The 144179-nt window shown below is 41.9% G+C and overlaps 1 protein-coding gene, 1 long non-coding RNA gene and 2 pseudogenes across 2 annotated transcripts; 1 reads left to right on the top strand and 3 right to left on the bottom strand.

Moving 5' to 3' along the window:
* Window positions 1-9687: 9687 nt before the first annotated feature.
* LOC115831946 lies at window positions 9688-10174 on the bottom strand (annotated as a pseudogene).
* A 21426-nt stretch (window positions 10175-31600) lies between these two features.
* LOC115831811 lies at window positions 31601-32856 on the bottom strand. The gene is made up of 2 exons (XR_004027303.1): window positions 32149-32856; window positions 31601-32102 (listed from the first exon to the last, which is right to left on the bottom strand). It is a non-coding gene; the product is annotated as an uncharacterized LOC115831811 (long non-coding RNA).
* Window positions 32857-34562: 1706 nt separating this feature from the next.
* Window positions 34563-142220, bottom strand: UGGT1 (UDP-glucose glycoprotein glucosyltransferase 1). Its single transcript, XM_003278148.4, has 41 exons — window positions 141991-142220; window positions 135873-136008; window positions 129430-129512; window positions 125363-125493; window positions 123684-123796; window positions 119846-120020; window positions 118197-118293; window positions 117076-117154; window positions 112487-112587; window positions 111661-111760; window positions 109707-109767; window positions 105214-105305; window positions 103615-103765; window positions 97992-98111; window positions 96300-96385; window positions 91788-91923; window positions 88248-88379; window positions 82759-82923; window positions 74388-74508; window positions 71719-71817; window positions 70889-70912; window positions 69960-70054; window positions 67594-67800; window positions 66699-66830; window positions 65948-66078; window positions 62386-62481; window positions 56863-56965; window positions 55962-56041; window positions 54490-54679; window positions 53314-53472; window positions 52398-52483; window positions 50351-50435; window positions 49327-49415; window positions 48668-48772; window positions 47374-47458; window positions 46171-46353; window positions 44961-45121; window positions 43470-43584; window positions 40498-40614; window positions 39696-39861; window positions 34563-37608 (listed from the first exon to the last, which is right to left on the bottom strand). Exons 1-41 carry the CDS (start codon window positions 142046-142048, stop codon window positions 37583-37585), a joined length of 4671 nt encoding a protein of 1556 aa, XP_003278196.1. The 5' UTR covers window positions 142049-142220; the 3' UTR covers window positions 34563-37582.
* On the top strand, window positions 90060-90924 carry LOC105737941 (annotated as a pseudogene).
* Window positions 142221-144179: the final 1959 nt, after the last annotated feature.

The following is a 144179-nucleotide window of genomic DNA, read 5'->3' as shown; positions in this document are numbered from 1 at the left end:
TCACTGCAAGCTCTGCCTCCTGGGTTCACACCATTCTCCTGCCTCAGCCTCCCAAGTAGCTGGGACTACAGGTGCCTGCCATCATGCCCAGCTAATTTTTTCTTTTTTTTGTATTTCTAGTAGAGACGGGGTTTCACCGTGTTTGCCAGGATGGTCTCGATCTCCTGACCTTGTGATCCACCCACCTCAGCCTCCCAAAGTGCTGGGATTACAGGTTTGAGCCATTGCACCCAGCCCCCTCTCTCTTTTTCCTTTCTCATTCTTTCTCTCTCTCTTGCCTATTGAACCTCCCCTCCCAAACTCCTAAAAAAAAAAAAAATACTATAGAGAAATTGTAATGTAGACCACTCCTCTAAGTAACCCAGAGGAGAGCAAGAAAAGGAAACAGGAAAAGACACACACAAAAAAAACTACAAAAATATTGGAAATATTGAAATATTAGAATTACAGATGATCCCTAACTCTCTTATCCGAATATGCACATAATAATAACCTCTTTTGGACCAAGCTTCTTGACCACTAAACTTTATTTATTTATTTATTTTTATTATTTATTTATTTATTTATTTTGAGACTGAGTCTGGCTCTGTTGCTTAGGCTGGAGTGCAGTGGCATGATCTCGGCTCATTGCAACCTCCATATCCTGGGTTCAAGCAATTCTCGTGCCTCAGCCTCCAACGTAGATGGAATTTCAGCACTTTGGGAGGCCGAGGCAGGTGGATCACCTGAAGTCAGGAGTTCAAGACCACCCTGGCCAACATGGTGAAACCCCATCTGTACTAAAAATACAAAAATTAACTGGGCGTGGTGGTGCATGCCTGTAGTCCCAGCTATTCAGGAGGCTGAGGCAGGAGAATTGCTTGAACCTGAGAGGCAGAGGTTGCAGTGAGCCAAGATTGCGCCACTGCCCTTCAACCTGGGTGACAGAGCAAGACTCTGTCTCAAAAAAAAAAACAACAACAAAAAGTCATATTAGTAATTAAAGTGTAAATAGTTTAAATACACCAATTAAGACAAAGATTGCAAAGGGGATTTTTAAAACACAACCCAACTATGTGCTACCTACTGACTTCAAACATAACAACATAGGTAGGTTGAAAAAGGAGGAAAAAAGATATATGCATTTTGGTCCATTTTCTGTTGCTTATAATGGGATATCTGAAACTGACTAATTTATAATAAATAAAACTTATTTCTTATAGCTCTGGAGGCTGGGAAGCCCAAGGTCAAGAGGACACATCTGGTGAGAGCGTTCTGGCTGGTGGGGACTCTCTACAGAGAGCCCCAAGGCAATGCAGTGTATCACACGATGAGGGGCTGAGGTGCTCATGTGCTCGCTCAGGTTTCTCTTCCTCTTCCTGTAAAGCCACCAGTTTCCCTCCCATGATAAACCATTAATCCATTAACCCATTAATCCATTCAGTAAGGCAGAGGCCTCATGATCCAGTCACCTCTTAAAGGTCCCACCACTCAATACTGCCACATTGGGAATTACATTTCAACATTAGTTTTGAAGGAGACATTCAAATCATAACAGCATACAAACATTAATTTTTTAAAAATCAGGAGTCACTATATTAATATCACATAAAATAGACTTCAGAGAAAAAATTACTAGAAACAAAGAGGGATATTGTATAATGATAAAAGAATCAATCCACCAGGAAGATAACAATCCCAAATATATATATGCACCAAACAACAGAGCCCCAAAATACATGAAGCAAAAACTGAACTGAAAGGAGTAGACAAATCCACAGTTACAGTTGGAAATACATAGAAATTAGATAGAAAATCAGTAAGGACATTGTATTAGGCCATTTTTGTATTGTAATAAGGAAATAGCTGAGACTATGTAATTTATTTTAAAAAATGTTTAATTGACTCAGTTCTGTAGGCTGTACAGGAAACATGGTGGCAGCATCTGCTTGTGGTAAGGGCCTCAGGAGTCTTCCAATCATGGCAGAAGTCAAAGGAGGAGCCAGTGTATCACACAGCAAGGGCAGGAGAAAGAAAGAGAGGAGGGAGATGCCACACACTTTTTTTTCTTTTTTTTTTTTTTTGCTTGAGACAGGGTCTCACTCTGTTGCCCAGGCTGGAGTGCAGTGGCAGGATCACAGCTCACTGCAGCCTCTACCTCCTGGGCTCAAGTAATTCTCCCACCTCAGCCTCCCGAGTGGCTGGGACTATAAGCACACACCACCATGCCCAGCTAGTGTTTTTGATTTCTATTAGAGACGAGGTCTCGGTATGTTGCCCAGGCTGGTCTCAAACTCCTGAGCTCAGGTGACCCTCCTGCCTTAGCCTCCCAAAGCGCTGGGATTACAGGCATGAGCCACCATGTCCAGCCAATGCCACAAACTTTTAAATAACTAGATCTCATGTGAACTAATTGAGAACTCACTCATCACCAAGGGGATGGTGCTAAACCATTCATGAGGGATCTGCTTCCATGATCCAATTCGCCTCCCACCAGATCCCACTTCCAACATTGGAAATTACGTTTCAACCTGAGATTTTGAGGGGACAAACATCCAAACAATATGAGACATGGAAAAACTGAGCAACACTATCAAACAGGATTTAATTGACGTTTATAAGACAGCCTAGCCAATAACAGCAGAAGACAGTCTTTTTAAGTGCCTATGTAATATTAATCAAGATAGACCATATCTTGGGTCATAAAGCAAACTTTAACAAACTTAAAATAATTAAAATCATGTAGAGTATATTCCCTGACCATAATAGACTTAAACGAGAAATCAATAACAGAAAGAAAACAGGAAAAATCTCCAAATGCTTGGGAATTAACCAACACACTTCTAAATAGTTTGTGAGTAAAAAAGAAAGCCTCAAATAAAATAAAACATACATAGCCGGGCACGGTGGCTCACGCCTATAATCCCAACACTTTGGGAGGCCAAGGCGGGTGGATCACCTGAGGTCAGGAGTTCGAGACCAGCCTGGCCAACGTGGTGAAACCCCGTCTCTACTAAAAATACAAAAATTAGCTGGGCGTGGTGACAGCCCCTGTAATCCCAGCTACTCAGGAGGCTGAGGCAGAAGAATCACTTCAACACGGGAGGCGGAGGTTGCAGTGAGCCAAGATTGTGCCATTGCACTCCAGCCTGGGCAACAGAGTGAGACTGTCTCAGAAAAAAAAAAAAAAAGCATAAAACTAAATGCAAATGAAAACACAACATATCAAAATTGGTGGGATACCTTTAAAGCACTGCTGAGACGAAATTTTTATTTTGTTTTTTTAGACGGAGTCTCACTCTGTCGCCCAGGCTGGAGTGCAGTGGTGTGATCTCGGCTCACTACAACCCCCACCTGCTGGGTTCAAGTGATTCTCCTGCCTCAGCCTCCTGAGTACCTGGGACTACAGGTGCCCATCACCACGCCCAGCTAAGTTTTTGTATTTTTAGTAGAGATGGGGTTTCACCATGTTGCCCATTCTGGTTTCGATCTCCTGAGCTCAGGCAATCCGCCTGCCTCGGCCTCCCAAAGTGCTGGGATTACAGGCATGAACCACTGCGCCTGGCTGAGAAGAAAAGGTATAGCATTAAATGCTTACATTAGAAAGCATGATAGGATTTATATTAATAATCTAGGCTCTGACCTCAAGAAACCAGGAGAAGAAGAGCAAAATAATCTCAAAGCAAGAAGAAAGAAGGAAATAAAAATAAGAGCACAGGCTGGGCGTGGTGGCTCACGCCTGTAATCCCAGCACTTTGGGAGGCCAAGGCAGAGCCAAGATCACACCCATTGCACTCCAGCCTCAGTGACAGAGAAAGACTCTGTCTCAAAAAAAAAAAAAAAAGCAGAATTCAATGAAATTGAAAAGGGAGCCAGGCACAATAGCTCATGCTCGTAATCCCAGCACTTTGGGAGGCCAAGGCAGGTGGATCACTTGAGCCCAAGAGTCCAAGACCAGCCTAGGCAACATGGCAAAACCCCATCTCTACAAAAATACAAAAATTAGCTGGACATGGTGGCATGTGTCTGTAGTCCCAACTACTCAGGAGGCTGAGGAGGGAGGATCACTTGAACCCAGGAGGTCAAGGCTGCAGTGAGCCAAGATCATTCCACAGCACTCAAGCCTGGGTGACAGAGCAAAATCTTGTCTCATAAAAAAAAAAAAAGTCTCCATGCCCAGTAGTTTCACTGGAGCATTCTCCAAAACATTTAAAGAATTAACACCAATTTTATACAATTTCTTCCAGAAAACAGAAGAGTTGGGAACGCTTCCAATCTCATTTTATGAGACCCTGAAATCACAAACAGACAAAGACAGTACTAAGACATAAATAAATAAAAATAAAACTATAGGCCAATATCTTATAAACTTAGACACAAAATTCCCCCACCAGCCAGAAGGCTCCCACCGAATGCAGCCCCTCAAACTTGGACTTCTCAGTCTCTATAAATGTAAGATACAAGTTTCTTTTCTTCATAAATTACCCAGTTTCAGGGATTCTTGAGAAGGAAATCAAAATATTTTACCCCAGATATATTTGTTTGCCGTATTTTGAAATGGCTGCCTCAGGGCCAACAGACTGAGGTGGCCTTGCAAAACTGTCTTTTGGGGGCAACTCTTACATCTGTAGAAAATCTCCCTAAGGCCGGGTGCGGTGGCTCATGCCTGTAATCCCAGCACTTTGGGAGGCCGAGGTGGGCGGATCACCTGAGGTCAGGAGTTCGAGACCAGCCTGACCAATATGATAAAATCCCATCTATACTAAAAATACAAAAATTAGCCAGGCGTGGTGGCATGCACCTGTAATCCCAGCTACTCAGGAGGCTGAGATAGGAGAATCACTTAAACCTGAGAGGCAGAGGTTGCAGTGAGCCAAGTTTGCGCCATTGCACTCCAGCCTGGGCAACAAGAGCGAAACTCCACCTCAAAAAAAAAAAGAAAGAAAAGAAAAGAAAATCTTCCTAAATGCCAGGACTTCCCTCTCTAGCCCTTTCCTGGATTGAGGAGAGATTAACTCACTCTGACGCCTTTAAAGGTCTGAACAGAGCCATTTACCATCTATTCTCTCTGAGTTCTGCTACCTGTAAGGCTTCATCGGCATAATAAGGCCACCTCTGCCAGCCAGGCCTCTTCCTTTCTCCCTCCCAGGACCTGTTTTTGCCAAGATCCAAGCTCCCATTCTTATTGATGGTATGGAAGCTTCTATACCTTATTGGGAGGTTGAGTCTTCGTTCTGAAGGCTCCCATGGATACACGTTGATTAAATGTGGGTGCCTTTTCTCCTATTAATCTGCCTCATGTCAGTGATCGTTCAGCAAACCTTCAGAGGGCAAAGGGGATGTTTCCCCTTGGCTCCCCTATACTGTTAAAGCAACAGAAAATGGACTAGTCTGGGAGATAGAGATGGAAAATAGGCACATGAAAAGATGTTCAACACCATCAGCCATTAGAAAAATGCAAACAGGCTGAGCACGGTGGCTCACACCTGTAATCCCAGCACTTTGGGAGGCAGAGGCGGGCAGATCACCTGAGGTCAGCAGTTTGAGGCCAGCCTGGCCAACATGATGAAACCCTCATCTCTACTAAAAAATACAAAAGTTAGCCAGGCATGGTGGTGCACACCTGTAATCCCAGCTACCTGGAAGGCTGAGGTAGGAGAATCGCTTGAACCCGGGAGACAGAGGTTGCGGTGAGCCGAGATCACACCACTGCACTCCAGCCTCGGTGATAGAGTGAAATTCTTCTCAAAAAACAAAGAAAGAAAGAAAAATGCAAATGGAGACCAGAATAAAATGTCACTATACATTTATTAGAATAGTTCAAATAAAAAATAGAGATAATACCAAATGCTGGTACAGAAGCAAATAAACTGGAATGGAAAATGGTACAGCCAGTCTGCAAAACAATTCGATGGTTTCTTATTGTCAACAAGGAGTCAAACTCTGTAAAATGTTTGAAGAGATTTATTCTGAGCCAAATATGAGTGACCATGGCCCATGACACGGCCCTCAGGAGGTCCTGAACATGCCTAAGGGAGTCGGGATGTAGGTTGGTTTTATACATTTTAGGGAGACATGAAACTTCAATCAATTACATTTAGGAAATAACATCGGTTCGGTCCAGAAAGGCAGGACAACTTGAAGTGTGGGAGTGGAATTCCAGGTTATAGGTAAATTTAAATTTTTTCTAATTAGCAATTGGTTGAAAGAGTTATCAGTAGAAAGGAATGTCTGGGTTAAGATCAGGAGTTGTGGAGATCAAGGTTTTATCACACAGATGAAGTCTCCAGGTAACAGGCTTCAGAGAGAATAGATTGTAAATGTTTCTTATCAGACTTAAGGTCTGTGTTGATGTGAATGCCAGAGAGGTATAATGACGCATGTCTGACTCCCACTTCCTATCATGACCAGTCTCTCAGATTAAATTTTAGAGTGCTGTGGCTGAGAAGGAAGTCCCTTTGATGGTTGGGGGCCTTAGAATTTTATTTTTGGTTTACATTATAAACTAAACATGTACCTATAAAACAACCAGCACTCACACTCTTGGACATTTATCCCAAAGAAATGAAAACTCATGCTCACACAAAAACCTGTGCACAGGGCCAGGTGTGCTGGCTCACACCTATAATCCCAGCACTTTGGGAGGCTGAGGCAGGCAGATCACTTTGAGCTCAGGAGTTTCAGACCAGCCTGCTCAACATGGTGAAACCCCATCTCTACTAAAAATACAAAAAAAAAAAAAAAAAAAAAAATTAGCCACACGTGGTGGCACACACCTGTAGTCCCAGCTACTTAGGAGGCTGAGGTGGGAGGACTGCTTGAGCCTGGGAGGCAGAGCTTGCAGTGAGCTGTGATCATGCCGTTGCACTCCATCCTGGGCCACAGAGCCAGAACCTGTCTCAAAAAAAAAACCCGTGCACGAATGTTCTTCCAACCTTATTCATAATGTAAACCAAAAATAAAATTCTAAGCCCCTTAACCAACTGAATGGATCCCTCCTATCGGCCAAGGGCTTTCTAAAGTAAACCTGAAACACTAGTTCAGGCCATGATGGGAGTGCAGTGGTCACTCCCTTCTACTGATTCCAAGGCTTTAGATAAACTCTCAACCAATTGCCAATCAGAAAATCCTTCAATCGGCCTATGACCCAGAACCCCACCCCATCCCACCCACCTCCACTTCCAGTTGTCCCATCTTTCCCAACCAATGCACATCTTACATGTATTAATTGACGTCTTAAGTCTCCCTAAAACGTATAAAACCAACCTGTAGCCTGACCACATTCTCAGGATCTCCTGCGGCTGTGTTGCAGACCATGGTCACTCACATTTGGCTCAGAATAAAAGTCTTCAAATACTTTATGGAGTTCAACTTTCTTTGTCAACAATAATATTCAGAAACTGAAAAAACAACCAAAATTTCCTTCAGTAGGTGAATGGTTTAAAAATCTCTGGATAAGGCTGGGCACAGTAGCTCATGCCTGTAATCCAGCATTTTGGGAGGCCGAGGCGAGAGGATCGCTTGAGCTCAGGTATTCGAGACAAGCCTGGGCAACATGGCAAAACCCCATCTCTACAAAAAATACCAAAAATTAGCCAGCTGTGGTGGTGTTACCGGTGGCCGGTATCTGAGTTACCAACGGCGAATTCTGACGGGTCTGCAGCAACCTCAATTCTTGCCTCCTCAGAAGAAAGAATTCGACTGAGAGGCATAAGGCAGAAAAAGAGACGGAGGCAAGTTTCAGATTAGGAGTGGAAGTTTATTGAAAAGGCTTTAGAACAGGAAAGAAAGGAAGGTATGCTTGGAAGAGACCCAGACAGGCAGCCTGAAGAAGAAGTGCAGTGCTGAACCGTGCAGCTGGGACTTTATAGGCTGGCCCACCTCCAGCATCCTGCGCGCCTTTCCCATGATTCTTCCCTCAGGGTGGGCTGCCCGCATGCAGCGCCCTCCTCACCCGTGGGAGGCGAGCACCCACAGTAGGTTTAGTAGCAAGTTGTATGCGTGTCCATCTGAGGCTTTCTTCCCTTTTCTGCAGACGGCCCTGGAAAGTTATACTCTGCCATCTTGTCTCTTAATGCGCATGCCCAGGCTCACTCGCCCAATCCGAGATTTTATTGGAAGCCCTTTTTGCTTCTCCCTAGCACCTGCATTCAATTAACACTGTAAGGTTAACAGCTGTGGATCAGCAGGAGATTGTCTCTTTTTGATGCTGGCTGCCGAATTATTTTTAGAGAGTCATTGTGAATATTGTCAAACCATCACCTGACATTTCTAGTGGGTGGGGGAAAAGGGTCCTCTCCTGCCCCACCCATGCCTGTCTAACTACCTGTAACAGTGGCATGCACCTGTGGTCTCAGCTACTCAGGAGGCTGAAGTGGGAGGATCGCTTGAGGCTGAAGGTAGAGGCTGCAGTGAGCCTACCTAAAGATCGTACCACTGCACTCTAGCCTGAGCAACAGAGTGACACCCTATCTCAAAAAAAAAAAAAAAAATCTCTGGATACACACTCTGGATGGAGTGTACATCCATACAGTGGAATACTACTCAGCAATACAAAGTAGCAACCCTTGATCCATTCAACCACTTAGACGGATCTCAAGGCAACCATGTTTACTGGAAGAAAGTCAGTAACAAAAGGTTACATACTGTAGTACCAGTCCATATTCTGTATAACGTCTTGAAATGATCAAACTATAGAAATAAAGTGCAGATTAATAGTTGCTGAGAGACAGGGGCGAGGTGCAGGAGGTGAGTGCAACTATAAAGGGTAGCCCAGGGAATGTCTTCATGGTGATGAACTACTTCCATATTGATTGTGGTGGTGATCCCGTCATCCTATACACGAGATTAAATCACAGAGAACCACACACACAAATGAGTACATACCAAAACTGATGAAAGCTGAATGAGGTCTGTAGTCTAATTACCAGGATGGTACCATGTCAGTTTCCTGAGTTAGCTGTTGTACTGCAGTTACGTAAGTAGCAACGCTTGAGGGAAGGTGAGGAAGGGTAATGGCACTCTAGGTACTGATTTTGCAACTCCATGTGAGTCTATAGTTATTTTATTTTTTAAAATTATTTTATTTCTTCCGTGATGGAACCCATGAGGGAATATCTTCAAACCAGTAAAAATATTTCATAAATAATATCAATAATATCTGGCCTTTTTCTTTTCTTTTCTTTTCTTTTCTTTTTTTTTTTTTTTTTTTGAAATGGAGTCTTGCTCTGTCGCCCAGGCTGGAGTGCAATGGCGTGATCTTAGCTCACTGCAACCTCCGTCTCCCGGGCTCAAGTGATTCTCCTGCCTCATCCAAGCAGCTGGGATTACAGGCGCCCACCACCACACCCAGCTAATTTTTGTATTTTTAGTAGGGATGGGGTTTCACCATGTTGGCAAGGCTGGTCTCTAACTGCTGACCTTGTGATCCACCCACCTTGGGCTCCCGAAGTGCTGGGACTACAGGCGTGAGCCGCCACACCTGGTATCTGGCCATTTTCTAACCAATCGAGTAATATGTTGCACAATAAGCTACCTCACATCTTTCAGCAATAAATACATTAAATTTGAAAAGTAAAGACATTACAGAATGAATTAGGACCCAGTTAAAATTTGCTTTAAGTATTTCTTTGGGGGAGAGGACACCACACTCTTACTCAATGAAGAGAAACATTTTCACAGTCCAGAAGTCTTTTATTTTGTTAACACCTATGATGCCATGAATCCATAGGGAATAGGTTCCAGCAGCTCAGGCTCCTTCCCATTGGTTCTCACACACTGTGCTTCTCTCGGTGGAACAGGCTGGCGCTTCAGTTGAACCCAGGCTCCCTTCTCTTTGGCTTTCTTTTTCTGATCATTTTCCTTCACGTGTTTCAGGAAGCTATCTCGGCTCTTAGAGTGCTTGCTTACTCTGCTCAATATGCACACTAATTCTCTTGGCAAGAATCTTGCCAAGATTCTTGTTTGTTTACAACAATGCCAGCAGCATGCCGGGTAACATTGTAGACTCTTCCAGTTTTGCCATGGTAACACTTGTGGGCATTCCTTTTTGAGCAGTACCCATTCCCTTGATGTCTACAATATCACCTTTCTTATAGATTCGCATATACGTGACCAAAGGAACAACTGCATGTTTTCCAAAAGGCCTAGACAACACACATTGGGTGCCTCTCCTCTTTCCCTCTGTGTTCGTCATTTTGGCGAATTACTGGAAGATGGTGCCAGCCGAAAAAGTTATAGTTACTTTATTTTTTTGAGACAGAGTTTCGCTCTTGTTGCCCAGGCTGGAGTGCAACGGCACTATCTCAGCTCACTGCAACCTCCATGGTTCAAGCGATTCCCTTGCCTCAGCCTCTCTAGTAGCTGGGATTACAGGCATGCACCACCACGCCCAGCTAATTTTTGTAGGTTTAGTAGAGACAGGGTTTCACCATGTTGATCAGGCTGGTCTCGAACTCCGGACGTAAGGTGATTCATTCTCCTCAGCCTCCCAAAGTGCTGGGATTACAGACTTGAGCCACCATGCCTGGCCTGCAGTTATTTTAAAATAAAAATTTTTAAAAGAAAAAAATTACAAAAATGGAAAAGCAAGCCACAAATGGAAATTATTTCCAAAACATATACTTGTATCTAGAATACATATATACAGCTATTATAACATAGTAAGACAAACAGTTCATTTTTTATTTTTTTTAGATGGAGTTTCCCTCTGTTACCCAGGCTGGAGTGCAGTGGTGCCATCTCGGCTCACTGCAACCTCTTCGCCTCCTGGGTTCAAGCGATTCTCCTGTCTCAGCCTCCCAACTAGCTGGGATTACAGGTACGTGTCACCACACCTGGCGGATTTTTGTATTTTTAGTAGAGACGGGGTTTCATCATGTGGGCCAGGGTGGTCTTGAACTCTTGACCTCAGGTGAACCACCCTCCTCGGCCTCCCAAAGTGCTGGGATTACAAACGTGAGCCACTGAGCCCGGCCAGTTCAATTTTTTTAAAAGGGCAAAATTTTGAACAGAGATTTCACCAGAGATGATCTACAGGTGGCAAATTAAGGACATCAAAAAATAATCTCACTATCATTAGGGAAATGCAGATTAAAACTTCAGTGAAAACAAAAGCTTCTATAAGATACCACTATATCTCCGCTAGAAAGGCTAATTTTCATTTTGAGAGACAGGGTCTCACTGTGTGGCCCAGGCTAGAGTGCAGTGACAGAAGCTTGCTGTAACCTGCAACTTCTGGTCTCAAGTGATCCTCCTGCCTCAGCTTCCAGAGTAGCTAGTGTGTCCGGAGTTTGGTTCCTGCTGGTGGGGGTTCATGGTCTTGCTGACTTCAAGAATGAAGTCACAGATCTTCGCGGTATTTGCAGTGTTACAGCACAGCTCTTAAAACTGGCATGGACCCAAAGAGTGAGCAGCAACAAGATTTATTGTGAAGAACAAAAGAACAAATCCTCAACAGCATGGAAGGGCACCTGAGCAAGTTGCCACTGCTGGCTCCGGGGGTGGCCAGCTTTTTTTTTTTTTTTTTTTTGAGACGGAGTCTCGCTCTGTTGCCCAGGCTGGAGTGCAGTGGCGCGATCTCGGCTCACTGCAAGCTCCGCCTTCCGGGTTCACGCCGTTCTCCTGCCTCAGCCTCTCCGAGTAGCTGGGACTACAGGCACCCGCCACCACGCCCAGCTAATTTTTTTTTGTATTTTTAGTAGAGATGGGGTTTCACCGTGGTATGGATCTCCTGACCTCGTGATCCGCCCACCTCGGCCTCCCAAAGTGCTGGGATTACAAGCGTGAGCCATGGCGCCCGGCCCGGGGGTGGCCAGCTTTTGTTCCCTTATTTGTCCCCACCCATGTTCCATTTCTGTCCTATCAGAATGCCCTTTTTTCAATCTTCCCTGCGATTGGCCACTTTTAGGATCCTGCTGATTGAGGTGTTTTACAGAGTGCTGATTGGTGCATTTTACAGAGTGCTGATTGGTGCATTTTACAATCCTCTTGCTAGCTACAGAGCACTGATTGGTGCGTTTTATGATCCTAGCTACAGAGTGCTGATTGGTGCCTTTTACAATCCTCTTTTAAGACAGAAAAGTTCTCCAAGTCCCCACTTGACCCAGGAAATCCAGCTGGCTTCACCTCTTACTAGGACTACAGTTGTGTGGCCTAATTTTTGATTTTATTTTATTTTATTTATTTTTGTTTTCTAGTGACAGGGTGTCGCTATGTTGCCCAGGTTGTTCTCCAACTCCTGGCCTCAAGGATTCTCCCGCCTTGGCCTCCCAGGCACTGAGATTACAGGCATGAGCCATTATGCCCAGCCCCAGAGTGGCTAAAATTGTAAAACACTGGCCATACCAAGTGTGGGCAAAAGTGCAGCAAAACAGCAAGTCTTATACCCTGCTGGTGGAAATGAAAAATGGTAAAATTTTTTTGGAAATCAGCTAGGCAGTCTCTTAAAAAGTTAAACATTTACCTTTCATATAATCCCAACTTCCCATTCCTAAATATGTACCCAGGAGGAATGAAAACCCACGTCCATGCAAAGGCTTGTACGTGAATGTCTGAGACAGCTTTATTTGTAATAGCCGGCTGCCACCATGACTTATTCAGGGTTCCATGGCCAGGGCGGGGTGGGGTACATTTTCACCCTGGAATTCCCTCTCAGGTCATGTGTAGAGCTTAGGTTTACTCCCATCTTCATGTTCGTATGTATACTTGCACAGAGGGATAACAAGAAGCAGAGCGTGCCGGGGACACCTGGGAGAGGCTGCCTCCAGCGCTTGTCCTGCCCCGTCCTGCCAGCAGCCCTGGGAGCACAGCAGAGATGGCAAGGATGGTGGGAGCAGGCCCAGGTCCTGCCTCACACCTCCTGGTACCTCTTACCCTGCTAGAGCCAGCTCTCTAAACATCATTTTCCTCATCAGACTGGCAAACAACTTTTTAAAGTGTTGATATCCAGAGCTGATGAAAATACAAAAACAGCACAAAACAAAGGCACTCAAATAGGGTGGTGCTGGAAGGCATTGTGCAACATGTATTTTTTAAACCTTTAAAAATGTGTCGACCTTTGACCCATTTAGGACTTTATCCTAGAGAACTGGTTTAGCTGTTTAAAAAAAAAAAGCACTGGGCTGGGCATTGTGGTGTGCACCTGTAGTCCCCGTGCTTTGGGAAGCCAAGGCAGGAGGATCACTTGAGCTCCAGCCTGGGCTACAGAGCCAGACCTTGTCTCTTACAATAAAAAATAAAATAAAATAGCACCTAACACAGTCTTTATAATATGAAAAAATAGAAATAACCGAAAATAACAATAATGTAGGAAAATAACTCCCAGCCTCAAATTTCAATTTCAGCCAAGTGTCAGGGAGACTTAAAACATCTTCAGGCATGCAAGGACTCCAAGATACCTACCATGCATTCTTGTTCACAAAGGATGTCCTTTGGGAAAACAAGGTGGGAAGCCGAAAGAGAGGAAGCCGTGGAACCCAGAACACAGGCTCCACCAGGGGAGAGGCAAATGGAAGGGCGGGCTGGGGAGGGGCAGTAGAACCCTGGCCTCAAGCCCACCGGCCAGGACAGAGCCCACCCAAGGATGGAGGGTGGCAGGCACAAACCACCGATTTGAGGTATGGGGTCGGGAAGAAGATAGAAAGGCATTTTTTGCTGGACCACTTGGGGGGAAAACTGATGTATAGAAAACTGGACAGGAGGCCCAGTGTGGTGGCTCATGCCTGCAATCCCAGCACTTTGGGAGGCCAAGGTGGGCGGATCACTTGAGGTCAGGAGTTCAAGACCAGCCTGACCAACATGGTGAAACCCCATCTCTACTAAAAATATATAAATTAGCTGGGCATGATGGCATGCACCTGTAATCCCAGCTCCTCGGGAGGCTGAGGCAGGAGAATTGCTTGAACTGGGGAGGCAGAGGTTGCAGTGAGCTGAGATTGTGCCACTGCACTCCAGTCTGGGCAACAGAGTGAGACTCCATCTCAAAAAAAAAAAAAAAGAAAAGAAAACTAGACACAAAAGAGACAGAGACAAAGACAGAGAGATTTTACCCTCCGGTTAAAACAAAATAAGTCATTCCAGAAAGGAAAAAAGTTATAGTACACAGCTTGTTTCAGCAGCAAACAACATTTGCATAATTACAATTATAAAATCACTATTGATTTAGCCAAATTGTTACTGTATTTGTCTACTAATTACTAATGATTAACACTGTATTAGTCTCCTAGGACTGCCGTAACAAAATACCACAGACGGGGAGGCTTAAACAGCAGACGTTGATTTGCTCACAGTTCTGGAGGCTGGAGGCCCACGATCGACGTGCTGGCAGGGTTGTTCTCCCCTGGGGCTGCTATCCTTGAGTTGCAGCCGGCCGTCTTCTGTCTTCTCCCTGTATCCTAACATGGCCGTTCTCTGTGTACACCCATGCCCGGTGTCTCTTCCTTTCATACGGTCCCTTATGACTTTATTTAAGCGTAATTACCTCTTTAAAAGCCCTACTCCCAAATACAGTCACATGGGGGCTTGGAGCTTCAACATATGTAGGGGAACACAATTCCAGTCATAATAGCTCCTAAGCTTGATGCCGTAGGAGGGGAAGTGGGGAGGCGGGAGATGCAGCTGTAGGGGAGCGGAGGGAGTCCTCGGTCTCCACACTAGGTATCAAGCAACGGTAGTGCAGGAGGATAGGAGGATATGCTTGAGAAACTTGGAGGGGAATCTGGCAAAAATAGCATAAAGAATTGAAAAATATTTGTCTCTAGATGAAACAGAGTGAGTCAGCAACTTACTGGTGTGTGTGTGTGTGTGTCTGTGTGTGTGTGTGTGTGTGAGACAGACTTTTAAAAAATAGAGACAGGGTCTCGCTATGTTGCCCAGGTTGGTCTCAAACTTCCAGGCTTTAGTGATCTGCTCTTCCTGGCCTCCCAAAATGCTGGGACTGCAGGTGTGAGCCACAGCGCCCAGACTCATTGATATATACGTATTTTTTTCTTTTTCTTTTTTTTTTTTTTTTTTTTTTTTGACATGGAGTTTCGCTCTTGTTGCCCAGGCTGGAGTGCAAAGGTGTGATCTCGGCTCACTGCAACCTCCACCTCCCGGGTTCAAGTAATTCTCCTGCCTCAGCATACCAAGTAGCTGAGACTATAGGCGCATGCCAGCAAGCCCAGCTAAGTTTTGTATTTTTAGTAGAGATGAGCTTTCACCATGTTGGCCACGCTGGTCTGGAACTCCTGACCTCAGGTGATCCACCCACCTCGGCCTCCCAAAGTGCTGGGATTACAGGCATGAGCCACCGCGCCTGGCCGACTCATAGATATTTTTAAGTACTACTTGACTTTTTTAACTTTCGTGGTGCACACTGTGAAGGACGTGCTAAAGCCGCACCCCTCTCCCAGCCCACACGAAATAGCAGTAATGAGGCTGAGTAATTAGCCTCAGCTCAGGGGACAGGCTTGGCTGGTGCCCAGTGGCTGGCTCTGGAACAGGAGAGGCTTGCCCAGTCTTTGGGAAAGGTCTCTCCTGACACTAAATCCAGGAGGATCACTGCAGGAAGCCAGGTACTGCCACCGTGCAGACAAGGGAGCATGTAGCGCCGCACGCTGCGGGCAGCCATCCTAACACAGAGCTGATGCTATGGATGACGGGGCAGGGAGGCAGGAAGAACCTGAGACCTAAGGACATCTTGGAACACCTGAACCTTTCAGACAGAAGACCGCCCTCGCTCTGGCTTCTGATGTGTAAGCATTAGAATATTTTGTGAGTAGGTGTGCCAGCCTGAGGAGGGCTTCCTCTTACACGCAGCTTAAAGCGCCCAAAGAGACACACAACTGCATTCATATACAAAATTGCTAAGTAAAACTGTCTTTTAAAAAGTAGTAGATACAAGGCTAGACGCAGTGGCTCACGTCTGTAATCCCAGCCCTTTGGGAGGCTGAGGCAGGGGGATCATTTGAGATCAGGAGTTCGAGACCAGCCTGGCCAACATGGTGAAACCCTGTCTCTACTAAAAATACAAAAATTAGGCAGGCGTGGTGGCATGCGCCTGTAGTCCCAGCTACTCGGGAGGCTGAAGCAGGAGAATCGCTTGAGCCAGGGAGGCAGAGGGTACAGTGAGCTGAGATCGTGCCACCGCACTCCAGCCTGGGCAACAGGGCAAGACTCTGTCTCAAAAATAAATAAATATAAATGAAAAGTAGTAGATACAATATGTCCTACTTTTAATATATATGTATATGTGGATATAGATGCAAATATGTGAAAATGTTAATAGTAGTAATTGCTGATAGCAGTTTTTTCTTTTTACTTTTCTCTGTTCATTAAGTTTTCAACATAACAAGTATTACTTGTGTGATCAGATAATTTTGTCACATTTTCCCCTTGCTTTGCTGATTGTTAACCTTTTTTTTATAAAAATATATTTTATATTATTCGGTAAAGGCATTATAAATATGGATTTATTTTCTCAAAATAAATACTGCTAACTCCCATTCAATATGAGGTCAAAACCAAACAAACTCAAACAGAAACATTACAACACAAAACTACAGAGAAATATTTCTTATGTGTCGAGACAAAAGAAATCCTCAACAAAATACAAAAACGTGTTCAAAAAAATACAAAAATTAGCCAGGCATGCTGGCACACGTGTGGTCCCAACTACTGGGGAGGCTAACATGAGATGATCACTCAGGCCCAGGATGTTGAGGCTGCAGCGAGCCATGACTGAGCCACGGCACTCCAGCCTCGGCGACACATCAAGATATATGTATATAGATACGTACATGTCTGATAAGAGCTTTGTATCTAGACTATATATAGAACTCTCTCCATTCAATAATGAAAAAATAGCCCATTTTTTGAAATGGGCAAAAGATCTGAGTAATTTTTCCAAGGAAGATATACACATGGTAAAAAGGCAAATGAAAAGATGTTTGGCCAGGTGTGGTGGCTCACGCCTGTAATCCTAGCACTTTGGGAGGCCAAGGTGGGCAGATCACTTGAGCCCAGGAGTTTCAGACCAGCCTGGGCAACATGGTGAAACCCTGTCTCAACAAAAATACAAAGATTAGTGGGTGTGGTGGTGTGTGCCTGTGGTCCCAGCTACTCCAGAGGCTGCAGTGGGAGGATCACTTGAGCCAGAAAAGGTCGAGGCTGAGGTGAGCTGTGATCGCATCATTGCACTCCAACCTGGGTGACACAGCAAGACCCTGTCTCAAAAAAAAAAAAAAAAAAACACAGTAAGATACCACTTCACACCCAGTAGCATGGTTGTAGGAAGGAGAGAAGGAAAAAGAAAAAAAAATTACCACTGTTAATGAAAATGTGGAGAAATTAGAACACTTGAGTGTTGTTGGTTGGAATGTAAAATGGTGCAGCTGCTGTGGAAAATAGTATGGTGGTTTCTTAAAAAGTTGAACATAGAGGGCCGGGTGCAGTGGCTCACACCAGTAATCTCAGCACTGTGGGAGGCCGAGGCGGGTGGATCACAGCCTGTAATCCCAGCTACTCAGGAGGCTGAGGCAGGAGAATTGCTTGAACCCGGGAGACAGAGGTTGCAGTGAGCCAAGATTGCGCCACTGCACTCAAGCCTGGCAACAGAGCAAGACTCCGTCTCAAAAAAAAAAAAAAGTTGAACATATAATTATTATATGATCCAGAAATTCCACTCCTAGGTATTTACCCAAAATAATGGAAAGCTGAGACTCAGATACTGTACGCCAGTGTTCATAGCAGTATTATTCACAATAGCCAAAAGGTGGCAACCATGCAAAAGTCCATCAGCATATGAATGGATAAGCACAATGCAGCATGTCACATGCGATAGAATATTACTCAGCTTGAAAAAGGAATGAAATGCTGATACATGCTATGGACTTAACTGTGCCCCCTCAAAATGTGTATGGAAGGCCTAACCCCCAATATGATGGCACTGGAGATGGGGCCTTTGGAAGAAAATTAGGTTTAGATGAGGTGATGGGGGCAGGACCCCATGATGGGATGAGTGCCCCATAAGAAGTGGAAGAGCCATGAGTACTCTCCCCTGTGGGGACAGGTGGGGACACAGGTGGGGACACAGCAGGAAGGCGACTTCTGCAAGCCTAAAAGAAAGCCCTCAGCAAACCCAATCATGCTGGCATTCTGATCTCAGCCTTCCAGCCTTTAGAACTGAGAGAAATACATTTTTTTAATTTTTATTTTTATTTTATATTCTCCAATTTAAAACTTTTAACTAAAAAGTAAACTTTAATGTCGAAAATGCAAACTTAGGGAAGCCAGAAAAGATCACACACAAGGCTGTCACTTCACACTTGGAAAGTTGCACAGCAGCTGGACAGATGCGCCCCTCACTTCCCAGACGGTTGGCGGCCGGGCAGAGGCGCTCCTCACTTCCTGGACGGTGGAGAAATACATTTATGCTGTTTAAGCCAGGGTCTCCAAGCCCCGGGCTGTGGCCCAGTAGGGGTCTCTGGCCTGTTAGGAAGCAGGCCGCACAGCAGGAGTGGGGAGGCGGGTGAGCAAGCATCACCGCCGGAGCTCCGCCTCCTCTCAGATCAGCTGCTCTGCTAGATTCTCATAGGAGCGCAAATCCTATCGTGAACTGCGCATGCGAGGGGTCTAGGTTGCGCACTCCTTATCAGAATCTAACTAATGCCTGATGATCTGAGGTGGAACAGTTTCATCCTGAAACCATACCCTCACCAACACCCCGTGGAAAAATTGTCTTCCACCAAACCAGTCCCTGCTGCCAAAAAGGTTGGGGACCGCTGGTTGAAGCCACCCAGTCTGTGACATTTTGTTATGGCAGCAGAGCCGACTAAGGCATGCTACAAAGTGGATGAACTTTGAGGGCACTATGCTAAGTGAAATTAAGCCAGACATAAAAGGGCAAATATTGTGATCCCACCTGCATGAGGTACCCAGAATAAGCAAATTCATATAGACAGGAATTACTAGCAGCTGGGCCGGCGCGGTGGCTCACACCTGCAATCCCAGCACTTTGGGAGGCCGAGGCGGGTGGAACACCTAGGGTCAGGAGTTCAAGACCAGTCTGGCCAACATGGTGAAACCCCATCTCTACTAAAAATACAAAAATTAGACGGTTGTAGTGGCACGCACCTGTAATCTCAGCTACTTGGGAAGCTGAGGCACGAGGGGACATGTCTCCTTGAACCCGGGAGATGGAGGTTGCAATGAGCAGAGATGTCGCCACTGCACTCCAGCCTGGGCGATCGAGTAAGACTCTGTCTCAAAAAAAGAGAGAAGAAGGAGAAGGAGAAGAAGTTTCTAGGGACTTGGAGAGAGAAGAGAAGGGGGAATGATTCTTTAAAGGGCACAGAGTTTCTGTATAGGATGATGAAAAAGTGCTGGGAATGAGTAGTGGTGATGGTTGCACAACACTGTGAATGTACTTAAGATCACTAAACTGTACATGTAAAAATGGTTAAAATGGTAAATTTTATGTTACATGAATTGCGCCACAATAAAAATTGCAACCAAAAAAAATACATAGAGCAAGCTTGGCATGCTGGTGGGCACCTGTACTACCAGCTACTCAGGAGGCTAAGGTGGGGGGATCATTTGAGCTCAGGAGTTCAAGTCCATCCTCAGCAACATAACGAGACCTCATCTCTAAAAATAATAAAAACATGGAGCAATAATTGACAGCTAAAAGGGGAAATATACATGTTACCGCATAATTATAGTTGGAGTTTTTAAATTGAGATTTTGATTTGCAATTTTTTAATGACTAATGATATTGAAGATCTTTTCACGGGCTTATTGTTCATTTGTATCTCTTCTTTGGGAAATGTCTATTCAAGTCCTTCACCCGGTTTTTCATTGGGTGGGTCTTTTGTTTGCTTTTTTTTTTTTCTGCTCAGTTGTAGGAGTTTCCTATATGATCTGGTATTAATCTGTCATCAGATGTATGAGGTACAAATATTATTCTTATTCCCTAGGTTGTCTTTTCACTCTCATGATGTCCTTTGGTGCACACAAGCTTTTTATTTTAATGAATTCCAATTTATCTGTTTTTTTCTTCTGTTACCTGTGCTTTTGGTGGTATACTGAAGAAACCATTGCCAACTTAGGAGAATTAAACTTCATCCTCTTGCATGTGGCTATTCAGTTGTCTCAGCACTATTTTGAAAAGACTGTTCTTACTTTTTTTTTTTTTTATCTGAGATGGAGTCTCGCTGTCACCCAGGCTGGAGTACAGTGGCACGATCTCGGCTCACTGCAGTCTCTGCCTCCCAGGTTCAAGCAACTCTCTGCCTCAGCCTCCCACGTAGCTGGGATTACAAAAGATGAGAAAGGCTATACATTAAACTACACAACATTAGTGAAAGAAACTAAAGTTCTAAATAAATGTAAAGACATACTGTGTTCATGAATTGGAAGATGTAATGTTGTTAAAATGACAATACTCTGCAAATTGATCTAAAGATTCAATGTATTTTTGTCAAAATCCCACTGTTGTTTTCTGCAAAATTATAAAAATTCATCTTAAAATACATATAGAATTTCAGCAGACCCTGAATATTCAAGGCATTCTTGATAAAACAGAACAATGTTGGAGGACACATACTTCCCAGTTTGAAAACTTACTACAAAGCTACAGTATTCAAAACGGTATGGTACAAGCATAAGGATAAACATGTAGACAGATGGAATTGAAAGAAATACCCTTATATAGGTGGTCAATTGACTTTTCATGTGGGTGCCAAAACAATTAAATAAAGTAAGAACAGGCTGGGCACGGTGGCTTACACCTGTAATTCCAGCACTTTGGAAGGCCAAGATGGGCCTTCCATGCCCGGCTCATTTTTTTGTATTTTTAGTAGAGACAGGGTTTCATCATCTTGGCCAGTCTGGTCTTGAACTCCTGACCTCATGATCCACCCATCTTGGCCTTCCAAAGTGCTGGAATTACAGGCGTAAGCCTCCGTGCCCAGCCTGTTCTTACTTTATTTAATTGTTTTGGCACCCACATGAAAAGTCAATTGACCACCTATATAAGGGTTTTTCTTTCAATTCCATCTGTCTACATGTTTATCCTTATGCTTGTACCATACCGTTTTGAATACTGTAGCTTTGTAGTAAGTTTTCAAATTGGGAAGTATGTGTCCTCCAACATTGTTCTGTTTTATCAAGAATGCCTTGAATATTCAGGGTCTGCTGAAATTCTATATGTATTTTAAGATGAATTTTTATAATTTTGCAGAAAACAACAGTGGGATTTTGACAAAAATACATTGAATCTTTAGATCAATTTGCAGAGTATTGTCATTTTAACAACATTACATCTTCCAATTCATGAACACAGTATGTCTTTACATTTATTTAGAACTTTAATTTCTTTCACTAATGTTGTGTAGTTTAATGTATAGCCTTTCTCATCTTTTGTTTTACTCCTAAGCATTTTATTCTTTTTTGATGATATGTAAGTGGAATTCCTTTTTGGATTATTCGTTGCTAGTGTTTAGAACTACTAATATTCGTGTGTTGATTTTGTATCCTACAACATTGCTGAATTCATTATTTAGTGCAAACAGTTTTTGTGGATTCCTTAGGGTTTTCTGTAAATAAGGTCATATGATCTGTGAACAGAGATAACTTCTTTTCCAATTTGGGTATATTCAGGCACAATGGTTCGTGCCTGTAGCCCCAGCACTTTGGGAGGCTGAGGTGGGAGGATTGTTTGAGCCCAGGAGTTCGAGACCAGCCTGGGCAACATGGCAAAACCCTATCTCAATAAAAAATACAAAAATTAGCCAGGCGTGGTGGCATGTGCTTGTAGTCTCAGCTACTCGGGAGGCTGAGGTGGGAGAATCACCTGAGCCTAGGAGGATCACCCCACGGTGGGCTGTGATCATGTCACTACACCCCAGCCTGGGTGACAGAGTGAGACCCTGTCTCACACACAAAAAAAGTTGGGTGTCTTTTGTTTCTTTTTCTTGCCTAATTTCTCCAGCCACAACTTCCAGTACTATGTTGAATAGAGGTGGCAAAAGTGGGCATCATTGTCTTTTTCCTGATCTTAGGGGGAAAGCTTTTAGTTTTACACCACTGAGTATGATGTGGATTTTTCACATACAGTCTTTATCATGCAGGGAATACTCCCTTCTATACCTAGTTTGTTGAGTGTTTTTATCATGAAAGGGTATTGAATTTAATCAATTTTAAAAAATCAACTGAGATAATCTTTTTTTTTTTTTTTTTTTTTTAGATGAAGTCTCACTCTGTCACTCAGGCTGGAGTGCAGTGGCACAATCTTGGCTCACTGCAACCTCCACCTCCTGAGTTCAAGTGATTCTCCTGCCTCAGCTCCTGAGTAGCTGGGATTACAGGCGCCTGCCACCACACCTGGCTAATTTTTGTATTTTTACTAGAGACGGGGTTTCACCATGTTGGCCAAACTGGTCCTGAACTCTGGGCCTCAAGTGATCCACCAACCTCAGCCTCCCAAATTGCTGGGATTACAGGCATGAAACACCGCGCCTGGCTGAATCTAGTATTTTTCCTTCATTCTATTAATATGGCATGGTACAGTGAAAGATTTTTCTATGTTAAACTACCCTTGCTCTGGGGATAAATTCCACTTGCTCATGGTGTATAATCAATTTAATGTACTGCTGGATTTGGTTCGGTAGTATTTTGTTGAGAATTTTTGCTTCTTCATAAGGAAGGTTAGCCTCCACTTTTCTTATAGGATCTTTGTACCCTACAAGATACAAAGCTTTGGTATCAGGGTAATGCTGGCCTCATAGAATGAGTTCGGAAGTGTTCTTCCCTCTTCGATTTTCTGGATGAGTGGTACATTAATCTCTAAATATTCAGTAGAGTTCACCAGTAAAGCTATCTGGTCCTGGGATTTTCTTTATTGGGAGGTTTTTGATTATTGGTTCACTCTCCTTACTTGTTATAGGTTTGGCCTGATTATCTAGTTCTTTTTGTCCCAGTTTTGTTAGTTTGTGTGTTTATAGAAATTTGTCCTTGGCTGGGTCCAGTGGCTCATGCCTATAATTCCAGCACTTTGGGAGGCAGAGACCAGCAGATCACTTGAGGTCAGGAGTTTGAGACCAGCCTGGCCAACATAGCTAAATCCCGTCTCTACCAAAAATACAAAAAAATCTAGCCAGGCATGGTGGCAAGTGCCTGTAGTCCCAGCTACTCGGGAGGCTGAGGTGGGAGGATTGCTTGAACCTGGGAGGCAGAGGTTGCAGTGATCCAAGATCATGCCACTGGCACTCCAGCCTGGGCAACAGGTGCTATATGGGGAGAAGCTTTCAGGACAGCAGCCTTTTGAAGCTTCTTAATTTCATTCTTGATCATTCTGTTCCTCATTTTCTTTGCCTTTCATGACTAAAATGATCAAAATCTATCATTTTGGCTTCCCCTTCTCTGGCTTCACTCTTCTTGGCCCACTGTGTGGCTGTCCATTTTGTATTGATGGTTGCCTTCTGCCAGGCTTGTTGGCCATGCCTCTGGGGTGGGCACTGTGTGCGAACTTGAGGATAAAGTCAGTGAGCTGTATGCATTTAAACGGCATGGCCTGTCTCCTTACCCGAGTGCAAGCTCCACCAACCAAAGCCCTGTTCTCATCAACATCTATAATCGCAACCAGCTTTCCGGCGTGAGGTCCAGAGATGTAAGCCACTTGACCAACCTCCGCAAAGTGCCTGAACACCATGTTGGTGGCGCCCATCGAGAAGCTAAATCTTCTGATAGAAGTGTAAGCAGCTGCCACCACTGCCAAGAGGGCCAAAACTAAAGCAGGTGCCTGTGCTGCTTCCTCAGGGTACACCAGACCAGCCAAAATTTACAGATCCAATTTTTTTGGAGGAGGAGGTCACCACTGCCTACCCTGGCACCAGTGAGATGTTCCAAGAGTGCAGGCAGCCATCCCTGCAGCTGAGGTGGCACTGAGGAAGGAGGATGGTGGTGGGTCACATATGCCACTCACTCACAAATCAGCAGTCTCTTCCTTCAGGAAGTGCTTCCCTGGTGGTTGTGTTTGAACAGGGTCCAGAGCTCCAGAATAGTTGCTTCCAGTTGATCTTGCCAGATCAACGACTCAGTGCAGTGACCACCCCCTAGATCTCTTTCACCCTATCTACTTTCATTTAACATGCAATTCTGGTAAATTTCTTTTTAAAGTCCAATGTGAAAATCTTAGCCTTTTATTTAGAGTGTTTAAGAAAATTAACTTATAATGTAATTACTGATATTTTTTAGTTTTGAGTTTGATGGCTACCATTTAGTCATTTGTCTCCTCTGTACTGATTCTTTTGTCCTTCCATTCCTGTCTTCTATTGGGTTGATCAAGTTTTATGTTTCAGGGGAATTTTTTAATTAAAAAAACTTTTTTTTCATTTTTAACTTTTTTTATAGTGATGGAGTCTCACTATGTTGCCCAGGCTGGTCTCGAACTCCTGGGCTCAAGTGATCCTCCCACCTTGGCCTCTCAAAGTGCTGGAATTACAGGCAAGAGCCAGTGTGCCCGGCCTTAATTTTTTTTGAGGCAGAGTCTCACTGGAGTGCAGTGGTATGATCTTGGCTCGCTGCAACCTCTGCCTCCCGGGTTCAAGTGATTCTCCTGCCTCAGCCTCCCAAATAGCTGGGAGTACAGGTGCCCGTCACCACACCTGGCTAGCTTTTGTATTTTTAGTAGAGACAGGGTTTCACCATGTTGGCCAGGCTGGTCTCGAACTCCTGACCTCAGGTGATCTGCCTGCCTTGGATCCCAAAGTGCTGGGATTACAGGCGTAAGCCACCGCGCCCACTGGCCCTAATTTTTAAAAAGTTTTAAGCATTCCATTGTACCTCTTCTTTTGCTTTTTGGCTATAACACTTTGCGTTTTTCAGATGGCTGCGCTAGAGAAAGTGATATGCTGCCTTAACTTATCAGCTTCTCCTGCCCTGTCCTCATAACAAATCACAGTAGATTTAAGAACCTTACAACTCCCACCCTTTGTGTGATTGTCATATGTTTTACTCTACATGCTATACACCCCGCAATATACCAATGTTATTTCTGTTTTAAGCAATCAATGGTCTTGTAAAGAACTCAAGTAAAGAAAAAAATAGTGTATTTACCCACATATTTACTATTTCCAGTGCTCCCTTCCTCCCTGGAGGTTTGAATTTATATTTGGCATCATTTCCCTTTTTTTCTTTTTTGAGACAAAGTCTCACTCTTGTCTCCCAGGCTGGAGTGCAGTGGCACGATCTCGGCTCACTGCAAGCTCCGCTTCCCGGGTTCACGCCATTCTCCTGCCTCAGCCTCCAGCTGGGACTACAGGCACCTGTCACCACGCCCACGCCCGGCTAATTTTTTTTTTTTTTTTTTTTTTTTTTTTTAGTAGAGAAGGGGTTTCACCGTGTTAGCCAGGATGGTCTCGATCTCCTGACCTTGTGATCCGCCCACCTCGGCCTCCCAAAGTGCTGGGATTACAGGCATGAGCCACCGCGCCCGGCAATTTTTGTACTTTTTTTTAGTAGAGATGGAGTTTCACCGTGTTGGCCAGGGTGGTCTGTAACTCCTGACCTCAGGGGACCTGACTGCCTCGGCCTCCCAAAGTGCTGGCATTACAGGAGTGAGCCACTGTGCCTGGCCCTTTTTTTTTTCAGCACAGGAAGATAATATTTATTATATTTTAATTAGAAACACAGCAGATAGCAAGTTCACGAGGTATGAATTTTTTTTTCTTAAACCAGGCTTCAACAACAATAAAAAATAAGTCTGCATAGATATTTTGGTCACTATTATAATCTTCAAGGGCACAAAAGCCAGCAGCATAAAGAAACATGAATAATGACTGAGAATTTCTGATGTGCCAAAAACAAAGATCACTGCATTAAACTCATTTATTTTGTTAATATTATTATTTTATTTATTTATTTTGAGACTGAGTCTCACTCTGTTGCCCAGGCTGGAGTACAGTGGCACGATCTCAGTTCATTGCAACCTCCACCTCCTGGATTCAAGCGATTCTCCTGCCTCAGCCTCCTGAGTAGCTGGGACTACAGGCACGTGCCACCACGCCTGATTAATTTTTTGTATTTTTTAGTAGAGATGGGGTTTCACTGTGTTAGCCAGGATGGTCTCAATCTCCTGACTTTGTGATCCACCCACCTCAGCCTCCTAAAGTGCTGGGATTACAGGTGTGAGCCACCACGCCCAGTCAATTGTATACTTTTAATCTGTACTTTATTCCACTCAATTTGAACCCCACGTAATAAGTCTTTAAAATTATTTACAGATGGTTGTAACTAAAGCAATGACAAAATTTACTACTTGTATAGATAAGACTGATAATAAAGCCTTTAACTAAGAGTTGCATATTTTATATGCACTTTTAACTTGCTAGGAGCAACTCTTAAAATTACATCTATAATGCTGTCAGAAAGCACTAAGTGCTTTTCATTTTGCTTACTTTTTTTTTTTTTTGAGATGGAGTCTTGCTCTGTGGCCCAGGCTGGAGTGCAGTGGCGTGATCTCGGCTCACTGCAACCTCCACCTCCCGGGTTCAAGTGATTCTCCTGCCTCAGCCTCCCAAGTAGCTAGGACTACAGGCACCCGCCACCAGGCTCAGTTAATTTTTTTGTATTTTTTAGTACAGAGGGGGTTTCACCGTGTTAGCCAGGATGGTCTCGATCTCCTGACCTCTTGATCTGCCCGTCTCGGCCTCCCAAAGTGCTGGGATTATAGCATTTTGCTTACATATTGCACGCTTGTCATCTAGCACACTAATAAATAACTATTACTCTTTTTTTGAAAGGATACACTGTCAAGTTCTTAAGTTAATGGCTTTAGCCCAACATTTTTAGTCAGTTAAAGAACAATAGCAATGGCAAAAACGTTGACAATACAGTTCATGGTCCGGTTCTCCCATCTTATGGTACAGGTTCCATCAGATGTGGTATTCCAAAAACAGGAGCTGGCTGTATGAAAGCCGTATGCGCTCTTCTGGACCACTGCACAGATCACAATATATGTATAAGCTTTTCCCAACATAACCAGATGTGTTAAGGATTGTTCCACTATGCTTGGTTGATGTTGTGATTCTAATCTTCACCAGCTGAAACCCCATCTACACACTCTTTGACAGTATTGTGGGCTTCCTTAGCATTGAAGCCAACCTCAGGGTCAGGAGAACGGGTCAGGTGGGGCAGATCCCAGGCCCATTGGAGAGGACCAGGGCTTGGAGGACACTGAACCCCAACTCTTGGGGCCACCCCCCCCAGGAGCTTTTTTTTTAAGAAATTTTGTCATACTTGCCTCCTACAATGAACTCTGTCAGCATTCAGTTACCCTAAAATGTTTTTATTCCAACTTTTTTATTTTTTTTGAGACGGAGTCTCCCTCAGTCACCCAGGCTGCAGTGCAATGGCATGATCTCGGCTAGTTGCAACCTCTGCCTCTCGGGTTCAAGCGCTTGTCCTGCCTCAGCCTCCCGAGTAGCTGGGATTACAGGTTCCTGCCACCACACCCGGTTAATTTTTGTATTTTTAGTAGAGATGGGGGTTTCACAATGTTGGCCAGGCTGGTCTCAAACTCCTGACCTCATGTGATCCACCCGCCTCAGCCTCGCAAAGTGCTGGGATTACAGGTGTGAGCCACCGCACCCGGCCCCAAGTTCATTTTTGAGGAATATTTTCCCTGCATGTACGATGTTAGCTCTTCTTTCAGCATCTATGACGTCACTCCCGCGTTCCTGATGGAAAGTCAGCTGTCATTTGCATTGCTGTTCCCCCACACATCAGGTGTTTTTGTTTTCCTGGCTACTACTTTTTCATGATATTATCTTTAATTTTCAGCATTTGACTATGATGTGCCTAGGTGTGGCCTTCTTTATATTCATCCTGCTTTGAAGGGGAGGGAGTGGTGATTCTGGTGAGGCCAGATGCAGATCAAGAGAGAAACGGTAAATTTGACATGTCGCACTCAGTTCCCTGGGGAGAAACAGCACTCCACGCAGGGCCGCTCAGTGGAAGCAACCACCGGTTATGGGGCACAGGGAGCAGGGGAATGTGGGCAAGACCCCTTATTGTGGTTTTCCAGGAAGGAACAGGTGAGGCGGGGGCAGCAGACTGAGACTGCCTGGAATAATCTCAGCAGGTGCTGGGCCACAGGGGCTGTTGCAGGTTGTCTGGTACCGCCCTGGGGTGTCAGGGTGCTGGCCTGGAGCTTGAGCTGAAGAAGGGAGGTAGTTGAGGGCGTAAACTTGATTGCCTGCTCTAGAGGACTGACTGGCCTCCAGACAGGACCTCAAAGCTAGGGCCTCAAAACTGGGTCAAGACCGCATTTTTAAAAAACAAACAATGTTGGCCAGTATTTCTCCGTATTTTTTTTTTCTGCCACATTTTCTCTCCTCTCCTGGGATTCTAGTTATGCATTTGTTATACTGTCTCACGGTTTACTGAGTCTCTGCTCATTTATTCTTTTTCAATCTCTTCTTCCACTTTTTTTTTTTTTTTTTTTTTTTTTTTTTTTAGACGGAGTCTTGCTCTGTCGCCAGCTGGAGTGCAGTGCCAATCTGCTCACTGAGCTCCGCTCCGGTTCACGCATTCTCTGCTCAGCTCTCCAGTAGCTGGACTACACGCCCACCCCGCTAATTTTTGTATTTTAGTAGAGACGGGTTCACCTGTCTCGATCTCCTGACCTCGTAATCCCCCCTCGGCCTCCCAAGTCTGGATTCAACGTAGCCACCGCCCGCTTGTTTTTCAATTTACATAATTTCTATTAACCTGTCTTCAAGTTCACTGACTTTTCTTCTGCAAATCAGGAAATGAGGAGATGCATATCAAAGAGTATAAACTCTCAGTTTAAAGATAAGTTCTGTGGGGCTGGGCGTGGTGGTTCATGCCTGTAATTCCAGCACTTTGGGAGGCCAAGGTGTGCAGATTGCCTGAGGTCAGGAGTTTGAGACCAGCCTGACCAACATGGTGAAACTCCATCTCTTCTAAAAATACAAAAATTAGCCAGGTGCAGTGGCAGTTGCCTGTAATCCCAGCTACTCGGGAGGCTGGGGCAGGAGAATTGCTTGAACCCAGGAAGCAGAGGTTGCAGTGAGGCCAGAGTGCAACATTGCACTTAAGCCTGCGTGATAGGCCAGGCGTGGGGCCTCACGCCTCTAACCCTAACACTTTGGGAGGCCCAGGCAGGCGGATCACGAGGTCAGGAATTTGAGACCAGCCTGAACAACATGGTGAAACCCCGTCTCTACTAAAAATACAAAAATTAGCCAGGCATGGTGGCGCATGCCTATAATCCCAGCTACTCAGGAGGCTGAGGCAGGAGAATTGCTTGAATCCGGGAGGCGGAGGTTGCAGTGAGCTAAGATCATACCACTGCACTTCAGCCTGGGCGACAGAGCAAGGCTCCGTCTCAAAAAAAAAAAAAAAAAGATAAGTTCTGTGGATCTAATGTGCAGCACAGGTGGGGATGGGTGTCCTAATTCAGTGGTGATAATCACACAATGCACATGTGTAGCAAATCATCACACTGGACACCTTGAATATACACAATCTGTCAATTAAATTAATAAATATATATATACACACATATACATACACACACACACAAACTCAGGACATATCAAAAGGCAATAAAAAAGCATCCACTTATGTCTAAGAAAAACATTTATAATTATTTTAACATTTTTACTGAATGATTTCAACACCTTGGTTTACAGGTTGTTTTGATTTTTTTGTTTTTTTGAGACAGGGTCTCACTCTGTCAACCCAGGCTGGAGTGCAATGGCACTATCACAGCTCACCGTAGCCTCAACCTCCCAGGCTCAAATTATCTTCCCACCTCAGCCTTCTGAGTAGCTGGGACTACAGGCACATACCACCATGCCTGGCTAATTTTTTGTATTTTTTGTAGAGATGGGGTTTCACCATGTTGCTCAGGCTGGTCTCGAACTCGTGGGCTCCAACAATCCAACCGCCTCGGCTTCCCAAAGTCCTGGGGTCACAGGTGTGCACCACCGCACCCAGCCTGATTTTTTTTCTTGATCACATGTCATATATTCCCACTTCCTTTCATGCCTACTAATGTGGTTACATACTGGACATTCTGAGTAATATACTATAGACACTCTGGATTCAGTTTTTTCCACAAAAACTTATGTTTTAGCAGAGTTTGGTTACCAGCGATCACCTTGATTCTGTGAAGCCTTCATTTTAGGCTTTATGAGGGTAGGTCTTAGTTTTACCCTCAGTCCTAGACCCTAGATTTGAGTTCTGTGATGTGGTCCTAATCCTAAGGCCTACCACCCTGGGTTTTCAATGCAAAGTCTGAAATAGTTACCAAATCCCTCTAATTTGATGGAAAATGAATTCTAAACTTCTTCTCCCCAGCACATCTTCAGAAATCCCTACTCAGCTTTTCCAGCCTTCCAAGTGTTGCTTTCCATTTGGAATTCTGCCCTGTTTATGTATCATACAGGAACCCGCCAAGAACTTGACGGGACTATACAAGGCAAAGTTGGGGGCTTCTGTGGTTTCCTCCTTTCTGGCATGTGCCCCCACACCAGTGTGCAGCTGCCAAGAACGTCCTGAAGTGACTTGGCTCCTGGGCCTAGTAAGACTGCCACCTTCTGTTTTATTCCCCGTGAGCCACATGAGGTTTCACTTCTTCTGATGGTTCGTGCTCTCCCTCTCTTGCCGGTATCTCAGCAGGCTCCAGTGCTTTTCAAATAGTGTGTGTAATGATCAGGCGTAGGCTGGTCTGACACATGCTGCTCTCCCCTTCCTGGAAGCGACTGGGATCAGATGTTGAAGTGTTAAAATAAACTCCAACTTCCTTTTCTTTATCTGGATGATGGATATGCTAGTGCTTTCACTTTGTGAAAACCTATCAAGGTGTGTGTTTATGTACTTTTCAATATGTGCCACAGACCTCAACGCAAAGTTTATTACAAGAAAAAACCCATTTAGTGCCAGCACCCAGTTTAAACCCCTCAAGGGCCTTCTTGTGCCCTCAGGATCAAACCCATTCCCCCTCTCCTGGCCACGTGCAGGCTTCCATGCAGCTCCCTCAACGACACTAGCTCAAGCTCCTCCCCTCTGCCCACCCCGCACCCCTACTTAGTCCTCAGGCTTCAACCTAAGCACCACCTCCTTGTAGCAGCTTAGTCCTGGTCCTGCACCTTAGGGCCCTCTCTTGTGCCTTCACAGGTACCAGGTGCCCCTCCCCGCCCTCCCCATCATCACACAGAGACTACATCCTCAATGCATATCCACCCCAGAGTAGGAGCTCAGAGAACTGGCAAAATGTAAAGTCCATGCCACCCTCCTAAGGAACTCTGCCAGCCCAGGGGTCTCATGACACCTTCTTGCCTTGAGGTTCCCCCTCCCACCCCACCTGTTATGCCTGCCTGCCGAGTTCTGCCTGGGGCAGCTCCCAGAGGTTGAGGACCTGGAGGAGACCTGGGTGCTGTCCTCAGAATCCAAAGAACTGGATGTAACCTGAAGCCAGCCCCAGCCGCAGACAAGACTCAGGTAAAGCCCTCGTTCCTCTGTCCGGGTTTGCAGCTTCCGCTAGATGAAGGGGTTGGACTTTGCGCTCTATCAATCTGCCCTTCCTAAACACAAAAGCCAAATGACTGCGCAGTTTTAAAGAACAGAGGAAAAGTTTATTATGTTGAGCAGACCTTATTTTCATTACAGTACCAAGAAGTTCATTCTCAATTCCCTTTGAATGCAGAGATTCTGCAGACATTTAAAAGCCCAATGCTGTTCCCAAGCAAGGGGCAGCACCTGACAACAAGGCTGCATTTAATGGAGCAGGATTACAGTAACATTGGATATTCATAAAGAAGATTTTTAAAGTACACAGTTTCCTTAAAAATTATAACATTTTCCCACCTTTATTTTGTTATTACCACAAATAACTGGTTGGTTGGAAAACATGGTACTTGATAATCTTTTGTTGTCAACCTTAAGTTAATGTATTTTGCTTTTTGCTGTTGCTGTTAAGAGGCGTTATGCCCATTTCTCTGGAAATCTCAATGGTGACAAGTAAGGCAAGGCATACAGTACACTCCTGTCCCACTGCAACCTTCCACAGCTAGCCTCTGCACTGCTGGGTATCTGGGAAAGACTCAGGAGAGGACCTATCGCTTCTCGGCCTTTTGGCTAAGATCAAGTGCAGGAGAGGACCTTTTGCTTGCAAATCCTCAAACTCCTGACCTCGGGTGATCCACCCGCCTTGGCCTCCCAAGGTGCTAGGATTACAGGTGTGAGCCACCACGCCCGGTGCTTGCGAACACTGACCATGGAGTTTAACCTTCATGGGCTCCTTCTAGGAAGCAGGCGGCCGCTTGCCGCAGACTTTGCAGTTTGTTTTTATAAATTGTCACTGATCAATGATAGCCTGAGGGAACGGGACCCTCTACTCAATTCATTGACTTCCTGCTACTACCGCCTCCCAGAAGTGTCATTTCTGTATATAGAGAAATGAAAGACCAAAGAATGAAATGAGAAATCTGTATCCTCTAGGCATTTCAGGTATATACCCTGAAATATCAATAACCACTGAAGTTCATGATGTCTTATTTGCTTGAATTCAATCAGGTAATTACCAAAATCCTGATTAAGATCTTTCCCTCACTACCTCAAGGCAGAGAAAACATGAATTTAAAAAAGTTATCTTACCAAACTACACACATGACAAGCTATATTTGATTAACTCCAATCATCCCACAAAAATGTGCCCATAAAATCAAGTACTTAAAAAACTAATTATTAAAATTACACAACGGGACAGGCGCAGTGGTTCACACCTATAAGCCCAGCACTTTGGGAGGCCGATGCGGTTGGATCACTTGAGGTCAGGAGTTCGAGACCACCCTGGCCAACATGGCAAAACCCCGTCTCTACTAAAAATACAAAAATTAGCCAGGCATAGTGGCAGGCACCTGTAATCCCAGCTACTCAGGAGGCTGAGTCAGGAGAATCTCTTGAACCCGGGAGGCAGAGGCTGCAGTGAGCTGAGATCATGCCACTGCACTCCACTCCAGCCTGGGCAACAGAGTGAGATTCCGTCTCAAAAAAAAAAAAAAAAGCAAAAATTAGCCAGGTGTGGTGGTGCACACCTGTAATCCCAGCTACTCGGGAGGCTGAGGCAAGAGAATCACCTGAACCCAGGAGGCAGAGGTTGCAGTGAGCCGAGATCACACCATTGTACTCCAGCCTGGGCAACAAGAGCAAATCTCTGTCTTGCGGGGAAAAAAAAACACACAACAATGGAATACATATATTTAAATAACTGCATATAATACACCCTCCATTTTTGTTACCAAGAGAAAGCTTCCATCAGGTAGCTTTACCAATACATTTATTTCCATTCCCATGAAATGCAACACCACAGTACTAATATTCTATTCAGAAAAATAGACTACAATTCCCTTGTAACTCTTTTTCTTTTTCCCTTGTAACTCTTGAGTTATTTCTTTTAATCATTCAGGCCAAATTAGGTAAGGCAATTTTAGAAAAGGATTGCTTTCAAGTATCTAAATATACTTCTGGAGGGCGGGGGAGGAAGGGAGTCATTTTACATTTGTCACTCTCAGAGTGATGTCTGACTGCCTAAGTCACGGGGTCAGTAGAGTAGGTTTCCTGGCTAAAGGAAACTCTGGGAGTTCTTTCCTCCCTACCACCTGGGCCAGTCTCTTCCCCCTGTCCCTAGCTCTTGGCCCTCTACTCAGGGACTTGGTCCCCACAATCAGATGAAAACTCATTCAGGCAGAGCCTTGACAAGGTTCAGAACACGAGGGCTTGACCGGATATAGTGGCTCACGCCTGTAATCCCAGCACTTTGGGAGGCCGAGGTGGGCGGATCACCTGAGGTCAGGAGTTTGAGACCAGCCTGACCAACCAACATGGTAAAACCGCGTCTCTACTAAAAATACAAAAATTAACCAGGCATGGTGACAGGTGCCTGTAATCCCAGCTACTCGGGAGGCTGAGGCAGGAGAATTGTTTGAACTTGGGAGGCAGAGGTTGCAGTGAGCCAAGATCACACCACTGCACTCCAGCCTTGGTGACAGAATGAGACTCTCTTTAAAAAAAAACAACAACAAAAAAAACCCACGAAGGCTTAAGGACAGCAGAGCAAATTAAGCTCCATTTATGGAAACCGTTGTTTTTTTTTTTTTTTGAGATGGAGTCTTGCTCTATTGCCAGGCTGGAGTGCAGTGGCGTGATCTCGGCTCACTGCAACCTCCACTTCCCGGGTTCAAGTGATTCTCCTGCCTCAGCCTCCCAAGCAGCTAGGACTACAGGCACCTGCCACCATGCCCAGCTAATTTTTGTATTTTTAGTAGAGACGGGGTTTCACCGTGTTGGCCAGGATGGTCTCAATCTCTTGACCTCGTAATCCGCCCGCCTCGGCTTCCCAAAGTGCTGGGATTACGAGTGTAAGCCACCATGCCTGGCCAGAAACTGTTTCTTAACATACGTCATGCATGTAATCTTTGCTCTCCCAAGAGGCATTCACCCAAGTAGACAGGCAGGCATCTATGTGTTCAATTTGAAATGCAACAATGACAGATGTACAACTTTACCACTCTTACAGAAACTAACATGCCATCCATTATTCTCCATGTGGGAAACATTCAGTAAACTTCTAAAACCAAACATAGGACTCTGGCACATCCCCACACCCCCAGCAGCAGGCTGTGACAGGCTTTGATCTCAATCAAATGCCACTGTACACAGAACATAAAAACAGGCTCATGATGCTGCATGTCACTTTGACATATTACATTATTTCATATTACTCTGTCACTTATTCAGAAACAAAAGTCTCCACTATGGCATGACTGAGAGAGAAAATAATTCACTATATATAAATAATAGCTAAGAACAGCATACTGTGAACAGTTTCCAGAGTTTGAACATTCAGCACAATCAATTCTTACTTCTTGGGAAAAAAATATCTTACCTATCTTTTCCATTACAGTATGCCTTCTTGGAGAAAATATTTTAGTGGTAACATCATTTTCTGGGGCATTCAGTTAATTTTGAAAGATGATTATGCCACATGAACCAAAAAAAAAAAAAAAAAAAAAAAAAAAAAAAAACTGGCAGGAGGAGGAGGGTCCTAGGCCATTCTGGAAGCAAGCTGGGTCTTGCACTATTCAGAGTCAACTATTAAGCTGACTTATGTTTGAATGGCGACAGATAAGAGGCAATGAGTGACACCAGGACATGCACAGCACACAGAGAACATGGTCTACTCTTCGTCTTCCCTGCACAGAATAAACATAAGAGGCTTGGTAGAAAGACATGGGGAAAGGTGCTGTGGGGGCCAGCATTTGGAAAGCATATATCCCAGTGACTTGAGTATTTCCTCTTCAACCTCCTGGACGAGAAAGTGGGAAAAGGCACACTTCCGCCCACAGTTGTGGCCAGCAGCAGTCACTCTGAATGCTTCATTCAATGCGAAGATGCAGCTTGAACAAAAGTTGTTTGTTTGTTTTCTGAGATGGAGTCTTGCTCTGTCATCCAGGCTGGAGTGCAGTGGCTCGATCTCAGCTCACTGCAACCTCTGCCTTCTGGGTTCAGGCAATTCTCCTGTCTCTGCCTCCCAAGTAGCTGGGAATAGAGGCGTGAGCCACCACACCCGGCTAATTTTTGTATTTTTAGTAGAGACGGGGTTTCACCATATTGGGCAGGCTGGTCTTGAACTCCTGACCTCATGATCTTCCCGCCTCAGCCTCCCAAAGTGCTGGGATTACAGGTGTGAGCCACCGTGCCTGGCCGAACAAAAGTTTTTTAATCTTACTGATCCCATCTCTCCAGCTGCTCTGACCAGAGGGGCAGGATGGGGAAAGTCATGCCACAGACTCTGCCCACAGCAGCCATTCTGAGGTGCCTTTTCAGTCTCTTACCCTCTTTCGAGCTTTCCTCTCCTTAATTTTTTGTTTTGTTTTGTTTTCATTGTACTCATTAATCCCCTCCTCAATTTTTAACGGAATTATAAAAGCAAAGTCAAAGGTCCTTCGGGATGACTGGGAGGCTTCTTAGGCTAACTTTTGCATTTGAAAATGGAAAAAATAAATTACTTGATATTTGTGATAAGACTAAAATTACTTAAAAAGTCTGCACATCAATATATCACCTGGCTTAGGAGGGTGAGGGCACAGCTATCCATCTGCACCCTCTCCTCATATTTTTTAAAAACAGGCAAAATATGTAAGAAAAGGCTGGTGCACGTTGGAAGACAGAGCGTGACTGTCTATGCCAGTGCTGCTGTGCCCTGCAGCCTGGCAGATGGAGTCGGATGCTGGGGCCTCATGTCCACTTAGGCCAATAACATACTCAAGACTCTACAACCTGTTGACCAGCAAAGTATGCCCTGAGGGGCAACACTGGCTGTGGAAGTGAAGATACACAAAGCAGGGACTAAAGGCAAATGGGGCTTCACGATACAGCGACATGAAGACAGAACTGGTGTGGGCGCCAAAGGCAACCTGCAGGGTTTTCAGATAAAAGCAAAATAGGACAGAAAGCCACGAGTTCCACAAGCAGAATCATTTCTGGTCTTAGATCTGAGGGCATTTGTAGAGAAAAGTCCAAGGCAATGTCCCCTGGGTGTGAGAGAAAATCCTACGCAAGAGAGGGCAGACAACGCGGTGCTCGTCTTGAGGGAGCCTGACCCTGACCCTGACAGGCTGGATACGAGAGGGGCTGAGTATGGCTGTATCCAGTAAGGAAACTGGTAGCACTTTTCTAGAAGGTGGAAAGAAAAAGCAAAGACTTTCACAGATACAAAAATTCTTTTCAAAACAATTACCTAGAAAGTTCACTGCAGTTGGGTGGGGAATAAGAGTAATATTTTCATTTCAAATGAGCCATGGTGCTACTAATGGATTATAAAAGAGGATGGCCAGTTCTGGTCTTCTTTCCCTTCCTATAACCCCTGAACCTTCCTACTCCTGACATTTTCCCTACCCTCACTGCAACCCACCCCCATCCTGGCCCAAAATTAATTTGCCCAGCCACTGCACCAAACCAGCCTTGACACACAATTGTTGGTTGGATTTCAATTAAACAATGCACCTAATGCGTTCGAAGAGAAGGTGGGGAGGGCACAAGGATGTTGGCGTAAACCTGGAGGTGTGTGGACCTTGGACAGAGCTTCTGCCGGCCAGACCCAGGGCAGGGTGGGCATCTGCAGTGCAGCGCAGGCTGCAGGTAAACTGAGGTAAGGAAGAACATGGCGGCTCTAGCTGGCCCTGCTTTCCGAGACAGTGCAGCATGTGTGTGCTCTTGGGTGTGGGCACCAAAAAACTCATTTTCTTCCAGTTGCTGCTGCCATTCCACCCTCTGGCTAGAAGAATGCTCTTTACAGAGTCCAAAGGATCAGCCACTTGGTCTTCCTCTGAGGTACAAATCCAACAGAGCTTTAATCCCAAAGATCCAGCGGCCACCAGAGTGCAGAAATCAGAATCAAATGCTCAGAATCAAAAGGTGTGGCACTCCTGCCCAGCCAGTTTATCAGCAGTTGTATAGACAGATCAGAAAAAAACTAGCATTTAGTATAAAAACTGTTTTTCAAATGGGGTGATTTCCTGTCCTTCTCCAGAGATCATAATTCTTCACGTTTCTGAGGACCTAAGGAAAAGGAGAACCACAGAAAAGAAAACAGATGATCTTCAAATTACAAACACCACCGAGTGGGCATTTTTCATCACTGGAACCTATTCTTTGTACCTCCACCTTCATCTTATCTCACTTACTAAATCTTTGGGATTTGTGTTTTTGTACTTTATTTTGAAAGCAAAAACTAAATTAAAGATTTTTTTAAAATGGAAACTATCTGTAAACCCCACTCCAACTGAATTGTTTTCACAAATACAATATTTCCTTTCAGTAAACGTTGCATGCATTTTTTTAGTCGAAATTTTTCTTTTATCATTTAATAGCATCTAAACATTTTCTATGTATCAGTGTAGCTCATTCTTGGATGTTTAAACTGTTTTTAATGCTTTTGGCTTATAAGTAATAGTAAAATAAATTTTTTCATGTATACAACTTTGTTTTTTCTATTGAATTATTTCTTTAAGATATATTCTCAAGACAGTAATTACTGAGGGTATATAAATGTGTTAAAGGTTTCTAATGGCAGATGTACTGTTTTTTAACAAGGGCTATTCTAATATACAAAGCTTCATCAAGGTACATCCACAACAGTTTCGTCACCGTCTCCCAAACAAATGGCATTATCACTATGTCTGTTTTCTTCCATGTGGCAGATACTAGTGATAGACTGCTTTGATTACTGTTTCATCAAATTCATTTATTATGTGTGTTTCCTCTTAACTTGAACAGTGTGCCCACATTCTTTGCCCATTTATCTATGGAAGTCCTCAGGGTTTTACTGATGAATCTGAATTAATTATTTTTATGGTTACTATATAACCTTCCAGCTGTGATATTTAATATCATAGTACAGTCTGAGGGGTGTACAGGCAAATCATCCAAGATCCATGTTCTGGATTTGTTTATTTTGAGACAGGGTCTTGCTTGGTCACGGGTTCTCTCTGTTACCTAGGCTGGAGTGCAGTCGCTCACTGCAACCTTGACCTCCCAGGCTCAAGCAATCCTCCCACCTCAGCCTCCTGAGAGGCTAGGATGATAGGCATGAGCCACTGCGCCCAGCCACTTTTTTAGAATTAGTCTAAAGCAGAATAAATCTTAAAAATCCAGAGCCCATGTACGTATCAAAACATCACTATGGACTCCACAAATTTGTACAATTATTATGTGACAATTTAAAAATAAATACATTTAAAATTTTTCTTAAATCTAGAGCCCAACTTATTAATATTTTTAAAAGTCAATTTTGTATTCTAATGATTTTTTCAAGTAGCTATCATTCAAGACACACACAACAGGGAAGACATTAAAGACTTAACACTAAATTAAATACAAGCATTCCATCTCCATCCCAACATGCTTGTTTTAAAGAATACTTTTTTCGGCCAGGCACAGTGGCTCACGTCTGTAATCCTAGCACTTTGGGAGGCTGAGGTGGGTGGATCACTTGGGTCAGGAGTTTGAGACCAGCCGGAGCAACATGGTGAAACCCTGTCTCTACTAAAAATACAAAAAATAAAAAATAAATAAAATAAATAAATAGCTGGGCGTGGTGGTGCATGCCTGTAATTCCAGCTACTTGGGAGGCTGAGGCATGAGAAGCACGTGAACCTGGGAGGTGGAGGTTGCAGTGAGCCAAGATCATGCCACTGCACTCCAGCCTGGGCAACAGAGTGAGACTGTGTCTCAAAAAAAAAAAAAAGTTTCTTCAACTACATATTTGTGTTGATCTAAATTTTTTCATTCACTAGTACACTGACAGATTTAATGAAAAAAAAAGAAGGAATCTGACAAGAACTCTGCAAAAGGTTTGGTTTATGTATCACAAAACTCATGAACCTAAATAACTATAATCGCAATTAAAATATCCTTTCTCCCCCCCATCAGAAAAACAAACAAACAAACAAGATAGCAATTGCACTAATAAATACTGTTTAGAAGACCAACATAAAAGGAAAATGAAAAACATATACTGGTTGATGTTAGAATGGAAGGATTAATGGTAGATTTTTCTCTTTTATCCATTATTCTATTGTCTTTACAACAAGCAGAAATCAGAAATGGAAAGAAGTACTGTCCTAAAGCCAACGGTTTGTGCTTACCTTCTCGGCTCGGTTCTTTTGTCTTCTCTTTGTACAGTGTTCCCGTTTCTTTCTCCTTCTGAAAGCGGATCTGTAGCTGTTTGATCTCTTGGTCATAGTCCTGCCACTCCGGGACAATCCGCACAGCTGCTTCCAGTTTCGGCTCTTTGGTCATCGGATTATTACACTGTGAAAACCAAAAGAACACACTTCAGCTGAGTTGAAGAAACGCTACATAACAAGAGAATTCAAAGGTTCTTGGGTTACAAGTCCTAACTGGACAAAAAAACAATAGTAAGGAACCAAATGATATACTACCAGAAGCAATATGGTAGTGTAAAGCTGTATTTACATCTACAAAGAATGTGTGAGTGGCTATAGGAAGGCAGGAAAAGTGAAAGTCCACTTGGAAAGATTACAAGGCACAGAGATAAACTGGAAGCCAAGGAGTGAGTCAGCAGATTGTAAGTTGTGAAAACAGTCCCATTAAGTGCTAAGGGATTTGGTTTCCTAATATAAGCAGGGAAATAAAACCAGTGAAATATTCTATAAGATATTTATAAGAATATTCTATAAGAATAGCCCCAACAAACTATATACTTATACTTACTATATGACAAACTATACTTATTCTATAAGATAAGATACTTGTAAGAATATTCTGTAAGATAAGAATAGCCCTGACAAACTACACAATTACAGAGGAAGTCTAAATAAGAACCTAGGAAATTCTTAAATTTAAGAATCTAAATAAAATCATTAATCATGATTCGCTCATACATCCACTGGATGAACATGCAGAAGCACACCACATATGGCTTACCAAATCAATGGTTTTTGCCCTTTTCTTAGAGGCGTCATCACACCACGTTTCACACCAAAGCCATTCTTGAGGGAGGGATTTAATTGGCACCTGATGAATCATGTTATTGGGCAGATCCTGTTTGGTAAAAAAAAAATAAAAATAAAACACATGTATCTGAAGTTCTGATGTTATTTATTTATTGAGAGATGTGGTCCCACTCAGTCACCCAGGTTGGAGTGCAGTAGTACGATCTCGGCTCACTGCAGCCTCCACCTCCCAGGTTCAAGAGATTCTTGTGCCTCAGCCTCCTGAGTAACTGGGGCTACAGGGGCCCACCAGCACACCTGGCCAATTTTTGTATTTTTACTAGAGATGGGGTTTTGCCATGTTGCCCAGGTTGGTCTCAAACTGCTGAGCTCAGGCAATCCACCTACCTTAGCCTCACAAAGTGCTGAGATTATAGGCGTGAGCCACTGCACCCAGCCAGTTCGTGGGGAGCTTAAACAAATGCATAGAACATCAGTGATGTACAGCTGCTCATTACGGATCACATGCCAATCACAAATGTTTAAAATGGAAAAGGTCCTTACCAATGCCTTAGAGAAGTTATTCAAAACTACAAATTTTAGAGGATCCATAAAACATCTGCCCATAATAAGCAACTGAAAAGCTTTGGCTTAAAACTTACAAATAGCCTGCACCTAACCCTCCCTTCATTAGGGCAATCCTAAGAAAAATACTCCTACTGACTTCTGAAAGTCAACTAAATAGAGTGGTGGTTCTTAAATTTTACAGGCTCGTGTCAAGGAAGTTCTGAATCTACCTTGTCTATTGAGACTTGCTCCCAGATAGATGACATTTTTTCTAGCCAATTCTACTCTATGCTTTAAACCTTTTTCCTGGAGTCCTTCTGACTTTGCCACAATAAAATGTTCCATTGTCCTAAGACTTACATGGAACAAGGAAATGTATAGAAATGATTGACTGCGATACTTGTAAAGAATGTTCCATGATGGTACAAAAATAAATAGATGATACTTCTCTACAAAACCCTGCCAACAAACTAAAATTTAAAAATAGCTACTGAAGTGGGTAGATCGCTTGAGCCTGGGAGTTCCAAGACTGGCCAGGGCAACATGACAAAACCCCATCTCTATAAAAAATACAAAAAATTAGCCAGGCCTGGTGGTGTGAGCCTGTTGTCCCAGCTACTCAGGAGGCTGAGGTGGGAGGATCGCCTGAGCCTGGAAGTTTGAGGCTGCAGTGAGCCATGATCGCATCACTGCACTCCAGCCTGCGTGACAGAGTGAGACCTTGTCTTAAAAAAAAAAAAAAAAAAAAGACCACGCGCGGTGACTCACACCTGTAATCCCAGCACTTTGGGAGGCCAAGGCGGGTGGATCACCTGAGGTCAGGAATTCAAGACCAGCCTGGCCAACACGGTGAAACCCTGTCTCAACTAAAAATACAAAAAAATTAGCTGGGTATGGTGGCATGTGCCTGTAATCCCAGCTGCTCGGGAGGCTGAGGTTGCAGTCAGCTGAGATTACACCACTGCACTCCAGCCTGGGCTATGAGAACAAAGCTCCATCTCAAAAAAAAAAAAAAGAGAGAGAGAGAAACAAATACTGTTGGGTGATACCATTTTTGAACTCAAATTATTCCCCAAAATAATTCTGCAAAAACAACGCCTGACACACTACAGAAGATAAACAAATATGTGATAGACAGTATGAACTAAAGAATAACAGAAATAATACAACAGAATCAGATCCATAGTAGCTCCATAAATTAGAAGATACCAGGTATCACACAAATTTTAAAGTAAGTAGAGCTGGGCACTGTGGCTCATGATTGTAATCCCAGCACTTTGGGAGGCCAAAGCAGGTGGATCACTTGAGATCAGGAGTTCGAGACCAGCCTGGCCAACATGGTGAAACCTTGTCTCTACTAAAAATACAAAAATTAGCCAGGAGTGGTGGTGCATGCCTGTAATCCTAGTTACTCAGGAGGCTGAGGCAGGAGAATCACTTGAACCCGGGAGGTGGAGGTTGCAGTGAGTGCAACCCAGAGCATGCCACTGCACTCCAGCCTGGGCAACACAGTGAGATTCTGTCTCAAAACAAACAAAAAAGTTTATCTTTTATTATTCCATTGAGATAGAGGAGAAGAAAATGAGCAAATTAAACTAGTGTTTACAGATACATGCTTAAACAGTAAACCTACAAAGAAAAGCAAATGATTACCATAAAAGTTGTGATGCTAGACACTTTTGTTAGGGAGGAAGGATGGCTTCTGGGATGCTGATAATGTTCTAGTTCTTGAACTAGGTTGTGGTATCTGGGTATTCGCTTCATAATAATTCCTGGATGTATGTGAATATGTATGCATATTTTTTGTATACTTTTCTTTATGGATGCTACATATCACAATAAAGGTTTAAAAAAATTTAAGTAGACTTAAGCAAAACAAAATGCTTAAAATATGTGAAATATGTATCCCAAACCCTTAAACTATAATCTCACCTCTGAAAAATGCTTAACATTACCAAACAGTAATTTAGCTAACCTTGAAACACATCATGGTTTCTGACATAGAAAAAGAGGAAGCTGTGATACTATACTGTGATTGTATACTACGAATCCTGACCTATTTAGTTCCTACAGCAGAAAAACAAACTGACCCTAGCAGGTAGAGAAACAAACCTATGAGATTAGTTTGAGTACAAAATACAAAGATATGCTAATGGTTCAGAGAGGCAGCATTCTCCTTCCATCTCTCTCCCCAGCCAGCATCAAATCTATGACATTTTTCATGCTGATATGTCTTGAGGGCACATAAAAATCTCTCTCTCTCACACACATACACACTATGAAAAAACAAGACACCGTCCTGTGAGGAGAGGATTGAAGACACAAATAATACTTCATTTTCTGATGCAACACTGTATACCCATCACTCACAGTTAACCATAAAAAATGGACACTTACTTGATCAAGATTTGAAAGGCTGTTAGGGTCCTGACTCAGACCTTGGTACTGTCCCCTGAGTCTGTCACCAGCAGCTATTTTCCTAAACTTCTTCAGATCCACAACATATAGTGCACTGAATAAAGAAGACCCGCTTGTTACAACCAACCATGGATTACGACAGGAAAACTAAACCCAATGAATAATGGAACACGCCACTAGCCAAATATTCTGGCTTTTCTTTGAAAAGGTATGCTGCAGCCCTACAGTGGAGTTAAAGTGTGCTACTTTAAAGATCTCTAAGAAAGTCACTGCAAAATCTATACTGCGCCATGCTTTTGTTACTGTTCTGTATTTGCCATCCAAAAGAAATAATCTCAGACAAAAGTTTCCTAGCATATGTGGCAGTAATAAAAGCCATAGTAACTGATAAACAACCATTATTCAATGATATCCTGATGATGTCTTCAATGTTACAGGGGGGAAAAACCCCAGAGTGTTACAGTCCTTAGTTCTTTTGGACCAGGAATGTAAAGAATTAAGCCACCATCACTACACCCCAGCAGTGATCTCTGCATGTGCCACTTCCTACACGTTCCTCTTCCCTGCACATCTTCAAATCACACTTTTCGCAGAGAAGAGAATGGAGTGCTCATTAGAAATGTAACAACGCACACACTGTTCGACCTAAAAGGTCTACTTCTAGGAATTTATCCCACAAATATATGAGATATGAAAAATAATTTATTTAGTAGATTATTCATTGCAACATTGTAGGTCACAGGAAAAAACTATAAATAACACTCACGCACTGGAATAATATGCAGCTATGAAAAGGAATCAGGTCTCTATTCATTGAGAAGATGTATATGACATTAAGTTAAAAAAAAAAAAAAAAAGCCAAGTTACAAAATGTATAAATAGGTAGCATATCTTGTGTAAAAAAAAAAAATACACATTCACAGCTGTTTCTGTAAGAATTAAGAAAATATGGAAGGATAGACAGTCAATAAGTTGGGAGGTTATCTGTTGTGAGAATAGGAACTGAGTAGGAAAGAGAGAGACAGGATTAGGAAGTTTTTTTTACACTGTATTTTTTTTTTTTGAGATGGAATCTCACTCCGTCACCCAGACTGGAGTGCGGTGGCATGATCTCAGCTCACTGCAACCTCCACCTCCTGGGTTCAAGCGATTCTCCTGCCTTAGCCTCCCGAGTAGCTGGGATTACAGGCGCCCACCACCACGCCTAGCTAATTTTTTATTTTTAGTAGAGACGGGGTTTCACCATGTTGGCCAGGCTGGTCTTGACCTCCTGACCTCAGGTGATCCGCCTGCCTTGGTCTCCCAAAGTGCTGGGATTAAGGCGTGAGCCACTGCGCCCAGCCACTGTGTATTTTTTATCATTTTTATTTTTCAACCATACCAATGTATTACCTATTCACAATTTTAACTACACAAAATCAATGTTAAGGAAAACCCCGTAACAGTGTTAGGAGTGCTTCTTTTCAGTACCTGATATGATACTTTCGCCCAGCTAAATGACTGGCCCAGTACCCTGACTTCCAGAACCTGTAGCCATCCATTTCTCTTCGGCTGTCACAGAAAGGAGTGTAACCATAAGGAGCACCATCCAAACTGAAATCTCTTAACTCTTTCAGATCTGTTCGTACAATCTGTAGAATATCAAAAGTCATTTGTTAAGCAACCATGCAGACAGCTCTAATGCGGTTTCCTTAAGATACAGAGTGGCTCACTAAAGGCAGCATGGAAGGCTGCTCCGTGGTTAGTGGCACAGGCACTAGCGGCAGATGCACTTTGATTCCTCCACTTATTACCTGGTTGACTCACTAACGTGTAAGACACTTAGCAAGGTGTGTGGGAGTAGGAATAAAACAAATTTCAATTGCTTAGCCTTTCTGTGCCTCAGTTGCTTCAACTGTAAAATGGAGATAATGACAGTACCTATGTCACAGGGTTGTTGGGAGGATTATGTAAGTTAACATATGAATGGACAGACGTAGAATAATGCCTTGCTCATCTTAAGTACTCAACAAGGATTAAATGTGGCTATGTTACAATCAGGAAGGCACACTTCAGGCTGAGGCAGTGGAAGAGAATTCCAAAGAGGTGAGTGAAGTCTCTGTCCCGGTGACTTTCACACACATTACATCCTTCCACTCAGGTGGCTGACTTGGGTTTCCGCCAGCTCAGGCTGAAGTGGAAGGCTGTGGGCAGAAGTACATTTATGCTGTTTGAGTTTGTACGCTCTAAAATCACATGTTCCCTTTCATTAAGTCAAACCCTGACGGCCAGAAAGAATATCCGGAGGTTCCCTACTGCCAAAGCCATGTATCCACTTAAGCTTCGTCTATTACCCGTGACAATAACTCCTATCTTTTGGGCAGATAATTAGAGATGATGGCAAGCACTGCTAAATGTTAATTTTCTAATTTTTAGTTTTCATGTTAAATGAATTAAGTCAGATACAAAACTGCACACATTATGTTATCACAATGATGTTAAAAAGACAGAGAAAAAGATGTAAAGGAGATAAGCTAAATGCAAATTTAAAAAGTGATCACATCTGTGTGATACATATTTTCATATTTTCTAAATGTAAAATAAGCATGTCCTTTTCCATAAGTGGAAAAAATAGCATTTAAAAAGAAGAGATTTGTTGCTTTTAATACAAACTGTCAAAACTTGGCCTTTAAGGGCCTACCTGATCAGCATCCACAAACAGGAACTTGTCAACAACCAGTGGGAAAAGTACATCCAGGAAGAGGATCTTGTAACCCCAGATGATACGCTGTTTTTCAGTCTGTTGATGAAGCCACCGGGGCCATTTGTACTGAACAAGCTCATACTGGAAATTGTATTCATTTGCCATGTAAGGTATAAACTCCTATTTTGAGACATGGGAACAACAAATAATCATTTCTTCTGATTAGGAAAACTGCTTTCATAATATAAGCCAACCACCATGATACAGGACAAATAAAACACATTTACCAAAACAGTGGTCTTACAAAGACTGGCCCTGACCCACTCATGACTACATAGAAGAACAGATATAAACCTTTGTCAAATCCCATTTCTTTATGACTTCTGGTCACCACATGAAATGACAGAATGTTCAAGGGAAGGATTTTAGATGTATATCCCTCTGTGTGTGTTTTTACAGAACATGAACTTTAAGTCCATTTGTCTAAACTTGATTTCAGTAAGGCATTTACTGAGCTTGATGACAAGCCTTCCTCAAGGCCAGATCTAACCCAGGGAATAACACTGCAAAGCCAGAACTCTGGACAAATGTGTTGCCCTTTATTAATAAGTCTTTCAGATTCTAAGTACAAGTACCTTTAGGGGCCAGCAGTAAAGTGCTTATCAAGGAGAATGGTTATTGAATATATTAAAAGTCATTTAGTAAATTCTACAAGAAAAAAAAAGGATGCAAACAAATCAACTTAGACGACAAATACTGACTGATGTAAGTAACGCAGAAAACATTGCAAGTACGTGTTTGGTTTTGCACAGAGGAAGCATTACTTCCATACATCATCTAGGAGTGGTTCATGCTAACACCAATCATTCTCCTCAATGTAAACCATCACTGTGCTTTCTAAATTAAAGCAAGCACGCAGGCTTCAGAGGAAGGAAACGTTATCTCAGTAAGACACTGCTCCTAATAACAACAACAAAAGACTCTACTATATTATCCAAGTTTTTAAACACAATTTAACTGTTTCCCTCAAACAGACCAATCTGGAAGAATAATCAAAATAAAAATATGCAACCAAATTAGGGTATCTTAGTAAATGGAAAATTTGCTAAAGTATACAGATAAAACAAAAGTCATGAAAAATATATTATACAGTAAATATCTCCTTAATAAGAATGTTTTCCCTTTCTCTGTGAAACAAACCTTAAATGTGGGGGACAAGTAATTCTTCAAGAACCAGAATTTCACAGGAGTCTTGGTATTCTTCAGCACGGATAGCATCATTATGCTGCCAAACAAAAGTAGGTAATTAATAATAGCTTTCCAATGTTATTTAACCTCAACATTATGTAGAGTCAATCATGAGACACCTAAATGCTCTTTATGGCAGAGCTAACTAATGGCTCAATTAGGCCGAGGGAGACGCTCAGTGATGGAAAATGAAAAATTGTACTTACTCCAGCTTATGAAGTTATCACTAAAGAGAAGGGGCATTCCTCACCTATAAAACTATACTTAACTGACAGAGGCAAATGTTTTAATTCTGCTACACCTCTAAATAAACTGCTTCATGAACTGATATATTAGTTATGGTCCAGATGAACCCTGGAGATTGGGGTAACTGACATCACTCTCCAAAACCCCTGTCACGTGACAGCAGCATCTGGTGCTAAGGGAAGAATGTGTAACCACAGCGCCTCCTGCAGCCTACACAGAGGCCCTGCTTCAGAGAGGAAGGCTATTAGCTTGGGCCTCCTTACTGAGAAAACAAAACCACATTTTTGAATAGAGGAGTTTAACCAAATTCAGTTGTTTTTATTATTTGCTATTTTAGGTAGGATATTATTTCTTGGAAATAAGATGGCTAAAAATGAGACAAATGACATTTTGATTTTCTATACTAGATCTATAGTGAAAAATTAAGAGTGAACACAGCCCTGGCAATGAGAAAAGTGACTCTCAGGCCTTCCTGACAGTGCCTCTGGTGACCACTACATCAGGCAGCCCTAGCCCGTGGCCTCTTCTGGCTCTAGTTGTGTGACCTTAGACAAGTCCCTTCACACTCGGGGCCTCAGCCTGTTTATAAAATAGAAGTGTTCATATGTAAGAACTAAGGTCTCTCCTGGCTCTAAAATCCTATGAATCTTTAGAAGGCAGTGAAGTATTCCATGGTTCTGTTCTCATTCTATTCTCTATGTCAACCTCCCAATCTCTAGGTTAAGCAATGTTTGGCAGGCAATAAACAGCACAGTCTATGAATGTGTACAGTGATGTTAAAGGGCTACAGTCTTGTAATATCCAGAGGCATTCACTACATAGTTCAACTTCACAGATGGCGGGATCGAAACAAATCCAATGATAAATGGCAAGCAGTCACAATGCTCACAGTGCTTCAAAGACAGAAGTATAATGAGCAAAATCCCACAAAACCTTTCCTCTCTAAATAAGAACACTGACAGATTCATTCATATGTAATGAAATCATCAACAAGACTGACCGAAGAAATCTTTCGTAGAGATGACCAGATGCAACGGAGAAAATATTAATTATGTCATCTTTATCTTGCTTCACTTCCTCAGTCTTCTGTCCTCCTGTAAAGCCCCTATAACAATAAGGGTAAAAAAAAACCACTTGAAACACTGGTACAGACACACAGCCTTTGAAAGTAAGAGGAAAGAGACCGCGCTTCCCATCCTTCCCTAGCGGGTGAGCTGCAGCAGGAGTGGTTATGAAGCTTCCCTCACACCCTGGAGAGAGCACAAGACTGACAAAACCAACCTGTGGGAACACAAAAAGAATGTTTACTCCCCAACAGTGTTGTTTTAGGAAGAGACTGAACACAGGCTGCACCAGAATGCAACTTACACAACGGGAAGTAAACTGAGCAGGGAGCAGTCAAATTTCCAAAGAGCAGGTACAGGCAATGAGAGTCACAAAGTATGGAGCAGAAGTAACTTCCCCACTGGGAGACATGAACCTCTTTCGGATTAATCAAGCGGAAAATACTCATCTATGCCAAATATAAGTGTGAGATGTAGCTGCACAAAGTAGAATGTGAAAGGCCCAGACAGAATCACAAGATGCAAAAAGGAGGGATGGATGGTGCTTATATCTCAGTTTTTCCTTAAAAACATAACTCTTATAATGTCAACTTACCATTTGAAGGAATCCCAAAATCCAGATTCATTCTCACTCGTTCCATCACTCAGCAAGTCTTCATTCACCATATCTGCCTTCTTCTGAACCTGCAATCAAATGTGATAAACCTTACTCCCAGTATGTCTCATAGGCATAAAACTGCCTCTCACTGGATGTACACTGTGAGCCTGTCATCAATAGGGAATTATCAATCAATTCTCTCACAAACAGGCACAACCCCACCCAGAGTCTAGAAGGATTCAATAGAAGTATCTTCACCAGGACATTCACATCATAACCTTATGTGAGGAGACAACAACCTCTTTTAATTAGATGAACCCCATTTTCAGCTTGCAACACAGGCAAAGAGCCGCAAACTCAACTGTGCAGTGAAACCAGAAGCACGATTCAATGAGTCAACAGCTAGTTCCAGGGAAGAGTGTGGCTGCTGGGGGCTCTAGCTGTTGGGAGGGACGTATTTCATGTTATGACCAGTTTTCAGGATTCACTAGCACAAATAGGGGTTTCTTCTTGGCAGCACAGTGACCATTTTTCTGCTCAACAATGCATGGCCTATTTTAGGTTTCACTGTGTGTAATGATTCTTTATTCCAGAATATACTGTACCTGAATGTAAGGCACTAAGAGCTTCAACATTCAGAGAACGGAAAGTAGAAGTCAAAGGAAATTAAATAGGACTATCATTTTATTATCGTTGAAAATTTTCATTGCCATTTCCCCCAATATTCTGAGAAGAGAATCATCAACAACACTATGAATTGTGGCTATATAAACAACAAAGCATCTATGAGAATATTTTATATAAGATGGGACATGTTCTGCACACTGAGATTACCCAAAAGGTACAATCTTTCAGTTGAGGAAAGCCACAAACTCACATTTACAAAGACATTTTGCCTTAAAGCAGTATCCCTATAATTGCCATAGCAAATTACAAAGAGACTCTTGGGCTGGTTCCAAGATACATATTTTTAAATGACAGCTGTCCAATAACAGAATGCCACTACTTTTACCAAACTCACCTTCACTTTAATAATTTTGCTTTTGAAGTTGTTGAGGACGATAACCACCTCATCAGCATCAGGTGGAGAATCGGTGCCATCGTGGCTTTGCGAGAAAAGAAAGATCAATATTACAAGGCACAATTCTCAAAAGGCAGCAAATGCTCTCAGAGCATCTGAGTCCATCATCCTTCTCATAAAGGAGTTTTCGAGATCCAGCTATCTTCTTGCTCCTTAAGCTCCTTCAAGATGCACAGAAGCACGTGTTGAAATCTCTCTTTATATAAGGTGCATGCCCAAACCTCCTTGTGAGTCCTCTTTCAAATTACCCATCATGCAGTGACAGGCATCCATGTGTGGAAACCACATGGTGAGTACTAAACAACCGCCTGTGTTCACAAGCTCTGAGCCAAGCACAGAGCCTTTGATAAAGGAGTGCAGGGGGAACAGGCCCCCCTCCCATTACTAGAAACACACTGCCTCCACTCTTTTTTTTTTTTTTTTTTTTTTTTTTTTTTTGAGACAGAGTTCTGCTCTGTTGCCCTGGAGTGCAGTGGAGCAATCTTGGCTCAATGCAACCTCCACCTCCCAGGTTCAAGTGATTCTACTGCTTCAGCCTTCAGGTAGCTGAGTTTACAGGCACCCACTACCACACCTGGCTAAGTTTTGTATTTTAGTAGAGGCAGGGTTTCACCATAGTGGCTAGGGCTGGTCTCAAACCCCTGACCTTAAGTGATCCACCCTCCTCGGCCTCCCAAAGTGTTGGGATTACAGGCGTGAGCCATCACCCATCACTCCCGGCCACTACTCTTTAACTGGAATAGTGTTGTAAAGGAAATCTGCTCGCTCTTTCTGCCTGGAAGCAACAATCAGTCAACAACAGGCCCTGTACTCAACCTGGTGTCTATACACTACCAGAAAAACTATAACAAACTCTGTTTGCAGGCAGACAGGAGCAGAGGAAGAACAATTAAATGTATGTTTCCCTACTAATCAACAGCAATGCCTAAAATTTCCAGTCACCAAATTTCAAGGTGCAGAAAGTCATAATTACGACATGAATTCACTGCATTTGCTGTCATCTAGCAGAGAGTAGGGTTCTCAGGCAAAGGAAGATTCTGCTAGGGGGAAGCCCTGAACAGCTAGGAAGAGGGGGCACCATGCTCCTGGGAAGGGGAGGCTGGGAAGGGCCAGGGCATCCAAAAGGGAAGGAGTTTGGAAGTGCATCCAAAATTTTGTAAAACCTTATATGAAGAAAATGTTATGTGGAAAAAAACCTTCTATTGTTTACAATGGTGTTATTATAATACAGAATTCTTCTATTTCCTGGGTAAGAACCAGGCACTAATCCACTGTTTCATGTGTGTCACTATGGAGCCAACTAAGGCAAGGACATACTACAGGGTGCTTCAAATGTGCCCTAATGGAAATCATCCCCTAAACAATCTGGCAGGAAGTCTCTTCACACAGTTTAAAACTAATTTAAATTGTGTTAAGCATAATTTATATCAAACGTTTTTAAAGGCGACATAATTATTTTTAAACTAATAAATATGTGCAGTAAACCTTAAGGTAAAAGCTGGCTATAGAGGGAATGTTCTCACTATACCACCACAGACCAAGGAATACCAGCACTAACAGCATGGCTTCAAGACCAAAGCTTCCATGTACTGCGCATTTGCAAATCACTCAGGGTCAACACATACACTCTCTGCGCAGAAAAGTCTGGCTGTTCTTTCTTTCTTTTCTCTTTTCTTCAAGTTTCTCATCTGCCTATCTATGAGCTGCATCACAGTGACAGAATGATTTGATTCTGGGATATTGTTAGCACAAATAAATAATTAAAGAATAAAGCCTGACTATACTCATTAGCATCTATACCTCTTATTATCTAATTCTATTCTAACAATTCTTCCATATTTAATTTCCTGGAAAAACCATTGTTTCATCACATACAACTGCAAATTAAATTCATGTTGCCTGGCTAACTGCCAGGGTAGTATTCAATTAGAGCTAATGATCATTTCTAAATGTTCTGGGAAAATGTACCTGCATCACTTACTCCTACCTGTAAATTCTATAAATATCTTCAGAGCGTCCCTTCCTAAGTCTGAGGATCCAAGCTCCTGGGTTGGCTTTCAGCTGAAAGTAGCCCTAGGACAAGAAGAAAAGTCCAGTTAGCTCTCTTCAAAACACCAAAATGCTATTTCTGAGGAATAGTTACTTCTATTTCTGAAATATCAATCAACTGTAATGTGAATAACACAGTAAACAAATCAATCCAACTCTGAAAAAACCAAAACTACACATTAAAAACTCTAGCACAGGCCAGGTGCAGTGGCTCACGCCTGTAATCCCAGCACTTCAGGAGACCACAGCAGGTGGATCACTTGAGGTCAGGTGTTCGAGACCAGCCTGGCTAACACATGGTGAAACCCCATCTCTACTAAAAAAGTACAAAAATTAGCCGGGCATGGTGGTGGATGCCTGTAATCCCAGCTACTCAGGAGGCTGGGGCAGGAGAATTGCTTGAACCTGGGAGGCAGAGGTTGCAGTGAGCCGAGATCACACCATTGCACTCCAGCCTGGGCAGGAGTCTCAAAAAAAAAAAAAAGCAACAACAACAAAAAAAAACCTAGTACAATAAAGGCCAGTCACTTAGCTGTACTTCAGGGAAGAATCAACGTGTGATGCATGAGTAAGTGTCGCACTTCCAAAGAAAAGAAAAAGGCTGTCAGCTCATGAGCAATCTATTTTCAGGGGCCAATTCAGTTACAGCAGAGTATTCCAGCATGTTTTTTCTTTTGACATGTAATTCTAACCTACAAATTTAGCTGAACTAATGATTTCTATATTGACCAAGTTCAGCCCATAATGAATTTTAATCTCACTCTATGGTTAAGAATGCTAATTGCTCCATCATAAATTATAGTGCCCAAATTAACATAACTACAATATTACTATCTGATGAACAGATTATTTACCAGATTGGCCATAACAATGGTGTCCACAATGACCGGGTTGGCTGAAGTTCCTAAGGTAAACTGCAGTCCCCGTGGAGGTTGGCCTGTGGTGATGTCGTAGCAATGACCTTCCAGTAACAGGTACTCCAGCTCATACTCAGCAGCCACTACACTGTCCACCTACAAGCCAAAATCCAATCACTTGAATGCACTCAGAGACAACATGAATAAATCTGAAATGCATTATGCAAAGTAAAGGAAGCAGACGAAAAGGACTTACATAATATATGATTATATTTTAAGAAATTCAAGAAAAGACAAAACTATAATGACAGAAAGCAGACCAGTTGTTGCCTGAAACCAGGCGAGAGGAGGCTACTGTCTGCAAAGTGGTATAAAAGAACTTTCTGGGGTAATGGAAATGTTCTGCATCTCGGCTATGGTGGTGGTTAATGACTGCATACAATTATAAAAACTGGGTTGGAAAGAGAAAGGAGAAAAAAACAGTAAAGGCGTTATTCTAAAAATATTAATGAGGATAAGACAGTAAATGTTGAAAAAAATTAAAGACCTAAATGCAAAGACATCCTGTAGTCATATATCAGTAGAAAAACTTGCACACAACATTCATAGCAGCATTATTCATAACAACCAAAAAGTAAAAACAACCCAAATGTCCATTCGTGAAAGGATAAATAAAATGTGATACGTCCATAAATAAAATATTATCTGGCAAGTTAAAAAGAATGAAGCGTTGATACATACTACAGCATGGATGGATCTTGAAAACAATTTGTTATGTGAAAGAAGCCAATTACAGAAGCCCACATTTGATTCTATTTAGACAAAATGTCAGAATAGGCAAATCCATAGAGATAGAAAGTAGACTAGCAGTTGCTAGTGGCTGGGGAAATGGAGAGTGACTGCTAATGAGTATGGGGCTTTTGCTGGGGATGCTGAAAACATTCTAAAATTGCATAGTGGTGATGGCTGCACAACTCTGTGAAGATACTAAAACCTCTCAACTGTACACGTTAATGGGGAAAATTTTATGGTATATGAGTTCCATGTGAATAAAGCTGTTGTTTAAAATAATATCATACCTGAACACTGATGTCTCAGCGGCCCACCTAGACTATGATTCAATCTGCTGTATTATACATGATTAAGTATTTGGAAGCAGTGATATGGTCTTACCTCTTCTAAATAAATATTATCAAGATCATATGGTGTTCTGACAGATTCTACCATCCAGCTCTCAGGTGTGTTCAAATTCAGAGTGAACAGTGGAGACTGAGGCATATCCAAAAATTTTGCGATTGGACCCTTAGCAAAACTATTGTCTGAGGTGAAAGAAATCTCTGGTTCTAAGACATAACGGTAAAAGCTGAAATTGAAAAGGAAAGTGTTAGATATTTTTCTATGTGACAACAGTACTTGAGTGTACAAGCCCTTACACAGGTAAACAACTGGTTAAAACAAATTAGATTTGGAGGAGTACTCTTCCAGATTGGGAAAAGTGTTTCCAAAACTGTCTTTGACCTAACGATGCCTCCTGTGGTTGCTGCAGATGCAAGAAAAGGCAAACAAGGACAGCACTGAGGAGTGCTCAGTGGTGGCCTGTGGTGATGTCGTAGCAATGACCTTCTAGTAATAGCTACTCCAGCTCATACTCAGCAGCCATTATACTGTCCACCTGGCAAGCCAAAATCCAATCACTTCAACAGAGGCCACTCCTTCACATGGATGGCTGTCAGGGTCCCAATTAGGTCCTGGGCATTTTCCTCCCTTCAGGGAGGATTCATTTTTCTCTTTAAAACCAATTCCTAAATGCTGATTGAGCTCTCAGACTAGTCCTGAAAACACTAATAATGTAAACATTTCCCCTATACGAGAATAATGGTGGAAGCTGGGAACCCTTTGGTTACTTGCAAATGCTGTTTCAATCCACTTAGAAGCTAACCTATAAAACACAGCACACTGGCAAGTTAGAAATTTCCCATAGCCACAACACTAACTGCTTTTTGTATCACTTTTCATAAATGCCCATTCCAAAGCTCATGACAATATATAGCTAAGCAAGCTTCCTCTAACATGTATATTCCAACTTGAAATGAATATTGTTCTTTTAAGATGAAAAGCACAAATGGGGCCAGGTGTGGTGGCTCACACCTGTAAACCCAGCACTTTGGGAAGTGAGGCAGACAGATCACTTGAGGTCAAGAGTTCGAGACCAGCCTGGTCAACATGGTGAAACCCTGTCTCTACTAAAAATACAAGAATTAGCTGGGCGTAGTAGTGTGCGCCTGTAATCCCAGCTACCAAGAAGGCTGAAGCAGGAGAATCGCTTGAACCCGGGAGGCAGAGGCTGCAGTGAGCCAAGATCATCTCACTGCACTCCAATCTGGGTGACAGAGTGAGACTCCGTCTTGAAAAAAAAGAAAAGGCACAAATGCAAGCAGCCTGGGGTAATGCCACCTAAATGCTACAAACACACTATGTTCTTAGAACTTCTGATTAGAGTGAAATTTGGCAAAACTGAACATTTAGTAAATGACCATTTCAAACATGATGTCCACCTATAAATCCATCTGATCCTCTAACATGCAATATCAGAACTTGGATTCAGTACCAATTCTTCAACTGTTTTCTTACATAGCATGTTTTACCTTTTTAAAGGCATGTCGGAAAGTTTGGATTGGCAGTTCATGAATACTCTCAGATTCATGTTAATCAGCTGAGCCAAAACCTAGAAGGAAAAACAGATGACAAAATATTTAGGATTTTTTTTCTCCAGAAATTTATTATTTGACACTGAGATATTAATATCTCAAGAAAAGATATAAAGGTAATAACAGCCAGAGTCTGCACTGGAGAAACTTCTGGAAATCACAACTCTACTGCACAATCTACATCACACATACATAGGACGTGGCCAACAACAGTGGGAAGTAGGCTGCTGCCGCTCACTGCTCCTCACACGAAGGCAGACCCTGTGGGGAAGCAGCAGGCAGATCATGGAAAAACTACAGACCTCAGAGCCACTGCTCACATGCCAAAGGATGAAAACACAGAGATACCAATACTCACAAAAAAGGTTACAGATTTATTCGGCAATGAATGTTGGAGCGACTGTGCCTTTGTCGAAGGTCTTTTAAATGTCCTAAAATTGTAACACACTATACATGTCTAAAAGACATGCCAAGACAAAAAAATCCATGGTAGTTATAAAAAAGGAAAAATGAAAAAACATATTTATTTTCTCTCTTTGCCATTATAAATTAAAATACAGCATACCTTAATTCCAGGATGTTTTACTCTAAATGAGGATGTTAATCACTTTTTTAAATTACATGAGGCAGCCAACCACACTTGCACCAACTTTCTAGGGCTGTGAGGTTGTTTCACAGCCACTGTCAATCTTTGTAAAGACTGCCCTGCCCTAGAACCCCATAGCATTGTCCAGTGCCTGTTGAAGACAACTCAAGGAAAACAAAGCTCTCAGTGAATTTCAGAGCATGTGACAACTTCAAACAAAGGTGATGTACGCTTCCTACACGGCGTTCCTACCAAGAGCAAAGGAGCAAGTCTCTGTGCTTCTCTGGTGACAGGGTCAACGACAGCCACGACATCAAAGTATGTCTCCCCTTCCTTCGGCCTCAGTTTGATTGCACTGAAAGATCACAAGGATAAAACATTAACCTGGAGGACACAGGAAACAAAAGTTTTTTTTGTACAATATAACCTTCAACCTTCTTAGCATTTGAAAGAACTTTAGATCTAGAAAGACTAGACTATGACAGTGGCCAACTATATGATTCAGTCTATCCCAAAGATTGCAAAACCTCAATAATGGATCTGAAATGGATTGAAAGGTCCATGCAAAGAGAGGAAAAACAGCTTGAAATTGTATTTAACCAAAAACTCAGAAAAGCTACTGAAGTTAGCTTCTGATAACATTATGCCAATTTTCACTTCTTGGCAAGAAGAGTACAAAGAGAAAAGGAATAAATCAATTTTTAAAAAATAATGAAAGAACATTCCAGAAAACCTGCAAAACAGAGAAAAAGGAAAAATATAATCACAAAATATTCACTCTCCCAGCCTACTTGGCTGCATCTCTATGTAATCCTTTCTAGATGCCTGTATAAACATTAGTTGTAGATACAGATTAGCAATTTCAAAACAATTTCCTTCCGTCTCTCACTACTGTAGCATAAAGATTTCCACATGCTGTTACACAACAAGCATCCTCTATAAGAAATAATATGCTATTTACCAAATGAAGCTGTCAGAGTTTACTCCAGCTTTTCTTTACTGCTGGACATAGAGATGGCTTTCAACCTGTAAACAATTTGTACTACCAACTTTCTCCACATTTGGAAATTTCTTTAGAGTCAAGGAAGTACTAGACATGAGATTATGGAGACAAAGGATACAAATACGTTGTGGCTAATAAGTATTGTCAACCACATTCCCTGAAGAACTAATCAAATTTACAAGGCCAAAAAAATAAATTTCACCACATCCTTTGTCAGCATTAAGTTATAGATATTTTGCCTGTTCTTTTCCTTATTTACTTTTTTAGAGACAAGGTCTCACTCTGTGGCCCAAGCTGGAGTGTAGTGGTGTGATCATGGTTCACTGAAGCCTCTAACTTCTGGGTTGAAATGATCCTCTCAACTTAGCCTCCTAAGTAGCCAGGACTACAGACACACGCCACCATGCCGGGCTAATTTATATTTTTTTGTACAGATAGGGGTCTCACCATATTGACCAGACTAGTCTCAAACTCCTGGCCTCAAGTGATCCTCCTGCCTTGGCTTCTCAAAGCAATGGCATAAGCCACCACACCTGGTCCTTGTCTTTTTTTTTTTTTTTTTTTAAAAAGACAGTGTCTCGCTCATTCACCCAGGCTGGGAGTATAGTGGCGTGATCTCGGTTCACGGCAACCTCCACCTCCCAGGCTCAAGCAATCCTTGTGCCCCAGCTACTTACAGGTGCATGCCACCATGCCCAGCTAATTTGTGTATTGTTAGTAGAGATGGTGTTTTCCCATGTTGGCCAGGCTGGTCTTGAACTCCTGGCCTCAAGTGATCTGCCTGCCTTGGCCTCCCAAAGCACTGGGATTACAGGCATAAGCCATCATGCCCAGCCCCCTTGTCTGTTCTTAACTGAATGGTAACTTCCTGTTGCATGGACTCCCTTGAAGTCACACTGACTTTGGTGACTTAAAAGGAGCAGGGACCTCTAATGAACTTTTAAAAGGACTCAACTTGAAAGGATTCAAAATTATACCCATTTTCGAAAACTGTTAGCTGTTTAAACCATTATACTTTGTTTGCTCTGAACAATACTATAATGTGGTTGCGATACTAACCACTAATTTTACTTTTTTTTACCAAACAACATTTACCTAAGTGGGATGAATACAAAAGAACACCACAAAACAGCATAACCAAGAAACCTGGAAACAATTTACAGGCTCATGAAGGTTACTTCACATCTTCACTGCTTTGGAAATAACCATCAGAATAGCTTTGTAACTGTGTTGAGGTAGGTGCTTTCAATCTCTGGCATTATTAACAATTTCACATTAAGTCCACTGCCAATGATTATTCCTCTAATACAACAAAACTTCTGTTACTCTAATACAACTGTTCTCAAAGTGTGGCTCCAGAGCAGTGGTATCAGCTTCCCCTGGGCATTTGTGAGAAGCACGTCAGGATCCAATCCAGACTTACTCAATCAGAAACTCTGGGGATGGGTCCAGCAATCTGCATTTTAACAAGCTCTCTAAGTAAAAGCCAAATTTTGAGAGCCACTGCCCTAACATAATTTGCACCTCTCTGCTATTCTAGAATTCTAGAAGGAAAAACTCATTAGAAAATAGCATTATACAAAGGCTCACAAGGGAACCAGAGAGAGAGTCTCAAACAGGACTCTACACAAGAGCGTAACATCTGGTCATGCCTGCCCACACCAGGTTTGGGGTAGAGTTTCACACAACATGTTCACATTCTGAGCCAGCAGTGTTCCAGGTGATCAGCAACAGGCACACCAGAAATTGACCCTGTGAGGTCCTTTACTTACCCACATCTCTAGAACAAGAAAAAGGGACTCGGAAAAAAAAAAAAAAAAAAAAAGGAAAGAGGAGTATTTGTGTGGAAATGGGAACAATATGAACAACATCATGTTTAAATGTATTCACTATATTGGTCAGAGAAAAGACCAGAATAAAACGAAAAGTGACAGAGACAGGAACAAGATTTGGAGATTATACACATTTGCCTATGGTTCGTAGAGTAAATGTCAAAGAATACTGTGCTTAGTAGCATTAATGCACACAGGAATCCCCCAGGAGCAACTTGTTAAAATGCAGATGCTGATTCCTCAGGACTGGTGTGGGTCCAAAGCCTGCATTTCCAACAGGCTCCCAGACAATGTCTTGCTGCTGGTCCATGGACCACACTTTGAGGGCAAGAATATACATTAACTGATGGTTCAGATCTTTCTATTTCTAGTATAAATGAGAAACTTCTGAGTTAAATGTAATAAACATTCATTTAACTGACACAACTCCCAATAAGAGGAATTTCTCTAACAGGAATTGTAATTTGTCTCATAATAGAATTTATAATTAAGGTATTTTAATTATACAGAACATGGAGACCCATGGAGAAGAAGATTTCTAAAAAGGAGGAGGTCTTTGCTCAGGACTCGCTACCTTGGACAAGAAGGGTAAACAAGACGGCAGGCTGATTAGGAAAGGTTTCCTCCCACTGGTGACTAACGAGTTACTTCCTGAAAGTTCACAAAACATTGAGAAAATGGGTGCAATCTGGGTGCTAATGGCCAAATTCAACAAGGATTATCCAGGAGCCATAAGAATCTTCACCCACTGCTGACATAAAAAATTAGGACACACAAACAGTGCAAACAGAGAGGGCCTCCATTCCAGCCTACAATCATCAAATGATCTGACTATGCAAACCTGATCCCCACAAGGATTGGTCATAAAAAAACACAGGTCCACTAAACCAAAGTCCAATCCATGCCAGACTAATCAGCTCAGAATCACAGAGGAGCAGGACACAGGCATCTATATTTAAAGCCTCCCTGGGGATTCCGAGACACAATCAGTGTATTACATGTATATACTTGCCAGCTATAGCAAAGGCTATATACATTACCGTGCAGGGCTCTTTCCTAGAAACAATTAAATCTAATCATGAAGAAGCAACTCAGACTGTGAGACATTCCATAAGACAACTGTCCTGGACTCTTAAAAAATGTCATCATAAAAGACAAAAGACTAGAAAAAAAAAATGGCAGAGAACTCTTCCAGATTAAAGGAGACCAAAGAGACACAACTCTGTAATATGTAATCTGGACCAAAACAAATACAAAAAACAGTTGTAGAAGGTCATTACAAAGATACTGGAGACACGTGAATAGAAATTGTGTTTTAATATTACTGTATCAAGGTTACATTTCTGAGGTCAGCTAACAGTACTGCGGAGAAGTCCTAGCACTCAGGATACACATGTAGAAAACATCAGACATGTTACATCAGAATGTCTGCAATCTATTTCCAAATGGTGCAGGAAAAAATATGACCATGTGTGTATGCAAACATATAAATAAACTACTAAAGCAGTTACTAGAAGTACTACACAAACACACACATGCAGACACACGCACACAACATGCACATGTGCGATGACAGAGATAAAGGAAATGTGACACACCAACAACTGGTGAATCTAAGTGAAGGATATTTGGGTGCTCATTATATTAGTCTTTCAACTATTTCTAGGTTTTAAACTTTTCAAAACAAAAAAGTGAAGAACAAAAAGGCAAACTCCCCCATTATGCTAAGCTTATTTAAAACAAAAGTTTTTGGCCAAGCAACTTGGAAGGCTGAGGCAGGTGAATAACTTGAGCCTAGGAGTTTGAGACCAGCCTGGGCAACACGGTGAGACCCCATCTCTATAAAAAATACAAAAACTAGCCAGGCATGGTGGCAAGCGCCTGTGGTCCCTTCTACACAGGAGGTTAAGGTAGGAAGATCACTTGAGCCCAGAAGGCGGAGGGTGCAGTGGGCTGAGATCACGCTACTGCATTCTAGCCCAGATGACAGAATGTTGTTTTTTTTTTAAAAGTTTTCAATAAAAGATGAATGAGACAAGTACTTTAATAATCTGTTTATTTTACTATTATTATGATTTTGAGATGGAGTCTTGCTCTGTCTCCCAGGCTGGAGTGCAATGGCACGATCTCTGCTCACTGCAACCTCCGCCTCCTGGGTTCAAGCGATTCTCCTGTCTCAGGCTCCCAAGTAGCTGGGATTACAGGTACCTGCCACCATGACTGGCTAATTTTTGTATTTTTGTAGAGATAGGGTTTCACCATGTTGGCCAGGCTGGTCTCAAACTCCTGACCTCAGGTGATTTGCCCGCCTCAGCCTCTCAAAGTGCTGGGATTACAGGCGTGAGCCACCACGCCCAGCCAATCTCTGCTTATTTTTTTGTGAGACAGGGTCTCAGTCTGTTGCTCAGGCTGGAAGTGCAGTGATGCAGTCATGGCTCACTGCAGCCTCTACCTCCAGAGGAGCTGGGACAACATGCACATGCCACCACACCCAGCTAATGTTTTAAAATGTTTTTGTAGAGACAGGGTCTCCCTTTGTTTGCTGGTCTCGAGCTTCTGGGCTCAAGCAATCCTCCCACATTGGCCTCCCAAAGTGCTGGAATTATAAGCATGAGCTACCTTGACCTGCCTGTGTTTATTCTCGAATTTAAGAAAAGTACAACTTCTCTGTTTAATTAAATGCAGTCTATTTTCTACTACAATGGTGCACTCTGAGTTATTTCAGATTCATTTAGAAATGTCAGTTTTCATACAACTGAGATTTGCATACGAATTTTATATACCAACACAAATACATACATGTGAAAACTGCACACCAAATGTTCCATTCCTATAAGAACTTATATATAAATCCTATATGAAAATGAACGAGCTGAGGTAAAGGCAAATGTAAGAGTTTAATATTCAAGAATATGCACAAATTCAACAATAATTCTATACCTGTGTCTGTCTTCAAAAAACTGGTACTCGATTCTTGCATCTCCTTTTGGTTGTGCTGACAGAAGAGCATCCACCTTCATTACCAAGTCGCTTGCCCTGAAAGAAGGGGTTAGAGAAATCTTAGCATCTTTTTAACTGAAAGTTTTCCAATTATTGCCAAACATATCATCAGCCCAAATACTGAATCCTACCAAGATGGTTTCAACAAGGTATAAAGTCTGTACTGATAGGCATGAGAAAGAGTGATTAGTGGTATAACCTTGGAGAAGTTACTCACTTTCCCACATGTGAAATGGAGACAGCACCCACTCTGCATGACTCTAGTAAAACTGCACAACTCTGCAAGGCACCTAGCTGAGGCCCTGGCCCATTACAGGCTGTCAGTATTATTTACATTCTCCCTTGTCCTTTTAAAACTATTACTTTTTATGACTATTAGAGCAATAATTCACTGGAAAATAAATATAAAGCCGAAAATTGAAATTACACATAATATCAAGTAATAAGCTCTGATATTTTGGCTCATAATTCTATATTTTTAAATATATATAAACAAATTATACTGGCAACCTGCTTTTTCACTTAAAAACATATTATAAAAATCCTTTCCTTGGTTAATAAATACAGTGATATTTCAACATTTTTGTTTGTTTGTTTGTTTGTTTGAGTCAGGGTCTCACTCTAGTTGCCCAGGGCTCGATTCCAGCATCCTCCACCTTCCAGGCTCAGGTGATTCTCCCACCTCAGCCTCCCGAGTGGCTGAGACTACAGGCGAGCACCACCAGGCCCAGCTAATTTTTATGTATTTTTAGTACAGACAGGGTTTTAGTACAGACCAGGCTGGTCTTGAACTCCTGGGCTCATGCAATCTGCCCGCCTCGACCTCCCAAAGTGCTGGGATTACAGGCGTGAGCCACCGTGCCCAGCCTATTTCAATATATTTACGACTGCATGTTATATTTATGGACACAAAATAATCTAAATATTAAACCAACTATTGAACATCTATGTTGTTTCTAATTTCACTATTACAATTAACACTGAAGTAAACCACTTTAAAAAGAATTTTATTGTCCCTGTCTCTTCTAAAATTGATTTTTTTTTTTTTTTTTTTTTTTTGAGACAGAGTCTCACTCTATCGCCCAGGCTGGAGTGCAGTGGCGCGATCTCGGCTCACTGCAAGCTCTGCTCCCCGGGTTCACGCTATTCTCCTGCCTTAGCCTCCCGAGTAGCTGGGAACACAGGCGCCCGCCACCACGCCTGGCTAATTTTTTGTATTTTTAGTAGAGATGGGGTTTCACCGTGTTAGCCAGGATGCTCTCAATCTCCTGACCTCATGATCCGCCCGCCTCGGCCTTACAAAGTGCTGGGATTACAGGCATGAGCCACCGTGCCCGGCCTAAAACTGATTTCTAACTGAAAAAGATCTTGAACTAAACCTGAAAAAAAAAAAAAAAAAAAAACCTCCAATTTGCTGAACCAAACACTAAATCCTGAATAAGAATTTTAAAAAAGCACTGTGAATGTATTTGAACTGTAATTAAGCCTATATATTTTCTATGAACCCAGCAAATACATCAAATTAACTATTTTGGTTCAACTTCTCAATATAAATGCCAAATATATATAATACAGGCCATTCTCTTCCTGTGATGTGTCAACATGGTTACAAAACATGTCAAGGGGCACTTGGTTACGTGGACTGGGGTGAGCAGGCCAACAAGAAACTCCCTGAAGGCTGATGAAGTACAATGATCAAAGTGTACAGAGCCAAGCTTCAGGGCAGCCTTGGGGATGCAGATTGGGTCATGAATGATAGCTGTGGCTGTCATGGGGAAGGCGGACACTCCAAGGTGGAGCAGCTCTGGCACTAATGAAAACCCAATGCAGACAAGGTAATTTTGGGAAGCCTAAGAGTTTTAGCATTAGTCTTTTGGCCCCATGACTACCTGATTCCCCTAAATTCACCCAGGAAAGATGGAGAGCCATCTCTCATTGGCAAAAGGCAAGTCTTCTAGGCACAGTCTGGCAATTATATAGCCCAAGAAGACTCCAAGGAGCTCCCTGCAGTGGTCCAACAGCATGCCACACCAAGCCTATGCCTGTGACATGGCTGCTTCGAGTCATGAGTACCTCCTGGCCTACGTCAGGGAAGCGTTTCACAGGTCGGGACAAGGGGCATCACTCAGGAGCCACTGAGGTTAAGAGGGATCCTCCTTATTTGTAGCCCCAGTATTGGCCAAAATGAGATTTCTTCCCAGGTCATACAGGACATGGCAACAGCTGACTTTGACAGCTATCCAAGTCAACACTTCTCTAAAACATGCTCTTGAACTCTGCAGCATGATGATGTAAGAAAAAAACCCAGCAGAACTTTTTTTTTTTTTTCTTTGAGACAGAGTCTCACTCTGTCACCCAGGCTGGACTGCAGTGGTACAATCTCAGCTCATTGCAACCTCCCAAGCAGAACTTTAAAATTTTATATCTTCCAACTATGCATCGAAGAACACATCTCCACAGAATGGGAGAAAATGTTTACAAATCATGTATCTAGTAAGAAAGTGACATCCAGAATGTATAAAGAACTGCTACATCTCAATGACAAAAAAAAATGCGATTAAAAATGGGCAAAAGACTTGAATAGACATTTTCCCAAAGATATACAAATGGCCAATCTGCACATGACAAGATGCTCAACATCACCAACCATTAGGGAAATGTGAATCAAACCATAAGAAGACAGCACTTCATACCCATGAGGATGGCTATTATAAAAACCAAACAAACAAACAAAAAACCCCCAAGAAAATTACAAGTGTTGTGAGGATATGGAGAAACCGGAACCCTTGAGCATTGTCAATGGGAATGTAAAATGGTACAGCGACTGTGGGAAAGGTATTGTGGTTCCTCAAAAAATTAAACATAGAAATAGATCCTCCAACTACACAGTCATTTGATATTTAATGCAGAAACTACATATATGTAACAGTGGACTCCAGGGTCCATCCAAACAATTTATTTTCTTCCATTAAGAAAACAACACACTAAAATATATCAGCTTATAATAACACTGAAAATTAAAATTAAAAAACCAACAACAACCAATTCATCATCACCTTTGAAGATGCAAGGGAAACAACTCAGTATTCTGCACTGGTAAATAAAAGAAAGATTTAAACCGCCTTTCCTTTTCTGAACAAAATAAAACTGAAGGATAATCAAATAGATAATGATGAAAAGTATCACTTTACCTAAGTACTCCAGGTAATAAGTAAACTAGCCTCTTTACTTCTGCATATATTTGAAATTTTCCACAACCAAAAATTATAAAAATAAAAAGAGAGAACTAATTCAGTTCTTTAACTAGTACCCTACAAAATAAATTATCTTGTTTCAAGAGAAGCATACATTAAAACTGGAATTAAAGAGTATTATTAGATTTTAAAACTGGAAACAAAGCACCTTGGGATACGTAGTATGAGTAACAGCATACAATTCTAACTGATCAATGAGGAAAGTCCAATTATATAACCCATGTAATTCCTCCTATGGCAAAACTTACACATCTTCTTCTACTCGAAGCTGTTGAATATGAGATTTTATTTTCTGTCCTGAGGTTTTTAAGATGATGTTTTCGAGGAGGTGGAAATCGTCTTGATTAAAGAGCTCACTATCCTCCAGTGGCCCAATGATCTGTGAAGGAGAGAAGAGCGGGTGCTCAGGGCTGGAAGGCTGCCTGCACTCAGCAAGCTGGTAAGGAACCCTCTGGTGTCCTCAGGCTACCTCATACGCCAGATCACCTTAAAGACCTGAGACAGGTACATGTCTAGATAAAATCAGTGAAATAATACGAAGTGAAGCCCCAAACAAATACTTGTAGTTATTTACTTATCAATTCCTCAAGGACACAGTGTAAACCTGTATACGTCACAGTATGTTACTGTAAGCAACTCCAAAGTAAAATAAAATTATAATGTAGTTTTCATTAATTCTCCCTGCATAAAAACAACAAAGATTACTTTATGTGTCAAAGTCCGTACTGATCGACTTTCTGAGAGCCACCACACTCTCACCGCCTCGCACAATGGCAGGACACAAATCGACAGCAGGAAGGCTCCATATGGGGTTATTTATCTATGTCAAAAAGCACAGCTCCTTGGAAATAGGAGGCAGAAACATCAATGGCACTTCATAAGCCCCAATCACCTTTGAAAAAAGAGTGGCTCTGTTTGAAGAGTTTACTAGCTTCAGAGGAGAATGCTGCAAAGACTGTTCACGGATCTAATGTGAAGTCAAGCTTGACAAATCCTCACCCTTCCATTGCTGATCACTGCCCTCTGTCCCTTCTTCAGCTTCAGAACATCCCTGCAGTACACGGCATGAGACAAAATGAAATCCATTTTGGAAGACTCAAAGACCTCTTTAAAAAGACTGAAATCCATTCCCTAGGAAAGTAATCATTATTAAGGAAAAATAGTCATTATTAAGCAAACCATATAAAGAAATAAACACAGTGAGTAAACCATAAAATTTATTTCCCTGGAAAGTAATAACTAATTTTCATAATTAACATTAAAATGTGTCAATTCTCCAGGCTCCCTGCCATCTCCCTACTACTTAGAGTAACTGCTATTTCCTTATCTTTTCCTGTGATTTGTTTGACTAGCAGACTGTTCATCATTCCTTTACTCTGCATTTTTAAATCTTGCTAATTTCCAGTGACAGCCTCTCTTCCTAACTGAAACATCAAATAGTGTATACTCATCATTCTGTAAAAAATTTAAAAACTATAAAACTGTGTCAAAAAAATAAGTAACATAAAATATAAATGAATAAACACAGGCTTATTCCGGAAACACATCAAGAACATATAAGCCTTGAACCCATAGGTGGCTCAAATCTCCGTTTTTTGCTCTATAAATAAGCCATATTGTCTCTTTGAAAAACTGTGCATAACAAATGGCCCCATACTTAAAACACACAAAAGCTCAAATCATGCACCACACGAAAGCTAGGCAAGGTTAAAAGTAATAAAGGGAATGTGACAGAATTACTTCTTGGAAATATTCTTCCAAATTAAAAAAAAATTCCCTGAGACTCAGGACTAAAATGACAAATCGTGATCATGAACCAGACACGTAAGCTGCAGTGGGGGAGCTTCCGTGGCAGACAGAATGGGGCAGCCTCATGAGAGGCTCAGAGCCTTACCCCAACAGAGAACTCCGCAATGTCAGCTCCTGCAGCCAGGGCCTCTGCAGCCCCCTCCTTGGTCATTTTGGTGATGAAGTTCTTAGCAGCGTTGGAAGTCTGAGTTTGGAGAGCTGCCCAGATTGCTCTGGAGATCTGAGTGTTCTCATAGCTTATCTCTTTGGCAGGATTATTGATCATGCTTATTCTAACATTGTTAGTGGATTTCTGTTCACAAAATGGGAAATGGGAGTCACATTGTAGATATTTTTGAACTTAAAAAGCAGCATTAACATCAGTCATGTTCAATAAGTAGCAAATAATATCTCTCCTAAAAGTCTCAGGCCGGGCGCAGTGGCTCATGCCTGTAATCCCAGCACTTTGGGAGGCCAAAGCGGGCGGATCATGAGATCAGTAGTTTGAGACCAGCCTGGCCAACAGAGTGAAACTGTCTCTACTAAAAATACAAAAAATTAGCCAGGCATGGTGGCGGGCACCTGTAATTCCAGCCACTCACAAGGCTGTGGTAGGAGAATCGCTTGAACCTGGGAGGCAGAGGTTGCACTGAGCCAAGACTGCACCATTGCACTCCAGCCTGGATGACAGAGCAAGACTCCGTCTCAAAAAAAAAAAAAAAAACAAGAAAAAGAAAAAAGAAAAAAAAGAAAAGTCTCAGGTAGTTCTCTTCCGCATTCAGAATAAAATTAAAATGCCATCATCAAGCATTCAAAACCTTACATGAAGTGGCCCCCAGCCCACCTTTCCAACTTCATTTCTTACCATTCCGGAAAATATAGCATAAATTACAGACCCTCAGAGTCCTATCTTTACCCAACACAGTTTATATTCTTATACCACACATTTTGTATTCTTCTAACGCACTTGTGTTAGAAGTGTTTTCAGTGCTCTGCTCAAACCCTTCTTCATTCATACAGCCTTCCCACATTCCTAGTACAATTCAATCTCTCCCTGGGTGAAAAGACAAGAATCCAAGTGGAAGAATATACCCAGGACACACAAAGCCAAAAAAGAGCTTGTACCAATAACATAAGCAATAGAAATTTATATTTGGGTGTACCAAAAGACATATGAGAATATTCATCACACAGTCTTATAATAGCACCAAGCTAAAAACCCAACTGTCCTTCAAATAGCTTAAACAAATAAAACTTTGTGGTACAGCCATATGATATAATACTACAGAATGAAAAAGGACTATATACCCCTACTTGTAATATCATGAATAAATCTCACAAAAGATTGGGTAAAGAAACCAAACACAAATGAAATTGCATAAGATTCCATTTTAATAAACTAAAAGGTAGGCAAACTTATTCTCTAATATGAGAAGAGTGAAGAGGGGTGGTGTCTGGGCACAAGTGTGGGAGGGCTTTCAGGAATTTGAGAATTCTCTATTTTTTGACCTGAGTGGTGGTCACAAAAGTGTGTTCTCTTTGTGACACTGTGTATCCTATGATTTGAGCACTTCTTGTGAACCTACATTTTACTTCAATTAAAATAGTTACTAAAAAATGTAACTCTCCTTCCCCATTCTCCTACCCCACTACCATTTGAAGATTTACCATTTGTGTTAGAGTGCCTTTCACATATAACTATCGCCCTTAGCTAGAACTGCCCTGTTCTAACTTTGCATTGACCACAGCATTTGGTCCACTCCTTGAACAATAAAGGCACCCGGCACATGAGTAAAACCGAAACCACCTGGATATTTCCTTATTTCAGTAAGCCTTCCCAGGTACAGGGTGGAAAGGGGACTATGAGGTGGCTTGTGAGGTATGGATGAAGATGCAAACTGAAACAGCTCAGGAAAAAGAATTTTGACATCTCATCCTCTAACGATGACACTCTCCCGAAGAATCAGCTGCTACCCAACCACCTGCCACTGCCACTCACTCAAGCCCAACTATTAATGGCAGCATATCTTTTCAGAACACCTATGTATGTATCCCTCAGTGCATCTGGATCTACTTCTACAAAACACACACTCTACCATTCCTGTGTGCTACTACCCACACGCCCAGACCTCTGTCATGGTAAGGACCCCATCTCCCGATACCGTACACAATTGTTGGAGCAACTCTGTTCCAAGAACATGAACAGGTATGCGATAAAACTTGTCTATGATGAGGATCTCGCTATTTATTTTTTTCTCTATAAGAATCTATCCCGTTCAACAAAGCCTGGATACTGCAGTCTTAGATCACTTTTCTTGAGAGCTGGCAGATCTGTAGAGATACAATGCTCTGTTCCCTCGAGCAGAAAGCAGGACTCCCAAGTCCCACTGAACAATCAGAGCCACACAGTGACGCCCATGAGGACAACTACAGCCGCAAACAAAAATATAAAATGAAGTCATAGATACTTGCCTGATGTTTGATGGCATCATACAGTAACTGCCGTCCAGAAGGGCTATCAAAATCCCCAACAATCCAAAAAGTTACTGGCCTAATAAAAGAATCATCTGTAGAAAAACAAAAACAGCTAATTGAGTTGGAGGAGAAAAGCACATTCTGTGTTTCAACATTCTGAAAATGAAACTGACCAAATAATTTGTAAGAACCATGCAAAAAGAAGAAAATGACAAGCTTAATAAAGATAGAAGAAAAAGTGGTAAATCTTTACTATAAGGAAAGCAAGGGAATCTTCCAGAGTTTAGTTACAGACTAGGAACATGCACTGATTAATTCTACTGATTAATGCACTGGTCTGGGTATCTGTTAGCATGTAAAATGAAAAACAGCCTTTGAACATGTAGGTAACATATTGTCATTTTTAATCATACTAATTTGTAATTTTCTGAAACTAATCCTTTACAAATGTTTATACAAAATTTATCTACATTGGCCGGGTGCAGTGGCTCACGCCTGTAATCCTAGCACTTTGGGAGGCCGAGGCGGGTGGATCACTTGAGGTCAGGAGTTCAAAACCAGCCTGGCCAAAATGGTGAAACCCCGTCCCTACTAAAAATACAAAAAATTTAGCTGGACGTGGTGGCAGGTGCCTGTGATCCCAGCTACCTGGAAGGCAGAGGCAGGAGAATCACTTGAAATCACTTGAACCCAGAAGGTGGAGCTTGCAGTGAGCCGAGATCACGGTACTGCACTCCAGCCTGGGTGACAGAGCGAGACTCCATCTCAAAAAAAAAAAAAAAAAAATTATCTACATTGACATAGCTTCCTGTTACCCACAGATTCCAGAAACAGTACAATTAAGTGTTGATAAATTCTAAACTACAGTGGTCACTGAAACCAAAGAAGAAAATTAAGAAATAGAACATTCTGAAGTTTTAAGTTACCATAAATTTCCTTGGAGGACATTCCTGGACAAAGGTAAAGAGAAAAGAGTAGAAAAAAAAGAAAGTATCATTTCTGTAATGAATGCCTACTGTAAGAATCGAAAGTCTAAACAATGGCTAACACAGTCTATGGTTCTTCCTGCTGCTTAGTCCTGTTGGCATCATGGTGCTGTCCCAGTACCCTAAGAAACAGTTTCTTTAAAGAACCAAATGGAGTAATTGCTTGTACTTTACATATAGCTGAGAAACCAGAACTTCTCTCGGGGAGAGACCACAGCGGGGATTAAAAAAGGCGGTAAAAATAGCTGCCTTAAAATAACAGCCAGTGCTTTTTTGAAGCACTGACCCAAGGAGGACAGAATCTGTCCACCACTACAAGGCGTCATTTTACACAATCTCAGCCTAAATAAATACCTCTACGTAAAATCAGCTTCAAAGATTATACAAGGCTTTCTAAAACCAACTTTATCTTATAAACCCCAAAATAATATTAACCCTGTACAGTCATTTTTAATTCATTAACCCATAACATCACAAATGTTTTTCCATTTGAACTATGAAATATTTTTCCTTTTGACTACAGTGAAAAGGTAAAACAGGTAATACAAAATTTATGAAGACATTTGAATTTTTAAACAAATGTATATTTTCAACAAATATACAAAGAATTAAATTTTAAATAGATATGTTCTAGACTCAAAGCATTATAAGAAATAAGAAAAATTATAAAGTCTCTTTCCCTTTTTTCTCTTAATTTGCACATTAAGATGAATATGCAAATACTTTCAAAAAAATGTTGAATGCAAGATAATAAGCCTCAAATGGATTACCTTTCTTTGTCAGATAGTTCATACTATTGGCTACAGCAGCAGTCTTGCCTTGGGAATCCAAGATAGTAAATCTAGCATAATCATCCACAAAGAAGTTATCTGGGAGAAAAAATGAAATACATATATATTAGTTCCAGTTCAATCTATTCTTAATATTCAACTGATGACCTGACTTGATCATAATATAAGATTTATAGAAATGCGTGAGTGAAGTATATTAAGTTCCATGTTTACTGAACAACTTTACAACATGGGCCCCTATCCCTACTGAAGTCACATATCAAAGACACAAGGTTGATGAAAACATACATATCTCACACAGCTATCATATAAGGATGTGTCAGTTTAATGGTTGAAATTCATCCTATTCCCATTCTTGTCACTTGTCAACTGGAGAACAATCTCAAAGAGATCCCCTTAACTCATTTCTCCCTTCCCTAGTCCAACCAGTGGAGTAAGCTCTTCCCGTTCCTACAGAGGAAGCAGGGATAAAAGAGAAAATACATAAGAAAACTGATTTTTATTTTTCAGGTCTAACAAAATATCACCTTTTAAACCCTTAACAGAAATAAAAGGTCATTTTCACTCTTTTTGCATATGTCCCTTCTCCAGTTAGTGTCAAAGGGCAATCCTCATTATTCACTTTCCCTCAGATTATTATTCCTAGAATTCCAGTTTCATCAAGTCATTCTCTTGCTCTAAACTACCCAGTAATTTCTTACAGGCTACAAAATGGTCTCCAGCCTAGTACTGTAAACTCTCTGTCTCTAACAATCTCTCCAATCTTAAACATTATTGCACTCTATACAAATGTCAGTCTTCTCATCACAGTCTGTCACACACAGTTTGCCTGCCTACCCACCCATCTATTCATCTGTGCACATGCTCATCCATCTACACTGTCACTCGACAATGCACACTGAACACCTACTATCCATAGAATACTATCCAGGAAAACAGTAAAAAATAAGTCACACACGGTCCATGATATCATGTGGGGGAAGGGAGAGCACACCATCCCGGTAAAAATTAGTATCCTACTAAAAAGGTTCCAGGACAGCCAAAGCCAAAGAAACCTGGGTGACGGTGCCACCACCACCAGGTCAGCAGGATGCCAGTGCCTCCTAATTGATGTCTGCACTGTGTTCAGCTGACAGGTGGCATCTTTGCCACTGTGGACTAGCACTGTTTCATAGCTCATTGCTGCAACACTCAATGGAAAGAGAAATTCAAAATCAAAACCGCTATTATGTTCCTCACTCATGTGTATTCCAGAGACAACCCTTCAAATTTAAATAAAAATGATGAAAACGACAAACACTTAGGACAAAGAGCCACAACACGCTCACCTTGCTCTACTGAAACTTCAGGGAAGAGAGGAAAACCCAGCTGTGAAGAAAAAGCTCACTTTCTGGGTATTTCTTTCTCAAATATAAGCCTATATTTACACTTTTTCCTCAGTGTGTGTGTGCTTATGTATGGGGTGTGTCTGTATGTATGTGTGTGTGTGTGTGTGTGTGTGTGTGTGTATGTATTTTTCCTCTACCTAAAAGAAACTTTCAGTTTCAAGTCTATTAGAGATAGTGCATTAACCACCATAAATAGATTGATATGTTCATTATACTCAACTATAACAATAAATAGCTGGTTATGACTTGATTACACACATCTTTCCTTCCCCAGTGAGATTTCATGGGCTAGTGATGACAGTTCCATCTTATTTCCAGGTGTTTGCTGAAGAGGCCTCAGAGTTTCGAGGAAGGCACAAGGAGCAAATTGCACCTGGGCTTAACATATTTGGCTCTTATAAGGTATTCTAGCAGAAAATACCCAACTGTCCACCAACTGAGGAACAAATACATGTGGACTATCCATAAAGTGTACTGTAAAAAGGAATGAAACGCTGACATACACAACAACATGCATAAGCCTTAACAACATGTTAAATTAAACAAGCCAGGCACAAAAGGCTTCCAATCATATGAAATGTCTAGAATAGGCAAATCCATAGAGACAGAAAGTAGATTAGTTGTTGCCAGGGGATAGGGGAAGGGAGGAACAGAGAGTGACTACTAATAGGTACATGGAATTTTGGGGAATTTTTGAGGGGTGATGATAATGATGTAAAATTAGACAGTGGTGATGACTACACAAACTTTGTGGGGTTTTTTCATTAAAAAAAACATTGAATTGATACTTTAAAAGGTTGAGTTTTATGGCATATACATTATATCTTGATGAAGCTGCTAAAGGCCTTCCTAAGTTCTCACAGTGAAATTCAGTGAGAGATTTGTTGACATTATGGCTGACTGATTCTAGAATAAGGATGAAGAAAGAGAACTGCTTTATGACTAGGGCAGCGAACAATCCAGGTCCATTCTCATCATCTATTGTCTGTTTAGTTGGCATTTAAATGGCACTAAATATTTTTCAAAGTTCACAGGGTTTTGCCCAGAAGATGTTTTCTTCTTTAGGAGGAAAGTCTTGTGAATTTAGAAGCTCATATTATGAACTAAAGGTGCAAACAGTTTACACATAAAATTTGGTCACATCTTGGGCTATCTTTTGAACACTGCAGAAGATAATCAGAATATTAAAATCTGAAAAATGTAAAGATTCTGAAGCACAAGTCAAAAAAAGCATAAGGTTGCTCCTGAAATGCTCCTTACTACTCGCTGTTAAATCCAGGTAGTCTCGTTCAGCTGTCAAAATCCTAGAATTGATTCGTGGAACAACATTTGGCTGATTCATGATATACTCTACCACATCTTGATCATGGGGCAGTTCACCCTGCAAGAAAAAAAAGGAGGTTGAGGGGGGAGTGTAAAGCAAATTTTAGCAATAATAATTCATTAGGAACTAAAAAATTATTAACTTTATAAATGGCTTCCTCTGTGCTAATAATAGTTAAGACAGAAGTTACCATGTTATTGGTCCCTGTCACTGCCAAGTATACCTGGGCACATCACCTACAGCATCTCTACCTCTATGAACAACGTGAGGCAGATATTGTTGACATTCATTGTAAAGATGAGGAAGCTAAGGCACAGAAAGGTTAAATAACTTACTCAAACTCACAAAGCCAATGCAAAGTGATTATGAAATGCAAACCCAGGCCAGGAGTGGTGGCTCACGCCTGTAATCCCAGCACTTTGGGAGGCTGAGGCAGGCAGATGACTTGAGGTTATGAGTTCAAGACCAGCTTGGCCAACATGCCATCTTTACTAAAAATGCAAAAGTAGCCGGGCATGGTGGCAGGTGCCTGTAATCCCAGCTACTCGGGAAGCTGAGGCAGGAGAATCACTTGAACCTGGGAGGCAGAAGTTGCAGTGAGTCAAGATCATGCCACTGCACTGGGCTACAGAGTGAGACTCTGTCTCAAGGAAAAAAAAAAGAGAGAGAGAAAGCCAAAGGTCTTCTCTCAAGCAGTTAATATACTTTGAAATAAAAAACCACTCCCATCTTTGTTCAATCTCAGCCATCCAAGTAACCCTACATCTCCAGAGTCAGAATTACAATGAGAGGATGAGAAATCATTTGTCATTTATTCTTCCCTTTTGCACAGCTAATGTTACAGAAATAGTTATACTTCTTCAAGGTGATCTCAGAGCCATGTGTCAACAACTGTGCCAATGTGCAGATTTATCAAACTTAAAATATTTAACACATAAGTATACCTTAAAGTCATTTTCTTTTTTTTCCTTTGAGACAAGGTCTTGCTCTGTCACCCACGCTGGAGTGTAGTAGTATAATCAGAACCACAGCTCACTGCAGCCTCGACCTCCAGGGCTCAAGGGATCTTCCTACCTTAACCTCCCAAATAGCTGGGACTACAGACATGTGCCACCACGCCCAGCTAGTTTTTGTATTTTTGTAGAGATGGGGTTTCACCACGTTGCCCAGGCTAGTCTCAAACTCCTGGGCTCAAGAGATCCTCTCTCACCGTGCCCCACCTAAAGTCATTTTCAAGATAAAAGATGTGAATCAAATATACAAATTCAAGTCTAAATAATTCCAATTAGACATCATTTGTAGCTATTTAATAAGGAGCATATGAACCAACCATACAAATCAAAAGACAAAGATATTAGATGGCTCATTGTACATGTTGGCCCATGTACACAACTTTGGTCAATATTATAAATCTACTTGACTCCAATTAGAAGCCCATCCAGTTCAAGGAGGGGAATTTGGCAAAGTCTATAAAAATTTTAAAAGTAGGGTGGCAGGGCCTGGGGAAGGCGTGGCAGGCGCCATTTCTGGCTGTGAAGGTGCTGCTGAAACAGTCCAAGAAGCAGGCCAAGGAGATGGACGAGGAAGGTAAGACTTTCAAGCAGAAACAAAAAGAGGAGCAGAAGAAACAAAAATAGGAGCTAAAATTGAAGGCTATGGGGAAGGACCCCCTGGCCACAGGTGAAATTAAGAAATCTGGGCCGGGTACAGTGGCTCATGCCTGTAATCCCAGCACTTTGGGAGGCTGAGGCAGGTGGATCACCTGAGGTCAGGAGTTCCAGACCAGCTTAGCCAACATGGCAAAACCCTGTCTCTACTAAAAATACAAAAATTAGCTGGGCATAGTGGCGGGCACCTGTAATCCCAGCTACTCAGGAGGCTGAGGCAGGAGAATCGCCTGAATCTGGGATGCAGAAGTTGCAGTAAACCAAGATCACATCACTGCACTCTAGCCTGGGTGACAAAGCGAGGCTCCATCTCAAAAACAGAAAAGAAAAAGGCCGGGCGCGGTGGCTCACGCTTGTAATCCCAGCACTTTGGGAGGCCGAGGCGGGCAGATCACGAGGTCAGGAGATCGAGACCACGGTGAAACCCAGTCTCTACTAAAAACAATACAAAAACTTAGCCGGGCGTGGTGGCGGGCGCCTGTAGTCCCAGCTACTCGGAGAGGCTGAGGCAGGAGAATGGCGTGAACCCGGGAGGCAGAGCTTGCAGTGAGCCGAGATTGCGCCACTGCACTCCAGCCTGGGCGACAGAGCGAAACTCCGTCTCAAAAAAAAAAAAAAGAAAAAAATATCTGGCAACAAGTAAGCTGTGCCTTGTGCCTGAGGAGATGGTGACCCTTGATTTCATTCGTATTTAAACATCTGTATTCCCTGCCATAGCATCTTTTGCCACCTATAGCTGGAATGAAGTGTTGTCTTGAAGCCTGTTGTACATATAAGAATAAACATTTGTAAAAAAAAAAAAAAGTTATTAATTAAAAAAATAAATAATTGTAAATGTAATACCTTCTGACCAGCTCTTGTATACACACACATGCACACATGTGCACACACACACACACGGTAGTTGTCTTGAGGAAGAAATCATGAGTAGTACAGGACAGGAGTGTATGGCTAAAAGTTTCTCTTCATTTACATCTCTATGTTTTGAATTTCATACCACTGGCATAGCATATCTCTTAATTCTTTTTAAAGAAACAAGGTCATGCCCTGTCGCTCAGACTAGAGTGCAGTGGCATGATTATAGCCCACTACAGCCTCAATCCTCAAGCAACCCTCCTGCCTTAGCCTCCCGAAGTAGCTCAGACTACAGGTACATGCCACAATGCCTGGCTAATTTTTTTTATTTTGTAGAGATGGGGTCTCGTTATGTTAGCCAGGCTGGTCTCAATCTCCTGGCCTCAACTAATCCTCCACCCTCAGCCTCTCAAAGTGTTGTATTACAGGCGTCAGCCACCACAACTGGCTGGTAACACATCTCTTTGTAGTGCATTTAGTTCAAATTTTCTGGTACTTGGTGTTTTGCTTTTTTTTTTTTTTTTTTTTTTGTTGTTGTTTTTTTGTTTTGTTTTGTTTTATTTATTTTTTTTTATTATACTTTAGGGTTTTAGGGTACATGTGCACAATGTGCAGGTTTGTTACATATGTATCCATGTGCCATGTTGATTTCCTGCACCCATTAACTCGTCATTTAGCATTAGGTGTATCTCCTAATGCTGTCCCTCCCCCCTCCCCCCACCCCACAACAGTCCCCGGAGTGTGATGTTCCCCTTCCTGTGTCCATGAGTTCTCATTGTTCAATTCCCACCTATGAGTGAGAACAGGCGGTGTTTGGTTTTTCGTCCTTGCGATAGTTTACTGAGAATGATGTTTTCCAGTTTCATCCATGTCCCTACAAAGGACACGAACTCCTCATTTTTTATGGCTGCATAGTATTCCATGGTGTATATGTGCCACATTTTCTTAATCCAGTCTATCGTTGTTGGACATTTGGGTTGGTTCCAACTCTTTGCTATTGTGAATAGTGCCGCAATAAACATACGTGTGCATGTGTCTTTATAGCAGCATGATTTATAGTCCTTTGGGTATATACCCAGTAATGGGATGGCTGGGTCAAATGGTATTTCTAGTTCTAGATCCCTGAGGAATCGCCACACTGACTTCCACAATGGTTGAACTAGTTTACAGTCCCACCAACAGTGTAAAAGTGTTCCTATTTCTCCACATCCTCTCCAGCACCTGTTGTTTCCTGACTTTTGAATGATGGCCATTCTAACTGGTGTGAGATGGTATCTCACTGTGGTTTTGATTTGCATTTCTCTGATGGCCAGTGATGATGAGCATTTCTTCATGTGTTTTTTGGCTGCATAAATGTCTTCTTTTGAGAAGTGTCTGTTCATGTCCTTTGCCCACTTTTTGATGGGGTTGTTTGTTTTTTTCTTGTAAATTTGTTGGAGTTCATTGTAGATTCTGGATATTAGCCCTTTGTCAGATGAGTAGGTTGCAAAAATTTTCTCCCATTCTGTAGGTTGCCTGTTCACTCTGATGGTAGTTTCTTTTGCTGTGCAGGGTACTTGGTGTTTTTCAAGACAATGTACAAAGGCATAGACATATAGAATATTCACTGTAGCACTGTCTGTAACTAGTGAAAATGTAGAAATAATGTCCAATACTAGGGAATGAAGTAATTGTTTATTTTATTTTATTTATATATTTTTTGAGACAGAGTTTCACTCTTGTCGCCCAGGCTGGAGTGCAATATCACGATCTTGGCTCACTGCAACCTCGGCCTCCTGGGTTCAAGCGATTCTCCTGCCTCAGCCTCCCGAGTAGCTGGGATTACAGGCATGCGCCACCATGCCCAGCTAATTATTATTATTATTATTATTATTATTATTATTATTATTATTATTTTGAGACGGAGTCTCGCTCTGTCGCCCTGGCTAGAGTGCAGTGGCACAATCTCGGCTCACTGCACTCAGTTCCCAGAGGGAACCTCTGCCTCCCAGGTTCAAGCGATTCTCCTGCCTCAGCCTCCCGAGTAGCTGGGACTACAGGCGCCCGCCACCATGTCCGGCTAATTTTTTTTTTTTTTTTTTTTTTTTTTTTTTTTTTTTTTTTTTTTTTTTTTTTTTTTTTTTTTAGTAGAGACGGGGTTTTGCCATGTTAGTCAGGATGATCTCAATCTCCTGACCTCATGATCCACCCGCCTCAACCTCCCAAGTGAGCCACCTGCCCAGTCTAATTTTTTTTTTGTATTTTTAGTAGAGATGGGGTTTCACTGTGTTAGCCAGGATGGTCTCAATCTCCTGACCTCATGATCCGCCCGCCTCAGCCTCCCAAAGTGCTGGGATTACAGGCATGAGCCATCGCGCCCAGCCTATTTTTTATAATGGAATACTGGCCAGGCACGGTGGCTCATGCCTATAATCCTAGCACTTTGGGAGGCCGAGATAGACAAATTGCTTGAGCCCAAGAGTTGGAGACCAGCCTGGACCACCTGGCAAAATCCCAACTCTCCAAAACATACAAAAATTAGCTGCATGTGGTGGCACACACTTACGGTCCCAGCTACTTGGGAGGCTGCAGCAGGAGGACTGCTTGAGCCCAGAAGTTCAAGGCTGCAGTGAGCTATGATTGCACTCCCTACACTCCAGCCCAGGTGACAGATGGACCCTGTCTCAAAAAAAGTTTTGGTAAGGAAAGTGACCTTTGTAACAATTAATTTGCCCCACTACTATTTACATCTCCCCAACTGCACAAAGCCTTGAAAATCAATGGCCCCAAAATAAAACAACTAGGACACTAGAGAATTCTCAGGGGTTCTCTTTATTTGGGCTGAACCAGACCTCACTCAGTGCCAAGAGCCTTTTCCCTGGGGGTATTTGTCAAACACAACTGGGCAATTGTTTAACATCTTAGCTGGCTGAGGTGGCAGATAACACATGGGCTAACATGAAGCTGGTCAAAAAACAAAGAAAAAAAAAAAGGCTGGGGAATGGGATGTCCATAAGGGACTTTGAAAAGCTCTGACAAACTTCTTGGAATTTGAAAGACCATAAGCATCATGCCCAGGGGTATGTGAATGCCCAGGAAAAATCTTAGAAGGACTTAAACCCTTGCCTCTAAACTTGGAGCTCTGTGCAAGCAAAAATGGAAGACTAAGGCAGAGTTGCCAACTGCCTGGTTGAGTGTGGAAAGTGTGCCCCAACACAACACAGAGACCCTTGGGAAAAACTGGGAGACTTTTTGAATTCATGCATCGAAGGAAATCTCTGTTCATTCATCAGCTGACCAGTAAGTTAAACAAGCTGAAACTTCAGAAGCCACACATGAAAAAGAATACAGATGTTAAGGAATTGGTTCAGGGCCGAGCATGGTGGCACATGCCTGTAATCACAGCGCTTTGGAAGGCCGAGGTGAGTGGATCACTTGAGGCCAGGAGTTCGAGACCAGCGTTCTGAAATTAGAGCCTGGCCAATGTGGTGAAACCCATCTCTACTAAAAATACAAAAATTAGTTGGGCGTGGTGGTGTGCTCCTGTAATCCCAGCTACTCAGGAGGCTGAGGCACGAAAATCACTTGAACCCAGGAGGCGGAGGTTGCAGTGAGCTGAGATGGCACCACTGCACTCCAGCCTGGGCAATAGAGCGAAACTCTGTCTCAAAAAAAGGAAAGAAAATAAAAGAAAGAATTGGTTCAGGAAAGTCACTAAACAAGTAACAGTTACAACAACAACAAAGAACAACACAAACCCTGGTACGGTGAAGAAGTGTCACATTATATTATTTCAAATTCCTAGTTACCAAACACAAAATTATTAAATATGCAGAAATAGTGGCTCATGCCTGTAATCCCAGCACTGTGGGAGGCCAAGGCGGAAAGATCGCTTGAGCCCAGGAGTTCGAGACCTGAGACCTGCCTGGGCAACACAGAAAGATCTCGTCTCCACAAAAAGATACAAAAATTAGCCACGTATGGTGGCATGCGCCTGTAGTCCCAGCTCCTGAGGAGGCTGAGTTGGGAAGATCATTTAAGTCCAGGAGTTGGAGACCACAGTGAGCCAAGATCATGTCACTGTACTCCAACCCGGGTGACAGCAAGACCCTGTATCAGAAAAAAAAAAAAAAAGACATACAGAAAGAAAAAAGTATAGTGTATACTCAGGAAGAGAAGAGGCCAGGACACACTATTCTTACTATTACATAAGTAAAATGTGTAATGTATATTCTTACATTACGTTCATATTATTCTGAGTAAGTCCAAACATTGGACTTAATTAGACAAAGAATTTAAATAAATGATTTCAAATATATTCAAGAACTAAAAGAAACCATGTCTACCAAAGTAAAGTTTAAGACCAACATCTCACCAAATAATATCTATAAACCAAAGGAAATTATCAAAAAGAACCAAATAGAAATCTGGATTTATAATAACTGAAATGAAGCATTCACTAGAGAGGCTCAATAGCAGATTTTAGTTGACAGAAGAAAGAATAAGTGAATTTGAAGATAGATAAACTGAGATTATCCAGTCTGAGGAACAGAAAGAAAGAGATCTGTGGGACATGAGAGAATACCAACATATGCATATTTCCAGAATGAAAGGAGGGAAGAGAAAAGGACAGTGTGTGGTAAATAATTTGGCTGGCCCTAGTTTCTGGGATGTAAACTCTAAATCCAGTGATAGGAGAGTCTTTGTCATTCATGGTGAGCCCCTTAGAACACACATGATGGTTTATACTACAGGGTGATGCACAGTGGGGCCCGAGAGTTTCTGCTAATGCAATGACTCAGGTTGGGGGCTGGTAACACTAGAAAGACCAACCACATGATTAGAGAGTCGGGGTTCTGAGCAACAAGCTATCTGTCCAGTATCATCCTGTTCTCTGCAAATTTGATTTGTATACCATGTCCAGAATAAGCAAATCTATTAAGCAGAAAGTAGGTTTGCGTTTGCCAATGGCAGGGTGGCGGGGAGTAGGACAAAATGGGCAAAATGGAGAGGAGTAATTGCTACTAGATATGGGGTTTCTTTTGGGGGTGATGATAATGTTCTGAAAATTAGAGGTTACATACATAGTTACATACTACACATAGTTACGTAACTGTGTATAGAGAATAAAAACTACTGAATTGTACCATTCAAAAGGCTGACTTTTATGCTGTCTGAATTATATCTCAAGAACTATATATATTAATATTTATATATAAATGAAAAATAATATTGAGTCTCTCCAAAGCCAAAATTCCCTACAAATAGAATAAATGTTTCTTAGAACTGCCTGCAATTTTTAAAATAAACATTTAGTCCTGAAATCAATAATACTAGTTATTTCTATTACCATATATAGAAGATTTATGAATATTTTCATCATAGGACTTGCCAAGAGTTTGCAAACCAGTTACTAGTGATATATAGAAAATAGTTTTTTGTTTTGTTTTGTTTTGTTTTAACGGGACAGGGTCTCACTCCGTCACCCAGGCTGGGGTACAGTGGGGCAATCACAGCTCACTGCAACCTCAAACTCCTGGGCTCAAGCGATCCTTCCACCTCAGCTTCCTGAGTAGCTAGGACTACAGGCGCGCACCACCAAGCCCAGCTCATTTTTTTATTTATTTTTTAGAAATGGGGTCTTGCCATATTGCCCACGTTGGTCTCAGACTTCCTACCCTCAAACCATCCTCTCGCCTCAGCCTCCCAAATAGTGATACTAAGAATTTTACTGCCTACTATAGAGGCAACAAAAAATATAAGCCAACTGTTCTCTTTAAAACATCAGCCTTGAAACGTAACTCACCAAGTACACCGCTCTTTGGAAGAAGGTGGTGGTCTCCAGGATTTTATGCATTGTGATGGTTTCTAACTCATCAGGGTCTAGCTGTTCCCTTTCAAAGGGCATTCCATTGAACAGCACAACGGGCAGGGGTCCAACTCCAGTCTGCTCATAGTAGCTTCTTGCTTCCTGAAACACAAGGAACCACAAAAACAGCATATTTTTGCCTTTTGTGAGACAAATGGAACACAGCATATTTTTCTTACATGCCTGTTCTAACAACAATCAATAGAAATATTGTAAAGAAAAAATAACTCAAGATATTTATTTTTAAAAAATGAAAAATTACATCAAAGTTAATATCCTACTATGTAAATCTGAGATTGAATTACTGAGTTCGAGTTTTTACAAAATCACAAAAGCTTGCAAATTATGAAGTGGGTGTGTGTGTGTGTACGTGTGTGTGTGTGTGTGTGTGTAGCACAGGCTGTCAAAACTGAACTACATATACTACAGTCAGCACTATACAACAGAACTTTCTGCAATGATGGAAATATTCTATCTGTGCTTGTCTGTGCTGTCCAATGCAGTAGTCACTAACCACATGTAACTACTGAGCACCTGAAACCTGCCAACTATGACCAAGTAACTAAATCTTTAATTAATTTCCATTTTAAAATCTACATGTGACCATGGGCTGCCAAAATGAGGTGCACAGGTTTTGCTACCATAAATTATCAGTGCTCGATGCAAAAAGCCTGAGGTAAATATTTGCACCCAATTCTAAATAAGGGTCCATATCACTAACAAAGAAATTACACCTGCAGAAAACAAGGTTTGTGGGGAAACTGCTCAACAATTGCTCTAAGACACAATACACCCAATTGCTCTAAGACACAATACACCCAATCTTTTCCCTTCTCCAGGACAAAAGAGGTTCACTGGCCACAAAATACTGGAGCAACAAAACGGCAAATGTCGGCAAATGTACCTAAGACGGACATTTTTCCTGACTGTCAACACAAGCGCTCGTTCCTCAGATTAACTTTTCAGAGTAAAAACTGTATTACCACCCAAGATGTAAAGTGGGCAACTTTACAAATGTCTATCGCACACCTTGTAATTGCCATCTTCTGAAAATAGCAGAATTTAATTATTTATAACCATTTTAGATAGCACCAGTAGAAAAGAACTCCCATTGGGTAACTAATCCTAGTCATCGGTAACAGACTGCTTACTTTCTAATCAGACAAGCGCAGTAACAGGTAACGGCACAGAAACTGACAGCCTAAAACGTGGCACAGCCTAAAAAGCCTTTTAGGTTGGTTTCAGCCATTTCTCTACATCATAGTTTAAATGTTTTAAATATCCACTCCTAAAACTCTTACCATGTTAATTCTGTTCTTTGACATCTCAACTATTTCATAGATATCTATTAAAACTCAATTTTCATCTAACTTTAGTTTTGAAAATCATCCCCGTCAACCAATTAAAACAAGACCGGAAAACTTACATTATAATTCCAAGTGACAGTAAGATAAATAACATTGGTTTTCTCTGCAAACAGTAACTGAGTGGAAGTCAGGAGTGAGAGGGAGGTGTTTGGACTATGTAGCTTTCTTTTTCAACACTCAGAAATAGTTTACAGGACCAAATAACAGAATGCAGCGCAATTATCAAACAGCCAAACCAAAAATTCATATGGACAAATTTTCTATCAACAGCTAACTAAAAATATTAAATAATGATAAATAATTAACAAACATTAATTTTTGGTAGTTTTATACTGAGCCACTCACAAACAACTGAGATTAGTAAGGACTCAAAGATAATATGCTAAAGGTAAAGTGTTTGCCTGTGTAGGTAAGAACTTTTCCTAATGTCATTATCTTACTGGCTTTTAAAGATACAAATATATACCTATCAGACTATATTCTCGTCAGTTTAAAATTTCTACTTTAATTGCATTGCCTACTTTTTAAAATAATTACTTCTTTCAGACATAGAAGATATCATAGCTTCACTGTGACAAAAGGAACAGATTTACAAGTGCAATGACATTTATTAGAAGCTGCCATTTTTCCTAAAATTAACCATTTCAAAAGAATCCATTCAATTGCACTTTTTGTATAGGGGTAAAGCTCCTGTAGCTAAAAAAAAAAAAAAAAAAAAAAACTCATTAGTCATTAGACTGTTAGGACTTCTGGGATACTCTCCACATCCCTGCCTTGAGAGTACTTCTATTCAAATAGCTAGACAATTAAATGGATGAAATATAAATAATATGACCTGTTTGTATACGGAAGAGCCTGTAATCAGTACAGATGGCCAAGTCTAGGAAACTAAGGAGCATGGTGTGTGATACTCTCATTCAATTTTTCAGCACAATCAAGATTTCGACACATGTAAAGATATAAAAATACCCCTTTCCCCAGTTTGTCCACTCTACTCAATATTTTTCAAGTAAATACTTTTGATATCGTAATCATCCACAATAAAAAGCTACTGGTACTTTTTCTCCAATAGGATAAGAGAAAATGAGACTTAAACAGTTTCCAAATATGAAATATAAAAAAAATTCCACAAAGTCCCTCAAAACGTTCATATTCTCAAAGTGGCCTTCTTTTTCTTTTATTTTACTTAAATTCTTTTTCTACAGAGTACTATTATTGCTGTTTGTGTCTATCTGGGAGAAAAATAGTTACTAGGTACCTATAGCAATATTATTTTATTTAAAAACCCAGAAAAGATAAGTGACTGGACAGAAGGCTGCAACAAAATAATGGTAACCGGCCGGGCACGGTGGCTCATGCCTGTAATCCCAGCACTTTGGGAGGCCAAGGCAGGCGGATCATCTGAGGTCAGGAGTTCGAGACCAGCCTGCCCAACATGGTAAAACCCCATCTCTACTAAAAGTACAAAAATTAGCCGGGTATGGTGGTGAGAGCCTGTAATCCCAGCTACTCAGGAGGCTGAGGCAGGAGAATCGCTTGAACCCAGGAGGCAGAGGTTGCAGTGAGCTGAAATGGCGCCACTGCACTCCAGCCTGGGAGACAAAAGCGAGACTCCATCTCAAAATAATAATAATAATGGTAACCCTTCTCAGGCTACACTGAGTAGATCTCATTCCCAGCTTCAATTCTAAGCTTGACTGGATATACCTTAAAGTGAACAGATATAATACTAAAGCACAGAATCAAAAACAGAAAAGAGAAAGAAGACAGGCAGACTGGCATGCTCAAAGACCTTCTAGCTCCTGGTATGAATTCACCTTTCTAAAAGAGCTGGTACAGAGCTAGTATTTTAATTCGTCTTGCATTCAACACCAGCTTACACATATAACAAATATGTGTCACTCTATGAACTTGAATTCACAGAGCAGGCAGCTGTCACTATACCTAGGAAGCCTTCCACAATCACCTAGTCCCAAACTAGCAGAGCTGCCCATCCAGCTTAGCTGCCATCTAGCTCAGCTGCCACTGAGCCTCCACGTACAATGTGCAAACACTCAGAACCTCACCATCACCAAAACCATAGTGCTCTCATTTGCTGTCTCCCCCAACGAGGCTGTGTGAACTGCTCAAGTTCATACCACATCTTGTTCAACTTTCTAGTATCGGGACTGGCACAATTACTCAATACTACTGTTTTAAAACTAAAACTTTGTTACTTATTCTAAAGTAATTCAGAAATTTCTCTAGTTGTTATTTTGTTTTGATCTTGCTAAAGATTATTTTGTTCTCTCCCTCTAAAACCTGAATTGACTTACAGAAGCAGATCTCTCAACCAATCCCAATTAACTAATTTATCTGATTAACAAATACCAGCTATTAAAGTATGCTGAACACTTACACTGGCGAGCTACTCTCTAGAATGCCCACATATTTTTTTATTTTTATTTTATTTATTTTTTATTTTTTAGTAGAGATGGGGTTTTGCCATGTTGGCCAGGCTGGTCTCAAACTCCTGACCTCAGGTGATCCTCCCACCTCAGCCTCTCAAAGTGATAGGAATCATAGGCGTAAGCCACCACACCTGGCCTCTATTTTGCTTTTTGTTTTTTGGTTTTTTTTGATCTGTGATTTTGTTTTTAATTATCTTAAGCTTTATGATCACACATAATTTTTCACTGTTTATCTCCTCTACTTAAAACTTTCCAATGAGGTGGCAAAAGTACCATTAACAAGTACACATACACAGTAGTTCCAGGGTTTTATGTATTTTTGAATAGTTGTTTGAAGACAATCCTAAAGTATAAACTAGTCTAACTTAGTAAGTAACTCAAAAGTTTAATTTGCTACTATTTTTGTCACACTGACCTTTAAAAACAACGGACCTTAAAGATCATCTATAAAATGTGAGAGGTGTTCAGTATTCTTTCTTTGGTATTACACATAAACCACACTAAAATGCCTCTCAATAAGTAAAAGGCAGCATTTTAGATACAGGGAATAGGATGCCCACATCCTTTTGCTCCCCCCAGTTGAGCTATCTGCTTACCAAGGATCAGCTGTGTCTGTTCCCAAACCAGCTATTCCTGTTAGTGAAAACCAGCTATTCCTGTTAGTGAAATGATTTAGTTGTATGTAAACCAATAAAATATGAGTACAAAAAGGTTACTCTTCCCACTAAAACGAATTGAATGACTAGAAAACTCACAAAGACCAGAGGCTAAAACCAAATGATGTTGAACTGGGTGTCTGTCAAACAACTACAAAAGACTTGGGAGGGAGATTATAAAAATCTACAAGGATTCTGTATCAGATGAAACAGGACTCATAAACAATTCATGCTGAAAATCATTTATAAACAGATGATAGCTCAGATCTTAAAACAGGAATCAAAGGCTGTTTTTCATTTGGAAAACAAAAATCCTCCCTTAAAAAAGGAGAAAAAACATTGAAACACTGGTAAATAAATGTATTTTTGTATGTTTAAAATCAGAATGTTTCAGAAACGTATATTAATTCCTTTCCTTAATACACATTTTCAACAATTTGTGCTTGCAATAGGTAAAGACCCTTTACTGTGTTTAATATCTCAAAAGAAAAAAAATTATCTTTAAGTAAAAAAATTTTAAACTTTCTTATTATAACCTTATTACTACAATACTTTGGCATTCTGTTACATTTCTTAATGTATTTCCATCCTTAGTCTAAATAACTAAATAAAGCCAATATGATATATATTAAGCTGTATATCGTATCCTGGCTCTATACATCCAGTAGATGTTATCCAGAGCAAACTTCATGGAAGTACTACCATTGCATTCTGAAAAAAAAATTGTTTTTCAATTTAAAAGTTAATAAGCAAGTTAAAAATCAGTCATATCCTCACAAGACTGAAATAAAAACTTTTTCAAACACTGAAAAGTGATCTGGTTTCTAAACTTTTAAATGCTAAGTACTGAAACACTTTAACCACCATAACCATTATTAACCAAAGCCCCCAAACAGGGGGTTAAGGACAGTACAGTGTTGCAATCAAGGAAGAAACACAAAGACATTTTTTACCTTCCGATTCCGATCATAAGCAGAATCAATCCCCAAAATGCTATTCACTTCTACATACGGATATTTCTTCTCCAGGACACTGACCACATGTTCAACTTTCACTTTTTCTCCAGTCCTCACCTTGTTATAGATCTGAAAAAAGAAAAAACAGTTGGTTAACTACACTTTTAAGTTCAAATTTCAAAGTGTTTATTCCACATTTTTCTGAATTTAGAGGAAAATATTTTTCTTTTTTTTTTTGAGACAGAGTTTCACTCTGTCACCCAGGTTGGAGTGCAATGGCACAATCTCGGCTCACTGAACCTCTGCCTTCTGGATTCGTGTGAGTCTCCTGTCTCAGCCTCCACAATAGCTGGGATTAGACACCTGCCACCACACCCAGCTAATTTTTTGTATTTTTAGCAGAGACAGGTTTCACCATGTTGGCCAGGCTGGTCTTGAACCCCTGACCTCAGGTGATCCACCTGCCTCAGCCTCCCAAAGTGCTGGGATTACAGGCATGAGCCACTGTGCCTGGCCGATTATTTTTCTTGAAAGATCAAATTGGGACATGTTAGCAATTCTTCCTTTTCCATATGCCTTACTAAGATGGCTTCCTAGGTTGGAAATTAAATATTATTATTTTTTTTTGAGATGGAGTCTCACTCTGTCACCCAGGTTGGAGTGCAGTGGCGCAATCTCGGCTCATTACAACCTCCGCCTCCCAGGTTCAAGTGCTTCTCCTGCCTCAGCCTCCTGAGTAGCTGGGACTACAGGCACACGCCTCCACGCCCGGCTAATTTTTGTATTTTTTAGTAGAGACGGGGTTTCACCATACTGGCTAGGCCGGCCTTGAACTCCTGACCTCGTGATTCGCCTGTCTCGGCTTCCCAAAGTGCTGGGATTACAGGCATGAGCCACCACGCCTGGCCGGAATCAGCTCAGTCTTGTTAAGTGTCAAATGAAAAAATACATTAGTTAAGAGATGGGGTTTCACTTGTTAAAGCCAGGATGGTCTTGATCTCTTGATCTCCTGATCTCGTGATCCGCCTGCCTCGGCCTCCCCAAAGTGCTAGGATTATAGGCATGAGCCACCGTGCCCGGCCCAATTTTTGTATTTTTAGTAGAGATGAGGTTTCCCCATGTTGGCCAGGCTGGTCTTGAACTCCTGACCTCAAATGATCCACCCACCTCGGCCTCTCAAAGTGCTGGAATTACAGGTGTGAACCACCACACATGGCCAATTTTTGTATTTTTAGTAGAAACGGGGTTTCACCATGTTGGCCAGGCTGGTCTCGAACTCCGGACCTCAGGTGATCTGCCTCCCTCAGCCTCCCAAAGTACTGGAATTACAGGTGTGAGCCACTGCGCCTGGCCTGAATTGTTTTTATAGTGAGCAGTATTATTTCATTTCTGAAATAAAAAACAGCAGCCAAGCCCCAGTGGCTCACACGTAAAATCCCAGCACTTGGGAGGCCAAGGCAGTAAGATTGCTTAAGCTCAGGAGTTCGAGACCAGCCTGGGAAACATAGTGAGACATCATCTCTACCAAAAATTAAAAACAACAACAAAATTAGCTGGGTATGGTGCTGCATGCCTGTAGTCTCAGCTATTCTGGGAAGCTGAGGCAGGAGGATCACTTAGGGCCAGGAGTTCAAGGCTGTAGCAAACCCTGACTGCGCTGCTGCACTCCAGCCTGGGCAACAGTGAGATCCTGTCTCTAAAAAAAATTTTTTAATAAAATAAAATAAACAGTGGGTGGTGGGTGTAGCTGGTCCTGTTGTGCTGTGGCTGTGCACAGCCCGCAGTCTCAGGCTGCAGAGCCCAAGAGACATGGAGCCTGGCTTCAATGGTCACGCTGCCATTTAGGAAGGCTGGTTCCATGAGATCTGCAGCCTGAGCCCAGGGAAGCCTTGTTGCTACAGATGGAGCAGCTGCTCCACTGCCAGCGCTCACGCTCCCAGGATATCCTTGTTTTCCATAGTAAGACCTACAGCAGTGTGCTGGTGTTGGATGGCATCGTCCCCTGCATGGACAGGGACAAGCTCTCCTACTAGATGAGAACCAACCTGCCACTCAACAACCACCCCATCCCACAAAAGGTGCTGATCATCGGGGACAAAGATGGCATCCTGCACAAGGTGGTGAAGCACCCCTCTGTGGAGTCTGTGGTACGATGATAGACTGAAAACGATGGCACTCAGGTCTCTAAGAAATTCCTGCCGGGTATGGCCATGGGCTACTCTAGCTCTAAGCTGACCCTGCATACGGGTGACAATTTTGATTTCGTGAAACAGAACCAGGATGCCTTCAATATTATGATCACTGACTCCTGGGATCCGCTGAAAGCCTCTTCAAGGAATCCTATTACCACTCATGAAGATGGCCCTCAACGAGGACAGCATTCTCTGCTGCCAGGATGAGTACCAGTGGCTGTACCTGGACCTCATCAAGCAGACACGGTAGTTCTGCCAGTCACTCTTCCCCATGGTGGCGCATGCATACTGCACTGTCCCCACCTATCCCAGTGGCCCCATTGGCTTCATGCTCTGCAGCAAAAACCCGAGCACCAACTTCCAGAAGCCCATGCAACAAGAGACACGGCAGCAGGTGGAGCAGGTGCAGCTGCTCAGACGTGTACAGTGCTGCCTTCGTACTGCCCCAGTTTGCCTGCAAGCCCCTGAATGATGTGAGCTGAGCCCAGGCGCCACAGCAGATGCCACCTGAGATCTCAGATCTGGGAGCCTCCAAGATGCCCTGGGCCCCTTCAGCCCTAGGCCAGATCCCCTGCTGACTGTCACCTGCCAACCAAGTGTTACAAGCCTCAGAATACTATCCAGCCTTCCCTGTTGAGTGCTGGACTGTTTCTGTGTCTGTCTCTGTGTGGCATTCGGCCTCCAAGCCTATACCAGCTTTGTACAGTACCATCTCTCTGTCTTCTGTGGCCCCCCTCAATCAAACACGTGTACTTATAACAATAAAAAATAAATGAATGAATAAATAAATAAAAACTTTAAAAAGCAGAGTTAAAATACTTATTCTCTGGGCATGGTGGTGCACAGCTGTAATCCCAGATATTTGGGACTGACATGGGAGGATCCCTTAAGCCTAGGAGTTTGAGATCAGCCTCAGCAACACAAGACCCGGTCTCAAAAAGTACATAAATAAATAAAATTTTAAGGTAGCTGTTGTGGAAGATATATTCAAACAAACAAACAAAAGCAAACCTTAAGCAGAGACAAAGTGAATAAAATAACAAAGTATAAAATACTTACTATTCTGAGTGACTTCTTTTGAACCTATTTCATTCTCCACAGCCCTGCTAACTACCTTCCCCATTACTTCTCATGGAGATCACTGCAACAGCTCATCAACTGGCATCCCTGCCACTTTGCTTTGCCCTTCCTCAGATCCATCTCTACACACTGCAGCAGACATGACTTTGAAATTCAGGATCCACCCCTGAGCTGTAGACACCCCAGGTGCCTAGCATACAATGGCCACACATTGTTATTAAGTTAGATCTGAAAAAATTATTTGCCATTCTGAACAAAAACGTACATGTGTCAGAGTCTGGAAGGCATGATAATCATCCACTTCTTGGGCAACATAATTATATGCTCTAAGAACAGTCACTCCAGCATCTTGCATCCCATCAACATCTTCAGAGTCATTAACCACGAAGATAAAACCAATTCTGGAGGGAAAGGGAAAAGAAGAAAAAGAAACATGTCAAAGAATGCAAATGGTTAAAAAGAATGACATCCTTGTACCCTTCTCATACATTATAGCTAACAGAGGAAAACTCTTTGAGTGAAAAACACAGTTCACAGCCTACTCTACTCTAACATGATTGTCAAAGGTATACATAAACCACTTACAAAGGTTTTTTTTTTTTTTAGACGGAGTTTCACTCTTGTTGCCCAGGGTGGAATGCAATGGTGCAATCTTGGCTCACTGCAACCTCCGTCTCCCAGGTTCAAGCGACTCTCCTGCCTCACCGTCCCAAGTAGCTGGGATTATAGGCCACTATCCCTGGCTAATTTTTTGTATTTTTAGTAGAGACGGGGTTTCACCATGTTGGCCAGGCTAGTGTCGAACTCCTGACCTCAGGTGATCCATCAGCCTCGGCCTCCCAAAGTGCTGGGATTACAGGCATGAGCCACCATGCCCGGCCACTTACAAAGTATTAATAAAAAAGCAGGCTCTCAAATGTGGCTTAGGCCTTTCTACTGTTAAAGCAAGCCACTTCCATGTCATGAAAAGATTCCTTTACTGACATGAAGAGTGTTGCTATAGTTTTAAGAGATTTTTTTTTTTCTGATTTTAAACAAAAATTAGAAGAAATAAAAATTTTCACACTTTCAAAGTAAACAGAAAGGGGGGTATTGTGACATTTAGCGCATGCAATATGAGAACTATTGGTAAAAGAAAAGCCAGCCGGGCGCGGTGGCTCACACCTGTAATCCCAGCATTTTGGGAGGCCGAGACGGGCGGATCACGAGGTCAGGAGATCGAGACCATCTTGGCTAACACGGTGAAACCCTGTTTCTACTAAAAATACAAAAAATTAGTCAGGCGTGTTGGGGGCTGCCTGTAGTCCCAGCTACTCGGGAGGCTGAGGCAGGAGAATGGCGTGAACCCAGGAGGCAGAGCTTGCAGTGAGCTGAGACTGCGCCACTGCACTCCAACCTGGGGGATACAGCGAGACTCTGTCTCAAAAAAAAAAAGAAAAGCCGAAAAAGGTTTACAACTGTCCCAAGACAAAAAGCAATAACCAAGGTTAAAGTTTATCAGATTTTAAATTTTAAAATAAAGGAATTAACCACAGAGATACTATTATATATCTATAGATGGGCTGGCAAAAAAGACTTTGCACTGAATATACTGGGGTAAAGGCAGTTCAATGGACAAAGAATCATCTTTTCAATAAATGGTGCTGAACAACTGGACATGCACATGCATATTAATCAGTCTAGACACAGACTTTATATCTTTCACAAAAATTCATTCAAAGTGGATCACAGGTCTAAATGTAAAACACAAAAACAAAAATTCCTAGACGATAGCAGAGAAGAAAATTTAGGTGGTCTCGAGCTTGGCAATGATGTTAGATCCAAAAGCACAATCCATGAAAGACAACACTTGGTTAATCTGGACTTCACTAAAATTAAAAATGTCTACCCTGTGAAAGATACTATTAACAGAATGAAAAGACAAGCCATAGAGTGGCAGAAAATCTTTGCAAAACAACCATCTGACAAAGGACAGGTAAACAAAATATGCAACTCTTCTTGTTTGTTTTTCAACAGGGCCTTGCTCTGTTGCCGAGGCCAGAGTGCAGTGGCACGATCAGCTCATTGCAGCCTCAAACCTCTGGGCTCAAACAATCCTCCACTTCAGCCTCCCAAGTAGCTGGGACTACAGGTGTGTGCCACCATGCCTGCTACTCTTTTTTAGTTCTCTGTAGAGATGGAGGTCTTCTCATGTTGCCCATGGTGATCTCAAATCCTGGCCTCAAGTGATCCTCCCACCTTGGCTTCCCAAAGTCCTGGGATTATAGGCGTGAGCCATTGCACCTGGCCTACAAAGAACTCTTAAAACTCAACAATAAGAAAACAACCAAAGTTTTAAAAATGAGACAAAAGGGCAGGGGGAAAAAAAGAAGAAGAAAAAAAAGGACAAAAAATCTGAACAGACACTTCACCAAACAAGATATACAGATAGATGATAAATATAAGTAGATCCTGAACACCGTATGTCATTAGGGAATGGCAAATTAAACAACAATGGCATACCACCTCACACCTATTAGAATGACCAAAATCCTAAATACTGGTAAAACCAAATGCTGGCAAGGCTGTGGAGCAACGGGATCTCTCCTGTGGAAATGCAAAATGGTACCGCTACTTCAGAACAAAACTAAGCATACTCTTACGAAACTAAACATACTTTTTTTTTTTTTTTTTTTTTTTTTTTTTTTGAGACGGAGTCTTGCTCTGTCACCCAGGCTGGAGTGCAGTGGCGTGATCTCGGCTCACTGCAAGCTCCGCCTCCCGGGTTCACGCCATTCTCCTGCCTCAGCCTCTCCAAGTAGCTGGGACTACAGGCACCCACCACCACGCCTGGCTAATTTTTTGTATTTTTAGTAGAGATGGGGTTTCACCATGGTCTCGATCTCCTGACCTCGTGATCCGCCCGCCTCGGCCTCCCAAAGTGCTAGGATTACAAGCGTGAGCCACCGCGCCCAGCCAAAACTAAACATACTCTTAACACACGATGCAGCAATCATGCTCCTCGGTATTTACCCAAAGAAGCTGTAGACATGTCCACACGAATACCTGCACCCAGATGTTTATAGCAGGTTTATTCATAACTGCCAAAACTTGTAGGCAACCAAGGTATCTTTCAACTAAGTGAATGGATAAATAAATGGGGGGATATCCATAAAATGACTATTATCCAGTGATAAAAAGAAATGAGCTATCAAGCCACTAAAAGACACAGAAGAAGCTTAAATGCACATTGCTCAGTGAAAGACACCAATCTGAATAGGCTACACGCCATATGATTGCAACCTAGAACACTCTGGAAAATGCAAAACTATGAAGACAGTAAAAAGATCAGTAGTTGCCAAAGATTTAGGGGAAGGGAGGAAGAGATAAACAAGTGAAGCACAGGAGATTTTTAGGGCAGTGAAACTAATCCGTATTAAACTGTATTGTAATGTGAATACTTGACATCATACATTTGTGTCATCAACACAAATAACAAATCTTAATGTAAACTATGGAGTTTAGTTAATAATAACGTATCAATATTTAGCAGCCAACATGCAGGACCACATGAGCTCCTACAAAGAAGGAAAGAGCAGCCTGTATGCCTGGCTCTCTCCAACTGTTCACAATCTCTCAGTTGCCTAGGAGTTCAAGTGCCTTCTTCTCACCTGCCTTTGCAATCGGAAGACCACATGCCCTCTTCTCATCCCTCAATTCAAGAAATATTGTATTACTGCCAACCGTGTACCACGACCCAACTTCTTCTGTGTCCTTATATTTCTCTTTTAATCAAAACATAGCTCTGGTTGTGATCCAGTAATAGGTTCTTCCATCTAACCAGATGTATTCATGCTTTATATGAAAAATGTCATTAAACTCAAAATCTCTGCATTTCCAACTATCAGAACCCTCTGTTTTCCTCAAAGCCTATCTGAAATCCAACTTCCCCATAAACCTTTGTGCTTCCCAAATATCTCAATGATTTTTTTTTTGTTTCCCTGAAATCCTAACACACTTATAACTAACCAGTAGGACATAACCTAGCAGTTGATCACATATCTCCCTAAAGGGTTTGAAAGTATACAGAGGATCTTTTCAAAGAAGGCAGAATAAGGCATATAGGTTTACAGCATTTAGCCCAGTAGTAATCATGGAACACACAGTAATATTTATTGAATAAAGAGTTATTTTCTTCTTTATTTTCACATTTTCTAAGAATTAAAATTTCACCAACATGTAAAATTACCAGAATTATTCAGAATGTACGTGAAAATATCTTAGCATTTATATGTAAAACCTTTAAAAAATAAAAAAAAAAACTGTTCTTAAAAGGACAGTGGAAATCCAGCCACTCAGTACCCTATAGGCAGGTTTGGCAACACAAGTGAAGTAACTGTTACTGTTTGCATCTACAAAAGGCTGTGTATATGTTTAGTCCTGGACAGGCTAACAAGTTATTGGCAATGCTCTACATCTCTGCTGAAAGTGGAAATAGGTTTTGTGATGTGGACACTCACCTAGGAAAATTCCCTTCCATTGGGAAGCAAGCTGCAGCCAGAAACTATTTTTACATGGGCTATTTATTGATAATTCATTGGTGGTAAGCTTCTATTCATTGAGAAGCAAATTCTCAGTCCCAAAAGACACTGGCTTCATACTGACCAGAAGATAAAATTGCCATTAGTGATGTGCACTATGAATTATCCTACAACTCAGTAGCACCGGACTTGCATTTAAAAATGACAAATAAAACCTCAGTTAATTAGATACATCATCAAATCAATACCAGTGTTACCTTAGTGGTATATGATTACTAAGGAACATCTCAGCTGTGTTAATCAACTCTGCTGTGGTCTCATGTGCAGGATCAACTATGAAAACCTGTTGAAGAAAGGGAAAAGAACACATGAAATGACATTTATTCAAGTATCTGTGGGCCGAGAAAAATGTTATGAGTCACTGTACATGAAAGCCAACCTTTTTAGAGCTATGCCTGAACCACATAAAAGATGAAGTATACACATAGCAGCTACCTCCCTCTATGTTCAAAAAATATGGTACTGAAGGGCTAGGTGATTTTCTCATGGACTTACGCTGATAACAAGGGAACTGTACTCCAGAGTGATGACACCGCTTTTTCTACTACACCAAATGAAAACCAAGTTCAGCAACTCTCTCACCTTAAAAACTGGAGCCTGCCTTTTTGTATATTCATTTCTGAGGTTCTCTGAATTAAGAATTCACTTAGAACCTAATTCTTAGACCACAGTCACAGCTGTCAGGCAAGCACATAAACACGTATTACGTGTTAAGCAACTTAGACGTATTCTCTCGCTTAATAAAGTTCAGACATATGGTAAAACAGAATGAGATTTAAATTCTGACTAGAAAGGAAAGAAGTGGTTTCAAGAGACAGAAAAGTGGCCAGGCATGGTGGCTCACGCCTGTAATCCCAGCACTTTGGGAGGCCAAGGCAGGTGGATCACCTGAGCTCAGGAGTTTGAAACCAGCCCAGCCAATGTAGTAAAACCTGTCTCTACTAAAAATACAAAAATCAGCCAGGTGTGATAGCATGCGCCTGTAATTCCCACTACTGGGAGGTGAGGCAGGAGAATCGCTTGAACCTCAGGGGATGGAGGTTGCAGTGAGCCGAGATCCTGCCACTGCACTCCAGCCTGGGCAACAGAGCAAGACTCTTTCTGGGGGGGAAAAAAAAAAAGAGAGAGACAGGAAGAAAAGTAGAGAGGGTAATCTTCCCTGCAAGTTCTGAGGAGGCCAACCTTGGCACTAACCCTACCATTCTCTCTTTCCCAGCTGTGTGAGGGAAGGGAAAGAAATGAGAGGGAAAAAGTGGGCCAATTAAGAACCCTCTTTCTCTCTCTCTAAAGCAGTGCAAGAAGGAATAACAAGTAGGAGTTGGCAAACAACCTTATTTAAGGGAATAAATTAAACTGCTGAATTTTAGGGATTGAGATATTAAAGAAAAACAGTAGCAATATGCTGTAATATACTGTAAAAAAAAAAGCTATCTTAAAACTAATAAAACAATATTGCTATGAACCTAAAACTGCTCTAAAAAATATAAAGTCTTAAAAACAAACACATCACTGAATGGTGTGAAGAGTATGAAAAGAAAACTTATTCCATCTGGAAAAGCTGATTAGAAAAAATAAAAATTAAAAAATTAAAAATGTTTTAAAATTAAAAACAAATTAAAAGACTAAAACAATGATCTAAACCTTCGAGTTAAAAATGAGCATTTCCCCACACTCTGAGGGGGGCTGTAATGCTCCTGTTACATCCCACAGCCCCACAAGTGGTTAGTACACTACAAAACCCTTCCAGTGTGAATAGGGAGAGTATTTGGTGGAGGGTGGGGGAGGAAGCAGCTAGTAAAGGTGAGAAGTGACCATTCTACATGACAAAAAAAGAAGGACTAGGCCAAGGGAGAAACAGAGTTCACAGCCAGACAATAAGTTTTACTTACCATATTATGTAAGTTTTTCCTAATCTGCCGAATAACACCAGGAAAGGTGGGTCGAAGCAACTCTTGTAAACTAGAAGGCCACGAATTATATCTGCTATCAACCTCCAGGTTGTTGACCCACTACAAAAAATAACACAACAGGATGCATGCACATTAGGAACCAGTTAGTAAAATCTGCAATAATATCATTAAGACTTCAAAATATTTTAAGAAGAATCACGTGAGACAAGACCATTTTCAAAGATAAAAAGATTGGGTGTAGTGGCTCACATCTGTAATCCTAGCACTTTGGAAGGACAAGGCAGGAGGATCACTTGCGCCCAGGAGTTCGAGACCAGCCTGGGCAATATTATGAGACCTCTCATCTCTGCAAAAAAATATAAAAATTAGCCAGGCATGGTGGCTGCTGTCCCAGCCACTCAGGAGGCTGAGGCGGGAGGATCACCTGAGCCCAAGGGATTCAAGGCTGCAATGAGCCATGATCGTGCCACTGCACTCCAGCCTGAACAACAGAGCAAGACCCTATCTCAAAAAAACAAACAAAAAAGATAAAAAAGATCGAGTGGAAAAATGAGTGACTAAAAGATAAGCCACAGAATAGATGAAGACATTTGTAACCTACAAACCCAGTAAAGGACTAACGTCAAGAATGAAGAAACACATAAAAATAAGAGAAAGAAGCGAAATACTTTCTTTTTTTTTTGAGATGAAGTCTCTCTATTGACCAGGCTGGAGTGCAGTGGAGCAATCTCGGCTCACTGAAACCTCTGCCTCCTGGGTTCAAACGATTCTCATGCCTCAGCCCCCTGAGTAGCTGGAATTATAGGCACCCGCCAAGGAGAATTTTTGTACTTTTAGTAGAGGTGGGGTTTCTCCATGTTGGCCAGGCTGGTCTTGAGCTCCTGACCTCAAGTGATCCGCCCACCTCGGCCTCCCAAAGTGCTGGGATTACAGGCGTGAGCCACAGCACCCAGCCCTAAACTTTTTAAGAACAAAGGAAAAAAGAAAACGTAAAAAAAAAATTTGGAAAAAAAAAAAAGAATATGAAAAATATACAGCGGAAACCCAAATGGGCAATAAACATAAGAAATGTGTACACCCTCAATTGTAATCTAGGGACTATGAGCTAAGACCTCAATGAAATTTCATACTCGCTAGACAGAAAAAGTGAGTTTGTCAAGATCAAGAATAGGAAAAGACATAGAGCAAAGCCTTCCTTCCTTCCCTCCCTCCCTTCCTTCCTTCCCTCCCTCCCTCCCTCCTTCCCTCCCTCCCTCCCTCCTTCCCTCCTTCCTTCCTTCCTTCCTCCTTGCTTTCTTCTTTCTTTTCTTCCCTCTGTGGCCCAGGGTGGACTACACTCGGCTCACTGCAGACTCCCTGCGTCCGGCTCCCATGATTCTCCTGCCCTGGCCTGCGGACTGCCTGGGATTGCCGGCGCGCGCCACCACTCCTCCCTGGTTTTTCTCCTTTGGCTGGAGGCGCGGTTTCGCCATGTCGGCCAGGCTGGTCTCCAGCTTCTGACCTGGAATGGTCTGCCCGCCTCGGCCTCCCGAGGTGCTGGGACTGCAGATGGAGGCTCGCTCACTGGGTGCTCGGTGTTGCCCGGGCTGGAGTGCGGTGGCGTGGTCTTGGCTCGCTGCAGCCTTCGCCTCCCAGCCGCCTGCCTTGGCCTCCCAGGGTGCTGGGATTGCAGCCTCTGCCCGGCCGCCGCCCCGTCTGGGAGGTGGGGAGCATCTCTGCCTGGCCGCCCAACGTCTGGGTTATGAGGAGCACCTCTGCCCAGCCGCCCTGTCTGGGAGGTGAGGAGCGCCTCTGCCCAGCCGCCACCCCGTCTAGGAAGTGAGGAAGGTCTCTGCCTGGCCGCCCATCGTCTGGGATGTGAGGAGCGACTCTGCCCGGCCGCCCCGTCTGGGAAGTGAGGAGCGCCTCTGCCCGGCCGCCACATCTGGGAAGAAGTGAGGAGCGCCTCTGCCGGCCGCCCCGTCTGGGAAGTGAGGAGCACCTCTGCCCGGCCGCCCCGTCTGGGATGTGAGGAGCGCCTCTGCCCGGCCGCCCCGTCTGGGAAGTGAGGAGCGCCTCTGCCCGGCCGCCCCGTCTGGGAAGTGAGGAGCGCCTCTGCCCAGCCGCCACCCCGTCTAGAAAGTGAGGAAGGTCTCTGCCCGGCCGCCCATCGTCTGGGATGTGAGGAGCGCCTCTGCCCGGCCGCCCATCGTCTGGGATGTGAGGAGCGACTCTGCCCGGCCGCCCCATCTGGGAAGTGAGGAGCGCCTCTGCCCGGCCGCCCCGTCTGGGAAGAAGTGAGGAGCGCCTCTGCCCGGCCGCCCTGTCTGGGAAGTGAGGAGCGCCTCTGCCCGTCCACCCATCGTCTGGGATGTGAGGAGCGCCTCTGCCCGGCCGCCCTGTCTGGGAAGTGAGGAGCCCCTCTGCCTGGCCGCCACCCCGTCTAGGAAGTGAGGAGCGCCTCTGTGCGGCCGCTCCATCTGGGAAGTGAGGAGCGCCTCTGCCCGGCTGCCCCGTCTGGGAAGTGAGGAGCGCCTCTGCCTGGCCGCCCCATCTGGGAAGTGAGGAGAGCCTCTGCGCGGCCGCCCCGTCTGGGAAGTGAGGAGCGCCTCTGCCCGGCCGCCTCGTCTGGGAGGTCTACCACAGAGGCCAGAAGCAATGTGGGGGCTGGACGTGGCGGCTCACGCCTGTAGTCCCAGTACTCTGGGAGGCTGAGGCGGGTTGATGACTTGAGGCTAGGAGTTCGAGACCAGCCTGGCCAACATGGCGAAACATATGAAAAATCAACTGACAAACCAACCAACCAACCAAGCGACAACAAAACAGGTCTACCCTGGAGTCATACTCTAATTTTTTCTATTTTCCTCCCTTTCTGATCCTTTATCCCACTTTCTTTTTCTTCCTCTTCCTTCTCCTTCTTCTTTGTCAAATAGAGGATTGAGTTATTATCATTGATCCATACAAAGTCCCTCTCTCATTTATTTTCTTTAATTCCCACCCCCCATTTCTATTACCCGTCTTCCCATGGGCAACCCTCCTAATATGTTTGATATGCATCTTTTTGTTTGTATGTACTTTTAGAAAATGTTTATTGTTTTGTGTGCAAAAATCAAAAATAAAAATAAAAAAAGGAAAAGATATAGAGCAAAGAGAACTCTCATGCAATGCTGGTATGTGGACAAACACTTTAGAGAACTGGATCTAATAAAGTTGAAGACTATATTAGTACTAATTTTTCTAAAATAAATGCAGTACTGCCAGGTGCGGTGGCTCACGCCTGTAATCCCAGCACTTTGGGAGGCCAAAGCGGGCAGATCACGAGATCAAGAGATCAAGACCATCCTGGCCAACATGGTGAAACCCCGTCTCTATTAAAAATACAAAAATTAGCTGGGCGTGGTGGTGTGCGCCTGTAGTCCCAGCTACTCGGGAGGCTGAGGCAGGAGAATCACTTGAACCTGGGAGGCAGAAGTTGCAATGAGCTGAGATCACACCACTGCACTCCAGCCTGGCGACAGAGCGAGACTACAATACGATACGATACAATACGATACGATACGATACGATACGATACAATACAATACAATACATGCAGTACCACTAAGTACTCTAGTTCCAGGTATCTACCCCAAATAAATTCACATGTATACACAAAAAGAGAGGAAAAAAGAGCCTAATTAAAGTAGTGTTTACAACAGCAAAACATCAGAAACAACTTCATGTCCGCAAAGAGAATGGTTCAGGAGGCTGAGGCAGGAGGACCTCTCAAACACAGGAGTTTAAGGCTGTGGTGAGCTATGACTGCATCCCAAAGTGCTGGGATTACAGGCATGAGCCACTGTGCCTGGCCTCAAATTTTTAGAATATTAAATAGGAGTCAGGCAAGGTGGTGCATGCCTATGGTTCCAGCTACTCAGGAAGCTGAAGCAAGAGGATTGCTTGACCCCAGGAATTTGAGTCCAGCCTGGGCAACATAGTGAGACTCGTCTCTAAAAAAACAAAAGAAGGAAAGAAAAATATACTTGATAGAAAATAAAAGGATAAAATAAGGGACAAGGGAATGCACACCAACTTGAGAAAAGATATGAACTTCAGGAAGGAGAGGGGTGGCTGGTAAGGGGCAAAGAAGGGCTTCAACGAAAACTGGTTTTTTTTTTCCAAGAAAACAATTAAATCTGACACAAAATGATTAAATGTTAACATTTAGTAAGCATGATGATGGGTCCTATGGTTGTTAGTCCCTTTATGTTTGCATAAACATGTCATGTTGATGTTATTATCTTTTACTCTTCATAAGTACTTTTAACAGAAAAGCAAATGACATAACAATGTCTTCATCAAAATAAGTGATATCATCAAGTATGAATTCAAGTAATGATTATCTACATTCTACATTATTTCTCTTAAATAAAATATTTCTAAAATGAATGCAGTACAGAAACCAAGAAAAAATAAGATCACCTCTCCACTCATCTTATTTTTTACCACAACTGCCCAAGATGGCACTATTCTCCACATTCTCTATTTTTTTTTTTTTTTTTTTTGTAATGGAGTCTTGCTCTGTCACCCAGACTGGAGTGCAGTGGCGTGATCTCAGCTACCTGTAACCTCTACCTCCGGGTTCAAGCGATTCTCCTGCCTCAGCCTCCTGAATAGCTAAGACTAGGAGGTGTGTGCTGCCACACCCGGCTAATTTTTGTATTTTGAGTAGAGACGGGGTTTCACCATATTGGTCAGGCTGGTCTTGATCTCCTGACCTTAGGTGATCCACCCGCCTTGGCCTCCCAAAGTGCTGGGATTACAGGCACGAGCCACCAAGCCCAGCCCTATTCCCCACATTCTCTGACAAATGACGAGATGAAGGCTCAGAAAGATCATACGGCAGGCAAAAGTCTATATAAATCCTTCAAATCTCAAATATCAAAATCCTACTAAAGAAGGTTCTTAGCTAAAAAGTGACTTTTTCAATAGTAGTTTTAATTTACAGATGTCACAACATCACACAAGATCTGTATGCAATTGAGAAAATACAAACTAAACACTTTTTCCCAAGAGATGCTCAGCTGAATACCAGGGGCACGCTCAAGTGAAAAAAATCACTGGCTTGGCCAGGCGCACTGGTTCACGCCTATAATCACAGCACTTTGGGAGGCAGAGGTGGGTGTATCACCTGAGGTCAGGAGTTTGAGACCAGCCTGACCAATATTGTGAAACCCCGTCTCTACTAAAAATACAAAAATTAGTCAGGCATGGTGGCAGGCTCCTGTAATCCCAGCTACTCAGGAGGCTGAGGCAGGAGAATTGCTTGAACCTGGGAGGCAGAGGTTGCAGTAAGCCGAGATCACACCACTGCCCTCCAGCCCGGACAACAGAACGAGACTCTGTCTTGGAAAAAAAAAAAAAAATCACTGTCTTAACCACATTAGCAACAATAACTCAATTTTTTGAGGCATTTAAGGGCCTACTTTATTACATACACAAAGTCCCATATAAGCAATTATAAATCTTTCACACCAACAAAAGAGATGGTGGGAGTAACTTCACCCTCATAAGAGACAAATCAGAAACCATAAAAAAGATTCCTGGTCAGAAAGTCCTTTGATCACCTTAACAAAATACTCACTGAAATAGCAGGACTCCGGATGTCTACCGCATAGTCTGCCTCAGAGGGCTGGATGTTCAGCTTCAAAACATTATGCAGAGAAAGGCCTTCTATTCCCAATCTATGCAGACCCTCCATTACCCGAGCTTCATTCCTCAACACATCAAACAGACTGGGGGAAAAAACAAACAGAGGTATTTACCAGGAAAAAAAGCTTTTAAAAAAAATTCTCACCATGAAAAAAATGTATTATTCAACCTCAATGCCAAATTAAAAAAGGGAATAAACACACAAATTGAGGATAAAATAACCCTAAACCTATAATTTTACACCACATGATTTTAAAAACAGTACATTAATCTCTCTGTATTCTTTCTTATAACTGCATGTGTATTTACAATTATCTCAAAATAGAGATTAAAAAGAGATACTACATTATATATGCTTAATATATGTTTCAATGTCAGTACCAATTCACAGAGGCAAACATATGACCACAGAAAAAAGCCTGAAAGAATCCACACCTGACGTCAGGAGTTTGAGACCAGACTGACCAATATTGTGAAACCCCATCTCTACTAAAAACACAAAAAAAATAGCTGGGCATGGTGGCAGGTGCCTGTAATCCCAGCTACTCAGGAGGGTGAGGCAGGAGAATCGCTTGAACCCGGGAGGCAGAGGTTGCAGTGAGCCGAGACCATGCCACTGGACTCCAGCCTGGGCAACAGAGTGAGACTCCGTCTCCAAAAAAATAAAAAGATAGAAAGGAAGGAGAAATAAGGTATGATAAAAAAAATTTTTTGAGACTCTATCTCAAAAAAACAAATGAATATGTCTGAATTCTACCTGTCTGCTACCCACCCCAAAATCATGAAGACAATCAAATGCAATTTAATACTGAACCACATTTTACCAAAAAAGTGGATATTCAAATAATATATGTAGACAGAACACCTTCTGAGACACAGGAGACAGGTTTTTTTTGTTTTTTGGTTTTTAAGATGGATTCTCACTCTGTTGCCCAGGCTGGAGTGCACGGGTGCAATCTCGGCTCACTGAAACCTCCGACTCCCAGGTTCAAGTGATCCTCCTGCCTCAGCCTCCCAAGTAGTTGGTACTACAGGTACGCACTATTAGGCATGGCTAATTTTTGTATTTTTAGCAGAGATGGAGTTTCACCATGTTGGCCAGGCTGGTCTCGAGCTCCTGACCTCAAGTGATCCGCCGGCCTCAGCCTCCCAAAGTGCTGGGATTTACAGGCATGAGTCACCGTGCCAGGCCCAGAGGCAGTATTTTTAATAAATCTACTTCACACTGTTCCAAAAGCCAAAGAACCTGTTGTTTTCTATGTTCCCATGGTTAAGTGGAAAAGTATAGCGTCTAAAAGGACAGCCTCAGAAAACACTCAGGCCTTGAACACACACTGTTAACACAAGATGGAGACATGTCATCCTGCCCACCCATCACAGCATGTGCCTACTACCTACGTCCACCCAGTGGCGCCTGGTAAGCCATCAGGCTTTGCATCATGCCACATCAAGAAGGAACGGCAATATGAACATGTTACAAGGTGCTACGCATTACAAAAACTTTTCAGAGAATGAAAAATATTATCCATACCTGAATATATCCTGTGTATCTAAATCAATGTGAAGTCCATTGATGAAGAGGGCTGAATCTCCAGGTTGTAATCCTAAAGTTCCCTTGAAATACTGAAAATTTTTAATAATTATTAGGGAGCTGTGAGAGAATGTTTTAAAAAAATTTTATTGTTTCTGGGCTTCACTACCTGTACAAATCTTGGCATCCTAAGGCAGAGCTAAGATTTGCTTCAAGATGCTGTTGGGATTCAATGGCAAGTAAGACAGGGGATAATACCATAATGTATACACATTTCAAAACATGTACACCACAAAAATATGCAATTTTTACTTCTCGATTTTAAAAAGAAGAGAAAAAAAAGTAAGGAGATCACGGAAAGGTGTATCAATTGTGAACTGGAATTTCTTCCGAGAGAGAGAGGAATTCACATCTACTCACTCCCTGGCTGAGTGCACAGCACCCTCAGATGACAAAAAAAAGGCTGATCCAGGCCAGGCACAGTGGCTCACACCTGTAATCTCAGCACTTGGGGAGGCCAAGGCAGGTGGATCACTTGAGGCCAGGAGTTGGAGACCAGCCTGGACAACGTGGCAAAACCCCGTCTCTATTAAAAATACAAAAATTAACCAGCTACGGTGTCATATGCCTGTAGTCCCAGCTGCTTGGGAGGCTGAGGCACAAGAACCGCTCGAACCCAGGAAGTAGAGGCTGCAGTGAGCCGAGACAGTGCTACTGCACTCCAGCTTGAACAACAGAGCAAGACGTCTCAAAAAAAAAAAAAAAAAAAAAAAAAGACTGACCCTGAGCTGGTGAATAGAGTCATATCTATTTCTAGGTCTGGACACTAGTAATATAGATGGGTTCATTTTGGGAAAATTCATCAAACGAATGACTGAGAATTTGTGTGCTTCTCTCTTTGTGTTTCATATATATATTTTGGGCTGGGCACAGTGGCTCATGCCTGTAATCCCAGCACTTTGAGAGGCCGAGGTGGGTGGATTACCTGAGGTCAGGAGTTTGAGACCAGCCTGACCAACATGGTGATACCCCATCTCTACTAAAATTACAAAAAATTAGCTGGGCATGGTGGCAGGTACCTGTAATTCTAGCTATTCAGGAGGCTGAGGCAGGATAACTGCTTGTACCTGGGAGGCAGAGGTTGCCATGAGCTGAGATCGTGCCACTGCATTCAGCCTGGGCGACAGAGCAAGACTCTGTCTCAAAAAAAAAAAAAAAAAAAAAAACATTTTGGTCAAGCATGATGGTTCATGCCTGTAATCCCACCACTTTGGGAGGCCAAGACGGGCAGATCACGAGGTCAGGAGATCGAGATCATCCTGGCCAACATGATGAAACCCCATCTCTACTAAAAATACAAAAAAATTAGCTGGGCGTGGTGGCATGCGCCTGTAGTCCCAGCTACTCGGGAGGCTGTGGCAGGAGAATCACTTGAACCAGGAGGTAGAAGTTACAGTGAGCCGAGATCATGCCACTGCATTCCAGCCTGGGCGACAGAGCAAGACTCCATCTCAAAAAAAAAAAGAAGTATATATTTATGCTTTAATAAAATGTTTTACTCAAAAAAAATTAAGGCTCCATGAAACAGCAATACAGTATAATTTTGTCTTCCTTCCTTAGGGGGAAAAAGGCCCTAAATTTAAGACAATATTTGATGTTTTTATTCTGGAAACTAAAAAGTAAATAAAAACTCCCAATAAGGTTTTTCAATTTAGTAAACATTTGAGAAACATTTATTTACCCCTCAGATGTACTTAATTCACTAATATCTCAGATATAAAGATTAAGGAAATTTGGGGTAAAGACAGTGAATTGAACATAAGAACTTTTTTCTCTCCTGAAATTCTACTGAAATGTCACTAGAGCGACTTTTTCAGTTATAAATCCACAAAGACAAAGAGAACAGGAAAGAAAAAGGCCACCAAATTTTGGAAGCTGGAAGAGAGGTGGGTGAGGAGTCACTGTACCAGCAGCCCTCAGAAAGTTGAATGTTAGACCAACAACAGGAAAGGTCAACAAGAAACCTGTGTCACCCTGTGGAACTCACCAAAGGCTCAGGAACTGGAGCACACAGGACATATACAAGGGGTGATTATTAGCTAAGTTCTGATATAAAGCCCTTTAAGACAAAATCCCCCAGCCCCCCAACTGATTTCCCACTGCCAGGTGACTGCGGTCGGTGCTACCCCCTACTCCAGCAAAATGAAGGCTCATTCCCTGGAAAAGAACGAAACAGAACATCTGTGGACAACGGCAAATCGAGCACAAGGAGGACAGGGACCCCACACACATAACGGGGAATCGAAGGCAAGTCACCAAACGCTCTTCCCTACTGTGCTTCTACAGCTCTAGCAAACAGATTTCACCCTCCAGACAGAAGACTGACGGATCCTTTTCTGGAGACTGACAAGGACTGACCAACCCAAAAGAAAAGGAACAAAAATACTGTCATTGGGGTTCCCTAGGAAATGGTCACAACAGAACACCTTACAGTCACAAAGCCACATCATTAGGACTTCCAACCAGGTCCTTAGTGCCTCACTCTGAGTGTGATCACCGGACACCTAAGGAAGGCCTCCACCACTAAAGAGACCAAAACCCAAAAACGCAGCTTAAGAGGAAACAAAGTTTGCAGACAGAAAACACAAGCACCATTATCTTCAGAGATATACAGGAACACCATAAAAAGAACCAAAAAAAAACCCTGAAAATTAAATATTTGACAACTAAAGGAAAAAAGATGCACACAGGTTGAAAACTCCTGCCAGAAAGTTTTTTTTTTTTTTGAAAAAGAGAAAAGAATAGGAAAGAAAAGACTTTTAAAGTTAAAAGGCCAAACTAGTCAAAGAGGTGCAACATTTAAAAAATAAATAAATACATATTTCTAGGAAAAAAGGAAAGAGAAACCAGAGAGAAGAAACACAAAGAAAGAATTTAAGAAAAAACCAAACACTGCATGTTCTCACTCATAGGTGGGAATTGAGCAATGAGAGCAGATGGACACAGGAAGGGGAACATCACACTCCGGGGACTGTCGTGGGGTGGGGGGAGGGGGGAGGGATAGCATTAGGAGATAATACCTAATGCTAAATGACGAGTTAATGGGTACAGCACACCAACATGGCACATGTATACATATGTAACAAACCTGCACATTGTGCACATGTACCCTAAAACTTAAAGTATAATAATAATAAAATAAAATAAAAAAGAAAATTTCCCAAAGCTAAAGGTAATGATTTTCCAGATTTTAAGGGCCCACCAACCACCCAAAAGCACAGAGATTTTTTTAAAAACACATATAATTATGAAATTTCAGATAACGAGTCAAAGAAAAGATCCTTAAGAGATTTCATACAAAGGCTTCAGACTTCTCAACAGCCACAATGGAAACTAAAATTCCAAGAGGCGATGCCTTGTTTCAAATTTTGAAATGACTTCCAACCTAGAATTGTATAACCTGCCAATATTATATAACGAGCTATCAATAAAAACAAGTAGAAAGTTGGCTGGGCGTGGTGGCTCATGACTGTAATCTCAGCACTTTGGGAGGCCAGGCGGGTGGATCATGAGGTCAGGAGATCGAGACCATCCTGGCTAACACGGTGAAACCGCGTCTCTAACAAAAATACAAAAAAATTAGCCGGGAGTGGTGGCAGGCGCCTGTGGTCCCAGCTACTTGGGAGGCTGAGGCAAAAGAATGGCATGAATCTGGGAGGCGGAGCTTGCAGTGAGCTGAGATCGCGCCACTGTACTCCAGCCTGGGCGACAGAGCGAAACTCGGTCTCCAAAACAAAAACAAAAACAAGTAGAAAGTTGATTTCTCAGAATTTCAAATTTGCCTCCCAGGCAACTTTTCTCACAAAGAATGATGAGCTGTACCAAAACAAGGAAATAAACCAAAAACACAGAAGACATGGAATCAAGCAACAGAGGATCCAACAAAGGAGGTTAAAGGAAAGTCTCAGGATGACCAGCATCCCCTGGGCATAAAGAGCAACCAGTCCATCTCAGACCACATCAAAACCAGGTAAAATCACAACATCCAGTATTGGGAAGACGGATAGACAGGACAGTGCCAATATCGAATAGTGGTGGGACACTGAGGCGGAGGCAGTGAAAGAAAGTTAAACCTCATTGTTTAAATAGGAGGCCAATATATAATGTCTGAACGTGAAAAATAAAGTACCAATGTAAGCTAGAATTCTGGAGAGAAACATCCGAAGAATCAGCTAAATGTCGAAAGTGAATGTCTTCAGGAACGGGGTGAGACATGCTAGGGGTGCTGCTTTCCTGAACAACATGGTAGCACCATTTCATGCTTTCAGTTATGTGCACACTGAACTTTCATTAAACACTAAAAATACAAAGATCACAGAAATGAAAAAATCACGATCTTAGATAAAAGAAGAGCAACACTGTTAAATGCTGCTGATTAAACTCAGATTAAAGATAGAATACAAAACAGGTCAGTATTTTCTATCGGTGAATACCTTCTGATTCTCTTCCACTTCGGTTCTAAGTTCTGAGCTCACAGCTGTTTTTGTTATTGCTCTAAGGAAATAAAAACATTATGAGTGCTCGGCTTAATATTTGATATAAAGTCTTCAATTTCCATATTTTAAAATATGAAACACATTATTCAATAAATTAGAAAAAATTAAATGGGAAAAACCTTAAATCTTTATAATTGATAAATATATTTCTCCTTTCTCAGATGTGTATATTTTTTTAACATACAAAATCAAAGAAATGTAGTAGCTATGGCATTATAAAACAGGTGCAGTTGTTTCCAAGTTCTTAAACATATGCACCCCATTTCTATATGATCTCTACTACTCTCAGGCTAAAAGGATAATGTTGAATACACCAAGGCAGCAGATTGCTCTTCCCACTTATGGTGGAGGTGGAATCATTCGTGTATACCTTCAAGTAGCAGCTGGACTAAATGAGAATTCACTACATGATGTCTAAGTCCCAAATAAACAAACTTAGTTATAAAATATCTCACATCAGAAGTCAAAACACTTCATTCAGTGACTCAAGAAAACAACTGGGAACCATTCAAGTCAATAGTTTCTAAAAATGTGGCTTTTAAAACAATTTTGCCTTGCATTTATGAGATGTGCAGCAATATTACAGAATTGAAGGCAATGTCAGCAAACGTACAAACAAAATCTTTTTTTTTTTTTTTTTAGACGGAGTTTCGCTCTTGTTGCTCAGGCTGGAGTGCAATAGCATGATCTTGGCTCACTGCAACCTTCGCCTCCTGGGTTCAAGCGATTCTCCTTGCATCAGCCTCCCGAGTAACTGGGATTACAGACCCCTGCCACCACGCCCAACTAATTTTTTGTATATTCAATAGAAAAGGGGTTTCACCATGTTGGCCAGGCTGGTCTGGAACTCCTGACCTCAAGTGATCCACCCACCTTGTCCTCCCAAAGTGCTGGTATTACAGGTGTGAGCCACCATGCCTGGCCCACTTCCCCCTTTTGGGCACCAGACAAGGCGGGTGGATCACCTGACGTCAGGAGTTCCAGACCAGCCTGATCAACATGGCAAAACCCTGTCTCTACTAAAAATACAAAAATTAGCCAGGCCTTGGCCTCCCAAAGTGCTGGGATTACAGGCGCGAGTCACCAAGCCCGGCCCAAACAAAATCTTACTCTGTTACTATGAACTAGTCACTTAGCCTCTATGACTCAGTTTCTTCAAGATTCAATAAAATGACATATGTAAAACATTTCATGAAGAAAACCACTATGGTCTGGGACAGACTCTAGATTAGTTAGTTACATGAGCAAGACTCATCCAATCCTGAAAGTCAGGTATTTTTATTCTCATTCCACTGCTGAGGAAACTGAGGTAAAGAGAGGTTGTTTATTTGCAAAGGTCACACAACTAGTAAGTAGAAGTGCTAAGAACATAACCTAAATCTGTCACTTCAACCACATAATCCATGGTCTTACCATCTTCAAGACACAGAGCACCATCTGCAATAGTAGTGGTGGTGGTCATAAAGAATCTTAATTTTCGCCAGGCGTGGTGGCTCACGCCTGTAATCCCAGCACTTTGGGAGGCTGAGGCGGGCGGATCACTTGAGGTCAGGCGTTCAAGACTAGCCTGGCCAACACAGTGAAACCTTGTCTCTACTAAAAATACAAAAACTTAGCCGGGCATGGTGATGCACATCTGTAGTCCCAGCTACTTGGGAGGCTGAGGCAGGAGAATCGCTTGAACCTGGGAGGCGGAGGTTGTGGTAAGCCGAGATCGCACCACTGCACTCTAGCCTGGGCAACAAGAGCGAGATTCCATCTCAAAAAAAAAAAAAAAAAAAAAAGAATCTTAATTTTCTAGGAATTTTCATATTGTTATTACCTCATTTGGCAAGTGAACATGATGATAACTGGGTATGATGTTAAGGAGAAGAGCATTATTCTACATTACCTGGCTTTGGTAGGAAAATTCTGACTAAGATCCTTCATAACAACCAAAGCCAACTCAACAGGAGAAGCCAAGATTCGAGCAGCAGTCTGGAAACTGAGATCTGCAACAATGTCAAATATAGTTAAAAGTGGATTAATCTAATGCAATGAGAAGCAGAAAACAAAATCCAAATTTACTTCCCACTCTTTTCTTGGTAATTAAGAATGTCTTAGAATGCAACCATTCCAGAGAGTGCCCATGATTCAATTTCAGGTTTTATTCACTTCAAAGATCTCTGGAGTATTCAGTTGAGCTGTTTCTGATATATCTGCAGAAAACACTAGGGCACACACTAACGCATGTAGCAGAGGCTAAATCAGGCCCAAGTCCTTTTCCCTTTTCCAAATTTACAATATATCACAAAATACAGCATGAAGACTTTTAGTAAATGATGTTGGGGAAAAAAACTTGAAAAATAGTTCTTTGGAACAGAGAAAAACACTCCTGCCACAATGACATGTCTTTAACACTCTATAGATAAACAGTTGAAGAAATGTATATATATAGGAACTCAGGACTATGACCTGTTTCTCGTATTACAAGTTTATGTATGGTCACACAGAAACATTTGCCACTTGTTTATATATATTACTTCAACCTAGTGTTATCGGTTTACAAAAGGACTTGCTTTCTTCCCTGATTAATCGTAATTAATCACTCTTATCTTTAAAATCTGAGGCACCCTCACAATCACGTACTACATACAATTAAATTCAAATTTTGCATTTTTTAAAACCATAAAACTTAGCCAAAAAGTAGGCCAATGACCTCTTCCTGTTTTCATTACCTTGCAACTGCCAAACTTTTAAAGGTGCCATTTCATTGGTGCTCTCTACAAGATGCTTTCTGAGTTCTTTCAACTGTCCCTCCAGGTCAGGGTGCAGATCTCTAAAAGAAACATAAAAATCAGTCCTTCTCATTATTTTTTCTTTCCTGGAGCATAAGAAGAAGTAAATCAACTTTATCTTCATGGTTTTCCTCTCCCAACCCTAGGAAATTTTCTACAACATAGGGGGAAGAAATGAAGTATAATTATTCCTCTTTAAAAAAAACAGAAAATTAGAAACTAGTTTAAAACTCACAAAATTTATAGAAAAATTGCTAGAATAGTGATTCCCTATGAGGTAGATAAGGAGACTGACAGTGGTTAACAAAGGAGACTTTTCCAGCCAGGTGTGGTGGCTCACGCCTGTAATCCCAGCCACTGAGGAGGCCAAGGCAGGAGGATCACTTGAGCCCAGGAGTTCCAGGTCAGCCTGTGCAACACAGCAAGACCTTGTCTCTTAAAAAAAAAAAAAAGAAAGAAAGAAAGGAACAAAGGAGACTTCAGCTATACCTGCAGTGTTTACTGACCTGTTTTATTTTTTGTTTTCCTTTGTTCTTAAAGCAAAAAAAAAGGCTTATACTAGGAAAAAAAAGAAAGCTTAATAAATAGTTCTATAGAAGAGAAAAGCAAGTATGACAACAGCAATCTATTCTGGGTTGTAACTATGTGGGAATAAATTTTTCTCTATGCTTTTGTGAATCATTTTAATTTCTCAAACTAAAACTGAGGGGGAAAAAACTGCTGCCAGTCCCAAAATGAGTTTCCTTTAGCCTGTGTGCTCATAAATCTCTTAGTAACATGAATACAATTTAGGCTAACCATAGTTACTGGGTTTTATCTTTAAATATAGCATATTCCACTATAGTAAAGGAGAGGTGATCTGGGGCAGAGATATAACATTTACATCAGACAGACAGATGGCTAGTACATTACTTTTTTCTTTTAAATGCCATAAACTCAAAATTTCTTTTTTTTTTTTTTTTTTTTGAGACAGAGTTTCACTCTCGTTGCCCAGGCTGGAGTGCAATGGCATGATCTCGGCTCACTGCAACCTCCACCTCCCGGGTCCCGGTTCAAGCAGTTCTCCTGCCTCAGTCTCCTGAGTAGCTGGGATTACAGGTATGCACCACCACACCAAGCTAATTTTTTTATTTTAGTAGAGACGGGGTTTCACCATGTTGGCCAGGCTGGTCTTGAACTCCTCACCTCGTAATCCGCCCGCCTCAGCCTCCCAAAGTGCTGTGATTACAGGCATGAGCCACTGCACCCAGCTAACTCAAAATTTCTTAATACAACATACAGAAATTAAAATTCCCTCAGACCGTTCACTGTCCAATCAACCCACTTCCTGTCAGTTACTACAGCCTGAGCATCCCAAATCCAAAATTCTGAAATCCAAAATGCTCCAAAATCCAAAACTCATTAAATGTCAACATGACATCAAAGGAAACGCTCATTGAAGCATTTCAGGTTTCAGATTTTCAGACTTGGGGTGCCCAACTGGTAAGTATCATGCAAATATTCCAAAATTGAAATCTGAAACTCTAGTTGTAGTTTAAGCATTTCAGAAAAAAGACATTCAACCAATACAAACTCTTAAATACCAAAAATGAGGCCAGGCAGAGTGGCAGTGGCTCACACCTGTAATCCTAGCACTTTGGGAGGCCAAGGTGGGCGGATCCCTTGAGCCCAGGAGTTCAAGACCAGCCTGGGCAACATGGCAAAACCCCATCTCTACCACAAATACAGAAACTGAAGTGAGAGGGTCACCTGAGCCTGGGGAGGTGGAGGCTGCAGTAGGCCATGATGGCACCACTGCACTCCAGCCTTGGTGACAGACTGAGAGCCTGTCTCAAACAAAAAAAAAGGTCTAACTACTTTGGATAGCTAAATAACTATTCTGAATGTCCAAAAGGTAAAACAGCCTCAATATTCTTGATAATACCTTTGTGCTGTGAATACATAAAATCATAATGCTACCCAAAAAATAAACATAAACAACATAAATGTGAAAAAAGATTCTGAAGCTGGGAGTGGTAGCTCACACCTGTAATTCTAACACTTTGGGAAGCCAAGGCAGGACAATCACTTGAACTCAAAGTTCAAGACCAGCCTGGGCAATATAGCAAGACTCTATCTCTACAAAACATTTGAAAATTAGCCAGGCATGATGGCACACACCTGTAGTCCCAGCTATTTGAGAGGGTGAGGTAGGAGGATCCCTTGAGCCCAGGAAGTTAAGGCTGCAGTGAGCCGTGATTGTGCCACTGCTCTCTAGCCTGGGTGACAGGGCAAAGCCCTGTCTCAAAAAAATTTTTTTAGAAAAGGATTCTGGAAGCCTGAGTCAAATAAAAATAGGATATGATTACATTCTAATGAGGCCAAAACTGATGTTAAATAAGAAGAAATGTATATATATGTAGGATGAACTCAACATGTAATTCAATGTAAACTAAGATATCTCTTCTAAATTGTTAATCTGGTTATTTCATTTGGCCAAATCTCAAAGCTGAAGTATATAAAACTGAGTCTAGCATATACTATTTCTATTTTATCACTTTCTCTCTCCCTCTCTCTCTCTCACATACACACACACACACACACACACAATGTCCTAATAAAAATTTCCAGATAAAGCAGAATTCAGGGCTCTAAACAATTATCAAGCCATGAGGGAAATAACTTCAACTTTTAGAATAACAGCTAAGAAGACTTTCCAGGCCAGGCACGGTGGCTCACACCTGTAATCCCAGCACTTCAGGAGGCCAAGGCGGGCGGACCATAAGGTCACATCAACATCATCCTGGCTAACACAGTGAAACCCCATCTCTACTAAAAAAAAAATACAAAAAATTAGCCAGGCGTGGTGGCGGATGCCTGTAGTCCCAACTACTTGGGAGGCTAAGGCAGGAGAATGGCGTGAGCACGGGAGGCGGAGCTTGCAGTGAGCCAAGCCGAGATTGCGCCACTGCACTCCAGCCTGGACAACAGAGCAAGACTCCGCCTCAAAAAAAAAAAAAAAAAAAAAAGAATAACAGCTAAGAAGACTTTCCAGCTATAAAATACTATGATGCTTACATTAATTGGTTATGATGATGCTTTCATTAAATGATTACATAATTATGGAATTTTTTAAAATACCATTTCCTTTCACATAAAGCGAATTCTAATAAAATGTTTTTTTCTGAGCTGGGCACCATGGCTCACGCCTGTAATCCCAGCACTCTGGGAGAGCGAGGCGGGCAGACCACTTGAGGCCAGGAGTTCAAGACCAGCCTGGCCAACATGGTGAAGCCCCGTCTCTACTAAAAATACAAAAGTTAGCCAGGCATGGTGGTGGGTGCCTGTAATCCTAGCTACTCAGGAGGCTGAGGCAGGAGAATCACCTGAATCAGGAGACGGAGGTTGCAGTGAACTGAGATTGCACCACTGCACTCCAGCCCAGGCAACAGAGCAAGACTCTGTCTCAAAAAAAATAAATAAATAAAATAATAATAACAAAATATTTTTTCCATTGAGCATGTATAAAATTTACTATATCTATTTTGCATTTTCGCCCAGACTATGTTTGAAAAAACTTTTAAATACATTTTTTTCCTGGGAAAATATTAAGTGAAACAATCCAATTTCTCCCCTTATGGCAATCAAAAAATGGTATGTAACTTAATGCCATCAACTGAGAGGCAACAAAAACGCACTTAAACTGTAGGCAGGTAGCCATAGTATCACTTAAGAATAATGTGGCCGGGCGTGGTGGCTCACGCCTGTAATCCCAGCACTTTGGGAGGCCGAGGCGGGCAGATCCCGAGGTCAGGAGATCAAGACCATCCTGGCTAACACAGTGAAACCCCGTCTCTACTAAAAATACAAAAAATTAGCTGGGCGCAGTGGCAGGCGCCTGTAGTCCCAGCTACTTGGGAGGCTGAGGCAGGAGAATGGTGTGAACCCCGGGGGGCGGAGCCTGCAGTGAGCCGAGATCACGCCACTGCACTCCAGCCTGGGCGACAGTGAAACTCTGTCTCCAAAAAAAAAAAAAAAAAAAAGAATAATGTGCTTCAGGCTGGGCGCAGTGGCTCACGCCTGTAATCCCAGCACTTTGGGAGGCTGAGGCGAGTGGATCACTTGAGGCCAGGAATTTGAGACCAGCCTAGCCAACGTGGCGAAACCCCATCTCTGCTAAAAATACAAAAATTAGCTGGGTGTGGTGGTGCACGCCTGTAATCCCAGCTACTCGGGAGGCTGAGGCAGAATAATCACTTGAACGTGGAAAGTGGAGGTTGCAGTGAGTCGAGATCACGCCACTGCACTCCAACCTGGGCGACACAGCAAGACTCTGTCTCCAAAAAAAAAAAAAAAAAAAGAATAATGTGAAATCATAAACTGTACTATAAACTAAGTGGTTGACTCTCCACATAGGATTGCATATATAAAGTACTGCTAGGAGATGGGTAACTCAGACAGCAATGAGTAAGATGATGCTTAAAATGCAAGAAAGCCTGGAGGCTTAAGGAAAATGAGGGCGTTTCCCAAAATACATAGAACATACATACCTTAATTTTCCAAAGAGGAACCCCTGAACCTCATCAATAGGATCATTTTCACCAATCACTGTGGTGTTTACCTCAGTTCCTATGAAAGCATAGAAAATACATATTATTAATAATTGCTCAGATTTGAAACAAAAATGTTACTAGTCTCATAAACTTCATAAAATTGAATAATGTGAAAAAAATCAGAAACCCCTGAAATTATACCATTTAAAATGTTGACTATCACAATTACCCTTTGGCAATGGTTCTTTAAACAAACAGAATAAATGCATTTTAATATCTCCTGTGTTCCTGGATAAAGAATGCATTTTTCCCTTAAACTTTGGAAAATTTTACATGCTAAAAACTTCAAAATTAATACATTTAAACATTATGGACAATTACGAAATTAATAGTTTTAAACACTATGAACAAAGAATTTTTCAACATTAAAATTCTGAAGAATTTATAATTAGTCAACTTAATCCTAAATACAATTATTGAAGAAAACAGAATGATGAGGTAGTAGTTTATTTTCCATCTGCTTTACTACTCAAATTGATTTTTTATCTTTAAAATGAGCTTAAAAGAAAGAAATGAAAAAATAGCATTTAAAACTTGTAGATAAAATAATAAATTCAAAACCCTAGAGTATTACAACAGAAAGTATCCACAGTAAACTGTTCCATGTACAGAAATAATAAACAACATAAAATTGTTTGTTAAATATAGGATACTTTAAGATTTCACAATGGAGTCACAAATAAATGGCTATTTGTAAATCCCATATAACAACAACAACAATAGCTACTACTTGCTGAACACTTTTGGGCAAACCACTGTGCTAGGTTCTTTTTTTGTGTTTTTTGTTTTTTTTTTAGTACATGAAAAAGTTCTTTCCTTACACATCTTATTTATTCCTCCCCAATACTGGAAGAGACATGTATCATTACCTGCACTTTACACAAGAGAAAACTGGGACCTAGAGCATCTGCTTAAGGGTCACCCACTCAGATGTAACAGAACCAGGATGCAAACACAGGTTCAGCATACACCTAAATCTATTATTTTTCATATGGAAACAAACTCCCCTTTAACTCATATTTGAAGAAAGCACACTGGTCCCATTTTTACAAATTCACCTTTCACCTGAGTATCATCCTTGGCCTTGTACTCAGTGCTCTTAATGGCCAATTCCACACCATAGCCAGAGAGGTAAACAGGCTCCTTCCTGGGATTCTGCGAGTAAAGCAAGAATTCCATCATTACCACCTAGCTCTTTCTATGTCACAGTGTACACGGCATGACCATATTAATGTTGCATCTACTAGCCATTACCTCGGATTATGCCCTCAAAATATCTTTAAATAGTTTTTTAAGGATATTAATTATATGGCTAAGAAAGTTCACTAAACAAATTTTTTTAGTCCAAAACCTACCAGAAACTCAAGAGTAATAAAAGCACTTATCTACCATTAAAATATTGATTATACGTTTTAAAAATCAATTCAGAGTCTATATTCTCTCCTTATAAAATCCTAGGCTCCTTTACATGTTGTAGGCTGCCACAACTGTGGGAATGGAATTCCAAGGTAGATGCAAAACCAGATGAATGGACAGCTGTAAGTGCTATGGTCCCAACCGTAAGAAATGTAGAAAGAGAAAAAGAAGTTCCAGAACCTACAAAGCAGGGTTGAAAGCTGGTGAGGTCTCAGTCCCAGAGGTGTTTTTTGAGGCCCATGGGAGTATGCTTTTTATTAAATTTAAATGCCTTCAGGTGGAGCTTGGAGTGACCAGATGTCACAGGCTCACCAGCATCCTGACTGAAGATGGCCCTTCAGACATTAACATCCATCCTAACCGCAATGAAGGGGGCAGAGGGAGAGTCAAAAACTGGACTTCGATAAAACTTTCTGCTAGTACACATTTTCATTTAAAATTTTATGGCCAGGCACAGTGACTCACGCCTGTAATCCCAGCACTTTGGGAGGCTGAGGCAGTCAGATCACCTGAGGTCAGATTGGAGACCAGCCTGGCCAACATGGTGAAACCTTGTCTCTACTAAAAATACAAAAAATTAGCCGGCATGGTGGCAAGTGCCTGTAATCCCAGCTACTCGGGAGGCTGAGGCAGGAGAGTCACTTGAACTCAGGAGGCAGAGGTTGCAGTGAGCTGAAATCGTGCCACTGTACTCCAGCTTGGGCGACAGAGCGAGACTCAGTCTCAAAAATAAATAAATCAATAAATAAAATTTTTATTTTTTGCATGAACTTAGTACTGAGCTTATTATGACATAGAAACTTTAATGGACTAACAACCTTTACATACAAATATTTTAAATGACTAAATATTACACAGAGTCTTAAAAGCTTAATATTACATCAAGTCTACCTAAGAATCGCCTGTTTAGAAAATCCTCCCCCTTCCACCAAATAAAAAGGTGGCAAAGAGAAAACGGAAGAAAAAAGGTTGGAAAGGAAACTGAATTCAACAATCAGTTCCATAGTATGATGACCATATTAAAATCAGAAAAGATTATTTACATGGTTCATTTTGAAATAAAATGTAAATTTTATCAAGCCACTTTTTTAGCATGTTTTATATTTCTTCAGAAAGTCAAGCAAAGCACATCATATGTGCAAATAATAAACTCAATGAAACTACCGGATTTATCAAAAAAGAGATTCAAATAACTAGATTATTTTATAAAGAGGGAGATTATTAGCTTATGTTCTAAGGTCACGATAGGCAAATTACATTCAAAACAGGTGTAAAATAAGTCAATACTTACAAATATATAATGTCTGAATACATAATTGATTTTGCCTGCATTGCTTTTTGATATAAGCTGGCGGTGAAAATTGGAAAATTCCTCAGAGCCAATCTCAGAGTAGAAAATCACCACAGGGCTTTCAGGATTAGATGAGGGGTATCTGTGATCTCCTTTGAACAATAAAGGTTTGGGTCTGAAAATAAATAATAAAAGCTTAAAACTTTAAAAATAATTGTGAAACACTAAAAATGTCACAAAATATAAAGTACAGTTATGAAAATTTAAATAAAGATTATAAGCATCTTAATATGAAGGGTAGCATGATCTTAAATATTTTTCACTTACTCAGATTACTATCAGATATGAGTCTTATTTATTCATGATTCAAAATAACAAAAGTACATTACAAAAAATACTAACTATAAAATGTAAACACTGGCAGGTCAAGTGTATGATGCCTGTAATCATAACTAAGACGAAGCCTGGGCAACATGGCAAAACCTCGACTCTACAATAAATAACGAAAATTAGCTGGGTATGGTGGCGTGCACCTGTAGTCCCAGCTACCTGGGAGGCTAAGGTGAGAGGATCATCTCAGCCCCAGAGGTCGAGGGTGCAGTGATCCATGATCATGCCACTGGACTCCAGCCTGGGTGACAGAACGGGACCCTGTCTCAAAAAAAATAAACAAATAAAATAAATCTCAATTAATAACAGCTACCAATTCCTAAAAGAGGAGGAAAAGGGCCAAAACAGGACACATATTCAAATGACTACTAAAACTTGAGTATGTATGTATGTAATATATATATATAACACAGTGGGGTTTTTTTGTTTTTTTTGGGGGTTTTTTTCTTTCTTGGAGATGGAGTTTCATTCCTGTTGCTCAGGCTGGAGTGCAATGACATGGTCTCGGCTCACCGCAACCTCTGCCTCCTGGGTTCAAGCAATTCTCCTGCCTCAGCCTCCTCAGTAGCTGGAATTACAGGCATCCACCACCACGCCTGGCTAATTTTTGTATTTTTAGTAGAGACGGTGTTTCATCATGTTGGCCAGGCTGGTCTCAAACTCCTGACCTCAGGTGATCGGCTTCCCAAAGTGCTAGCATTACAGGCATAAGCCACCAGGCCCGGCCAATATAATATGTTATATTATGTTATATTTTGAGAAGTCCTCAGTCTGTCACTTAGGCTGGAGCGCAGTCACAAGATCACTCGGCTCACTGCAGCCTCGACCTCCAGGGCTCAAGGAGGGACTAAAGGTGTATGACACCATGCCCGGCTAAATTTTGTATCTTTTGTAGACATGGGTTTTGTCATGTTGCCCAGGCTGGTCTCAAACTCCTGACTCAAGCGATCCACCCACCTCAGCCTTCCAAAGTTCTGGGATTATAGGCATGAGCCACCACAGCTGGCCAAGTATATTTTTCTACCATATAAACAGAATATGATTCGCTTTTTATTTAAAAATATAAGTATAGGCCGGTCGTGGTGGCTCACGCCTGTAATCCCAGTACTTTGGGAGGCTGAGGTGGGCGGATCACGAGGTCAGGAGATCAAGACTATCCTGGCTAACAGTGAAACCCCGTCTCTACTAAAAATACAAAAAATTAGCCGGGCATGGTGGTGGGTGCCTGTAGTCTTAGCTACTTGGGAGGCTGAGGCAGGAGAATGGCGTGAACCTGGGGGGCGGAGCTTGCAGTGAGCCGAGATGGCGTCACTGCACTCCAGTCTGGGCAACAGAGCGAGACTCCGTCTCAAAAATAAATAAATAATAAATAAATAAATAAAAATATAAGTATAAATACTGCAAAAAGCAGAGGATGACATCAAGCATATTACTTGCCAATTATACTAAGTCTATCTCCTCTACTATTTTTACTACTATGATCTTCCTAATGGACGTTTTTGTTTCTGTTTCTGTTTCTGTTTTGGAGTCAGAGTCTCAGTCTGTTGCCCAGGCTAGAGTGCAGTGGCATGAACAGGGCTCACTGCAGTCTCTACCTCCTGGGCTAAAGTGATCCTCCCACCACAGCCTCCCGAGTAGCTGGGACCAAAGGCATGTGCCTGGTTACTGCCACCACACCCAGCTACTTTTTGGAGAAACTGGGTCTCACTTTGTTGCACAGGTTGGTCTGGAATTCCTGGGATCAAGTGATCCTCCTGCCTCAGCCTGCCAAAGTGCTGGGACTACAGGCTTGTGCCCCTAATGGACTTAACATTTCAGTTTTCCTCTTAAATTTTAAAGCTTCTCCCAAAAAAACTTATCTAAGGATGGCATCAAGATATTAACAGATCTTGGCCGGGCGCAGTGGTTCAAGCCTGTAATCCTAGCACTTTGGGAGGCCGAGGTGGGCGGATCACGAGGTCAGGAGTTCGAGACCATCCTGGCCAACATAGTGAAACCCTGTCTCTACTAAAAATACAAAAAAAAATTAGCAGGGCGTGGTGGCGGGTGCCTGTAGTCCCAGCTATGCGGGAGGCTGAGGCAGGAGGATGGCATGAACCCGGGAGGCGGTGCTTGCAGTGAGCTGAGATGGTGCCACTGCACTCCAGCCTGGGGGAGAGAGCCAGACTCTGTCTCAAAAAAAAAAAAAAAAAAAGATATTAGCAGATCTTAATGCACAGACTTTATGACCTACCAGTCTCTATTATAATAAACTATACAACTCAGCAGAAAGTAAAGACATGAATACAGATGCTCCATATAGCCTTATTATAACAGGAGGAAATGACTTAAAAATCCATCAGTAAGAGGTAAATTACCAGTTACGGGACAGTCTTACATAGGTTATGCATGTGTTAAAAATAATGAGGTACACCCACTTGTACTAAATTGAAAGATACCTTTTATAAAAATAAAACTACCTACATGTATAAATTTAAAACCATAGAAAAAAGTCTGAAGGTATATATGCCAAACCATTAAAAGTAGTTACCGCCTCTCAGAGACAGGAGACACTGTTGTTCTTTTCTTCACAAAGGTGTGCATTATTGTTGTAGCAAATTAAAGTTTTTTAAAAGAATTACAAAGCCATCAATTTTGTTTCCCCCGAGAGAGTACTACCGTATCACCATGCAGCCATTTCTGAATGTCCATGCCTTGACCCGGAGATGGCTGGAACGCACACTATGTTTTTTGGTTGGCACTCTGAGTAAGAAGCACTAATGCCATTTGGTGGGCAGAGGATGGGTGCTAGGCAGCCAATCTCACTAAAGAAGACCTACACCACCTAACTGCCATTAGCAGTACTGAGAGGGCCGGCCAACCCCACGTAGAGATCACTGTTCTGTTTATGAACAGCATTAGAGGAGGTACAGAGGGCTTGCTGCTCTAGCTAGTCAGCAAAATGATACACAGTAGAGTTGTCTACCACAGGAAACCTACCTTCGGGCAAAAAGCTGGTACATCAGTTACCAAATTAATATTCAAATCAAGCCTGCAATTATCTTTCAAATATCCTCCTTTGTCTGAAACTAATAATATCCTGAGAGATATTATCATTAATATCATTATTTCAGGCATTGGCTTTAATACACACAGTATTCCTTACTAAGCTAATGACAAAGCCTATGTCATTGCTCAGATGCAGTCATTACTAAACAATAACAGTTAATACTAAATACTTGTATTATTTCCATTTTGAAATGAGATTAGGAAAGAAAGTAATTTGCCACATTTCACAAAACTATTTTAAGTGACGGAGCTGAGATTCAAATCTAGTCAGTCTGGTTCCAGAAGCCATACTCTAAACCATTACGCCTAATGATACAAAACAGATGAGAAAATCAGGAGGTAGACTAAATACAGAAGCAGCACTGGAAATGCATGATATGAAAATAAACATATAATCTACCTTTCAGAGGCTGTCAGTAGAAGAGTCTCCAGGGTATCAGATTCACAAGTCTTCTTTCCATGCACTGAAAAAAACGAATTACATCCTTCTGGTGGAGGTTCATCAGCTGCTATCTGTCACATAAGACACAATACATACTTTTTAAATTTCTAACCAAAGATGAGATAAAGACATGTATAATCAAAATAGGTGATTAAATTATGACAAGACAACATCAGTGAAAGTGGCTGAGTGTGGTGGCTTGTGCCTGTAATTCCAGCACTTTGGGAGACCGGAGTGGGAGTACCACTTAAGCCCAAGCCTGGGCAGTTAAGCCTGCCACTTAAGCCTGGGCAGCATAGTGAGAGCCCATCTCTACAAAAAATTTAAAAAAAAAAAAATTAGGCACAGTGGCATACAACTGTAGTCCCAGCTACTAAGGAGGCTAAGGTAGGAGGATTGCTTGAGCCTGAAAAGTTGAGGCTGCAGCGATCCATAATCACAGAACTACACTCCAGCCTGGGCAACAGAACAAGACCCTGTCTCAAAAAAACAAAATCAATAAATGCAAAAACAGGCCAGCCACAGTGGCTCATGCCTGTAATCCCAGCAATTTGGGGGGTGGAGGCAGGCAGATCTCCTGTGGTCAGGAGTTCCAGACCAGCCTAGCCAACACAGCGAAGCCCTGTCTCTACTAAAAATACAAAAATTAGCTGGGTGTGGTAGCAGGCTACCCCAGCTTAGGTAGGAGAATCACTTAAACCCAGGAGGTGGAGGTTGCAGTGAGCTGTGATTGTGCCACTGCATTCCAGCCTGGGCAACAGGGCGAGACTCTGTCACAAAATAAAGAAAAATGAAAAAAAAAAAAAGTCACTTTATTATGTGAAGATGTACCTTTGGGCAATATAACAATACAGTAACAAGCAAGTGATTCCAACAGAAATTAACAGGGTGGTTGGTTTCAGAGGGCGAAAGGTGGCCACAATCAGGACACAGTACATGGAGGGCTTTCCGTGGTGCCAGACCAAGTCCTGCTTCTCAACTTGGGTGAAAATTACAAGGATGTTCACATTATAATAGTCTATTACTACATATTTTTTGTGAGTGGTTTTTCTGTTTTATAATAAAAAATAATTTTAAAATTAGCATTGCTTTTATATCAAATATCTAGCTGGTGAGGACATCTTTGACTGCCTCTTCTTAAGTCTCTCTTAACTTGAGGTTTCTCTGTCCCTCTTTTTCTTTTCAATTACAATAGAAATTTCCATAATTTATTTATTGAAGAAACTAGATTACTTTACTACAACAATTCCTGAATTCTAGATTTTCCTGACTGCATCCCTGCAGTGATGCTAAACATTTCTTGCCTCCTGTATTTCCTGTGAACTGCTTTTAGAACTATAGGCTGTGATTAGATGCTGGCTCATTGGTTTAACAAGATTACATCTCCCAGGCTGCAACACATAAATAAAATATTGCTGTCTCTTTTCTATACAGATATTCTTTTTCTTATTTTTTTTAAATCTGTGGGTTGAAGACAACATCAATTTTGCTTATTATTTTTTTAAAAAATCATAAATCCTAGAAAATTTCAGGCAAAAAGGTGATAGCTCTGTAATTCAATTCCAGGACAACTGCAGTCTATCCATTCATCATGATATACACTCTAAAATGCTGTTCTTTAAGAGCACTGGACCCACCTGCTGGAAGGCTTGGATCGTAGCTGAGTAGGAACGAAGAGACAGGCAAAATTTCAACAAATTCTGCTGGAGGGGTGACAGAAACTGAAATGCAGCTTCCAGTATTGCATGATAGTAGGAATAATCGGTACCTGTCAAGGAAGAACATTAACCAAAGTAACTGCATATGACTAGAGGTATCTAAAGAAGATAAAGAAGATAGTTCATGAAGCACAAAGCTGTGTTTACAAAGGTATGTGATGGCAAGTTTTACCAGTGTATTGTCTTGAACTCTCATCAAATGCTTAAAATTCCCTGGAGTACACAATGCAGTTGGGCTCTTCCTCTCTTCTTCCCTTTCAAACTATTCCCTCCCCTGGACCACTATTTTCCCACTTACCTGGATGACTTACAGCTACATACTTCCTCAGAAATAATTCAGCTGTGAAATTACCTACTCCAGGAAGTCTCCACAATCCCTACCCCCTGCTTCAATGGACCAGTTAAACCTCTTCCTCAATCCCAGAACACTTCTCTGTTTACCTCTTTCACTTATCATATCATTTACTAAATTATTTATTCACTGTCTAGCTATACCCCACTTAGACTTCTGGTCCCCAGAGGAAGAGGCTATGACCTATTTATCCTTATATCCATGATGCCTAGCACATGGTAACTACTCCAAAAGCTAAACAAAACTGAGCAGTGTCATGAGGAAGTTACACAGTATTAAAGAATACTGATGAAATTATAAAGTTTGAAAAGAAGCATTTAAACAAAAAGCTGGACCAAATTATTTTAAAGAAAAAAAAAAATCCAAATACGAATGTGAAAAAATCCCCAGGATAAATGAAAAGCAAAGGTACAAAACAATGTACATAGTAACTTTTTTTTTTTAACCAGGAGAAAGAATGAGAAATAAGAATACATATGTAAATATTTGCTGTAAAAAACACTGAAGGCTAAACAAATTAATTTAAAATGTTATAAAAAGCAGGAAAGAAACAGAAGGAACAAGGTCAAGGAAGAAACAAGATTCTTCTGTGTATAATCTTTTATATAGCTTTGACTTCGGAACCACGTTATCCATGCAAAAAACTTAAATTTTCCATTTTAAAGGACAAGCACAGTGGCTCTTGCTTATAATCCCAAAACTTTAGGAGGCCGAGGCAGGAGGATTGCTTGAGCCTAGGAGCTCAAGAGATCAGCCTTGGTAACATAGTGCGTCTCTTTTTAAAAGCATAAAAATAGGCAGGGCACAGTGGCTCATGCCTGTAATCCCAGCACTTTGGAAGGGGGAGGTGGGTGGATCACCTGAGGTCAGGAGTTCGAGACCAGCCTGGCCAACATGGTGAAACCCCATCTCTACTAAAAATACAAAAATTAGCCATGCAAGGTGGCATGCACCTGTAATCCCAGCTGAGGCAGGAAAATCACTTGAATCCAGGATGCAGAGGTTGCAGTGAGCCAAGATCGCACCACTGCACTCCAGCCTGAGCAAGAGGAGACTCTGTCTCAAAAAATAAATAGGTAAATAATGAAAATAAAATGTTCCATGTAAAAAAGAAAATATAAATAACATTTTATGAGGCAGAATATAAAAGGTTTTATACTGCAATAGCATCCTCTACGTAAAAAATAGATAAGAAATATCTCAAAATGATGCCAGAATGTTAATGGTGTCAATCTTTGGGTGGCAGGAATATAAATAATATTTCAAACAAATAAAATGTTTAACATGCTTTTATGTTGTTCATAGAATTCATACTCCTATAGCTTTAATGAATATGTATTATCATTTTTACTGAAAAAATGTCATTTTAAATGTCAAAGTTCAAATTTGATTATAAACCCACTTTGATAAATTTGTTCTATAAAATCTTAAAAATAAAGTATTTTTTGATAACTTAATTCTAGTTGCCTCTAAATTAGTAAAACTTACAGATGCTTGTTTAAAATCTTTACATATCTATATCACCAAAAAAAAAAAAAAAAAAGATTCAGGCTGGGCATGGTGGCCCACACCTATAATCCCATCACTTTAGGAGGCCAAGGCGAGAGGCGGGGCAGGGATGTCTTGAGGCCAGGAGTTTGACACCAGCATGTGCAACACAGCTAGACCCATCTTTACAAAATTTAAAAATTAGCCAGGCCTGGTTGCACACACCTATAATACCAGCTACTGAGGAAGATGAAGCAGGAACACTGCTTGAGCTCAGGAGTTCAAGATTATAGTGAGCTATGATCACACCACTGCAATCCAGCCTCCAGAGCCAGACTCTGTTTCTAAAATCAAAACTAGGCCGGGCTTGGTGGCTCACACTTGTAATCCTAGCACTTTGGGAGGCCAAGGTGGGTGGATTGCCTGAGGTCAGGAGTTTGAGACCAGCATGGGCAGCATGGCAAAATCCCGTCCCTGCTAAAACTACAAAAATTAGCTGGGCGCGATGGTGGGCACCTGTAATCCCAGCTACTTGGGAGGCTGAGGCAGGAGAACAGCTTGAGCTCAAGAGGCAGAGATTGCAGTGAGTCAAGATCGCGCCACTGCACTCCAGCCTGGGCAACAGAGTAAGACTCTGTCTCAAAAAAATAAATAAAATAAAATAAAATAAAATAAAATCTAGCTGGGTGCAGTCACTCACGCCTGTAATTCCAGCACTTTGGAATGCCAAGGCAGGAGGATCGCTCGAGCCCCAGGAGTTTGAGACCAGCCTGGGCAACACAGCGAGACCCTGTCTCTACAAAAAAACATTTTTTTTAATTAGCCCAAATAAAAAATAATAATAAATAAAATAAATCTTTGGCTAGATCACAGAGTGAAAAAAGTGAAATAAAATAAAAATAAAACAAAAAGATTCAGACAACTTTTAAAATATGAATTATTTTAATAAAAATTAAAAAGTTAAAAAATCAATACAGGCCAGGTGCAATGGTTCATGCCTGTAATCCCAGAACTTCAGGAGGCCGAGGTGGGAGGATCACTTGAGCCCAGAAGTTTGAGACCAGCCTGGGCAACACAGTGAGACCGCATCTCCGTTTTATTAAAAAAAAAAAAAAAAATTAAATAATTTTAAAAGAAGAAAAAAAAAACAACCCATTAACATCAACAGCAGTCACACAATTTTGAAACATTTCCTCTTCTGTAAGAACCTATAACTGTCCAGGCACAGTGGCTCATGCCTGTAATCCCAGCACTTTGGGAGGCTGAGGCGGGTGGATCACTTGAGGTCAAAAGTTCGAGACCAGCCTGACCAACATGGGGAAACCCCATCTCTACTAAAAATACAAAAATTAGCCAGGCGTAGTGGCGAATGCCTGTAATCCCAGCTACTTGGAAGGCTGAGTCAGGAGAAATGATTGAACCTGAGAGACGGAGGTTGCAGTGAGCCCAGATCATACCACTGCAGTCCAGCCTGGAAACAAAGCAAGACTTCGTCTCAAAAAATAAAAATTAAAAAAAAAAAAATAACCTATATCTGTCAATGTAAATTAATATTCAAGATTTTAACTACTCACATATCAGCATCTCCAACTATTAATGTTTACACCCTATATAGCTTATATGAAGTTTAAAAAATGTGAAAGCACATCATAAAAACTGCAAATGAGGTTTTACAGGATAATCATTCATTTGATACCTTAACACTCAAGTTGTAGGTGGCTGGCAGGCATAATGGAAAACACTCTCGATGATACTAACTTAATGATAATGAACTTAACAGATAATAGCTCAGTTGTGTAACTAGTTCATAACAAAAACAGTGAATCAGATTAGATGGTTATTAATACTGAATGATTTAAAATGAAATGTACTTCCACAAAATATTCACATGGCACTTTAATAAAGGATCATGATAGAACAAAAAGAAGAGGGGAAAAAAAGGTACCACTTATAGCCAAAGGTATAAATTGCTTCAAAAATAATAATTTGTGTTGTGTTGGCTCTTCCTGACCACCATCATAACTCCAGTCATTAAAGACAACAACGTTTTCCATTAACTGCCATGCCACACATCCTATAAAGAGACAATTTTTTCCTAATATTTTCCCAGACAACAAAGTCAAAAAAGCATTTGCTTCAATTTTACCGTCATGATCTGATGATCCAATATTTTGACTGGCTTCTACAAAATTCCAAAATTTCTCTTGACTGTCTTCTGCTAAAAACTCACTGGGAGAAAAGATCAGAAATAAAACAACTTAATACAATTTTCTAATATAAACTATATTACTAAAGAGAGTAAAATAAGTTTTGAAGCTTCCAAATGTCCATGGTTTGACTTTTAATCTATAATATATAATACTCCTTTATGTATAATATATATATTTTTAATGATAAGCAAGTTCTATCAGCTTATTAGTTATTAATAGCTTATGAACTTTTTCACTTAATAGCTATTTCTTAAGAAACCTGGAATAATAAAAACATAAAAGGGAAGTCTCAATATAAAGAAAGCTTATGAAACCCCACTGACAAAAATACTATGAGTAGTGGAAGCAGAATTAGGAACTGATGATTGTAGTACTAGTTCTGGTCACTTATTTTCTGAAAGGCCTTACAAAGAACAAAAAATATGTTTTGCCTAAAGTTCTCCCACAGTAAAATATGAACCGTAGAAAAATTTCCAAGAATAAAGGCAGCATGTTGTAATCTTTTAACACTCCTAAATCCAAATTTTCAAGATCAGCAAACTTAGTTTAAAATTAGCACTGATCTAACAAAATCAGATCCAAGAACTTAACGCCGTCTTAATTTTTTTTCGACTTTACACTACTAAAATAATGGCCAATCTAAATTTCCCTTCATTCAAGAGTCTAAAACCCCATAAGGAAATGCATGTAGTAATTGAATGATTCATGTCAATTGCTTATCTTCTCCTCTGAGCCATAATACTAATGCAGTGGTGATCTTTCACTATCTTAAAGCAAACTACAGATCTGGATCTCAGCTTACCTAGCCAAAGGAAGACTTTCCCATTACTTGTCAACACTGGGGTGTACAATCTCACTCTACTCCACAGCTAGACACAGAAATATGGGAAAAATAAGAAACATTTCCTGGTAATGCACAGCTTCTCTAAAAATAGGTTGCTGAAAATACCCATTATCATAATACATTAAATTTCTCAATGCCTCCTTGAAAGTAGTATTTTTCTAGGCTTTCTAGTAACTGACATAGACACCACATCAAGCTTAGCATAGCTTACAGCCTAAGAAAACAAGTACTAAGACAGATACACCAGGATGTGCAAATAAACACTAAATTAATTAATTAAAGGCACATCCACAAGATAAGCAGAGAGGGGCAAGGTGACACACTCACCAGTGTGGTGAGAACTAAGATTCAATCAGGCTAAGACTCCCAGTAAAGGCCACACACAAATAAATACATGCTTTTCACACAATTACAGGGAAACTTCTTGAAACATACATTCTTTTCACCCCACTGCATACATAAGGTCTTACAAGGTCTAAACTTGGAACAGTCCTAATATTACTTACTAGATCCACTGAAACAACCCAGAGGAGAGAATAACAATACAAGATATTATTAAAGAAATGCTGCCTTTTTTTACAGCATATTTTTCTTGCTTTTTGTTTTTTTAGCTTCTTATATAATACTTATTCCACTGAGTATAAATTATGATTTTACAGGCCAGGTGCCGTGGCTCATGCCTGTAATCCCAGCACTTTGGGAGGCTGAGGTGGGTGGACCACCTGAGGTCAGGAGTTCGAGACTAGCCTGGCCAACATGGTGAAACGCCATCTCTACTAAAAATACAAAAAATTAGTCGAGGGTGGTGGCGGGTGCCTGTAGTCTCAGCTACTCAGGAGGCTGAGGCAGGAGAATCGCTTGAACCCAGGAGGTGGAGGTTGCAATGAGCCAAGATCACGCCATTGCACTCCAGCCTGGGCAACAAGAGTGAAACTCCATCTCAAAAAAAAAAAAAAAAAATTATGATTTTACAAATTATATGATGTCTGGGATTTGCTTTAAAATATTCTAGTGCGGGAGGAGAGAAGGGGGTGGTGATGGTGGTTACTGTACTTAAATTGATAATTGTTAAAACAGGGTGATGGGTACAGAGAGAGTACATTATACCATCCTCTCCATATATAAATGTTTTGAAATGCCATAATCTAGTACAAGTTTTTAATCTACAAGACAAAAAAACTACAAACAACCAGAATGAATGCCCACAAGATAGTACAAATCGGGTGGCAACTTGTTTTCTTAGATTTCCAAAGCTATTGCGGGAGATCAGCATTGGTCTTCCTTCTATGTAGAACTAGCAGGAGGGAAGAAACTAATATTTAAGGAGGGTCTACGATGTGACGGTCACTAAGCTTGGCATATTTACTCATGTCCTCAAATCCACACAGCCACCCTCAGAAATAACCGTTTTTCAAATAAAGAAGCTGCCATTCAGAGATGCTACTAACTTTCTTAGGGACATAGAGTTAGTCAGTGGAAAAGCTGGAATATAAAATCATGTCTATTTAATTTATACCTCTATCATGCTACATTCTTCGGTCATTACAAAATTTAGCACTCAGTAAATGATTATTGGTTTTGATTTTAATAATACCTCATGTAATATTTCTGTAGCTACAGCTGCAGAAAACATATTTAGTGTTTTACTTCAATTAAAGATAAATAGCACTTCATAGACAACCACAAAGCTACAACGCCTTCACAACGTCAGGTTCAATCTAAAAATACACAACAGGAATATTGTTATTCCCTAAGGGATAGATGCAAGGAAGGCAAAGATCTGTGGTGGCCGCATGCCGTAAAGTGTAGTAAAAGATTTTGGCCCTTCATCCTTAACCACATGGACGTAGTGCCTTGATCCATCATCAGGGTCTCCCACAGACAAAAGAAGGAAGAATGGTGGGCTCTGCTAGCTCTGGAGGTGAATACTAAGGGGATTCAAATAAGCATAGTTCATTTCTATGAGTTGCCTACATGTCGTATTACCTTGGCAAACTGTATACAAATAGCCACAGGAGAAGGGGCCTAAAAATAGTAAACCAAAATGGCAAATGTAGCTCTTACTTCACATGCCAAGGAAAAAAATTAGTAAAAATAAAAATAAAACAAAATGGCAAATGACCAGGGGTATCATGAAAGGGGGAGATGTTTGTGATAAGGAAGTTGGTGAAGAAAACAGTATACCCTGTCCACTTCACAGTGATCAAAGAAACTGAAAATACTGAGCAATTAGGGCTGGCAATTTTAGCATTCTTTCTCAAAAGTCCATAGTTTTATGCTGTAAGAATCTTCTAGTACAATGATCAAGAATGTACAAATATCAAGAAATTAGTGTAAATAAAAGTGAAAGTAACGAAATGTAATTCAGGGTAAGAATGTTAAACAGAGGCCAGGTGCGGTGGCTCACACCTGTAATCCCAGCACTTTGGGAGGCCAAGACGGGTGGATCACCTGAGGTGGGGAGTTCCAGACCAGCCTGACCAACACAGAGAAACCCCATCTCTACTAAAAAAAAAAAAAATGCAAAATTGGCCGGGCATGGTGGTCCAGCTACTCAGGAGGCAGAGGCAGGAGAATCGCTTGAACCTGGGAGGCGGAGGTTGCGGTGAGCCAAGATCACGCCATTGCACTCCAGCCTAGGCAACAAGAGCGAAACTCCATCTCAAAAAAAGAATGTTAAACAGAATATCACAAAAACACCTGTTACAGTTAATTGTACAAAATGATTCAGAAAGTGATAGTAAATCTTGGCCAGGCCGGGTGGCTCACGCCTGTAATCCCAGCACTTTGGGAGGCCAAGGAGGGCAGATCACCTGAGGTCAGGAGTTCAGACCAGCCTGGCAGCCAACATGGTAAAACTCCATCTCTATTAAAAATATAAAAATTAGCCAGGCGTGCTGGCACATGCCTGTAATCCCAGCTACTTGGGAGGCTAAGGCAGGAGAACGAGAATGGGCTTGAACCTGGGAGGCAGAGGTCGCAGTGAGCCAAGATGGCGCCACTGAACTCCAGCCTGGGCAACAAAATGAGACTCTGTCTCAAAAAAAAAGTGGGGTGGGAGGGGGTTGTAAATCTCAATGACAGATTTATACCAAACAAATCATCGAAAATAAGATTAGCAAAAAGGAAAAGAAAAACTTAATTTTTAGAGTCCAGCTCAGGCAGTCCAGCTCAGGCAGTCTCAGAATATCTTCAGTCACTGCTTTTTTGTTTGTTTGTTATTTGCTTTGTTGGGCTTTTTTTCCCCATAATAAGAACTCTAAAAAAAGAGCCACTTCACTTTTACAACTATGCTGTATCAATAAAGCTCTGACATTTGAGAAGCTTGACCCATTTATCAAGTTAGTTATCACTATGAAATATATACAATGGTTTTGTCTTTGTTTTGCCACTTCTATGCTGAGAAAGAACGGCAGAGAGAGGCAACGGAAGGAAGTCTGTTTAGCAGAAAGTCTGCTAGGCTCCTGAGCTAGTCAAGACCTGCTGCCACATGCCCCTTCCCAATGGTCCTTTTAGCAACATCAAATGAGGCTTTTTCCTTAAGAGGTGCAACCATTCGTTCACACAATCAACATGGCAAAATTCTTCATCCACATTTTTCTAGGAATTAAGGGGAAAATGTTAGAATACAAAATTCTAGAGGCCAGGCATGGTGGCTCACACCTGTAATTCCACCACTTCGGGAGGCCAAGGCAGATAGATCACTCAAGCTCAGGAGTTCGAGACAAGCCTGGCCAACATGGTTAAAGCCCATCTCTATAAAAAATACAAAAATAAGCCAGGGGTGGTGGCTCACGCCTGTAGTCCCAGCTACTAGGGTGGCCTAGGTGGGAGGATGGCTTGAGCCCAGGAGGCAGAGGTTACAGGGAGCCGAGATCACATCACTACACTCTAGCCCAAACAAGAGAGACAGGCCTTGTCTCAAAAACTCTCAAAAACAAAAAAAATTCTAAATTGAAGATGAAGAAGACAGACCACAAGGCTAATCGAAGTGATGTGACAGTCCAAATTTCTAGCACGTTCAAACACTGAGACTTACCAAGTGCTTGCTGCTCAATCTACCCACAGTTACCCTTTGGAAAGTCTCTGCTAGTTCTACCCCTACATTACTTGAGACACAATCAAATAACTTTCCATCCATAAGCATTTAAGCCCTACCTATACAGACAAGTATCTCATTATATTCATTTACAAACACTAGCTAAAAAGCACACTTAGAATACAAAATTTCTCATGAAATTATTTACTATATTGTGTTTCACTAATTTTAAGACAACTATTGTTTTATGAAAAATTCTACCCATTTTAATTGTAAGATAACTTCTTTCCCCTTTTTTTTTTTTTTTTTTTTGAGACGGAGTCTTGCTCTGTTGCCCAAGCTGGAGTGCAATGGTGTGATCTCGGCTCACTGCAACCTCCGCCTCCTGGGCTCAAGTGATCCTCCCACTCAGCCTCCCAAGTAGCCGGGACTATAGGCACGAACCACCACACTCAACTATTTTTTTCTGGAGAGACAGGGTTTCCCCATGTTGCCCAGGCTGGTCTCAAATTCCTGGACTCAAGCAATCCACCCACTTCAGCCTCCCAAAGTGCTGGGATTTACAGGCATGGGCCACCGTACCTAGCCACTGTTTTATCATTTAAAAAGAAAGATTGAGCTGCATGGGCATAATCTCCTCATCTGATGCTCAGGCACACGTCAGCACGCTCAGCTAATTGTTGCCAGGCTGGTCTCGAACTCCTGACCTCAGGTGATCCACCCACCTCGTCCACCCAAAGTGTTGGGATTATAGGCGTGAGCCACGGCGCCCAGTCTTCTTCCAGGTTCTTAAGGGAAATATGTCCTCTTTCCCCCAAGTTGCTAAGCCCTCTTCTCTTCCTTTTATCAATCACCTCTTAAAACTTCCTTCAAATAAGGAGAAAATTTGAATACAACTGGCCAGGCACAGTGGCTCACATCTGTAATCTCAACACTTTGGGAGGCCAAGGTGGGCAGATCACATGAGGCTAAGGAGTTCGAGACCAGCCTGGTCAACGTGGCGAAACCCCATTTCTACTAAAAATACAAAGATTAGCAGGGTGTGGTGGGGCACTTCTATAATCCCAGCTACTCAGGAGGCAGAGGCATGAGAATCCCTTGAACCCAGGAGGCAGAGGTCGCAGTGAGCCAAGATCTCACCACTGCACTCCAGCATGAGCAACAGAGCGAGACCCTGTCTCCAAAAATAAATAAATAAATAAACACAACCCTCTCTTCCCTTGTTATGCTTTTTGGAAAGTAACATACTAACTTATCCAACACAGTTATTTGTCTAAACTTCCTACATATCTCTATAAACCCACATAGCCCTTGTCCTACTGAATGATGCTATGTCCTAACAGCCTTTGTACAATACATCCCACAGTGTACACTGAAAGAGGCTCTTCATAAATGCATTTGATGATAATCTCACTCCTTAAGAAGCTCCTGAATGTTCACCGTCAGAGCCTATATTTATACTCAAATACATGAAGGGAAAAAAAATGTTCTCTTACCTGGCTTCTAACAACAATGGAGTGGAAAACCATTTTGCTGTAAGAGAGGTTGTAATGGCTTTTGAGTCGGCCTTTACTGAGGAGAACAGCCACAGAACAGTGAGTACAACCAGAACTCCCATTTTATAGCAAACACCTAAAAGGAAAAAAAGAAAAGAAGTTCTGCTACAAGGAAATTTTTTTTTTCGAGACGGAGTCTCGCCCTGTTGCCCAGGCTAGAGTGCAGTGGTGGGATCTCGACTCATGCGACCTCTGCCTCCCAGGTTCAAGCAATTCTCCTGCCTCAGCCTCCCGAGTAGCTGGGATTACAGGCACACACCACCACACCCTGCTAATTTTGTGTATCTTTAGTAGAGACAGGGTTTCACTATGTTGGCCAGGCTGGTCTCAAACTCCTGACCTCGTGATCTGTCCGCCTCAGCCTCCCAAAGTGCTGGGATCACAGGCGTGAGCCACCACGCCTGGCCTGCTACAAGGTAATTTTAACCTCATACTTGGAGACACAAAATAACAATCCTAATACTTGGAGACACAAAATAACATAAGTTAGCGAAACAGAAAAGGTTCTGACATATAATAGCACTTAATATCTAGCTAGTCCAACAGATATTTGCTGAATGACTGACATGTAACTGAAGGCATTTAGGTTATTACATTCTTTCCTACAAAGGCTCTGCTTCATTTCCCAAGCAATCTACACTATACAGGGGTATAAAAACCAGTTGGTGGCATACCAGGTTGCACACAACCATATTTTATAAAGCATGAAAGCAAATAAAGCTGAGATACATGAAAATATAAATGATGGCTATTAAGGGTTGAACTGCGTCCCCCAAAAAAGATATGGAAATCCTATCCCCCGTACCTCGTCATGTCAACTTATTTGTAAATACAGTCTTTACGGAGGTCATCAGTTAAAACAAGGTTATTAGGTGGGCACTAATCCAATGACTGATGTTATAAAGAGGAGAAATCTGGACAGAGATAGACAGCACGGAGGGAAAACTACACAGAGACACAGGAGACCACCAGGTGAAGACAGAGGCACACACTAAAATTATACTGTAAGCTAAGGAATGCCTGAAACTACCAGAAGCTGAAGAGTCAAAGAAAGATTCTCCTCCAAAGATTTCAGCGGGAACGTGGTCCTGTGAAACCTTGAGTAAGGATTTCTAGCACTGTGAGACAGTAAATGTCTATTGTTCTAAGCCACCCAGTTTGTGACACTTTGTTGTGGTAGCCCTAGGAAACTAACGTAATGGGTCTCAAATGTAAACTCAGACAGGTTCTGAAATAAAGAAATGTAAAATTTCAGTGGCTTCCCAAGCCAACTGTCCCCATCTACAAAATGAGAGATCTAGGGTCACTGGCAAAGTGGATGGCCACAGAATGCAGGCCTCTTGACACGCTCCGCAGCCGCTCCAAGCCTGTCAAGATCCTCACAGACAGCATCCAGACACTTTCAGAAAAAGGTCTCCAGCTGCAGATTTCTCTGATTTGCATCCCCAAAGTCCACCTAACAGAACCCTAATTGGACCTCCCCTGAGCTCGACCCATTTGAATGAGAACTAAAAGGGGGTGTAAATATGTGGGAAGCACTAAACTATCCTTGGGCTTCAGAATGTCAGCTCTGGTAAGGCTCACTTCGGTCTCATCCCAGTTCCTCAATATTGGTTACAAAATCTATCATTGAGGGAGGCTGTCCACATTGGGGACCAGTCAATAGCTGCTTTTTATAAAAAGCATCATTTGTGTTAACATCCTGCTTCAAAGAACATACAGCATCTCTGAAGAACGACGGTCAAAAGCAAAATAAATTATAACAAATAGAAAAGTGGCTTTCAGAAGCATTTTAAGTTCAGGTACTGCCAGCTTCTTTGGAAACCAAAAAAAATTAATTGATCGGCCAGACATGGTGGCATGCACCTATGGTCCCAGCTACTTGGGAGGCTGAGGTGGGAAGATAGCTTGGGCCCAGGAGGTCCAAGCTGCATCTGGGCAACAGAACGGGACAGGAGGAGAGCAGGGGAGTAGGAGGAGGAGGAGGAAGAGGAGGAAGAGGAGGAGGAGGAAGAGGAAAGAAGAAAGAAGGAGGAGGAGAAGAAGGAGGGGAGGGGGAAGAAGGGAAAAGGGAAGAGGAAGAAGAAGAAGAGGAAGGAGAAGAAGAGGAAAGAGAAGAAGAAGAAGAACATCCCACTTATAAATAAAAACACTCAAAAGTGTTTTTCAAAATCAACGTTTGTAAAAACTGCTGTAGAGGCTGCAGAAACGAAAGAATACACACACAAAAATGAAACCTACCGAAATTAGAGATAACCAAACTAGATTTTATACAATGAAACCTGCTAGCAGTGATTCCTGGCTGGGTGAGTGAAGAGGATATAGGCCTTCTCTGGAATCTAGTAAAGTTACTGACATTTCTCACAGAGGAGCAAGCAAGGACCCAAACTTTTATGTACAACTTAAGAATTCTCTTGGGACTGGCCAAGCGCAGTGGCTCACACCTGTAATCCCAGCACTTTGGGAGGCTGAGGTGGGTGGATCTCCTGAGGTCAGGAGTTCAAAACCAGTCTGTCCAATGTGATGAAACCCCGTCTCTACTAAAAACACAAAAATTAGCCGGGCGTGGTGACAGGTGCCTATAATCCCAGCTACTCAGGAGGCTGAGGCAGGAGAATCGCTTGAACCCGGGAGGTGGAGGTTTCAGTGAGTTGAGATCGTGCCACTGCACTCCAGCCTGGGCGACAGAGAGAGACTCTATCTCAAAAAAAAAAAAAGCATTCTCTTAGGACTAACCATAGACACCCTTTCCCACAGGCCCACAGACTGCAGCCTCAGAAACCTGCTCTACAGGACACAATAGACACAGTTTGTAAAAAGGAAACCTTTTAGCATCAGGGCAGCTGTGATCAATTCCTGAGTTTGCTACGTACTAGCAGTTCAACCATATATATGTTACCTAACTTCCCAGGCCCTTAGTCTCGAAGACTATTCAAGTAGGAATAACAGTATCTGCCTCACAGGGTCAATGTGAAAATGAAGAGGCAATAAAAAAATCACTTTGTAAAGTGCCAAGTACTATACCAGAATTGATTGTTGTAGTAAAATATTTTATAGTAAGAAAAAACTATCTTCTAAATTACAGAATAGTACATCATCGTTATTAAATAGCCTCAAAAATACGCATTGGAAATATATCCTCTGTGGCTGAGAGAAAAAATTCTCCCCAAAAGTTACTGAGTTTTTCTTTTTTTTTTTAAATCTGGCCTTACTGAGTCAATGAGTTTATAAACTGGAGACAGAGCATCATATGAACTGTCTAGCAGTATTACGCTATTAGCTATGTTTACAATTTGTCCTGAAGGGGTCTAGATGTGTACACCCTAGAAAGTGGTGATTCCTGATGACAAATTGGACGCCACTGCACAGTAACCCCAGGTGGATGGCATGTAGAGTGGGGAGGAAACTGGGGGTATGACAAAGGCCCCTGAGGAAACCTCAGCATTTAACAAGCAATGACTCTGGGCTAAGCATTGTATTAGATGCTTTACATACACAGTGTTATCTAATCCTTACATACAACAACCCAGGGCACTAAAGTTCTCTGAGGGCAGCAACCATGTCTGCTTTGTTTCAAAGTGCACAGCATGATGCCTGGCACTCAGAGGATGGTCCATGAATATGCTGCACGCATGGATGAAACATTATCATCTCCACTTTAAAAATAAGAAAAGTGAAAGCTCGAAGATGCTGAGTACCTTGCCTAACTAATAAGCAGCAGTGCTTAGAACCCACATCTTCCTGCTTTTAAAGTTCTACAATACCATGCTCTCTTCTCTGGTTCTCTGGCTTTACAAAAGGGTAAAAAGCCATACTCTGTGCAGACTCAGACTGAGCAAAGTGCTTTATTGTGAGAACCAAGGCAAATCCAAGAATTTTCTGTGGCCAAAGTTCTTGGGAGACAGGTGGCTAAGAAAGGAATAGTTTTAACCTGCAACCAAGGGAGCAGGCCTGAAGCTGGGACTGAAGCAATCCAACCAACCAGTCTGACAGATCCACACTTAGGTTGGCTTTGGGGACTGATGGAAGCTCAAGAGCAGGGGGTTTTGTCTGTCATGGTCTCCACGCCTAGCATTATGCCTGAAACATAGAAGGCTCTCAAAATGAAATAAACACAGGCCTCATTCATTAAGGCATGAATGGAAACAACAGGAAAGGAGTGTGGCACCAAGAGTACAGATGCTATAAAATGCCCAGGACTGCAAGATAGGTAAAATGAAAATCCTACGAACCTGTGGCCTGCCTCGAGATCCCCCTGCATAGTTTTCAAAAAGGAGAGGGCGTACATGTTCTTAGGGAGAGGTACAGCACCATTTGAGATGAAAAAAGGAGGAAAGCTATACATTAAAAGAGCTTTGCCACCCTGACCCCACATTCTTAATTCTACAGGTAAAACCAGAGGAAAAGACTGTCCAGAGAAGCAGAGGTAAGAACCTCACTGAAGTGGTCTCTGGTTTGAGTATGTCTTCATTTTATAGGATCCCTTATCATTCTGACCCTAGGGGTTCTTAAATGTTACTTACAAAGACAAACAGTCCGCGATAATGGCCATCAGAATGTGCCATGTGGCTTTGCATGATCATAGGCATTATACTTGAGGCATGATGAATAAACAGAAAACACTCTTTAACAAGTTCTAGGCCCAACTATCAACAACCATCCGTAGGAGGCTGAGGTAGGAGGATCGCCGGAGCCCAGGAGGTGGAGGTTGCAGTTAGCAAGATCGTGTCACTATAGTCCAGCCTGGGCAACAGAGCAAGACTCTGTCTCACAAACAAAAAATAAAAAAAAAATTAAAACACTATCTCTTGCACCATTGCACTCCAGCCTGGGTAACAAGAGCAAAACTCTATCTCAAAAAAAAAAAAAAAAAAGAAAGAAAGAAAATTATCACATCATCTTGTATTGTTACAGGGAAACTTAAATAAAAAAAAGAAAATGCTCACAGACAGCTGCAGGAAAGTTCTAAGCGAATTTTATTCTTACTTTAATATATTCCCCTGAAGTTCAAAGTGCATTATAAATGTGCTATGCTACTATACAAAGTATTATGCTCGCTTCCTTTAATAAGTTTCACGTGGCCAGGAGTTCAAGATCAGACTGGTACGTAACAAGACCTCATCTCTATAAAATAAATAAATAAATAAATAAATAAATAAGAATTTTTTAAAAATAAGCTTCAGCTAAGTTTATCAAAAGCAAGTCAAGTGTTGCTAAATTCGACTGGCTTAAAAAAAAAAGCAAAGTGAAAAGGCTACAATCATTCCAAGTTTTGTGGTGCTGTTAAATTGCTATTTAAAATGTCTTCAAACGCTTGCAAGTGTAAGATTCTTGAAGGAAAGAGGGCACTTTACGCTAAAATTGGCTGGCAAGTGCATCAGTGAATGTTTCCAAAACAGTTAGTGTAGCACAATAAGGCAAAAGACCCCAGGGCTTCAAACGAACAAAATATGCTCCTTCTCAAATCTGGCAAGAAATGCAAAACAACTGCAGATTCTGGCCAAGGAACAAAAGCAGTTCACATCTATAAGTTATTGGCGACGGAGGCAGATCTCATTCTGGCAGGTCCCACACTAAAAGTGAAACCAGATCATCCAATTTCCAGCCAACAGATCACAGTGTTAAAACAGCAACCAATACGCATCAACCCGAATTCATTTTAGGAATAATAGAAATCTATTTTAAAAAGCACGTCGTTCTGCAATCAGGGTCCTGCAAAGTGCTGGTTCTCAACTCACTGAGGATCAAGCTTGGTCTAAATCCATGGTAGGATACTTCCCCCACTTCCTTCTGCACTTGGGCACAAGGATCCAAAGCTCTTCAAAGAAGGTTCAAGACCGCTGAACAGAGCCCGCTGCCACCCCCGCGGAAGCGATACCTTGCCAAGAAGACCACTGAGGGCAACTCGGGGCGCTCGCGAATAGGGGAAGGGATGGGACACCGGAGGGAAACTGAGTCACGTAGGGGCGGAAGCTCAATGTGACGGGGGGCACAGGGTCGCCTTGCACCCCAAACCCTCTCTCCGTCCATGAGGCCTCCTCACGCCACCCCTGGGTACCTGTCACCGGCAGCGCACCCGCGGCACACGCACCGCTCGCGTCTCCCTTGCAGCCCATGCCCGGGCCGTGGTTAGTCCGCCACAGTGCCAGAGACAACGCCAGGGCAGGGCGGGGCGAGGCGGCAACGACGGTGCAGGCTGCGCCAGTGAGAAGCCGACACGCGCCTTTCCCGCGGCTCGGCTCAACACCCAGCCTAGCAAAGCAATTGCCCAGCTGCCGGCCGCCCTTTTGCTTCCGCTTCCTACAAGCGAGCGCTGGAGGACTTCCGGCTACTGAGTCGCGACCTAGCAGCCCAGAGCGTCGCGCGGTCGCTCTCTTATCTCCGCGGGTTGGGGAGTGGGGAGTCCTGTCTCTCTCTTCACTTCCGCCCTTCAGGGTGGCGGGTAGGCTGCCGGTCTTCAAGGTCTTGGGGAGGTTCATTGGGCCAACAGCTGAGACCCGAAAGCTTTAACAAGTCAGTCGGTGAAATCCAATTTGGACTCTGGGACTCACTCCCTTAAACCTTTGTTAAAAGCTTACTCCCTTTAGCCTTTCGGTGGCACAGTAAACCCTAAAATTTTGATAGCTACCTTCCAGGAGGCATGATGAAAGGAAGACTTTAAATTTTATGAGCCGCTTTAGCTTATCTTATTCGGGCAGCGGCAGCTTAGTCTACAGGGACTACTTTGTCCTTTTATTATTTTTGTTTAATATAAACCAGTTTAAAATTGTTTTGGAATAGGTAGCATTTAACCCACCCAGAAATGAATACCTCTTTGGAGGGTATATTTTTAACTATATTAAGTCAAAGTGAATGAAAAGCCACAAATTTTTTTTGGAGTTGGAGTCTCGCTCTGTCTCCCAGGATGGAATGCAGTGGCGGGATCTCGGCTCACTGCAACCTCCGCGCCCCCGCCTGCCGCCTCCGCCGCCCCCCACCCAACCCGCATTCAAGCGATTCTCCCACCTCAGCCTCCCCAGTAGCTGGGATTACAGGCGCGTGCCACCGTGGCCGGCTAATTTTCGTATTTTTAGTAGAGACAGGGTTTCACCTTGTTGGCCAGGCTGGTCTCGAATTCGTGACCTCAGATGATCCACCCGCCTGGGCCTCCCAAGTGCTGGGATTATAGGCATGACCCACTGCGCTCGGCCCAAAATAATTTTAATAAATAAACATGAGCCAAGATGATGATGAAGGGGAGGAAGGAGAGGAGGATGAAGGAGATGACTAATGGAACACTGATGGAGGCCGGGCGCGGTGGCTCACGCCTGTAATCCCAGCACTTTGGGACCCCGAGGCGGGCACATCATGAGGTCAGGAGATCGAGACCATCCTGGCTGACACGGTGAAACCCCGTCTCTACTAAAAATACAAAAAAAAATTAGCCAGGCATGGTGGCGGGCGCCTGTAGTCCCAGCTACTCGGGAGGCCGAGGCAGGAGAATGGCGTGAACCCGGGAGGCGGAGGTTGGTTGCAGTGAGCCGAGATCGCACCACTGCACCCCAGCCTGGGCGAGAGAGGGAGACTCCGTCTCAAAAAAAAAAAAAAAAAACAGCAACAACAACAACAAAAAAAAACACTCATGGATTCCAACCTTCCTTTTTTTACGTTTTCTCCAGTCCCTGAGAGCAAGTTGCAGTTTTTTGTTTTGTTTTTTTGTTTTTGTTTTTTCCCTCTTGTGCTCAGTCGCCCTGTTCTTAGGTTTCTTTTCTCTACACTATGGTTCTCAACTTATTTTGGGGGAAATACCTTCAGCAGAACACAATGGGAAAAGAGTCTCTACTCCTTTCTGTTCGAATTTCATTTTTATCCCTTCCTGTCTGAGCAAAAACTGTATAGAATCAACATTACCCAGCTCTGTGGGAAAAAAGAAAAACCTGCTCCCTTCGCTCTGCTGGAAGCTGGAGGGCTCTAGGCCCCTGTGTAGCAGAGCATTCAATTCTAGCTTTCTTCCTGCTTTCTGTGTATATTGGGCTCGGAGACTACACTGGGTCTGTATGTGAATATGGACAGTTAGCATTTACCAACATGTTTCTGTCTACTTTCTCTTGTTTAAAAAAAAAAAAACAAAACTTTAAAAAATGGGATTCTAGAAGTCAGCAAAGGGTGGGTCTGAGATGTTTGGGTGGGTTAAGTGGACATTTTGACGACATGGCTTCTCCTTTGGCATGTTTAATTGTAATGTTTGACACACATCCTTGCAATTTA

Source organism: Nomascus leucogenys, chromosome 20, assembly GCF_006542625.1.
Source record: "Nomascus leucogenys isolate Asia chromosome 20, Asia_NLE_v1, whole genome shotgun sequence".
NCBI lineage: Eukaryota > Metazoa > Chordata > Mammalia > Primates > Hylobatidae > Nomascus > Nomascus leucogenys.
The sequence above is the reverse complement of the archived record's forward strand: the minus strand, read 5'-3'. Positions and strand labels throughout refer to the sequence as shown.

Coding starts and splice junctions, on each gene's coding strand:
- UGGT1 (XM_003278148.4), bottom strand. CDS start 142,048: ATGGGCTGCAAGGGAGACGCGAGCGGTGCGTGTGCCGCGGGTGCGCTG. Junction 129,513..135,872: donor CCATTGTTGTTAGAAGCCAG/GTAAGAGAACAT, acceptor CTTTTCTCCCAG/TGAGTTTTTAGCAGAAGACA. Junction 37,609..39,695: donor AAAAGAACCGAGCCGAGAAG/GTAAGCACAAAC, acceptor CCTTTTCCTTAG/GTCCTCAGAAACGTGAAGAA.